Source organism: Nicotiana tabacum, chromosome 7 (genome assembly GCF_000715075.1).
Source record: "Nicotiana tabacum cultivar K326 chromosome 7, ASM71507v2, whole genome shotgun sequence".
Classification (NCBI taxonomy): domain Eukaryota; kingdom Viridiplantae; phylum Streptophyta; class Magnoliopsida; order Solanales; family Solanaceae; genus Nicotiana; species Nicotiana tabacum.
Window position 1 is genome coordinate 176542718 of NC_134086.1, and position 142801 is coordinate 176685518.

General features: G+C 36.5%; 14 protein-coding genes, 1 long non-coding RNA gene and 2 pseudogenes across 18 annotated transcripts; 10 read left to right on the forward strand and 7 right to left on the reverse strand.

Moving 5' to 3' along the window:
- The first annotated feature begins 4064 nt into the window (after positions 1-4064).
- LOC142162447 (auxin-induced protein 15A-like) lies at positions 4065-4322 on the forward strand. Its single transcript, XM_075218804.1, has one exon. It carries the CDS (start codon positions 4065-4067, stop codon positions 4320-4322), a length of 258 nt encoding a protein of 85 aa, XP_075074905.1.
- Positions 4323-4330: 8 nt separating this feature from the next.
- On the forward strand, positions 4331-7196 carry LOC107818178 (uncharacterized). The gene is made up of 2 exons (XR_001655363.2): positions 4331-5512; positions 6058-7196. It is a non-coding gene; the product is annotated as an uncharacterized LOC107818178 (long non-coding RNA).
- An 18715-nt stretch (positions 7197-25911) lies between these two features.
- On the forward strand, positions 25912-28306 carry LOC107818177 (uncharacterized). Its single transcript, XM_016644124.2, has 4 exons — positions 25912-26015; positions 26138-26216; positions 26717-27070; positions 27427-28306. The coding sequence occupies exons 1-4, from the start codon at positions 25912-25914 to the stop codon at positions 27871-27873; spliced, it is 984 nt and encodes a 327-aa protein (XP_016499610.1). The 3' UTR covers positions 27874-28306.
- Positions 28307-28454: 148 nt separating this feature from the next.
- LOC107771712 (pentatricopeptide repeat-containing protein MRL1, chloroplastic-like) lies at positions 28455-34698 on the reverse strand (annotated as a pseudogene).
- A 409-nt stretch (positions 34699-35107) lies between these two features.
- On the reverse strand, positions 35108-39602 carry LOC107771710 (magnesium transporter MRS2-4). The gene is given in 5 exon segments (XM_075218189.1): positions 35108-35670; positions 36606-36890; positions 37574-38016; positions 38255-38912; positions 39421-39602. Coding segments are annotated over 4 exon segments (1302 nt in total). The 5' UTR covers positions 38550-38912; positions 39421-39602; the 3' UTR covers positions 35108-35391.
- A 1804-nt stretch (positions 39603-41406) lies between these two features.
- Positions 41407-44554, reverse strand: LOC142161768 (magnesium transporter MRS2-4-like; annotated as a pseudogene).
- Positions 44555-48729: 4175 nt separating this feature from the next.
- LOC107771711 (magnesium transporter MRS2-4-like) lies at positions 48730-50639 on the reverse strand. The gene is made up of 3 exons (XM_075218805.1): positions 50537-50639; positions 49708-50150; positions 48730-49026 (listed from the first exon to the last, which is right to left on the reverse strand). Exons 1-3 carry the CDS (start codon positions 50637-50639, stop codon positions 48730-48732), a joined length of 843 nt encoding a protein of 280 aa, XP_075074906.1.
- A 2401-nt stretch (positions 50640-53040) lies between these two features.
- On the forward strand, positions 53041-53517 carry LOC142162448 (uncharacterized). Its single transcript, XM_075218806.1, has one exon. It carries the CDS (start codon positions 53041-53043, stop codon positions 53515-53517), a length of 477 nt encoding a protein of 158 aa, XP_075074907.1.
- Positions 53518-56659: 3142 nt separating this feature from the next.
- Positions 56660-59365, forward strand: LOC107771718 (uncharacterized). Its single transcript, XM_075218807.1, has 4 exons — positions 56660-56832; positions 58389-58409; positions 58964-59303; positions 59357-59365. The coding sequence occupies exons 1-4, from the start codon at positions 56660-56662 to the stop codon at positions 59363-59365; spliced, it is 543 nt and encodes a 180-aa protein (XP_075074908.1).
- A 1131-nt stretch (positions 59366-60496) lies between these two features.
- LOC107771716 (pentatricopeptide repeat-containing protein MRL1, chloroplastic) lies at positions 60497-73295 on the reverse strand. 3 transcript variants are annotated; one of them, XM_075218191.1, is made up of 19 exons: positions 72913-73295; positions 70382-71096; positions 69969-70197; positions 69441-69504; positions 69216-69360; positions 68901-69016; positions 67823-67951; positions 67497-67670; positions 67218-67382; positions 66839-66979; positions 65472-65571; positions 64993-65101; positions 64786-64877; positions 63404-63494; positions 62424-62655; positions 62235-62327; positions 61852-61900; positions 61553-61646; positions 60497-61135 (listed from the first exon to the last, which is right to left on the reverse strand). In XM_075218191.1, exons 1-19 carry the CDS (start codon positions 73225-73227, stop codon positions 60901-60903), a joined length of 3288 nt encoding a protein of 1095 aa, XP_075074292.1. In that variant the 5' UTR covers positions 73228-73295; the 3' UTR covers positions 60497-60900. The 3 variants fall into 3 exon arrangements, with proteins under 3 accessions (XP_075074292.1, XP_075074293.1, XP_075074294.1); XM_075218192.1 differs by having other exon boundaries at positions 70382-71003; positions 72913-73294; XM_075218193.1 differs by having other exon boundaries at positions 70382-71003; positions 71548-73256.
- Positions 73296-78209: 4914 nt separating this feature from the next.
- LOC107771709 (uncharacterized) lies at positions 78210-85034 on the forward strand. The gene is made up of 5 exons (XM_016591152.2): positions 78210-78610; positions 82738-83034; positions 83526-83744; positions 84321-84449; positions 84706-85034. Exons 1-5 carry the CDS (start codon positions 78389-78391, stop codon positions 84922-84924), a joined length of 1086 nt encoding a protein of 361 aa, XP_016446638.1. The 5' UTR covers positions 78210-78388; the 3' UTR covers positions 84925-85034.
- Positions 85035-85176: 142 nt separating this feature from the next.
- Positions 85177-91694, forward strand: LOC107771708 (COBRA-like protein 1). 2 transcript variants are annotated; one of them, XM_016591151.2, is made up of 6 exons: positions 85177-86730; positions 86824-86903; positions 89695-90148; positions 90259-90418; positions 90518-90765; positions 91106-91694. In XM_016591151.2, the coding sequence occupies exons 1-6, from the start codon at positions 86583-86585 to the stop codon at positions 91408-91410; spliced, it is 1395 nt and encodes a 464-aa protein (XP_016446637.2). In that variant the 5' UTR covers positions 85177-86582; the 3' UTR covers positions 91411-91694. The 2 variants fall into 2 exon arrangements, with proteins under 2 accessions (XP_016446637.2, XP_016446636.2); XM_016591150.2 differs by having other exon boundaries at positions 85177-86903.
- An 8051-nt stretch (positions 91695-99745) lies between these two features.
- LOC107771706 (5'-methylthioadenosine/S-adenosylhomocysteine nucleosidase) lies at positions 99746-105125 on the forward strand. The gene is made up of 8 exons (XM_016591149.2): positions 99746-99987; positions 100102-100165; positions 101402-101493; positions 102193-102299; positions 102630-102704; positions 103199-103273; positions 104027-104119; positions 104520-105125. The coding sequence occupies exons 1-8, from the start codon at positions 99888-99890 to the stop codon at positions 104715-104717; spliced, it is 804 nt and encodes a 267-aa protein (XP_016446635.1). The 5' UTR covers positions 99746-99887; the 3' UTR covers positions 104718-105125.
- A 405-nt stretch (positions 105126-105530) lies between these two features.
- LOC107771719 (type III polyketide synthase B-like) lies at positions 105531-109245 on the forward strand. The gene is made up of 3 exons (XM_016591162.2): positions 105531-105782; positions 106363-106954; positions 108694-109245. Exons 1-3 carry the CDS (start codon positions 105605-105607, stop codon positions 109094-109096), a joined length of 1173 nt encoding a protein of 390 aa, XP_016446648.1. The 5' UTR covers positions 105531-105604; the 3' UTR covers positions 109097-109245.
- A 788-nt stretch (positions 109246-110033) lies between these two features.
- LOC107771705 (snakin-2) lies at positions 110034-112068 on the reverse strand. Its single transcript, XM_016591148.2, has 3 exons — positions 111909-112068; positions 111430-111475; positions 110034-110469 (listed from the first exon to the last, which is right to left on the reverse strand). The coding sequence occupies exons 1-3, from the start codon at positions 111993-111995 to the stop codon at positions 110288-110290; spliced, it is 315 nt and encodes a 104-aa protein (XP_016446634.1). The 5' UTR covers positions 111996-112068; the 3' UTR covers positions 110034-110287.
- A 3754-nt stretch (positions 112069-115822) lies between these two features.
- Positions 115823-123730, reverse strand: LOC107771715 (uncharacterized). The gene is made up of 6 exons (XM_075218194.1): positions 123355-123730; positions 122056-122255; positions 117888-118028; positions 117674-117754; positions 116337-116461; positions 115823-116223 (listed from the first exon to the last, which is right to left on the reverse strand). The coding sequence occupies exons 1-6, from the start codon at positions 123575-123577 to the stop codon at positions 116175-116177; spliced, it is 819 nt and encodes a 272-aa protein (XP_075074295.1). The 5' UTR covers positions 123578-123730; the 3' UTR covers positions 115823-116174.
- A 4203-nt stretch (positions 123731-127933) lies between these two features.
- On the forward strand, positions 127934-128716 carry LOC107771714 (uncharacterized). Its single transcript, XM_016591158.1, has one exon. It carries the CDS (start codon positions 127934-127936, stop codon positions 128714-128716), a length of 783 nt encoding a protein of 260 aa, XP_016446644.1.
- Positions 128717-142801: the final 14085 nt, after the last annotated feature.

A 142801-nucleotide genomic window follows, 5' to 3' on the forward strand; every position in this document is an offset into this window, starting at 1 on the left:
TTTTGCCTACTTCCTCGGACACAACCAATATTTTATTCCACTCCAAAAATACAAGTGAAATAATACTAGAGAGAGAAGATACAAATGCCTTAAAAAGATAAGAAGGCAAATGAGAGGTGTGTTTAAATCCTAAATATTAAGCCTCCTTTTATAGGGAAATATTTTCTTCCAAATGAAATCATCCACCGATGTGGGACAATTTCTTTTGTCAATCTACAAAATTGATAAAATTCCACATCTTTAATTTTCTCTCAATAACAAATTTTGGTTGTGTCTTCATCTTCTATCTTCAGTGTTCAACAATGTTGATCAAATCCAAACAATATTGAAACTTGACCGCAGTCACCACTTTTGTCAGCATATCAGCAGGATTCTCCGTAGTATGAATTTTCTTTACCGTGACTCCACCTTCTTCTATGATTTCTCGGACGAAATGATACCGAACATCAATGTGCTTCGTCCTTGCATGATAAACTTGGTTCTTCGCTAATTGAATAGCACTTTGACTATCACAAAAAATTGTGATACTTTTTTGTTCAACACCAAGCTCTTTTAGCAACCCCTGAAGCCAAATTGCCTCTTTCACAGCCTCTGTAATAGCCATGTGCTCTGCCTCTGTTGTAGACAAAGCAACTGTTGACTGCAAAGTAGACTTCCAACTAACTGGTGTCTTTGCAAAAGTAAACACATAACCAGTAGTTGATCTTCGTTTGTCCAGATCACCCGCAAAATCCGAGTCACAATATCCAACTACAGAGTGATTGTCTTCCTGCTCAAAAACTAACCCAACATCTACAGTATTATGAATATACCGTAGAATCCACTTTACAGCTTGTCAATGCTCCTTTCCTGGATTATGCATATATCTGCTAATAACTCCAACAACTTGTGAAATATCAGGTCTCGTACAGACCATTGCATACATCAAGCTACCAACAACATTTGCGTATGGTACCTTTGACATATACTCTCGTTCAGCTTCATCTTTTGGCGACATAGTAGTACTTAGCTTAAAATAGGGAGCAAGTGTAGTACTAACTGGCTTAGTCTTTTCATCAATGCCAAAACGTTGTAGTACTCTTTTCAAATATTCTTTCTGAGATAAACAGAGTTTCTTTGAACGTCTATCTCTTATTATCTCCATGCCAAGAATTTTCTTTGCCTCACCCAGATCCTTCATCTCGAACTCCTTCTTCAGTTGAATCTTCAACTTATCAATTTCTTCCGAATTCTTGGAAGCTATCAACATATCATCAACATATAGGAGAAGATATACAAAGGAACCATCTTTAAGCTTGCACAAATACACACAATAATCGTATTTGCTTCTCTTGTACCCTTGCCGCAACATAAACTTGTCAAATCGTTTGTACCATTGTCTAGAAGATTTTTCAATCCGTACAATGATTTTTCAAGTTTGCACACCATATTTTCTTTTCTAGCAACTTTGAATCCTTCTGGCTGAGTCATGTAGATTTCCTCCTCCAAGTTTCCATGTAATAATGTAGTTTTTACATCCATCTGAACTAGTTTCAAATCCAACTGTGATACCAAAGACAACATAATTCTAATGGAGGAATGTTTTATAACTGGAGAAAACACTTTATTGTAATCAATTAACTCCTTTTGAGCATATCCTTTGGCCACCAATCTTGCTTTGTAGCGAACATCTTCTTGGTTAGGAAATCCTTCTTTCTTTGCAAATACCCATTTGCACTCAATTGCTTTCTTTCCCTTCGGGAGATTGGCCAATCTCCATGTATGATTCTGATGAAGGGATTGTATTTCATCATTCATGGCAATCCTCCACTTATCTTCTTCTGAACTTTGGACTGCGTCTTTATAAGTGGTAGGAACATCATCAGCTACAATTGAGACGGCACAAGCAACCGTCTCTATAAGACGAACGGGTTTTGTTATTGTCCTTTTTGGCCTGCTATTTGCAATTGATTCAAGTTGTTGTTGAGGTTCCTAAGTTGGAATCTCCCTCTCTACTGGCTCTTCTTCCAGAGGATAATCTTCATTTGTTTCCTCCTCTGCTTCTTGTGTAGGAAAAATAAATTTTCCCTCAAACTCCACCTGCTTAGAAGCACCATCATTTTGTTTGGTATCTTGTGTTACCTTATTTATCATAGCAGATTCATCAAAGGTAACATCCCTGCTGAATATTACTTTCTTTGTCATAGGACACCATAAGTGATATCCTTTGACTCCAGAAGTAATCCCCATAAAAATAGTCTTCTTTGCTCTTGGATCCAATTTTGACTCTGTCACATGATAATATGCAGTTGAACCAAATACGTGCAAAGAGTCATAATCTACGGTAGGCTTTCCATACCATTTTTCAAATGGTGTCTTGCCATCAATAGCAGCAGATGGTAGACGATTAATGAGGTAACATGCATATGTAATTGCCTCATCCCAAAATTCTTTGCCCAAGCCAGCATTGGACAACATACACCGTACTTTCTCCAGCAAGGTCCGGTTCATACGTTCTGCCACTCCATTCTGTTGTGGTGTATGTCTGACAGTGAAGTGTCGGACGATGCCATCTTTTTCACAGACCTTATTGAAATGATCATTTTTGTATTCACCTTCATTGTCCGTGCGAATACACTTGATCCTCCAGCATAGTCTGTTCTTCCACATCAGAAAAGATTTATCTTGGTACTGTGTCAAGGTTCTGTCTTAGTATGCTCTGTGGTTGCAGCTTAGTCTGATCTTCCACATTAGAAAGGAAATAATCTTGATTTGTGTCGTCAGCTATTAAATAATATTCGTGTCAAAATGGGAGACAATAAACAAGAAGAATCTACATCAAGTGTCAATAATACGTCATCGTTGACATCCTCGCTTATGACAAGAATTGTGTCAAATGCGAAATTTGCGGTAAAAATTTTTGACGGATCAGAACATTTTGGGATGTGGCAAGGCGAGGTTCTAGATGTCCTTTTTCAACAAGGGCCGGATCTATTTCCATACATTGATGTAATCAATTCATTGCAGTAGAAATTTTGTTTCTCAACTCTCATGGTTTTCTAATCGGAATGAACTTGAATCTAGTCTTCTAAAGAATAATATCTATACTTTTCTTGAATATTTACTCAAATTTCTCGCATCAATAAGGTTACGAGTGATTCATAATTTAATGGAGATCTGCACAACATAGACACAGACATGTTGATAGCCAGTAAACATTTCTTGTTCTCTACAATTAGTGAAACATTTCTCAAACTCTGCTGAAATAACTCGGGTAATTCTGATCAGGAAAGTTGATCCCACATAATGACTTAGCATGAGGGACCAAACAAGTTATCAAATATTGTAGTAAATTTTATTTCTAATTGCGGACCAAGTGGTCCAGACCTGAATCAAAACAAGGGAATTACCTATTATTATCAGTCTGATCTCAAAGATCCTGTATTGATAATTAATCAATGTTATCAAGTTGATTTCTAAATATCCTGTGTTCTCTATCTTTTCATGAAAAACAGTAGGGCAGCAATGGTATATGTATTTGACAATGAGTTGGAAAACAAAACCATGAGATACCTCGATACCTCATATGCTATTGTCAATCAACAATGCAACAAATGCCTCTTCACCAGTAAAATTTGAGATATAATTGACCTGTTTTCTCTGAGAGTACTTCTATAAATGGACACATAATGGGCATCTGGGGTATGTTTTGGTCCTGTAAATCATCATATGGCACCTCATCATATTTATGGATTTGATTCTAAGAAATCCTTTGTTCCATGTAGGAGAAAAATGTAGGACCTATTGTTCTTTATGAGCTGAAGTAATTAATCATGTCAATTAGTTGGAAGGCAGGACCATGTGGTTATTGACATGTCATTGTTTTTCACTAGTGGCCAACCCAAATGGCTCTTCACCACAAAATCATGAGATTTATGACTATCCATTTTCTTATATAAACATGTTTTGAGAAGCTCCACACCACCACAGCTATCCAAAAAATTAGAGAACTACTCAAAGCTTTCCCTGCTTTCATAACCCAATAACAATTGCAACCGCTACTTTGCCATCTTAAATAAAAGCTCATGGCTATCCGTATGCCTCGTATAATCAAGAAGTCGTCATCAGCTGGAGATATTCCAAAGGGCCATTTTGCTGTTTATGTTGGGCAGAAGCAGAAGAAGAGATTTGTGATCCCTATATCATTCTTGAACCAACCTTCATTTCAAAACTTGCTAAGTCAAGCAGAGGATGAGTTTGGCTTCAATCATCCAATGGGTGCCATCACAATACCCGTCCCAGAGGATATCTTCATTGGCATCACTTCTCAGTTTAGGATTTAAGTATATAGTTGAGAATCTCACAATTTTGTATATCAAAGTAGGATATCCATCTTGTATAGTTGGTTAATTAGAAGCTATGTAAAGCTTAGCACCACAAAGATTGGCGCTTTTTGACTCGCAACGACTAATTCAAAGAATACAGATACAACATTCTTTTCTCTCACTAAATGCATCCGAAAGAAATTTATCTTCAGTGCTGAAATATTCAGCTTATCCACTTCGCCAATATATAAGATAGAATTTTCTGTGTTCTAGCAGTGTAAAAGATTTTTATACAAATAAATTTTAATGACATGATCATAGTGCCCAAAATATTTATGCTATCTGCTGTGTACCAGGGGCGGATGAGCAAACGAGTGCGGGGTTCAACTGAACCCACTACTTTTGACCCAGAGCATAAATTTATGTAAAAATTTATCAAAACTATAAAAAATAGTAGACATGAACCCATAAGTTTAAATATACTATGAGTTCAATGCTAAAAACATTAAAGGTTGAAGAGTTTAAATTTTAGATCTGTCTCTGCTGTGTACAGTTAGACCTCTCTATAACGGTATCCCTATATAACAATCATTAGTTAAGTTTTTTTCGGAACTGATCCTTTATTTTATGTTATAATATCTTTTTTTATAACAGCACTTTACTGTAACGTCCGAAAATTACGATTGTTATAAAGAGGAGGCTTGTTATAGGGGAGGTTTGACGGTATAAATTAAAGCCCTTGAAATATTGCTTGATTTGTGGGATAAAATTTGGATATTTTGCTTTTTGAAATTTTTAGTGGTGCGGGTGGAGGAGGTTATGAAAGAATATCATAATTTAATCCAAAACTTTAGTTAGGTCAGAGTAATTTACCAGAGGAGAACGGGTTTACGAATGCATTCAGATGGTGATCACTTCGTGCCTTACACCTTGTGTATCTCTGAAATCTTCTTCTTGTCTTCAAAATATCAACTTTGGTCAATTGAATTACACCCTTTTACGGAAATCGTGTATATGTGTGCCGTGATTTGGTTGATTAGTATGCCAAGAAATCCTTTACGAAGAATGCAGCTGTGTTGTTCGATGAAATTCCTGTGAAGAACACTTCCTGTCAGGCTGCCCTGAAGATAAGATGTGGATGAGGGGCCTTGCATTGGCGAGGAAGATTTCATTTCCATGCTGATGTTCATTACCAGCCCGTGCATCTTGTGAGTTGCTCTTCTGTTTTACAGCTCTGCCTTCTGATACCATATACAAATAAACCACCCAATGCTAGGACCAAACCATTTAGAAGTTTTGATTACTTAAACATTAAAGTATCCAAGAATTGAAATAATCATGTACTTGCCTAAATCAATTTCTTAGCTTGCTGATTTTAGTTGGTTCTACTCTTCACGTGCACTGGTTAAAGTTGACACGTTTGTGTAGTTGCTAAGATTATCATTTGAAATTATAGCTTGAGGATGAATTAGGCGTTCCATTTGTCTTTGTCTCTTGTATCATACAGGTCATAGCTCTGGCTGTTCATAAATACTTAGAAGTTTGGTATAGGAATTTTGATTGCTATAAATTGCTGTTCAAAGTCAACTTGTTGTTAGATTTATATAATCTGATCATTTCAAGGTGCAGTGTGTCAATTGAGTTTTCTTGAAAAATTTAAGCCAGCAGATCGTTCTTGTACCAGTCTATTATCATATTTTCTGGCCAGATTAAAGATAATCTTCTGCGTTTTTCTCTTGCTTGTTTCCTACAGAATTAGTGCTGAGGTCCACCAGTGCTCAGCATTGGCACAACACAAGTAAACACTGGTTGGTTTTGTTTAGCTTTGACCAGAAGCTTGACAATTTTATAAGTGTTCTCGAAGTCTTCAACTACACCACCACTTGGAATCATAAGAGTAAGACAGTAGATTTTTTTCATAGGAACCAACTTGTATCCTGAGCCATTGCTTTAGCACTATAGATGGTCAAATTTCGTCTAAATTTCAGGATATGCCCTCATAGATTCGCATTTGATGATCAATCATTGGAATTCTGACTACAACTTGTTGATTTAACATCAAGAAATGGCTAGAGGTGGTCCCTAACTAAACCATTCTTCAAGAAGATGAGGTTTCCATACGTTCTTTGTTGTGAACATCAGTGGGACCTTCTGCTTTTGGACTAGTCTCAATGTGTAAATAGTATGACAATGAATTGGAAGACAAAACCATGTGATACATCAGGTGCTATTGTCTTTAGCTGGTGTCCACAGAATGCCTATGCACTTAAGTAGGATTTTATAACATGTCATTGGCCTATAAAAACACATATAAAGAAGGGTTACCATAACAGCACTCAACAAACTTGAAATCATATAAAGTTTTTCTCTGCTTTCAGGGTCCTTACTAATTCTTCCCTTCCTTATTTGCTCATTCTGTATTGAACTAAATGACCATGGCTATCCGTATGCCTCGTATAATAAAGAAGTCTTCTCAAGCTGGAGATGTCCCGAAGGGTCATTTTGCTGTTTATGTTGGGGAGAAGCAGAAGAAGAGATTTGTAATCCCCATATCATTCTTGAGTCAACCTTTATTTCAAGACTTGCTTAGTCAAGCTAAAGAAGAATTTGGCTTTGATCATTCAATGGGTGGTCTCACAATTCCCTGCAGCGAGGATGTCTTCATTGATCTTACTTCTCACTTGAGTAGGATATGAGGCTTTTCCTTTCACAGTTTTGTAAAGAATGGGATTTTCAGTTTGTACATTAAAAGAATTAGGAAAGACACATCATTTATACCATATTATTGAAAATTAGATAGAGGGGGCTACTGTCAACTGCAACAGTAGATCCCAATTTTGAATGTAATTTTCAGTAGTTGATGTCAAAAAGACATACAGCACATTCATTAGCAAATGAAATCTGCTCATATTCACTCTTTACCCAATTGGATTTTCAGTATTATTGTTGGATAAATTTCTTTTCAAGACTCCATTTTCTCCATTATATGTGAATTGGAGCTTCTAATGTGCTAAAAGTCTTTTATAATTAATTCTAAAGGAGACACTTTATCTGGCACTTATCCAGAACACTGAAAGTTTTTGGCAATGACAATAAAGAATACTTAATATTTGTAGCAGAATTTTCAAACTATCAAAGAAGTGACACTAATAGATCATACTCCATTAGATATTTTTATTTTCTGCTCTTTTCAGAATAAATCTCTGGTTTGATTTATTAGAATTTCTACTGAACAGCTGAAAAACTTGGATTTTTCTGATCGTGAAGTTAATTGATTAGAACAACTTATGATGTGAGGATAAAAAATTGTATCTTATTTTAGACAACTTATTTCTAAAAATATTTATTAGTACTTCTGTACATATTTTCTGGTGGGTTACCAATGTTAGTGGCAATGCAAGTATACTTATGTTGCTTGTTTGCAGGTTATTAAATCTTGCTATATAAGTTTGTTGCCCAAAGCCTAACACATAATTGAATTCCCAGATTAATCAAATTTGTATGTCAGTACATGACATGTACGTCAGATGTTGGTTCCTTTAAGTGTTCCTAAGATCAGGTGTTTTGTTTGTTATAATCCTAGGAAAGAGTCCTAAACCTCCATATACAAAATAATATATTATCCATATAAAAATTTGTGATATCCTTAATAGATGATATAAGAGTAGCCAAATATTTTGGATTAAGTTCAGAACTGAGCTAGACAGCACCTGGAAAGTTGGAACATCCCACTTCCTTTCGTTCTATTGGTTCTAGTGATGGATATTCCATTTTATTTGAATAAATTCTTACTAGAAAACCATGTTAATGACAAGAAATGTCTAGGCATATATTTAGACATGAATAATCACTCTAGGGTACATCTCTTCTTTAGCAATTTGATTGTGAGGCGTGCTATGTTCCAACTTCAGTCAAAAGGTAGGGCCTGATGTCTTGATCTTAAATGGACTAAAGATATGAATACTTTGAAAATTAGTTGGAAGGCAAAACCATGTTACTTCAGGTGCTATTGTATTCTGTGGGTGCCCACGAAATAACTCTTTATGATCAATAGGATTCTCTGAGTTGCCATTTGGCCTATATAAACACATTCAAAGAGTGACTACCACCACAGCTCTCAGCAAAACTTGAAAGCATTCAAAGATTATTTTTCTGCTTTAGTAGTTCTTCTTTTACTTCTTTGCTCTTATACATTAAAACTAAAAGATCATGGCTATTCGTATGCCGCATATAATCAAGAAGTCTTCCACAAGTGGAGATGTTCCAAAAGGCCATTTTGCTGTGTATGTTGGGGACAACCAGAAGAAAAGATTTGTAATCCCCATATCGTTCTTGAGCCAACCTTTATTTCAAGACTTGCTTAGTCAAGCTGAGGAAGAATTTGGCTTTGATCATCCTATGGGTGGTCTCACAATTCCTTGCAGTGAGGATGTGTTCGTTGTTCTCACATCTCGCTTGAGGAAGTGAGAAGGAAATTAACAATTCAACAGTTTTTGCTTACACAATTTTGTAAAGGTTTCTAGAGTGTACAGTTCAGGAGTTAGAAGAAACAGTAATTTGAAGTTAGAATGAGGAGTGTTACCACTCTGACTAGGTAGACTAATGAATTTAGCTCCATATTCAATGGATGTTATTCCTTTATTCTCATGACTAAGGACACATTTTTCTACTTCAATAGAAATTGAAGTAATGAGCTTTTTTACTTCTATGGTTCGAATAAATTCCATATATCGATGGAATAATTTATTGCAATATAATAATTCTTGCTCAACTTACTTGGTTTTGTAAGTGCACCTGAATGCAATAGAAAAAATATTTTGAAGATGTGATAAGAGCTTCCATGTTTACCATTTGGCTTTCCAGTTACCTGTACAGCTTAGGAGTGTGAAAACATCTTTTTCTTTCAAGCAAAGCTCCCTGGTTACTCGTTAACACTCACCAAATATGTGGTATTCATAATTAGTTTACTGTTTGATTTCTGTTTTTTAATCCTATTTATGGCAAGAATACAGAATGGATGAGTCTGTTTTCTTAAATGAATATGCAGATCTGAGCTTGTCGGTCAGTTTTCTTTATTCGATTCAAGATCTTCAAAATTTCTGTTGCTGATCAAAACAAATGTAACTTAATTAACTCTAAGATATAACATCTGCACTCATGATGGAAATTAGGACACTATAGACATGGGGACAGGTTAATAGTGAGGAAACATTTCTGTCCTTTACTGTTTTAGAGAATTTGCTGAAATAACCGAGGTAATTCTAATCAGGAAAGTTGATCCTGCATAATGACCTTAGCATGAGGGGACAAACCAGTTGTCAGATATTGCAGTAAATTTATTTTTAATTGCAGACCAAGTGGTCCGGACCTGAATAATTACAGGACAATCACCCGTTGTTAACAATTTGATTTCTGAAGATCCTGTGTTTTCTATCACGTCATAAAAACAGTGGTGCCTACTGATCTTCAGGCACAATAGCCTAAAATCATAAATACTTGCCAATGAGTTGGATAGCAAAACCATGTGATACTTCATCCGCTATTGTCAATCAACAGGGCAACAAATGCCTCTTCACCACTGAAATTTGAGATATAATGGACTTGTTTTCTCTTATAGTACTGACGTAGATGGACACAAAATTAATATATGGGGTATGTTTTAGTCCTAATGGATAGCGTTCCAGACACAAATCATCATAAGGACAATCCATTCTTATGCAATTGATTCTATGAGATCCTTTGTTCCATGCATAAGAAAATGGTAGGACCTATTGTTCCTGAACTTATATGAGCTAAAGTAATTAATCATGTCAATTAGTTGGAAGGCAGGACCATGTGGCTATTGGTTTGTCATTGTCTTTCACCCAAATGGCTCTTTACAACAAAATCGTGAGATTTTATGACTTTCCATTTGCTTATATAAACATGTTTTGAGAAGTTTACACCGCTACAGCTCTCCACAAAACTAGAAAACTACTCAAGCTTTCAAAATATTAGTATTTCTTCTTTCACCCTTTGCTCATCTTAAATAAAAATCCATGGCTATCCGTGTTCCTCGTATAATCAAGAAGTCCTCAACATCCCTTGATGTTCCCAAGGGCTATTTTGCTGTTTATGTTGGGGAGAAGCAGAGGAAGAGATTTGTAATTCCCATAGCATACTTGAGCCAGCCTTCATTTCAAGATTTGCTAAGTCAAGCGGAGGAAGAATTTGGCTTCAATCATCCTATGGGCGGTGTCACAATTCCCTGCTCAGAGGACATCTTCGTTGGCATCACTTCTCAGTTTAGGATTTAAGAATATAGTTGAGATCATTTTCTTTTTTTTTTTAGGTCTCAAAATTTAATACATCAAAGCAGAAGATCTGTCTTGTACAGTTGATTAGTTAGGATCTCAATGAGGTATAGCATCACAGAGGTTGGTGCTTTTTGACTCACAAAGACTGTAACTCAAAGAATACAGATACAACATCCATTTTTCTCACTAAACGTATCCAGAATAAATTTATCTTGGAGTTCTGAATAATTCAGTTTCTCCACTTTGCTAGCTAGGTTATAATTTGAATCGTTTTGTTTGATTTAACTAGTATACGCTCACAATATAAATAACTTTTACACCATGAGTGTATTTTAACCTTTTATATAGCAGATTATTTAGTTGATCTTGTATTTCACCAAGTCTGGATTACTATAGACATTCTCATGTTATTGTATGTTTCTTTGACTTGATGGACAATGGTTTAACTTCTCTCCGTTAGCAGATTCATAGATGTGCTATTCCAAAAGTTCATGAACCGGTAAGTTAGCTGCTCAAATGGCAATTTCTTGGACTAAAAAATGAGAGCATAGCAGGCTGAGAACAAAACGAATTTCAATTACTTAACTTAATGTTTGTTGTTGGTTCTGTTTTCTTCATGTAAACTGTTAATATTTGATTCTTTTTATCTGTAGAAGCCAGCTGTTCTTGATTCATATGATGAAATTGCTTTCACGGAGCATTCAGACACCATTGCATATGGCTTGAATTTGCTTAGGTCAACCATTGCATAAATGAAAGGAAGATCTAACTGAGGGTGCAACAAAGCATCAGTTCTGCAAAGAAAACTTCCACTTTTATTTTCTTACAAATGTGTTCCTAGGTTTTTTATTTTTTTTTTATTTTCAAAAATTACAAATGTGTTCCTAGGTTTTTTTTTTTTAATTTTATTTTCAAAAAATAAATAAAAAATGGGCAGCGCCGTTGCCAGGGGATCGAACCCGGGTCACCCGCGTGACAGGCGGGAATACTCACCACTATACTACAACGACTAGTATGTGCTCTTAGGTTGCTGTTACGATTAGATAACAAAACTAGAAAGGACCAAAAAAGCAGAAAAAAAAAGAACTGGAGTGAAAAAACTATTTTGGTCTGCAATTGACCCAATACATAAGTCAGCTCATGCTTTAATATAAGCATAGCGTTCATACATGGCTTGTCATTCACTAAAAAACTTTCCTTTAGACCTCGACAATGGAATAATCAGCATGGAGCGGCTTGAACTACGGACAGAAAAGGTGACAACAACAATATTAACGGTTCCTCTATTCTTCATCTCTTTGATTGGATTGAAAGCTACTTCACCTATCTCTCGGACCTCTTGACCTGGAACTGAAGTCAAACTTCTTTGTAGAAGTCAAATATTACTTTATAATGACTAAGAAGAATAATAAGGAAAAAAAAGGGAACTGTGAGGCACTTATATTTCCTCTACCATTAAGTCTTTTCTCCCGTGATATGACATTAACAGTACGTGCAACAAATGAGGAGGCCTAATTAATGAAATCACGGAATTAATCATACTTTTTCTCTCAAAGTAACAAAGAGTACAATCAAACAATGAACATGAAGTACCAAAAAATACCTAGCACCTAGGAATAAGCTATTGAAAACCAGTACAGTTGTATTTCACTAATGCTAGACAAAAAAAAAGGAATCGATGGATTACCAGTATATTGAAAATGTGGAATTTTGCCAAGGTGGAGATTTGTTGAAGTTTGGCAAAATGCCAAAGTCCCACATTGGTTGGGAGTTAAGTTTGGGGGGATTTTTCCCCTATAAAAGAAGGCCTAATGTTTAGGATTGAAACACACCTCTCATTTGCCTTCTCATCTGTTTAAGGCATTTGTATCTTCTCTCTTTAGTATTATTTCACTTGTATTTTTGGAGTGGAATAAAATATTTGGTTGTGTCCGAGGAGTAGGCAAAATTAGCCGAACCTCGTAAATTCTGGTGTTCCCTTTATTATTGCTTTATTGTCTTATTTATTATTTGGTGGTTGTCATAATTTTTGGTATAATAGTTGTGACTTATTCACACTCTATACATTTGGCTTCCGCAACAATTGGTATCAGAGCCAAGGTACTGTCTAAGTATGCTCTGTGGTTGCAGCATAGTCTGATCTTCCACATCAGAAAAGATTTATCTTGGTAACTGAGTCAAGGTTCTGTCTGAGTATGCTCTGTGGTTGCAGCTTAGTCTGATCTTCCACACCAGAAAGGAAATAATCTTGATTTGTGTCGTCAGCTATTAAATAATATTTGTGTCAAAGATGGGAGACACTAAACAAGAAGAATCTACATCAAGTGTCAACAATACGTCATCATTGGCATCTTCGCTTATGACAAGAATTGTGTCAAATGCGAAATTTGCGGTCGAAATATTTGACGGGTCCGGACATTTTGGGATGTGGCAAGGCGAGGTTCTAGATGTCCTTTTTCAACAAGGGCTAGATCTGGCCATTGAAGAAAAGAAACCAGATGTTATTGGAGAAGAAGATTGGAGAATTATCAACCGTGTTGCTTGCGGTACCATTCGATCCTACCTTGCTAGAGAGCAGAAATATCCATACACAAAGGAAACTTCTGCAAGTAAATTATGGAAAGCACTGGAGGATAAATTTTTGAAGAAAAACAGTCAAAATAAATTGTACATGAAGAAGAGACTGTTTCACTTCACCTATGTTCCTGGTACCACGATGAATGAACATATCACCAGTTTCAATAAGTTGGTTACAGATTTGCAAAATATGGATACAACTTATGATGATGGTGACTTGGCCTTGATGTTGTTGGCGTCACTTCCTGATGAGTACGAGCACCTTGAAACTACTCTACTCCATGGAAATGACGAAGTTTCTCTCAGAGAAGTTTGTTCGGCTTTGTACAGTTATGAACAAAGAAAGCGAGAAAAACAGAAGGGCGGAGAAGGAGAAGCACTATTTGTGAGGGGTCGTCCTCAAAATCAAACGAGGACAAAGAAGGGAAGATCCAAGTCAAGATCCAGACCCACCAAAGATGAATGTGCCTTTTGTCGAGAAAAGGGCACTGGAAGAAAGACTGTCCGAAGTTGAAGAATAAGGCCAAACATAACAATGGAAAGGCCATTATGGATTCAAATGTAGCTGATTGTGATGATTCAGACTTCTCATTAGTTACAACAGAGTCATCAACATCATCAGACATATGGTTGATGGACTCGGCTTGTAGCTATCATATGTGTCCCAACAGGGACTGGTTCATGGAATTTCAAGAAGGAGAATATGGAGTCATCCACACAGCGGATAACAGCCCTCTTACCTCATATGGCATTGGTTCAATACGATTAAGGAACCATGATGGAATGATCAGAACATTGATAGATGTTCGATATGTACCGGATTTGAAGAAGAATCTCATCTCTGTGGGAGCCCTAGAATCAAAAGGGTTCAAAATCATTGCAGAAAATGGAGTGATGAGAGTATGCTCCGGTGCACTAGTGGTAATGAAGGCTAATCGGAAGAATAATAATATGTACCGCTATCGTGGCAGTACAGTTATTGGGACAGCGACAGTAACATCCAGTGACGACAAAGAGGCAGAAGCAACCAAGCTATGGCACATGCGCTTGGGACATGCTGGAGGAAAATCCTTGAAAACTCTATCAGATCAAGGATTGTTAAAAGGAGTAAAGGCTTGCAACTTGGAGTTTTGTGAGCATTGTGTCAAAGGGAAACAGACAAGGGTTAAATTTGGTACAGCGATCCATAATACTAAAGGCATTTTGGATTATGTACACTCTGATGTTTGGGGTCCTTCCAAAACACCTTCATTGGGTGGGAAGCACTATTTTGTAACCTTTGTTGATGATTTTTCTCGAAGAGTGTGGGTGTATACAATGAAAAACAAAGATGAAGTGCTGGGAATTTTTCTCAAATGGAAGACGATGGTGGAGAATCAAACAGGCAGGAGGATCAAGTGTATTCGCACAGACAATGGAGGTGAATACAAAAATGATCATTTCAATAAGGTCTGTGAAAATGATGGCATCGTCCGACACTTCACTGTTAGACATACACCACAACAGAATGGAGTGGCAGAACGTATGAACCGGACCTTGCTGGAGAAGGTACGGTGTATGTTGTCCAATGCTGGCTTGGGCAAAGAATTTTGGGCTGAGGCAATTACATATGCATGTCACCTCATTAATCGTCTACCATCTGCTGCTATTGATGGCAAAACACCATTTGAAAAATGGTACGGAAAACCTGCTGTAGATTATAACTCTTTGCACGTGTTTGGCTCAACTGCATATTATCATGTGACGGAGTCAAAATTGGATCCAAGGGCAAAGAAGGCTATTTTTATGGGAATTACTTCTGGAGTCAAAGGATATCGCTTATAGTGCCCTATGACAAAGAAAGTAATATTCAGCAGAGATGTTACCTTTGATGAATTTGCTATGGTAAATAAGGTAACAGAAGATACCAAACAAAATGAAGGTGCTTCTAAGCAGGTGGAGTTTGAGGGAAAATTTATTTTTCCTACACAAGAAGCAGAGGAGGAAACAAATGAAGATTACCCTCTGGAAGGAGAGCCAGTAGAGGAGATTCCAACTCAGGAATCTCAACAACAACTTGAATCAATAGCAACCAGCAGGCCAAAATGAACAATAACGAAACCTGTTCGTCTCATAGAGACGGTTGCTTGTGCAACCTCAATTGTAGCTGATGATGTTCCTACTACTTATAAAGACGCTGTCCAAAGTTCAGAAGAAGATAAGTGGAGGATTGCCATGAATGATGAAATACAGTCCCTTCATCAGAATCATACATGGAGATTGGCCAATCTCCCGAAGGGAAAGAAAGCAATTGGGTGCAAATGGGTATTTGCAAAGAAGGAAGGATTTCCTAACCAAGTAGATGTTCGCTACAAAGCAAGATTGGTGGCCAAAGGATATGCTCAAAAGGAGGGAATTGATTACAATGAAGTGTTTTCTCCAGTTGTAAAACATTCCTCCATTAGAATTATGTTGGCTTTGGTAGCACAATTGGATTTGGAACTAGTTCAGATGGATGTTAAAACGTGGAAACTTGGAGGAGGAAATCTACATGACTCAGCCAGAAGGATTCAAAGTTGCTGGAAAAGAAAATATGGTGTGCAAACTTGAAAAATCGTTGTACGGATTGAAACAATCTTCTAGACAATGGTACAAGCGATTTGACGAGTTTATGTTGCGGCAAGGGTACAAGAGAAGCAAATACGATCATTGTGTGTATTTGCACAAGCTTAAAGATGGTTCCTTTGTATATCTTCTCCTATATGTTGATGATATGTTGATAGCTTCCAAGAATTCGGAAGAAATTGATAAGTTGAAGATTCAACTGAAGAAGGAGTTCGAGATGAAGGATTTGGGTGAGGCAAAGAAAATTCTTGGCATGGAGATAATTAGAGATAGACGTTCAAAGAAACTCTGTTTATCTCAAAAGGAATATTTGAAGAGAGTACTTCAACGTTTTGGCATAGATGACAAGACTAAGCCAGTTAGTACTCCACTTGCTTCCCATTTTAAGCTAAGTACTACTATGTCGCCAATGGATGAAGCTGAACGAGAGTATATGTCAAAGGTACCATACGCAAATGCTGTTGGTAGCTTGATGTATGCAATGGTTTGCACAAGGCCTGACATTTCACAAGCTGTTGGAGTTATTAGCAGATATATGCACAATCCAGGGAAGGAGCATTGGCAAGCTGTGAAGTGGATTCTACGGTATATTCATAATACTGTAGATGTCGGGTTAGTTTTTGAGCAGGAAGACAATCAGTTTGTAGTTGGATATTGTGACTCAGATTTTGCGGGTGATATGGACAAACGAAGATCAACTACTGGTTATGTGTTTACTTTTGCAAAGGCACCAGTTAGTTGGAAGTCTACTTTGCAGTCAACAGTTGCTTTGTCTACAACAGAGGCAGAGTACATGGCTATTACAGATGCTGTGAAAGAGGCAATTTGGCTTCAAGGATTGCTAAAGGAGCTTGGTGTTGAACAAAAAGGTATCACAATTTTTTGTGATAGTCAAAGTGCTATTCAATTAGCGAAGAACCAAGTTTATCATGCAAGGACGAAGCACATTGATGTTCGGTATCATTTCGTACGAGAAATCATAGAAGAAGGTGGAGTCACGGTGAAGAAAATTCATACTACAGAGAATCCTGCTGATATGCTGACAAAGGTGGTGACTGCGGTCAAGTTTCAACATTGTTTGGATTTGATCAACATTGTTGAACACTGAAGAGTGAAGATGAAGACACAACCAAAATTTGTTATTGAGAGAGAATTGAAAATGTGGAATTTTGCCAAGGTGGAGATTTGTTGAAGTTTGGCAAAATGCCAAAGTCCCACATTGGTTGGGAGTTAAGTTTGGGGGGATTTTTCCCCTATAAAAGAAGGCCTAATGTTTAGGATTGAAACACACCTCTCATTTGCCTTCTCATCTGTTTAAGGCATTTGTATCTTCTCTCTTTAGTATTATTTCACTTGTATTTTTGGAGTGGAATAAAATATTTGGTTGTGTCCGAGGAGTAGGCAAAATTAGCCGAACCTCGTAAATTCTGGTGTTCCCTTTATTATTGCTTTATTGTCTTATTTATTATTTGGTGGTTGTCATAATTTTTGGTATAATAGTTGTGACTTATTCACACTCTATACATTTGGCTTCCGCAACAGCTTCAATTGATACAGTGCCTACAGTATCTAGTTGATATAACCTCTTGTGTAGATAAATTTCAGTGCTTTTTCACCAACGCTAGTCTCTCGCTATGTAAGAATTATCATTAGGCCATGTTATGCTAGTTGACGAACAATCTGTATTTGCACCAGTTCATGAAATATTAGTTTATAAAACAATAACATAGAATAACAAACTGATTAAAAATTACCTAAAAGTAAAAGTCTGCTTCTATTTTTTTTCCAATAAAGATTGAGGGCCTTTATAATCTGTATGAAAGTGGCAAAATCATTAATTTACCAATCAAATGATTAAGTTGCTGAGTATGAGGATAACCATATTAGCTTCTTTATTTACCAAATTTCTCTTGTCGAGTAGTGGACCTCCTGTAACATTAGGAGATAATAATCCTTGACTTTGATGGTAACATGGAGAACTTTATTTTATCTCCTAGACTCATTACCCGAAGGAACAAAAGAGCTCATCATATTAGTATAATTTATCATAAGAAAATGTTACTTGAAAAATACGATAGAAACAAAGGAGCATGAAAGAATTCCGGTTTTGTTATATTCATTGGCATATTATATATGTGAACGTCTTGTTGCTCTTCATATTATGTACATAATCGACACTCATTGTATTTTTCAAACAAAGACAAACTAATTATCAGTTGTAGTTCAATTTTTTTTACCATATAACAGAGTAGATTAAAAAAAAATGTGATGTAATAGTGATGCGGAAATGTCTTCACATAGAGATTTTGAAAAGAGGGTTATTTATATTTTTTTTAATCTCAATGATGATCATTTGGGGTTGTCTTAGTAAAGTGAGAATGGCAGGCAAGGTAAAGAATGCAATTGTGTACCATTAAGAACATAGCCAAATTGATCATGGTGCACCATTATTAAGAACATTCTCAAAACGGAGGACTTACATATGTGACAAAGACCAACATAAATATTAGTTGCATCTATATATGATTTTCTATACCCACTGACACTTGTTTCTTGTACATCAACGTGGAGTAAAACAACCCACGTTGGCCAACTTTTCCTACGTTGTGTTACCACAAAATCTTACAATGTCTTGGGCTGCTAGTCATAGGACTAACAATTTTCACCTACAGGTGTTGTATGAGTAATATTTCGAAATAACCTTTTAGAAATAAGCTTTTGCTAAGTTTTTGGATTGTTATTGTTTTAAGAATTTTGCCCCCAGGGAAGAAAAATAAACTTTGTGATAAGTGTCAAGCTACACACCTTTGGGAAAGAACCATTCAACCATCCAAGTGACGAATCGACAGGATCTCCACAACCGCAACCCGCCCCGCCCCCGCATACATTTTGTTAAAACATGTTTGAACCCGCCCCGTTTCGCACCCCCATATTCCATAACCCGCGCCGCCCCATTGCCATCCCTATTCTTCCCCAAACTCGAACACCTTTTCATAATTTGCTTCAAAACTGCGGCTTGTGGTAGTTTTTTGGATTTTCTGATGGCCATTTTTATATATTTTCTCGAAGAAATCTAAAGAAAGTGGAGAGCTTTAGGAAGAAGAAGTAGTACTTTTTTGTGTTTGAGGGAAAGAGAGGCTACTAAAGAAGTAGTGCCGTTTGGGATAGTGAAACTATTTATGGAAGAAAACCCCATCTTTTAAAATCCCTTGTGTGATCTTTTTTGGTCCCATTACAACAAGAAAATGAAGGAGTTTTCAAGGGACTAATTAGCATCTGTGAAATCTTGCACTAACACAATTAAATCACATAGTTTTTGTACTTGTATCTCATTCCAGTTTGTTTTATATATCAAACAAGTTGAAACACGATCATGAGACCTCCATTTTTAGATTTTATCCAAGAGTTAAGATTAGCCGCGTTTATTGGATTAAGTTCAGGGCCATGTTTGGAAGCACCTGCAGGAACATCTCACTTTCCTTTGTTCTATTGGTATGTGGTGATGGATAAATCCATATATATATTGAAAAATAAATGCTTACTAGAACACTAAATTAAAGGTAGGGCCTATTGTCTTGAACCAATGTGACCTACACTCATCAATACTTTGGCAATGAGTTGATAGGCAAAACCATGTTACTTCAGGTTAACATGATAATATGAGCTGCCATTGTCCTATATAAACACTTTCAGGGAGGTGTCTACAGCCACAACTCTCAGCAAAACTTCTAAGTATTCAAAGCTTTCTCTGCTTTTGAGGTATTTAGCAGTTCATTTGTTCTTTCCTCGTCTATACTAAAGCTAAAAGAATCATGGCTATTCGTATGCCTCGTGTAATCAAGAAGTCTTCCACATCTGCAGATGTTCCCAAGGGATATTTTGCTGTGTATGTAGGTGAGAAGCAAAAGAAGAAATTTGTGATTCCCGTATCATTCTTGAACCAACCGTTATTTCAAGACTTGCTTAGTCAAGCTGAGGAAGAATTTGGCTTCGAACATCCAATGGGCGGTCTTACAATTCCCTGCCGAGAGGATGTCTTTATCGACCTTACTTCTCGTTTGAGGAACTGAGACAGAAACTTGTTTTCACAATTTTGTAGAGCAGTAAAGCAGGATTTGCACAGTTTGTATAGTTAAAGAGTTAGAGAAGGCTGTAGTTAATGTTAGAATGAGAAATGTTAGTGAACTTAAGTCTGTAATGCCTGATTGTTATTCATGTCAAACAGATGAATGACTCTATACTTTTTTCTACTTCAAGGATAATGAAGTACTGAATTTTTTCCACTTGATGGTTCCATTCACTTAGCAATGGTATTTCTTATACTGGTAATTCCATATACTCAAGTCCCGTGGTTTGCTAACAATTAGGGACCAGAATCAGATGATCTCTAAATAGCCTAAACCTGACCACAATTAGCCCCTTTGCTGTGTTAGTCAAATAATAAATAATGTGACAAACACTACCACGCGTTCTCAACGGCTTCCTATTAAAATGTGAAGTTAGGAAAGCGAAAGAGCTTTGCTTTTCTACAATATTTGTAAACCACTAGTTAACAATGTGCTCAAATGAATTGTAATATGGCCAATCTTTTGGGCTAGTGGGGTCCATTTTATATAGGCATAAGCCTATTTGGAAGAAGAGTTGGCTGGCAATATTTTTACTTGGAGCCAAAGTATCATTGTGTGGTAGAGATTGGTTGATCAATTTCCTTTTTCCTTTTATTAGTTCTTAGAGCCCAAGTTTGGGTCCTATAAAAGGAGGGTCATCTCTCTCATTTCAAACACACCTTCAGATGCAAAAGTAGAAGTATTTCTACCAGCTTTTGTCTTCTTTTTCATTATAGAGTATGTTGTAAGAGAGTGAGTGTTGGGAAACACTTGTGTGAACCCTTTCTTTGGAGTGATCTTGTGAGATTATTCTCTTGGGGTATTTGGGACTAATTAGAGTATTTACTCTAATTTTGTACTCTCTTTTGTACTCTTGTTGGTATAGTGAAATTGCTTCTTTCCGCTTGTCGACGTAGGTCTCCTTGACCGAACCACGTTAAATTTGTGCCCCCTTTATCTGCTTTAATTACCGTCATTATCAACTTGTGTTGTCTTTGTTATTGTCATTATAACGTTGTTTGGCTAAATTCCGCACTACCCGGGTTCCCGATCCTAACAAATTGGTATCAGAGCCGGATCTATCCGGGTTAGTTTAAATAGCCAAAATGACTCTAACAAAGACTTATGTTGAGAAATTTGACCGAAGTGCAAACTTCGGAATGTGGCAATTGAAGATGGAAGCTATCCTAATTCAGGATGGCTTAGATTTGGCACTACAAGGAAAGGAGAAGAAGCCGGAAAAAATGACGGACGAGGCGTTTGTCATCATTGACAAAAAGGCAAAAGCAGGTATAATTTTAAATCTCTCAAATGAGGTTTTGCGTGAAGTTGCTGCAAAAAGCTCAGCCAAAGGCATATGGGAAAAACTGAAAACCCTGTATATGAAAAGGACAGTAGAAAACAGGCTTTATCTAAAGCAAAAACTCTACACTTTTCGTATGGCTGAAGGTACCTCTATACTTACACATCTCGATACTTTCGATTCTCTTCTTATGGATTTGAGTAACATAGATACTGAAATCAAAGATGAGGATCAAGCTGTGTTATTGCTTGTTTCCTTACCCCAGTCGTTTAAACATATAAGAGATACTATGCTTTATGGAAAGGAAAATATCTCTTATAAAGATATCAAATCTATTTTGAAATCAAAAGAACAAATAGATAGAGATATTACTGGGGAAACTAGTGGGAACCAAGGGGAAGGCTTGTTTGTAAGAGGTAGATCCAATAAGAAAGATTCAAGTAGTGAGAGACCTAAATCAAGGTCAAAATCCAGATACAGAAATATCATGTGCAAATACTGTCATAAGAAAGGTCACATTATTTCTGAATGCTTTAAATTGAAAAACAAAGAAAAGCATACAGAAAAGAAAAATGAGCATAAAATTACTGACACTGCCGAAGCAAGTGTAGCTGCTGATGAGACTGAGGGAACTATTTTTTTAGCAACTAATAATAGTTTTAAATCTAACAATGAGTGGATTTTAGATTCGGGTTGTTCTTATCATATGTGTCCCAATCGGGATTTGTTTACCACATATGAATCTGTTGAAGGTGGAGTTGTCTTGATGGGCAACAATGTTGCCTGCAATGTTATTGGTAAAGGTACAGTCCGAATCAAAATGCATGATGGTGTGGTGATAACTCTCACCGATGTTAGACGTGTTCCTGACTTGAAGAAAAATCTCATCTCTTTGGGCACTCTAGAATCTTTTGGGTGCAAGTACACAGGTGAAGGTGGAGTCCTGAAAGTTTCTCATGGTACTCTTGTGATCATGAAAGCACGCAGATCTGGTAAATTGTATGTCGGGGAGAAGCAGAAGAAGAGATTTGTAATCCCTATATCATTCTTGAGTGAACCTGTATTTCAAGACTTGCTTAATCAAGCTGAAGAAGAATTCGGCTTTGACCATCCAATGGGTGGTGTGACAATTCCTTGCACTGAGGACTCGTTCATTAATCTTACATCTCGCTTGAGGAAGTGAGAAGGAAAATCAACCAGTCACAAGATTTTGCTACTCAGTTTTGTAAAGTAGGATCTCCAGAGTGTACAGTTAGAAGAAACAGTAATTTGATATTAGAATGAGGAGATTTACCACTCTCTTGACTAGGTAGACTAATGAAATTAGCTCCATATTGAATGGGGATGTAATACCTTTGTCTCTTGATTAAGGAGACATTTTTCTACTTCAAAAGAAATTGAAGCGATGCAATGTTTTACTTCTATGGTTCCCTTCAATATCATATATTGATTATATAATTCATTGCAATTGAAAAAGTCTTTCTTAAGTTTTTTGGTTTTCTAAATGCAACTGAATTCAATAGAAAAGCTATTTTGAAGATGTGATAAAAGCTACCACTGCTTTTGTGTCCAATGACCTTATCGAGCTAGCTCGTTGATCGGTTTTCTTTGATCTTATTTGATCCAAGATCCTAAACATTTACACTGTTGATCAAAAACGAATATAAGTTAATTACCCATAATAAGACATGATAGTGTACTTTTCTTGAGTACTCAACACAAATTTCTGGCAATAACAAGGTTATGACTCATAATTTAATGGAAATAGACTCAAGGACGTGTAAATAGCCTTCTATTCTCTTCTATATGGAAACATTTCCCATAACCTGCTGAGATAACTTGAGTAATTCTAATTTATAAAATTGATCCTACACAATGACTTGGCCTGAGGGACCAAACAAGTTGTCAGATATTGCAGTAAATTTTATTTCTAACTGTAGTGCTGTAGAATTCAAACTCTCAATTTTCCTGTGTTTTCTATCTTTTCATGAAAAACAGTGGGGCCTGTTGATCTTCAATCACAATGGCCTTAAATCATAAATCCTTGACAATGAGTTGGACAGCAAAACCATGTGATACTTCATCTGCTATTGATATCAACTATGCAACAAATGCCTCTTCACCACAGAAATTTGAGATATAATTAAATTGTTTTCTCTTATAGTAGTTGTTATGAGTATATAAGTGGACACAGTTTGCATTTGGGGTATGTTATAGTCCTAGTGGATAGTGCTCCAGACACAAATCATCATAAGGGACCATACATTCTTTATGAATTTGATTCTGAGAAATCCTTTGTTCCATATATGAGGGAAAATGTAGGACCTATTGTTCTTGAACTTATATGAGCTAAGGCAATTAATTATGTCAATTAGTTGGAAGACATGACCATGTGGTAATTCATATGTCATTGTATTTCACTGGTGCCCAACCCAAATGACTCTTCACCACAAAATCATGATTTTTTTATGACGTAGTCATTTGCTTATATAAACATGTTTTGAGAAGTTACACACCACCATAGCTCTCCACAAAACTAGAAATCTACTCAAAGCTTTCAGAATTTTGGTATTTCTTCTCTTCATCGTTTGCTCGTCTTAAATAAAAAATCATGGCTATCCGTGTTCCTCGTATAATCAAGAAATCCTCAACAGATCATATTCCAAAGGACCATTTTGTTGTTTATGTTGGGGAGAAGCAGAGGAAGAGATTTGTGATACCTATATCATACTTGAATCGGCCTTCATTTCAAGATTTGCTAAGTCAAGCTGAGGAAGAATTTGGCTTTAATCATCCAATGGGTGGTGTCACAATTCCCTGCTCAGAGGACATCTTCATTGGCCTCACTTCTCAATTTTAGGATTTAAGAACATAGTTGAGATCATTTTTCCCTTTTAGGTCTCACAATTTTGTATATCAAAGCAAAAGTAAAAGATCCGTCTTGTATAGTTGATTAGTTAGAAGCTAACTTTAGCATAGCACTACAAAATTTGGTGATTTTTGACTCACAAAGTATACAACACGATTTGTTTGACATTTTCAACGCATTTTATATATATATATAGATGAAGCATTATTGTCTTAACACGAATATCAAATTGCATTTCACATAATTATGAAGCAACTCTTCATAAAAACTATTACTAACATTAACAAAAGAGTTCCAATCCTATGTAGAATAATCCATAGCATGTCCCAGTGACCTGTTAGAACTATCGACAAGCTATAAACAGACAGCTATATAGACATTCAAACTCTGAACTCATAATTTTAAAAGTACAATGTGTTTAATTAAACAATTTTTTGTTCAATCAGAGGCGATACACCCTAGGGCCTAGGCTAGAGCAACTATGAGTATCAACAAATTTATGCTAGATTGAATTATCTACAAGGTGGACTTTTAAAGTTGTGTCAAATCGGAATTTATAAACATGACAAATTAAGGATATTTAGGATGTGTTTGGTGTGAAGGAAAATATTTTCCACGAAAAATATATTTTCCTAGAAAATATTTTCATGGAATATGAGTGGTTTTATTACTTATTTTCCCTTGTTTGGTTGGTGAGTGGGAAATATTTTCCGGAAAATATATTCAAGTGTTTGGTTAGAGAGTAGAAAATATTTTTTAGGAAAAGAAATTTCTATGCTACTCTCCTCACCCTCCCTCCTCCCCCTTTCCCCCAAGTCTCTAAAAATTCACACCAAAGGAACTAAATTGCTACTTTAGTTTTTTACGCAAAAATAACATTGAAATTTGTGCTCCATAACGAAAAAGAAAATAGTCTTTTTTTTTGTTGAAAAAGAAAGTACTCTTTCTACAACATAAAAATAAAGTACTCATTTTATTGAAATAAAAGAAAATACTTTTTCTACATTATGAAAAAAAAAATACTCATTTTGTTGAAATGAAAAAAAAAATTTACATCATGAAAAGAAAATACTTTTTTTGTTTAAATGAAAAAAAAATACTTTTTCTATATGAAAGAAAGTATTTTTTTTGGTTAAAATGAAAACATATATTTTTTTATATCATGAAAAAAAAAATCATTTGTTGAAATGAAAAAAAAATATATCTATAACATGAAAAGACAATACTATTAATAATATTTTTATTTAGGGTAATGGTGGGGCGGGGTGGGGATGAGGGTTGGGGTGGGGTTGGGTGGGTGGAGGTGGGTTGTGGGGGTGGGGTGTGGGGTGGGTTAGTAGGGGTAGGTGGGGATGGAGAATAGGGTGGGAAAGGTTGAGAAAGAGTTTTGGAAAATATTTTTCCTTCTCTTGAAAGGGAAAACATTTCCTCCAATTGGAGGAAAATGAGTTGATGAGAAAAATATTTTCCAAAACATTTAGACCAACCAAACATGAAAAAAATGAAAAATATTTTTCGGAAAATGTGTTCCTTCGTACCAAAAACCCCCATACTGTTTGCTTTTTCCCTTTATATATTTCTTTGTAGATTGGATTTTATTCATTGTTAAACGAAAAGCATTATCCTTTATTTAGAGTATATGCGTGAAAAAGGATCTTAGACTAAGTTGTATTTTGACACTAACAATGAATAAAAATGCTAAAAATCACCAGCTCGATATACACATTAAAAAACTTAAATTAAGCATATACTTAAAAAGAAATAAAAATAAGACGTAGTTAATATAAGAGGCTATAGTACAGTTTTTCACGAGAAAGGCATTAAAAGCCTTAGGCGAATTTTTCTCTCAGTTATGGATGCCAGTAATGGAAATGTTTTGGGTGATGAAGAAAGCCAGAGTATTTCCTTTGGAAGTAGTAACAAAATTCAACCAATCACTTCTACACAAAAGCAAGTGTTTTTATTTTCTCTTCATTCACCACTCTATATGCTTCAACAAGTATTTTCTTGGTTTTGATATAGTTTATATTTATTCTTAACATGTATGTTGTTTGGCTTCTTTTATTTTTAATTTACAGCTTAGATGACGAAAAGAAGAGGTATACTTCTCTCACAATGGCTGAAAGACTGGGCTTGCCTGATTTCTTCTCTTTGGATGTCAGTATATTAATTTCAATCTACATCTGTTTCATTTTATACGACAGTGTTGATAAAGTACAGTGTTTAAGAAAAAACTCGACACATACCAAAAGTACATTTACAATTTATGGTATTAACATGCCATGATATTTATATGGCTATAAAAGTATATTATTACAGGTAAAATAAAAAATTCAAAATTAATAACGTTAAATATAAAAATGTATCATAAAATATTCTTTTACGGAACAGACTAGAAAAAAAATAATGTCATATAAAATGAAACATATGGGATACTTAAAAAAATTCGATAGTTGTATGAGTATCTCTGCCTATGTATATCTCCTTAAATATTGTGGTGAATTTTAGTTATGTACAAATAACTTTTACATTACCAATGTAATTTTACTTATTATAACAAGTTACTCGCCATATTTTTAGGTTATCAATTCACATTCATTATAAACAATTATGTTTAGTTGACTTTTAAGTAACATGTTGTTGACTTGTGTATATAGGTTTGGCGAGCGTCAGTTGGAGAGCTTTTAGGCAGTGCGGTTCTAGTGTTTATGTTGGATACCATAGTAATTTCCACACTCGAAAGTGATGTCAAAATGCCAAATTTGATAATGTCAATTCTCATAGCAATTACACTCACCATTCTAATCCTTGCCGTATTTCCTGTGTCTGGAGGCCACATTAGCCCTGTCATTTCCTTTTCCTCTGCTCTTGTTGGACTAATATCAATGTCACGAGCCATAATTTACATTTCGGCACAATGTTTTGGTGCTATTTTAGGTGCATTGGCCCTCAAAGCTGTGGTGAGTAGTACCATTGAACAGAGATTCTCTCTTGGTGGTTGTACCATTACGGTAAGCGATCTTTACACAAATAGCTGGTTGGTTTCACTATATATTTTTCTAGCCCGATATACAAAGATTATACACTGATTATACATATTATATATGAATTATACATATATTATACAGAGGCGGATCCAGAATTTTAAGCTTATGGATTTCTATAACAATCTCAAGTTAATCTGGACCAACGAACTGGGTTCCAAGCTAAATATTCTTAGCTTTTAATGAATTTTTTAATACAAATACAGGGTCTATGCAAAAGTTAGTAACTTGTGCTCTAGATCCGCCCCAATATTATGCATTCGCCTACTATTTTTAGTTTAAGCGGTTGGGTGGATGATTATTTCGGTTAATTCTTCTTTCAGGTAATTACACCAGGGACCAATGGGCCAGTCACTGTGGGCTTGGAGATAGCCCAAGCATTTTGGCTCGAGTTTGTATGCACATTTGCTCTACTTTTTGGGTCACTTTGGATGGCCTATGATCATCGCCAGTCCAAGAAACTTGGGCTTATTACTGTTATGTCCATTGTTGGGCTTTTAGCGGGCCTTCTTGTCTTTATTTCAACTACAGTCACTGCTAAAAAGGGATATGCTGGAGCTGGAATGAATCCAGCTAGGTGTTTTGGAGCTGCAATTGTAAGAGGAGGCCATCTCTGGAATGGGCATTGGATATTTTGGGTTGGGCCTGGGCTTGCTTGTTTTGCTTTCTACTTTTATACAAAGATCATTCCTCCAAATCATTTCCACGCTGATGGATACAAGCATGATTTCTTAGCTATAATTGAGGTTTTGTTTCAATCTGAGGTATAATGGTTTTTGCTAATGCTTTAAAGGCGTCATTTGGTAGTTTGGCGCACATACTAGTTCTTCCGCGGAGATTGTTTATATGATGATTAATAATGAAATTTTGTTGTCACCAATAATGAAGGAATTATTACTTACTTTAAGAGTATTTTTATTTTAAATAGTTTGATCCTGGTATTGCTAATACACATGTATTCCTATTTCACATTTCATATTGCATAAATTAACTACATAAATTCTCGAATAACTATATGTTGACGATATATAATACTGCCAACCCAAACATTGTAAGTTATGAAATGATTGTTTTTTACGCCACCAACCAAATAATGTATTAGATTAAGTGAAATGTAATGTTGGGAGTAAGTCATTCGTGCAGCTCCTACAATGCTGTATCGAAGCCTTCCCGGAAAAAAGAAGACAAAATACGTACTGGAGCACAAGAAGGATGAACGCTATTAAGCTAACTTGGTATGAAATGTTTCACTTTTCCAAATGGTACCTCGGCTTTCTTTTTTTTCTCCAGCTAGTGATATTTTGGTTTCTTTCATAGTGCATGTGAGGCATGAAAATGTTACTAAAAGTTGTAGGCACTACCAAAAATGCAGGACTTGTTGTGCTACCAAATTAACATAATTCTCCGAGTCCTACATTTGTCCTTTCCATGTTCTGATATTAACTTTATTTAAGAAAAGAAGCGTTACATGAACATGCAAAATGGAAATTTCTTCTGGTTACCTTCCAGCAATCTTAATTGTTTTCTCGCCAGTGGGTGTCTGAATATGTGACTGCTCTACAGGGAGTAGAATGGATATGTTTGGTATTTTTGCACCTGCATGATTTCCCATGTTAAATATAAATCAAGTTATTCTAGTAATGAAGATATTTCCAGTATATCTCAATATGCACAGCAAATAGAAACAAGCTATCACTGAAGGAAAATTTTGAAGTGAATTTTAATCCACTAATATACATGCATGGCATTTCAAAACTCCATCACTTAAAAGAATATTTGTATGTATCAAAATATTATTTACCTGCAGCCAGACGATGCTTGAGACCCTTTAGGACAGTCAAAAGATATACCTGGTTAATTTTAAGAAAAAAGTATAAGAAAAGAAAACCACCAAACAAGTATAAGCAAAATTGTCTAGAAAATGGATGGGGAACCCATATAATGCATAAGATTAGAATACAGAAAGATACATGAAAAGTAACTTTTAACTTCTTAAGTCTAAAAAACTATAAGGAATCCTGCAAAAGGGGGGAGAGAGAAAAAAAGGAGAAAAAGAGATCTTTGCAGCCAAAAGGACAAACTTACAATTATTAGTAACTACCAATGATGCTAAAAACTAATTAAGCTCGTCAAGCTTAGAGCATTTTCATGTGGATAACATTTTACACAAGCTTACCTGAGCTGTATGAATGTGCAAATTCCTCGCATCCACAGCAACAGGATTTCCCTTTAAAGAAGTCAAAGGGATGGTCCCAAGTGAAGCTGCCTCCTAAGAAACAAGAATATTGTGCGAGATGATCCACCACAATAACCAACAAGATACAGTTGCATACATGATAAAAGACAACTAAGATAGACCACGGACCTCAAGCAATGAAAAGGCATGGGGATCATATTCACCAAATCCATCAATCAAAGAGCACAGGTTTGAGCCCTTTGATGTTTCAACAGTTAATCCTAAATTCTCAATAAGTCTTTCTTTCAGTGATGCATCCCGAGGAAGCTGTAGGCAACCCAGAACTAGTGATAGCTCATCCATTGTGGGTACCACACCAGCTGCAATTGTTTCCCTGTAGATCATTAAGGCCAACGATGTCCTGCAGACCAATTAAGAATTTCATGAGGAAAAAAAGAATTTTTTTTCTTCCTGGCCTCAGAAAGAGCTGTTTAGCCACTTAAGGGACGGATATCTTTTCTGATTCAATGGCATATAGTCGGAAAAATAGGAAAGAGAGACATGAAAGATGTGATGATAAATCCACCAGCCTAAACATTTGAGATCTCAAATAATTCAGCCACAAATGTGCTAGGAAATAGTGACCACTAACAAAGTCTTTTCCAAAGCCAGCGTGCTAATAACATTAGTGACATCTTTTATGTTTGCACTAAGCACAAGCAGTCCAGTCCCCTTATCCACTCAGGAAAAGAATATTCTTAAGACAATTTCTTACTGCGTGCCAAATTCCCTGAAATATGCTAACAGAATCGAAATGAGAACCAGTCTATCTCATTACATGATTGCAACAGTATGTTCAACATGGCATCTCATATAAACTACTTTTACAAAGAAATTGAGGGCATTCACTAAAAGATAATTTTACGTCCATCTTAATACACCACGAAATTGGGCCTAAACATTTCAAAGCTTTCAGAATTCAGTATCTGATAAAACTAAAATAACAATAACAATAAAGAAAGGTGTTACAGTATCACTAGAGGCATTTTAGATGGAGATGTTGATCTTAAACATCATCATCACTGTAACAGAATATAATTTTCCCTCTGCTTTCCCTTTTTATTAGACATGTCAGAATCAATACCAGATTAAATAGAAGCATACCATTTACTGTCAAGCTGCAGGCGACCAGAGTTATAAGACAAGACAGGCTCACCAAGTGTACAAGCTTTCTGGAATCTTCTTAAGCACATAGCTACAAGAAAAGTCCACATCATCAAATAATTGTGATGTCCAAAACAAATGACACAACAAATAGATTCCATTGCTACAGTACAAGTGAAAAATAATGGCAGGACTAGTGAACATTCTTGTTATGAAGGACAAGAAAAAACAAAAACTGCAGAAGGTTGTGAGCCTCTTCTTTACAATGACCAGGTGAGGGGCATGGTTACTCATACTGGCTTCACTAAGCATGCCACTCTAGTAGAAACTTAGATGATATCCTAAAAACATTCTTTACATTGGCACCATGGTGATATGCACAAAATTCCACACTAAGCACCATTCAGTTTTGAAGAAAGTACCTACAGCTAATGGTGTGACTAGCAAAGGCCTTTCCTCCATGGGTGATGCCAAGTGTTACGGCGGCACAATAAATTATAAACTTAGCAAAGACTGGGCCAAGAGAAGGCACTTCCATTCTTTTGTCGCACGTCAGAAATTCATTTGATAAAAACACCAAGTCGGTGTCAAAGAATGGATTTAGTGGAGTAACAACAGACCAAAGGAATCCAACTTATCCTAGACTGGTTAGGGAGATTAGTATCTCCACATGAGATTCACTTCCCTGCTCACTGCTAATTCCAGCATCTCCTAGCACCTTCATTAATTCTAATTTTCCAGGAGATCGTTATTTGGAGCCATAATGCTCCTGGAGCAGCATCCACTGAATAGAAGGCTTATCTAAGGGCTTGGAGGTTAGGTCATAGGCTCGTCCATTCGTGGCCACCGGATAAAAAGGACGTGAACAGAAAATCCATCATTGGCTTAGAAACTCTTCTATGCACAGAGGTATCATCTTTTATGACCTTCATTTGGTCTAAGAATTGCTAGAAGGGGTCAATTAGATATAAATGCTCCAGCAGCAAAATCAACCGACGAGCAGGCTTATAAGCTATAAGGCCCTTCTAGCAATAAGGTAGGCTTATCCTTGTGTTTCCCCCATATAAGATGGACGTAGCCATAATTGTCACATAAGTATCAGTAGGTGCCCGGGAACCAAAATCTCTCAAAACTTTGTTCCCTGTACACCATAATATAGATGCCTGATCCCATTGATGGAAGGATCAAATTTCAACTTGTTAATTTGTCAGATGGGCCTAAAACATACATCATTTGTTTAGTCTTTCCACCACTATGAACATATCCAAATAAAAGAAAAGCAGCCAATCCCTCTTGGTAAGGATGTTGTAGCACCATACATCAAGTCAAGATACAAAGCTTATGCGATCAATTGACAAGCTTATAATTCTTACCAAGAAGACATCTGCACATAACAAGGTTTGGGGAAACGCCATCCTTTTTAGCATGAGAAAGAAGCATGAGGCCAATATCCAAGTCATCCTTTCTGTCATGAGATAAGAGAAATAAATGATAAAACTCAGATATACCAAAACTGATATATTGACAGGAGATAGTGGTCATTATACATAAACCTCAATGTAAAGGAATCAAGCTATTACTATTCACTTGCCACTAACAGAGTGGAGTATGTAATGGTGTTAGGGCATAGGTCCACTCTCTTCATTTCAGAAAAAATTTCCAGAGCCTTCTGATATTGATCGGCATCACCAATTACAAAACATCTCATTGAGGAAATTAAGGAAATACACAAGAACTGGGAACCAGCATATACAGACATCTACAGAGTAAGGTCGTCCTCCGTTATAAACATATTAGGTGTCATAGCAAAAAATAAGATGATGATCTGGAAAGGTTATAAAGCAACTTTTGAAGCTAGATTCTGAATCATGAAAGAAACATCCAAGTTAGCTCTAGCAATGGACTGAGACCACTTATAGGTATTGAATTATGAACCTTATAAAAATAAAAACTGATCAGGAGAAAGAAAAACACTAGCGTGTAGATATTTATAGCCAAAACAAGCATCAGTGAAATGCTCTTACGCTGAGAAAAAGTTTTTAAGAGAAATGTGACTTACATAATGCAGTTACCAATGCATTCATCATTGAAACGGTTGGTTTTAACTTGACGCCTTTAACATCCTCATACAATTCTAGTGCCTTCTGCCAGTTCTTTGCCTGCAGATGGATTTGAGAAGTGTTTTAAACCAAGTCACAAGATTTTGAAAGAAACATTAAGACCAATAGAGCCTCTGATTCTTTATTTTAGACAGACAAGTGGAACATAACATGATATACATTCCAGCTTGTTTATATATATGATCTTCCAAGGAATTCTTAACCTCAACCTGATACTGATTTCACTTGACGTATTGTTTCTTCTGCTATTCTTGGAAATATAGTAAAGGGAACTAGAGTTTATTAGTGCATTGGTTAACTATGGATCTCTTCCAACTATTTCCCTGTCTACGGTGTCTTCCCCATGACAAGATGTTTCTCCTTGATGCTTTTCACTGTTTTAAATTCTCCTAAAAGCTACTTCAGGATTGGCAAAAGAAATACAGATAGAACATAGGTTGACTACTTCAGGGGCTTGCTTGGTAGAATAGAGACCAGTAAGACATCCCTCCCTCTATATCTCTCCCTTCATGACGTGTCTGATGATCACTTCTTAGAAGCATCTATAAAACACAATAAACTACAAAAGTGGCATAAATATTACTACTGTTCACGGTCATAAAAGAAGGTAGCACACAGTGAATAAGACAAATTCTTTGGAGATTTAGGAGTCAACATGTCTTACGGTTAAGCAACTAAATCCCACACAATTGGTACATAAGCTACTTGATCACGATATATGAAAAAACAGAAGGCAGTGTCGCATTTGCATAATGTATGTTTCTCAAAACTTCTCACATTGTTCCATGAAAAACTACATTTTTCCATGCGGAAGCTTCATTAACCACAAGATACGGAAAAAAAGATGTCATTATTGCATATAATTTTGAACAAGTAAGCTTTATGACATTCTCATCCTATTACAGCATATCCAACTACACTGGGATCAAATTCACATCAATTTTGAGACCAAGAGCAGTCAGTACTCATTGATATCAATTTCCATCTTTAAATGCAATTTAAGCCACAATATTGATATTGAGATCTCAATCGAAGAGGAAGATAACCGTAAACAGACAAGTTCTAGACATCCATTTCACAGATGAGAGAGAGCAGAAACTAGAGATAGTACATTTGTCTATATGAAGAAAGACAAAAAGGAATGTTCATACATTACTACAGGCTCCCATCAATGAGCTATATGACATAGATCCCACATTTATGCCTTTAGTCCTGGCTTCTTCTAGAACATCAAATGCAGCATCCAGCTTACCAGCGTGCCCTGCCACATCTACCAGTGCACTGATAACATCTGCACAAATAAACAAAACTTAAGTTTTTTAAAATATACGGTAAAAAATCTCAGTGGCATAGTTTTGATTTAATGCTAACAAAATGATGTAAAGATGGATGCATCAAGCTCTGATTTCTGCAACAAGGTTGAGAAGCAATATTTTGGATTCAAGTCATCAAAATGTAAAATAGTTTACTGACATGCAAACACAGCAGTTTAAAAATTACTACCTCATCTGGATAAACACCTTTTCTAGTCATGTCATCGTAAATGCTGCGCGCAAAATCCCAGTTACCATTTTGACTACAACAATTTACAGAAATTGTGTAAACCTCTGCTGTGCCCTTGATATCATATTTATCAATCATACGGTAAACATCCAGAGCTCGATCAACCTAAACCAATTTATATGTCCATGGTTAATCATGATAGAAGAGCAGAAATGTGGGAACATCAGTCCCATTCAACCAAGATATAGATTTTTAAGCAAAAACAGAATGCACATATACCTGACCGGCATTTGCACATGCCTTCATCAAAGCCCCAATAGTAATCTGATCAGGTTCTATTGGTCGTGCTTCTGCTTTCATCTCAGATAAGACATCAAATGCACGATCCACTGCTCCTGATTGACCACAAGCTGTGATAAGAGCAGTGAATACAACACGATCTGGCTTCACATTCTACTGAATACAACATGAATCCAACGTGAGATATTTGGCGGTCTAAGTACATGTCACTTTTCAGTATGATTTGGTAAATAATAAGCTGATATGAATGAAATGTTAAAGCAATACCCTCTAAAATTGTATGCCCTAAGTAGATAAATTTATACCTTAGATCTCATTATACCATAGGCACCGAAAGGGTAGTGTATACGCAAATATTATCCCTATCTTGTGCAGGTAGAGAGGCTGTTTCTGAAAGACAGAACCCTCCGTTCAAAGAAACATAATCACAGCAGTGCTATAGCAAACCAGTTGTACAGAACAACACCTTAGTCAACATCAGTACTTGGCATAATAATCACATACTAATTCTATTAAACATCTGAAAGCTTTCTGCATATCTAGCCAATAGTATAAATATTAACTATGTAGTAAAAATCACAAAGGACCACAACATCAGAACTGAGGCTTTGTTTGAGTAACGGAAAGGATAAGGGTGCTGATCTAATTGGTGATGAAGAGAGAAAGCCCGCTGGGATAAAAGAAAGTAAGAATTGATTCCATCATAAGAAAGAGAGGCGGAAGAGAACGAGTTCGATACGCTGGATAAGAAGCATAGTATCATTGATTGCGAAAATATCTAAAATAAATTGGGTACCTTCTTACAAGAAAAATACCGGGGGAGGGGGGTCATTTAACCCCCTTACCCCTAACATTATGCAGCACTAACTCCTCTCGGTCTACAGTCCCCTGCCTAGTACTCTATTTGCAAAGGGCAAGTATAACAAGAGCACATTGAGTGAAGGTATTATGTATGGCTCACACAGAGCAAAAATAAGCTTCGGACTTGTATTAATACAACTTGTAAACCTTGACAATAGAGGAATTCATGACCCAAGCAACTTCTTCCATCTTGCATATCCCAAGATAAGAAGGAAGAGTATTATACAACCTATTGTGATGCCTGTTACAAAAGGCCAAAATACCCCCTCAGTGTGGTTTAAGGTACAAGGTATATTCATGCCAAACCACCCAGCTATCAGCGTCTCCATAGCTATAGCAAACGATGCAATTGTCAGTGTCAACTGCAGCTGAATAAGTTCATTACGTTGATTGTCAAGTTGGATATTGACGTAATCTTCTGTGTCATCAATGTACTCACGGACCTGCAAATTATACAATAACAGGGGATTGAAGGATGCAGAACAAACGAAGGAAGACCACAGACATGATTCAAATGCAGACCAAAATAACAAAAAAGTAAGAAGAGAGTTTACAAATTGTACTTATACTACTTAAGAAGAGAGAGTTAATAAATCGTGCATCAACGTATTCATCATTACAAATTGGTAGATGATATTAGGTCTTTTAGAGAATGCTAAGTTCCTGATAACTCAGTCCCTCGCATGGTTTTCATTCCAAATGAATGGAGAGGGGGGGATTGATCGAGAGAGAGAGGACATTGCACATTATCTCATCTGCCTATTATAGGGGCCCAAGAGGAAACCTAACAAAAGAAAAGGAGGGAAAAACAGAGGCAGTAGATTAAACTGAGAGCTGTATATTTGCAGTTGGAATTAGCAAGGTATTGCAATGTCAAATTAAGAAAGAGATGCAACTATTATTTCAATTCTTTTAATTCTTCAGTTTCTTTCCCAAGTCTGGAAAGCTTTCTTTACCTTACTGCTTTACCAGAATATGCTGCAAAGATCGACTATTGAGGAAGACATGTCTTACAGCCAAGAAATCATGAGACTACAAGCTTCCCCCCCCCCTTTTCATTATCAAATATCAAGAGGAATTAAGGGTACACGACATCATTTTCAATATAAAGATACTTAAATCAAGATTCATATCATAAAAAAATCCTAGTTGATGGGGCAAAATTGAGGTTCCTTAAAGGTATGAACACCTTATTTAATTCTTCTCTTATATGTGTAACTTGTTTAAAAGTATAATCGTAACTGTCAACAGGAAAGAGGAGCAACAAGTCTATGCCATTACCAACATAAAAAGACGCAAAAAAATGCAAGGGATGCGAGCATATTTTTTTGGGTTTTTTTGGGGGGGTGGGGGTGGGGGGAGAGAACAAAATACTTACAGATAATATCTTGTTACGAGTGCCTTCCAGCTGCATAAAGTAGGCATCGAGCAACATCTCCAGATCCTCCACATCATTTTCATTAAAATGGTTGCTCACCAAACTTCCACTTCTGCTTCTGGCAGAATTAAGCCTACGAAGATGCGGTGCAACAGGAATAAAGCTATTTGAAACAATAGTTCCCAAATGAGCCTCAGTTTACTAATTCTGAATCCATTTCCTTGTCAAGTACAACTGAGCCATGTCTTCATTGTCATCTAAAAGGTGTTCAATTTCATCTCTAACCTATCATCAAAAAATCTTTACCACTGTAAGCATAACACAGAATAAACAGAGCACAGACAAGTGTCATGGAAGAGAACACTACAATTGAGTTCATCAATGTAGCCCACATGAATATTAAACCCTCCAATTTACGAAATAAGAGAGCTACAGTAGCAAAGGCTCCTTATATTTCTCCTCCCCAAAAATTGTTTCGTACAGGCTATCATACCATTTCAATAGCCAGCACATTCCCGAGTATATGTGCAAAATTTGGTCCAGCATAAGGCAGACAGATTGCACTACAAATAAACTCAATACTTAAGAGGAGACATCAGGAAGATTAACTTAAAGTGGGCAACAAGGGCTATTAAAATTGAATGAGGTTTGTGTTTAAGGTGTACAAACTGATACCAATAGTTGTTCACCCAATAAGCCATAACACAATGAATATGAAGTACTTTACTAGTAAGTCTGCATTAGATGATGACAACAAGTAACAAGTTCTCTTCCTGGTCAAACAAATTTCCAGCAGCTAACCATGAACACCTCAGCACTGAAATCTATTTATTATCTGACTTGCGCATAAGGGTGTTACACAAAATGGGAAACTATATCCATAATGTCAAGAAATGAACAGAAATTACTAGAAGATAAGACCTTTATCATGTTTCAATAGCAACAGGGAAAAAAACATATAAGAATACCTTCTGCACTCTGGCAAGTAAACGAGTAAGATTGCTTTTTAAACTTCTCACTTGCTCAAGATTCTTCGTGCTAACATTCATAGCCAGTTCATCCAAAACTGGGTAAGCATCTCTCTCCAGCTCTGCCACGCTAGAGTCTAAGAATGTACAAACAATCTCCAAGGCAACCTCCAGCACCTGAAACTCAAAAGGGAGCTCAGCCTGCAGACCTTCGACAGCTTCTGGAACAGATAACCAGTTTCCAGCAGTTGGAAATTGTCCTTCATTATCTTGTTCAGCACTAGTACCATCAACCTTTGAAAGACTTTTATGAGGAAGTTGTTGCCTCAGTTGATCCACAAATGGGAGAACCTCTTGACGTAGAGGATCAAGCAACAATACCTCTTCAGCAGTAATTATGGCTCTTATAAACTCCAAATTGACAACCATGGCCTTCTCCCTTGCTGCAAGTTAAAAGAAAGGAACTTTTCAATTCCTCGAAACCCAATATCACATTTCTTTTTTTTTAAAGCATTCTACTAGGTACAAGCAAATGCTAGGAGATACACATGTAAGCTAAACATAATGCTTAAGCTTCCTACAGTTAAGCTAAACATAAAAGTTCAGATATTTGTTGTTATAGTTGGAAACACATGAACAAATTTATAAGCAGTTAAAAGGGGCAAAAGAAATTAATATTACCAAGAATGCTAGAGGAGTGAGAGAAGATTGGGCCAAGAATCCTCAAGTCCCTAGCAGGAATTCCAGCACGTTTGATGATAGCGCTCTTATCCCACTCTATCAACTCCGATTGACCCTGCTTATCGAATCTCATCCACAGCCTCGCCCCACCGACCTTCTTCTTCACCACTTTACTAGTCCCTGCCGTTGCCACAATTGAATTGCTGACAACTGCCCCATTTACCACCGGCGGAGGCGGCAACGGCGGCGCCATCGCTTTCTTCCTCCGGCGAATCGAAAATTGGCCCTTCCCCATAGCTCTCTCTGTATCTCTCTCACTCTCACCCCTTTCCCTTTAGAGTCTTCTGAGGCTGCGTAAGCCAAATATAAAAAAAGGAATAATATTGGAACAATTATTGAGTCGGCAATTAATGACCAATAATGACCAAACAAACTCCAAGCATCCAAGTTCAAGAAATTAATCAAAGCCTGCCGCACTTGAAGCGATCTGCAAAGCGTGATTGAAAACCATAGCACAGCAGCACAACGAATTGATTTTATCAACATTATCTATTTGCCATGGGAAATGGGAGCGCTCCATCTTTACGTAAATTTAAACAATCAAAAGGTCAAAGTGTAGCCACAATCTCTCTGCAGGCTCTTCAAGATAAATCTCTATCTACAAATAGAGTATAACATGAGCACCCATCCTTATATCCCAATAAGTTCATCAACCTTCTACCAAATTAACAATCATAACGTGTATATGATCGAGTACAATCTGACAATCATAGTTTTGTGTGAAATAATCTTCTTCTTTTTATTTATGTATACAGCTTGGACAAGAAATTTTTTCCCCATTCATCAGTTAAATTATTGGCATGTACAAAACCAGTTAAACAATCAGAAAAATTGAAGAAAAAAACTGCTTTTTCCCCAAATCTCAAACTTCAAAGCATAAACTTGCTAGTTTTTAATCAGATTATCCTCCCTTAAACAAAGAAGTGCCAATTAATCACACGAAAAAAAAAATCAACCTTTTCTCCAAAATTTTCTTCCTCGACTTTTGCTCACATTTTCATAAGAACCACAAACGACATCAAATCGATCAAATAACCAAAAAAAAAAAAAAAACTACTTAACCAAAATATGGACATATTTTTATTTTGCCAATGAAAAAGGCTGACCTTTAATTGCTAATGAAGAAATTTGCAATGTGATTTCAGGTACAATGGAGAATTAATCAATTCAGGAGCTCAGATTTCTTCTCTCTTAAGGCTAAGGTATCTTCTTTTTTATCGAATCTTTTTCCTCTTTCTATCTACTTCTTTCTCGGTGACGTATCCCGTAGAAAAGGTATACTGCCCAAAATGACCTGTTATATTGCTTTCTTTATTTCTACTATCTCAGCCCCACAGGTTTCGCTATTCATGAAACAGCCCCTAATCTATTTATCACATTCATTTATCTCAGTATATTTTAGTTTAATCTACTTTTGCGGCTACATTGAACATATTATTAGGATATTTATTATATGATCAAAAACTACATCAAAAGTGTTGCAAGTTCCAATCATGTCAAAATAAAAATGAATTTAGCGCCAACAGTAAAGTGACTATTTTTATTTTTATGCCAAAATTAAGTATTTCGTTTTATTCATATTGATCAAAAAAAATTATATTTCCTCGGTAAAAAATTACTACATATATAATATTTTACTTTTTTTAACTTTCTATTTATGGCGTTGATAATTGTTTTAAGTTTAGTAATAACAAACGCGCTTCTTTTATAATTATTTATTTTTTATGGATATTATCATGAATATAAGATTAATGCCACTGGTTTTCCAACTCAGACTTTTTTAGCAATCTGTACTACAGTATATTATTAGTATTAAAAATTGTCATAATTATTTGTTATGAGTATAGCTCATTATTTAGTATTCCACCCAACTAGTGGTGTGTGACAGAATTCATACAGCTCATTGTGGCAGTCCCAACTCCCACATTATAGTTTCCACTAACAAGCCTTTATTTAATATCTTACTGAGAAAGGTGTATATTTTATTTTATTTTTTGAATTGGGCAATGAATAACTTCCCAAAATATGCATCATGTCTAATGTAAGATATAAATATTAAAGCACAAAGTGCAATCTTTATAAAATATAGGTTGGAAAGAGTGTGACGGGTGAATGCTCGTACTATATATACTCTAGTTTTGGCATCCTTGAGCCCCATCCGGTACAGACTTCATTTCAAAATTCAAATTAATAGCCTGTCTAGCCAAATTTCTCCAAGTCCAAAAACTTTTTTTTTTCAAAAAAACGCTTTTCTTTTAAAGTTGAAGTGTTTGAGAAAAGCACTTTTAAAAAAAACAACTATTTTAAAAGTTTGGTCAAACAAGCTATAAGTTCCACCGTGCTATAGCAAACCAACAACAACAACAACATAGCCAGTGTAATCCAACAAGTGAGATCTAGAAAGGCTAGTGTGTACGCAAATATTATCCCTAACTTGTGCAGGTAGAGAGGCTGTTTCCGAAAGACAGAACCCTCCGTTCAAAGAAACATAATCACAGCAGTGCTATAGCAAACTAGTTGTACAGAAAAACACCTTAGTCAACACCAGCACTTGGCATAATAATCATATACTAATTCTATGAAGCAACTGAAAGCTATCTGCATATCTAGCCAATAGTAAAAATATTAACTATGTAGTAAAAATCACAAAGGACCACAACATCAGAACTGAGGCTTTATTTGAGTAACGGAAAGGATAAGGGTGCTGATCTAATTGGTGATGAAGAGAGAAAGCCCGTTGGGATAAAAGAAAGTAAGAATTGATTCCATTATAAGAAAGAAAGGCGGAGGAGAACGAGTTCAATAAGCCGGATAAGAAGCATAGTATCATTGATTGCGAAAACATCTAAAATAAATTGGGTACCTTCTTACAAGAAAAATACCGGGGGAGGGGGGTCATTTAACCCCCTTACCCCTAACTTTATGCAGCACTAACTCCTCTCGGTCCACAGTCCCCTGCCTAGTACTATATTTGCAAAGGGCAAGTATAACAAGAGCACATTGAGTGAAGGTATTATATATGGCTCACACAGAGCAAAAATAAGCTTCGGACTTGTATTAATACAACTTGTAAACCTTGACAATAGAGGAATTCATGACCCAAACAACTTCTTCCATCTCGCATATCCCAAGATAAGAAGGAAGCGTATTATACAACCTATTGTAATGCCTGTTACAAAAGGCCAAAATACCCCCTCAGTGTGGTATAAGGTACAAGGTATATTCATGCTAAACCACTCAGCTATCAGCATCTCCATAGCTATAGCAAACAATGCAATTGTCAGTGTCAACTGTAGCTGAATAAGTTCATTACGCTGATTGTCGAGTTGGATATTGACGTAATCTTCTGTGTCATCAATGTACTCACGGACCTGCAAATTATACAATAACAGGGGATTGAAGGATGTAGAACAAACGAAGGAAGACCACAGACATGATTCAAATACAGACCAAAATAACAGAAAAGTAAGAAGAGAGTTTACAAATTGTACTTATACTACTTAAGAAGAGAGAGTTAATAAATCGTGCATCAACGTATTCATCATTACAAATTGGTAGATGATATTAGGTCTTTTAGGGAATGCTAAGTTCCTGATAACCCAGTCTCTCGCATGGTTTTAATTCCAAATGAAGGGAGAGGGGGGGATTGATCGAGAGGGAGAGAGAGTGGACATTGCACATTATCTCATCTGCCTATTATAGGGGCCCAAGAGGAAACCTAACAAAAGAAAAGGAGGGAAAAGCATAGGCAGTAGATTAAACTGAGAGCTGCATATCTGCAGTTAGAATTAGCAAGATATTGCAATGTCAAATTAAGAAAGAGATGCAACTATTATTTCAATTCTTTTAATTCTTCAGTTTCTTTCCCATGTCTGGAAAGCTTTCTTTACCTTACTGCTTTACCGGAATATGCTGCAAAGATCGACTATTGAGGAAGACATGTCTTACAGCCAAGAAATAAGGAGACTAGAAGCTTTTTTCCCTCCTTTTCATTATCAAATATCAAGATGAATTAAGGATACACGGCATCATTTTCAATATAAGGATACTTAAATCAAGATTCATATCATAAAAAAAATCCTAGTTGATGGGGCAAAATTGAGGTTCCTTAAAGGTATTAATACCTTATTTAATTCTTCTCTTATATGTGTAACTTGTTTAAAAGTATAATTGTAAATGTCAACAGGAAAGAGGAGCAACAAGTCTACGCCATTACCAACATAAAAAGACGCAAAGAAATACAAGGGATGCGAGCATATTTTTTTAGGGTTTTGGGGGGGGGAAACAAAATACTTATAGATAATACCTTGTTACGAGTGTCTTCCATCTGTATAAAGTAGGCATCGAGCAACATCTCTAGATCCTCCACATCATTGTCGTTAAAATGGTTGCTCACCAAACTTCCACTTCTGCTTCTGGCAGAATTAAGCCTACAAAGGTGCGATGCAACAAGAATAAAGCTATTTGAAACAATAATTCCCAAATGGATTCAGTTTGCTGATTCTAAATCCATTTCTTTGTCAAGTACAACTGAGTCATGTCTTCATCGTCATCTAAAAGGTGTTCAATTTCATCTCTAACCTATCATCAAAAAATCTTTACCACTGTAAGCATAACACAGAATAAACAGAGCACAGACAAGTGTCATGGAAGAGAACACTACAATTGAGTTCATCAATGTAGCCCACATGAATATTAAACCCTCCAATTTACGAAATAAGAGAGCTACAGTAGCAAAGGCTCCTTATATTTCTCCTCCCCAAAAATTGTTTCGTACAGGCTATCATACCATTTCAATAGCCAGCACATTCCCGAGTATATGTGCAAAATTTGGTCCAGCATAAGGCAGACAGATTGCACTACAAATAAACTCAATACTTAAGAGGAGACATCAGGAAGATTAACTTAAAGTGAGCAACAAGGGCTATTAAAATTAAATGTGGTTTGTGTTTAAGGTGTACAAACTGACACCAATAGTTGTTCACCCAATAAGCCATAACACAATGAATATGAAGTACTTTACCAGTAAGTCTGCATTAGATGATGACAACAAGTAACAAGTTCTCTTCCTGGTCAAACAAATTTCCAGCAGCCAACCATGAACACCTCAGCACTAAAATCTATTCATCATCTGACTTGCGCATAAGGGTGTTACACAAAGTGGGAAACTATATCCCTAATGTCAAGAAATGAACAGAAATTACTAGAAGAAAAGACCTTTATCATGTTTCAATAGCAAAAGGGAAAAAACAGATAAGAATACCTTTTGCACTATGGCAAGTAAATGAGTAAGATTGCTTTTTAAACTTTTCTCTTGCTCAAGATTCTTCGTGCTAGCATTCATAGCCAGTTCATCCAAAGCTGGGTAAGCATCTCTCTCCAGCTCTGCCACGCTAGAGTCTAAGAATGTACAAACAACCTCCAAGGCAACCTCCAGCACCTGAAACTCAAAAGGGAGCTCAGCCTGCACACCTTCGACAGCTTCTAGAACAGATAACCAGTTTCCAGCAGTTGGAAATTGTCCTTCATTATCTTGTTCAGCACTAGTACTATTAACATTTGAAAGACTTTTTTGAGGAAGTTGTTGCCTCAGTTGATCCACAAATAGGAGAACCTCTTGACGTGGAGGATCAAGCAACAATACCTCTTCAGCGGTAATTATGGCTCTTCTAAACTCCAAATTGACAATCATCGCCTGATCCCTTGCTGCAAGTTAAAAGAAATGAGCTTTTCAATTCCTCGAAACCCAATATCACATTTCTTTTTTTTTTAAAGCATTCTACTAGGTACAAGCAAATGCTAGGAGATACACATGTAAACTAAACATAATGGTTAAACTTCCTACAGTTAAGCTAAACATAAAAGTTCATATATTTATTGTTATAGTTGGAAACACATGAACAAATTTATAAGCAATTAAAAGGGGCAAACGAAATTAATATTACCAAGAATGCTAGAGGAGTGAGAGAAGATTGGGCCAAGAATCCTTAAGTCCCTAGCAGGAATTCTAGGACATTTGATTATAGCGCTCTTATCCCACTCTATCAACTCCGATTGACCCCGCTTATCGAATCTCATCCACATCCTCGCCCCACCGACCTTCTTCTTCACCACTTTACTAATCCCTGTCGCTTTCACAATTGAATTACTGGTGGCCGCCCCATTTACCACTGGCGGAGGCGGCAACGGTGGTGCCATCGCTTTCTTCCTCCAACGAATCAAAAATTGGTCCTTCCCCATAGCTCTCTTTTTATCTCTCTCACTCTCACCCCTTTCCCTTTAGATTCTTATAAGGCTGAGTAAACCAAATATATAAATAGGAATAATATTGGAACAATTATTGAGTCAGCAATTAGGGCATGTTCATTTAATTCTTTGTTCTTAAAGAAGGAATGGCAATGATTCTTCTTTTTCAGCTGTTTCTCCTTCTTCTTCTTCTGCTTAAAGATCTTCCATATACTGAAAGCGTTTTTTGGGGAAAAAATGGGAGAGTGAGAATTTCAAGCGTGGAGCTTTTGTTGATGGGGGTTACGAAATTGCTGAATTTCGTAATTTGCGTCAATTTTATTTATTCCTCCATGCTAGATGAACCCCACTAGTTTTGTTCTTTTATGATTTCTTTATTATTTTATTTACAGTTTGGTCCCACATTTAAGGAAAGGCGTCGACCTTTCTCTATTGTTTATTTACGTTACTACAAAATTTCCTATTTTAGTTTTTTTTTTAAATTGTGATTAGTGATGACAAGATATTTAGCTAGCGTTTGGCCATAAATCCCAAATTTATTTTGAAAAATCTGATTTAGGTGAATTTTGGTTTGAAGATGAAAATGTGTTTGGACATACGTTTTCAAAACATATTTCCCAACTTTATTTTGGAAAAACATGTATATAATTCCCAACTTTTGGGATTTTGGCCCAAAATCAACAATTTGGTTGATTTTGGGATTTGGGGTTTAGGATTTTGCCAAAATATGGGCAAAATTTATGACCAAACATGAGTTTTGAAAATAAATCCCAAATTTATTTGGCAAAACTCGTGTCCAAACGGGGCCTAAGTGTTGTATTAGAGCAATTAAATAGGGAGTAACAATTTATTAGATTGCATGATAGCCATTGAGTTCATTGAATTATGAATTATTGTGGATGCTAAAAATCTAACGTACATTAGCAATTTAATTTAATGCAACTTAATATAACACAATAAAAGAGTTAAAATAATCAAAATAATACAAAAAGTAAAGAACGATAAATTTCTCAATTTTAGATCCATCTTCAATCTCTCATCGGGTTTGAGTAGAGAATATTGTGTGAAGTTAATATTTATTGATCCCAATACACTCAATGCCATATAGTTTCCAAAAAGAATAAGCCTACTGTTAGCCTCTCGGCTTGATTGATCGAACATGGCATGGGCGTGACGAGGGATTGACATGATGGATCTCGGCACTGCCAAATGAAGAATGTGGCATCATGTTGACAAAGATATCCGACATGAGCAGGTGTCGATGGGTATGGACCATGGCATGACGGCATGTGGCTAAGGTGCCAAGGCATGACAGGTCAATGGCGTTGGCGTGGCCATGGCAAGGCAAAGACAACGGGCAGTAGATGCATAGCAAAGGCTAGAAAAACTATGGCAAGTTAAGGAAGTGTGTGGCAAGGCAAATGGGCGTGGGCAAGGCAGTGTCATGGGCGAGCTAGACAAGCGGCAGTGACAGACATACGCGCAAAGGCATGATGCACGAGGGCTTGGCGCGAAGACATGACAGAGTTGGCCTTTGGCGCCACTGCGCCCATGTGCCACGCACATACAAGGCAGTTGGAGCAGGTTCATGTTTTCAACATTGTGGCTATGTGGGGCTATGTGAAGTTGTCTTGTTTGAAATTCGAAATTTAAAATCTCTTGCAGTTGGGGATGTCAACTGTTAGGTTTTAGATAAGTCTGGAGCAAAAAACGTTGCCTATATATTATTATGTTAGGTAGATTATCAAGGCAGGGTGTTGGTTGCCTTTGACTCTTTTTTGTAAGGTTGTGTTTATGTGTTTCTTTGTAGCACGAGTTAATATAAAGTTGGGAAGCAATTCCTGTAAGTTGTGTGCTTGTTTGATATTTGTTTGTGCTGTCATAATCTAAGTGTTAAGCCAAAACGTTAGGGATAAAGAAGAGGGTTGAGTCATTGTTGTGTGACTGTCGTACAGTGTCAAAACAAAAAAAATTGACCCTGTAACAACTGGTATCAGAGCACGTCGGCAAGATCTTGGAATTATCATGGATGGAAATGCATAACTTTGCGAAAGGCTTCAGAAGTTGAAGGCGCTGGTGGGAATAACGGATGACGCAGTAGATCTGGTGGATATTCTGGCGCAGATCCACGGTGTCAACATAGAACATCAATATGTCCATCAAAGTATTGATATCCAACTGGTGAAATTGCAGGCTTTCTAGGAAACTACTGCAGAGCAGTTGGAAAAATTATAGAAGGAGAACGAGGATCTTAAAATGGAGATTCAGATCCTCCGACGGGCTTTTGCAAATGTGCCCCAATAAGGTGAAGAGCACACCAAAATTAAGATTCTAGAACCAAAGGTATTTGATGGCATGAGAGGCACCAAGGAACTGGAAAATTTCTTATGGGACTTAGAGCATTACTTCTCTACTGCTCACGTCCTGGAGAAGGATAAAGTGACTATGACAGTGCGTTATATTAGAGGAGATACAGTGTTGTGGTGGCATATGCAAAATACAGACGATGAAAGTGTTGGCAGGCCCAAGGTTGACACTGGGAGAAACTTCGTGACGCGTTGAGGGATAAGTTCTTGCCTAGCAACTCGTATTGGGTTGCTAGGGATCGCTTGAAGCGGTTGAGACAGACTAGTTCCATTCGGGACTATGTGAAAGATTTTTTATCTTTGTGGCTAGACATCCAAAACATGCCAGATGAGGATAAATTCCACAATTTCATTTTTGGAATGCAAGGATGGGCATAAAACGAAATTCGTAGGCAGAAAGTTAAAGATATGCGTAGTGTAATTATGGCAGCATATGCATTGGTGGATTTTCGCTCAAGGGTCTAACTTCTGATCCTGCCTCTTCCTCTAAGTCAAATAAAAGGGAGAAGGGTAAGGATTGGAAGAAGAACAATCGGAAGCAGGATGGAAATGACAAAGGCAAGAGCACGATGGGTGCTTCTTCGTCAAAAACAAACAGGCTAATGGGTGGTGAAAAGATTTGCTGGACATGTCAAAACTTGGACATCATGTACGAAATTGTCCAAATCAAGGAAAGATTAATGCCCTTCTTGCTGAAGAGGAGAAACAAGAAAAGGGACCGGAAGTTGCTGCCTATGTGAATCCGTTGCGGCTGTTGAACACTTTGGCTGGTGTGACTGTGGCGAATGATGAAGAATATGCTGCCAAGGGAGAAGTTGCATACGTGAATGCTACGGGGGATGATTTGGCTGATGCTTATTCCACACTAATGTATGTGGATCTGAATATTGAAAACAATGGTGTCATGACAATGGTTGATACCGGAGCCACGCACACCTTTGTTGCCTCTAGAACTGTTCAAGAGTATGGGCTGCAAGTGATAAAGTGTCTGACGAAGATGAAGGGTGTGAACTCAAAGGCGCAACCTGGTTATGAAGTGGTGTTGGATATCCCGGTGATATTGGGCCATTGGTCTAGGAAGTTCAACATGACTGTTGTGCCATTGGATGACTTCAATGTGCTGTTAGGAATTGATTTTCTGAAGAAGAACAAAGTTGCTCCAATTCCTCATTTAGATGGACTTATGTTCATGAAGGAGAAAAACCCCGGCTTTGTGAAAGGTATTCGGCCCTACGGGGATGAAAGGAAGAACGCCAGGATTGCTGCTTTGATTTTTGCCATTGTATTTGATAAGGGCTTGAAGAAGGGTGAGGAGACTTACCTCACTACACTCGTTAAAGTCAAGCCAGATGTGCAGATTGAGGAACCAGATTGTGTTGCAGATTTACTGAAGGAATTCAAACATGTGATGCCTCCAGAATTGCCAAGGGAGTTCCAACCGAGGAGGGAGATTGATCACAGTATTGAACTTATTCCTAGATCACTGCCGCCTGTGCAACCTCCTCACCGCATGTCGCCTATGTGACTGAATGAATGAAGGAAGCAATTTTTTGATGCTTGATGTTGGGTTGATTCAACCATCGAAGGCTCCATACGGTGCCCCTATTATGTTCCAGAAAAAAATAGGATGGTATACTGCGGATGTGTATTGACTATAGGCGCTGAAGAAGGTGACGATAAAAAATAAGTATCCGGTACTTTTGATTCAAGGTCTACTGGACAGGCTTTCGAAGGCTAGTTATTTTACTAAGTTAGACCTAAGGTCAGGCTATTGGCAGGTTTGGATAGCCGAGGGGGATACCCCTAAATACTTACAGATAATATCTTGTTACGAGTGCCTTCCAGCTGCATAAAGTAGGCATCGAGCAACATCTCCAGATCCTCCACATCATTGTCATTAAAATGGTTGCTCACCAAACTTCCACTTCTGCTTCTGGCAGAATTAAGCCTACGAAGATGCGGTGCAACAGGAACAAAGCTATTTGAAACGATAGTTCCTAAATGAGCCTCAGATTGCTGATTCTGAATCCATTTCCTAGTCAAGTACAACTGAGCCATGTCTTCATTGTCATCTAAAAGGTGTTCAATTTCATCTCTAACCTATCATCAAAAAATCTTTACCACTGTAAGCATAACACAGAATAATCAGAGCACAGACAAGTGTCATGGAAGAGAACACTACATTTGAGTTCCTCAATGTAGCCCATATGAATATTAAACCCTCTAATTTACGAATTAAGAGAACTAAAGTAGCAAAGGCTCTTTATATTTCTCCTCCCCAAAAATTGTTTTGTACAAGCTATCATACCATTTCAATAGCCAGCACATTCCCGAGTATATGTGCAAAATTTGGTCCAGCATAAGGCAGACAGATTACACTACTAATGAACTCAATACTTAAGAGGAGGCATCAGGAAAATTAACTTAAAGTGGGCAACAAAGGCTATTAAAATTGAATGTGGTTTGTGTTTAAGGTGTACAAACTGATACCAATAGTTGTTCACCCAATAAGCCATATCATAATGAATATGAAGTACATTACTAGTAAGTCTGCATTAGATGATGACAACAAGTAACAAGTTCTCTTCCTGGTCAAACAAATTTCCAGCAGCCAACCATGAATACATCAACACTGAAATCTATTCATTATCTGACTTGCGCATAAGGGTGTTACATAAAGAGGGAAACTATATCCATAATGTCAAGAAATGAACAGAAATTACTAGAAATAAGACCTTTAACATGTTTCAATAGCAAAAGGGAAAAAACATATAAGAATACCTTCTGCACTCTGGCAAGTAAATGAGTAAGATTACTTTTTAAACTTCTCACTTGCTCAAGATTCTTCGTGCTAGCATTCATAGCCACTTCATCCAAAACTGGGTAAGCATCTCTCTCTAGCTCTACCACGCTAGAGTCTAAGAATGTATAAACAACCTCCAAGGCAACCTCCATCACCTGAAACTCAAAAGGGAGCTCAGCCTGCAGACCTTCGACAGCTTCTAGAACAGATAACCAGTTTCCAGCAGTTGAAAATTGTCCTTCATTATCTTGTTCAGCACTAGTACCATCAACCTTTGAAATACTTTTATGAGGAAGTTGTTGCCTCAGTTGATCCACAAATGGGAGAACCTCTTGACGTAGAGGATCAAGCAACAATACGTCTTCAACGGGAATTATGGCTCTTATAAACTCCAAATTGACAACCATGGAATTCTCCCTTGCTGCAAGTTAAAAGAAAGGAGCTTTTCAATTCCTCGAAACCCAATATCACATTTCTTTGTTTTAAAGCATTATACTAGGTACAAGCAAATTCTAGGAGATACACATGTAAGCTAAACATAATGGTTAAACTTCCTAGAATTAAGCTAAACATAAAAGTTCAGATATTTATTGTTATAGTTGGAAACACATAAACAAATTTATAAGCACTTAGAAGGGGCAAAAGAAATTAATATTACCAAGAATGCTAGAGGAGTGAGAGAAGATTGGGCCAAGAATTCTCAAGTCCCTAGCAGGAATTCCAACATGTTTGATGATAGCGCTCTTATCCCACTCTATCAACTCCGATTGACCCTCTTATCGAATCTCATCCCCAGTATCGCCCCACCGACCTTCTTCTTCACCACTTTACTAGTCACTGCCGCTCCCACAATTGAATTACTGGCAGCCGCCCCATTCACCACCGGCGGAGGCGGCAACGGCGGCGCCATCGCTTTCTTCCTCCGGCGAATCTAAAATTGGCCCTTCCCCATAACTCTCTTTGTACCTCTCTCACTCTCACCCCTTTTCCTTTAGATTCTTCTAAGGCTGTGTAAACCAAATATATAAATAGGAATAATATTGGAACAATTATTGAGTCTGCAATTAGGGCATGTTCATTTGATTCTTTGTTCTTAAAGAAGGAAGGGCAATGATTTTTCTTTTTCTGTTGTTTCTCCTTGTTCTTTTTCTGCTTCAACATCTTCCATATACTGAAAGCATTTTTTGGGGAAAAAGGGGGAGAGTGAGAATTTCAGGCGTGGAGCTTTTGTTGATGGGGGTTACGGAATTGCTGAATTTCGTAATTTGCGTCAATTTTATTTATTCCTTCATGCTAGATGGACCCCACTAGTTTTGTTCTTTTATGATTTCTTCATTATTTTATTTACAATTTGGTCCCACATTTAAGGATAGGCGTTGACCTTTCTCTATTGTTTATTTACGTTACTACAAAATTTTCCTATTTTTTTTTTAAATTATGATTAGTGATGACAAGATATTTAGCTAGCGTTTGGCCATAAATCCCAAATTTATTTTGAAAAATCTGATTTAGGTGATTTTGGTTTGAAGATAAAAATGTTTTTGGACATACGTTTTCAAAACATATTTCCCAACTTTATTTTGGAAAAACATGTATATAATTCCCAAGTTTTGGGATTTTGGCCCAAAATCAACAATTGGGGTGATTTTGGGATTTGGGGTTTGGGATTTTGCCAAAATATGGGCAAACTTTATGACCAATCATGAATTTTGAAAATAAATCCCAAATTTATTTGGCAAAACTCATGTCCAAACGATGTCTAAGTGTTGTATTGGAGCAATTAAATAGGGAGTAACAATTTATTAGATTGCATGATAGCCATTGAGTTCATTGAATTATGAATTATTGTGGATACTAAAAATATAACATACATTAGCAATTTAATTGAATGCAACTTAATGTAACACAATAAAAGAGTTAAAATAATACAAAAAGTAAAGAACGATAAATTTCTCAATTTTAGATCCATCTTCAATCTCTCCTCAGGTTTGAGCAGAGAATATTGTGTGAAGTTAATATTTCTTGATCCCAATACACCCAATGCCATATAGTTTTCTAAAAGAATAAGCCTACTATTAGCCTCTCGGCTTGATTGATCGAACATGGCATGGGCGTGATGAGGGATTGACATGATGGATCTCGGCAGGGCCATATGATGACTGTGGCATCATGTTGACAAAGATATCCGACATGAGCAGGTGTCGATGGGTATGGACCGTGGCACGACGACATGTGGCTAATGTGCCAAGGCATGACAAGACGATGGCATTGGCGTGGCCATGGCAAGGCAAAGACAACGGGCAGTAGAAGCGTAGCAAAGGCTAGAAAAACTATGGCAAGTTAAGGCAGTGCGTGGCAAGGCAAATGGGCGTGGGCAAGGCAGTGTCATGGGCGAGCTGGACAAGCGGCAGTGACAGACATGCACGCAAAGGCATGATGCACGAGGGCATGGCGCGAAGACATGACAGAGTTGGCCTTTTGCGCCAAAATTCGAAGGCTGCGCCCATGTGCCACGCACATACAGGGCAGTTGGAGCAGTTTCTTGTTTTTCAGCATTGTGGCTATGTGGGGCTATGAGAAGTTGTCTTGTTTGAAATTCGAAATTTAAAATCTCTTGCAGTTGGGGATGTCAACTGTTAGGTTTTAGATAAGTCTGGAGCAAAAAACGTTGCCTATATATTATTATGTTAGGTAGATTATCAAGGCAGGGTGTTGGTTGCCTTTGACTCTTTTTTGTAAGGTTGTGTTTATGTGTTTCTTTGTAGCACGAGTTAATATAAAGTTGGGAAGCAATTCCTGTAAGTTGTGTGCTTGTTTGATATTTGTTTGTGCTGTCATAATCTAAGTGTTAAGCCAAAACGTGAGGGAAAAAGAAGAGGGTTGAGTCATTGTTGTGTGACTGTCGTACATGTCAAATCAAAAAAAAAATTGACCCTGTAACAACTGGTATCAGAGCATGTCGGCAAGATATTGGAATTATCATGGATGGAAATGCATAACTTCGTGAAAGGCTTCAGAAGTTGAAGGCGCTGGTAGGAATAACGGATGACGCAGTAGATCTGGTGGATATTCTGACGCAGATGCACGGTGTCAACATAGAACTTCAATACATCCGTGAAAGTGTTGATACCCAACTGGTGAAATTACAGGCTTTCCAAGAAACTACTGCAGTGCAGTTGAAAAAATTACAGAAGGAGAACGAGGATCTTAAAATGGAGATTCAGATCCTCCAACGGGCTGTTGCAAATGTGCCCCAATGAGGTGAAGAACACACCAAAATTAAGATTCTAGAACCAAAAGTATTTGATGGCATGAGAGGCGCCAATGAACTGGAAAATTTCTTATGGGACTTAGAGCATTACTTCTCTACTGCTCACGTCCTGGAGAAGGATAAAATGACTATGACAGTGCGTTATATTAGAGGAGATACAGTGTTGTGGTGGCATATGCAAAATACAGACGATGAAAGTGTTGGCAGGCCCAAGGTTGACACTTGGGAGAAACTTTGTGGCATGCTGAGGGATAAGTTCTTGCCTAGCAACTCGTCTTGGGTTGCTAGGGATCGCTTGAAGCGGTTAAGACAGACTGGTTACATTCGGAACTATGTGAAAGATTTTTCATTTTTGTGGCTAGACATCCAAAACATGTCGAATGAGGATAAATTGCACAATTTCATTTTTGAAATGCAAGGATGGGCACAAAACGAAATTCGTAGGCAGAAAGTTAAAGATCTGCCTAGTGCAATTATGGCAGCATATGCATTGGTGGATTTTCGCTCAAGGGTCTAACTTCTGATCCTGCCTCTTCTTCTAAGTCAAAGAAAAAGGAGAAGTGTAAGGATTGAAAGAAGGACAATCGGGAGCAGGATGGAAATGACAAAGGCAAGAGCAAGATGGGTTCTTCTTCGTCAAAAACAAACAGGCTAATGGGTGGTGAAAAGGTTTGCTGGACATGTCAAAAACCTAGACATCATGCACGAAACTGTCCAAATCAAGGAAAGATTAATGCTCTTATTGCTGAAGATGAGAAACAACGAAAGGGACCGGAAGTTGTTGCCTATGTGAATCTGTTGCGGCTGTTGAACACTTTGGCTGGTGTGACTGTGGCGAATGATGAAGAATATGCTGCCAAGGGAGAAGTTGCATACGTGAATGCTACGGGGGATGATTTGGCTGATGCTTATTCCACACTAATGTATGTGGATCTGAATATTGAAAACAATGGTGTCATGACAATGGTTGATACCGGAGCAACGCACACCTTTGTTGCCTCTAGAACTGTTCAAGAGTATGGGCTGCAAGTGATAAAGTGTCTGACAAAAATGAAGGGTGTGAACTCAAAGGCACAACCTGGTTATGAAGTGGTGTTGGATATCCCGGTGATATTGGGCCATTGGTCTAGAAAGTTCAACATGACTGTTGTGCCATTGGATGACTTCAATGTGCTGTTAGGAATTGATTTTCTGAAGAAGAACAAAGTTGCTCCAATTCCTCATTTAGATGGACTTATGTTCATGGAGGAGAAAAACCCCGGCTTTGTGAAAGGTATTCGGCCCTACGGGGATGAAAGGAAGAACGCCAGGATTGCTGCTTTGATTTTTGCCATTGTATTTGATAAGGGCTTGAAGAAGGGTGAGGAGACTTACCTCACTACACTCGTTAAAGTCAAGCCAGATGTGCAAATTGAGGAATCGGATTGTGTTGCAGATTTACTGAAGGAATTCAAACATGTGATGCCTCCAAAATTTCCAAGGGAGTTACCACTGAGGAGGGAGATTGATCACAGTATTGAAATTATTCCTAGATCACTGCCGCCTGTGCGGCCTCCTTACCGCATGTCGCCTATGGGACTGACTGAACTAAGGAAGCGATTTTCTGATGCTCGATGTTGGGTTGATTCAACCACCGAAGGCTCCATATAGTGCCCCTATTTTGTTCCAGAAAAAATAAGATGGTATACTGCAGGTGTGTGTTGACTATAGGCGCTGAAAAAGGTGACGATAAAAAATAAGTATCCGGTCTTTTTGATTCAAGGTCTGCTGGACAGGTTTTCGAAGGCTAGTTATTTTACTAAGTTAGACCTAAGGTCAGGCTATTGGCAGGTTAGGATAGCTGAGGGGAATGCCCCTAAGACCACTTGTATAACTAGATATGGTAGCTTTGAATTTCTTGTAATGCCGTTTGGGCTAACCAATGCCCCGACAACTTTCTATAATTTAATGAACAATGTTCTTTACGAGTATCCTCATGGTTTTATAGTTGTTTACTTACACGACATAGTCATCTATAGCCAGTCCCTTGAATATTATTTGTCTCCCTTAAGGAAGGCACTGGAAAGACATAAAGAAGGTGCAAGAAATAGTTGATTGGCAAGCACCAAACGGGGTAAAGGAACTTAGATCATTTTTTGGGCTTGGCGGATTATTACCGGAAGTTCATTGCAGGCTCTTCAAAAAGGGATGTTCCTTTGACGGATTTGCTAAAAAACGTCAAATGGGTTTGGTCGGATTAGTGTGACAAGGCTTTCAATGCATTGAAGAAGGCCATTGCGTCTGAACCAATCTAGAAGCTGCCAGATTTTGATTTTTTATTTGAAGTACATATTGATGCTTTAGATTATGTTGTTGGCGGTGTACTGGTCCAAGAGAATCATCCGGTTGTTTTTGAAAGCAGAAAGGTGAACATTGTGGAGAAAAGCTATTTTGCACACGAGAAAGAGATGGTTGCAGTAATTCATTACCTTCAAGTTTAGAAAGTCTACTTGTTGGGAATAAAGTTTGTGGTGTGAACGGGCAATCTGGCTAATACATACTTCAAGACTCAATAGAAATTGAGTCTGAAGCAGTCCCGGTAGCAAGAATTCTTGGTCAAATATGACTTTGTTTAGGTGCAAAAACCTGGAAAACAAAATCAGGTTGCTGATGCACTTAGTCGCAAAGAGGTATTTGCTGCAACTTATGCACTTACTTGATTGAATCTGATTTTTTGGACACAATCAAGCTATGTGTTATGAACGATGCATTGCATGTGAAATTGATGGATCAAGTGAAAGACGGGACAATTAAGCGGTATTGGATCTTGGACGATCTGCTGCACTTCAAGAGGGGGGGGTTGTGGTTCCTTAAAGTGATGGATTGCATCGCTCTCTTATAAAGAAAACACATGATACTTCGTATTCTGGTCATCCGGGTGTTGAAATGATGTTGGCGTTGCTGTCTCGGAATTACTTTTGGCCAAAAATGGAAGATGATGTTGAGGCTTATGTGAAAACTTGCCTAGTTTGCCAGCTTGACAAGACTGAACGGAAGAAGGAAGATGGTTTGCTACAACCTCTATCGATTTCGGAGTGTCCATGGGCTTATGTTTTTATGGACTTATCAGCAGGCTTCCAAAAGTCGATGGCAAAGCATCAATTATGGTGGTGGTAGACAAATTCTCAAAGTATGAATTTTTTGTTGCTGCTCCAACTGTTTGTTCTTCTAAAGTAGTTGTTGAATTATTCTACAAGTATGTTGTGAAACAGTTTGGGGTTCCAAGGAATATTGTGAGTGATCGGGATGCGAGATTCACACGCCGGGTTTGGAGTGTTGTGTTCAAGTTCTTGGGGACTGATTCAAATCACCCTCAAACCGATGGATAGATCGAGCGTATCAATCATCTACTTGAATAATACTTTAGACAATATATGACTACTAATAAGAGGAATTGGATTGAGTTATTAGGTAGTGTACAATTTTGTTACAACTTGCACGAGTCTTCGGCAACTGAAATGAGTCCTTTTGAGATAGTGTTGGGGAAACAACTTGACACACCGGTGGAAGTTGTTCAGATGAAATCAGGGGGCAAATGTCCTGCTGCTTATAGATATGCTTGCAACAAGCATGAATTACTGGCTGAGACGCGAGACAACTTGAGAAAATCGGCTAAATGAATGAAAAGGAAGACTGACAGAAATAGGCGGCCTTTGGAGTTCAATATTGGTGACAAGATGTTGTTGAAGTTTACTACACAAATTTGGAAGAAAATCAATAGCAAGATGCATCATCGTGGGATGATTACAAAGTATGACAACCCATTTGAAGTAGTAAAAAAGGTGGGTGAAAGGTGGGTGAAGTGGCTTATCGGCTGAATCTATCGGAACGTCTCAAAATTCACCCAACATTTCATGTGAGCTTCCTGAAACGGTTCCATAAAGATGCTGAAGATCCGACAAGGGCGATACCACAACGAGCTCCTCTAATAGAATGCAAGCAATTTGAGAAGACTATTAAGAATATTTTGGATCACCGTACGCTATGTCAAAACAAGAAGAATAGGCAAATAGAGTTCCTGATTCAGTGGACGGGAAAGCAGGAATGTGATGCTACTTAGGAGAAAGGACCATCTCTATGGCAATTTCAAGATCAAATCAAGGCGTATCTGGATTCTGCCTCATCGAGAGCGACGAGCTCATCTGGTGGGGGAAGTTTGTTATCCCCTCGGCTTGATTGATCGAACATAGAACGGGCATGATGAGGGATTTACATGATGGACCTCGGCATGACCCTATGATGATTGTGGCATCATGTTGACAAAGTTGTTCGACATGGGCAAGTGTCGATGGGCATGGACTATGGCACGACGGCTTGTGGCTAAGGTGCCAAGGCATGACATTGGCCTGGCCATGGCAAGGCAAAGACAACGGGCAACAGAAGCATAGCAAAGGCTGGAAAAACTAAGGCAAGCTAAGGCAGGGCATGGCAAGGCAAATGGGCATAGGCAAGGCAGTGTCAGAGGCGAGCTGGACAAGCGGCAGTGACAGACATGCACGCAAAAGCATGATGCATGAGGGCTTGGCGCGACTACATAACAGAGTTGGCTTTTGGCTCAAAAATTCGAAGGCTGCGCTCGTGCACATGTAGGGTAGTTGGCCAGTTGGAGCAGTTTACTATTTTTTAGTATTGTGGCTATGTGGGGTGATAACTAGGGATTTTGACGCATTTTATACTCCTTCTTGCTTACGCTTTGATTATAAATTCATACAAAATAGTCCCAAAAAGGATCACAAGTTGTGCTTGATTGCATGTTTGATCAACAAAGTGACAAGATGTCAAAGACCAGCTGAAAAGGAGTGAAACTTGTACAAGTACCAAAGACAAGACAAACTCAGGCAAAACAGGCCTAGTGCGGTCGCACTACACTTTGTGCAGTCCGCACTAGGAGGTTTAGAGACTTGGCATTTCAAGCTAAAAGGCAATGCGACCGCACTATATTTAGTGCGGTCCGCACTGGAGTCCATGCGGCCGCACTACCATTCTGTGCGGTCCGCAGAGCCAAGTTCAGAGAAGTTGCAATTTTGAGAGTTTAAGCCAATGCGGTCCGCAGTCGAGTTTGTGCGGACCGCACTAGAAGCCTCTGCGAACGCAGTCCATTCTGTGCGGTCCGCGGAGCCTGGGTTCAGAGAGTCTAATGTTTTGGGTGATGAAGAAAGCCAGAGTATTTCCTTTGGAAGTAGTAACAAAATTCAACCAATCACTTCTACACAAAAGCAAGTGTTTTTATTTTCTCTTCATTCACCACTCTATATGCTTCAACAAGTATTTTCTTGGTTTTGGTATAGTTTATATTTATTCTTAACATGTATGTTGTTTGGCTTTTTTTTTTTTTTTTTTAATTTACAGCTTAGATGACGAAAAGAAGAGGTATACTTCTCTCACAATGGCTGAAAGACTGGGCTTGCCTGATTTCTTCTCTTTGGATGTCAGTATATTAATTTCAATCTACTGTTTCATTTTATACGACAGTGTTGATAAAGTACAGTGTTTAAGAAAAAATTCGACACATACCAAAAGTACATTTACAATTTATGGTATTAACATGCCATGATATTTATATGGCTATAAAATTATATTATTACGGGTAAAATAAAAAATTCAAAATTAATAATGTTAAATATAAAAATGTATCATAAAATATTCTTTTACGGAACAGACTACAAAAAAAATAATGTCATATAAAATGAAACATATGGGATACTTTAAAAAATTCGATAGTTGTATGAGTATCTCTGCCTATGTATATCTCCTTAAATATTGTGGTGAATTTTAGTTATGTACAAATAACTGTTACATTACTAATGTAATTTAACTTATTATAACAAGTTACTCGCCATATTTTTAGGTTATCAATTTACATTCATTATAAACAATTATGTTTAGTTGACTTTAAGTAACATGTTGTTGACTTGTGTATATAGGTTTGGCGAGCTTTTAGGCAGTGCGGTTCTTGTATTTATATTGGATACCATAGTGATTTCCACACTCGAAAGTGATGTCAAAATGCCAAATTTGATAATGTCAATTCTCATAGCAATTACACTCACCATTCTAATCCTTGCCGTATTTCCTGTGTCTGGAGGCCACATTAGCCCTGTCATTTCCTTTTCCTCTGCTCTTGTGGGACTAATATCAATGACTCAAGCCATAATTTACATAACAACACAGTGTCTTGGTGCTATTTTAAGTGCACTTGCACTCAAAGCTGTGGTGAGTAGTACCATTGAACAGAGATTCTCTCTTGGCGGTTGTACCATTACGGTAAGGGATCTTTATACGAATAGCTGGTTGGTTTCACTGTATATTTTTTCTAGGCCTATTAGTTTCCTATAAGAAATTGTTTCACTTCCAAAATTTGAACCTAAAATATCAAGTTAAAAATGTGGAAATCTCACACATCCCATCACATTCTTTGATGCTAATTACTTCTTGGAAATTTTACCTCCTATAGCAAAGGTATACACCCTATTTATTATAAACCAAAATTATTTTAAAATATTATTTTCTATAGCTACCTTTTATATTTTATAGCAAAATAAGTATTTTATGGTATATACTACCATTGAGGCATGAAATAAGGCATGAAATACGCTATTTATGTTTTTCCTCTCTCTTAGACAGTTGGACATACCTATTTTTAAGGTGATTGTCGTTACTGTATTCATGAATACATGGCGCGAATACATGTGAATACATGCTCGTACAACTGGACTACCTGATTTTAAGCGCTTTTTATTGTTGTATTCATGAATACAGCAGCGCGAATACATGTGAATACATGCGCATACAGCTGGATTGCCCTGATTTTAGAGGCATTTTTTTGTTGTATTCATGAATATATGACGCGAATACATGTGCATATAGCTGGACTGTTCTGATTTTCAGGCGCTTTTTACTGTTGTATTCATGAATACAACAACGCGAATACAGCGAATACACTACCGTAACAACTGATAGTAGCTATAGGAAGTAATTATGTATAAGGTAGTTATAGGAAGTTAATAGCCACTAAACAATAGTGGTTTCTGAAAATTCCTCATTCTTCTTTCAGGTAATTGACGATATATAATACTGCCAACGCAAACATTGTAAGTTATGAAGTGATTGTTTTTTACGCCACCACCCAAATAATGTATTAGATTAAGTGAAATGTAATGTTGGGAGTAATTACTAATACAACCAACGAAATGACCCCTAAGAAAAGTGCATGACGAGAACGCAATAACTTAAATGCATCCTTCGGTAACAAAGCAAGAAGCGACAATTCTGGGGAAGCTTTTTGGTTTTTGTTCTTTTTGTTCTTAACAAAAGACACTATTATGTTAGGATTAATTACTAATACAACCCACGAAATGACCCCTGAATCGAAGTGGGAAGTAGCAGAAAGAGAAAGTCCAAAGCTGACATCCTATTATGAAAAATTGAGGGGATGGGATTCTAATTGCAAACAAAGATCCCGATCAATGGTAATATATAATTTATATATCGATTTGATAACATTTATTAGTCCATCTCAAACAGCGACGTATGACTAATCATCATAGCCCGACTCAATATTACAAAACTGCACATGAACAACACAGTGGCACTTCATATGATCATCATGCATAAATACGTGCTACAAAATTGACGAGCACGCATTGCAGTACTAGGGCCCCTCAGTTTGGATGCTTTCTTCTTGCTTCTTTCTCCTCTGGCATCAAGAAAAAGTCACCAAGCCAGTTCTCCAATTTTCATTAATAAGTCAAGTTGTCAACTGGCAGCTACAGCACTCTGTTGTATCATGGTGATTAAACCAGAGCATCAAATCATTAAGATAATGTGATACCTAGTTTTTATTAGCGTCCTTGTATGTCTCCTAATCTAAGGACAAATTGCCTGCTCGAATATTACGCTGCTGATGGCTAATTCCTTTTCTTAGCCGTGTCGGGGAGAAGCTCAGATCTGTCTGTTCCCAACTGAAAGGGGATTCGAGCTTTGGCTGGAACCACTTTTTCACAATAACACCATTGATTCGAATCTTCCCATACGATTCATTCCCTTGATAAGGCAAGCCAAGCCTCCTCAAAAGTGCTGCAACTGCCCGGTTAATCCTGTTGACCAAATAAGAGCATTTTGAATGTTATGTCATTCGTGCAGTTCCTACAATGCTGTATCGAAGCCTTCCCGGAAAAAAGAAGGCAAAATACGTACTGGAACACAAGAAGGATGAACGCTATTAAGCTAATTTGGTATGAAATGTTTTTCACTTTTCCAAATGGTACCTCGGCTTTCTTTTTTTTCTGCAGCTAGTTATATTTTGGTTTCTTTCATAGTGCATGTGAGGCATGAAAATGTTACTCAAAGTTGTAGCTTAATGCGAGGCATTAACAAAATGCAAGACTACTTGTCCTACCAAATTAACATAATTCTCTGAGTCCTATATGTGTCCTTTCCATGTTCTGATATTAACTTTATTTTAGAAAAGAAGCGTTACACGAACATGCAAGATGGAAATTTCTTCTGGTTACCTTCCAGCAATCTTAATTGTTTTCTCGCCAGTGGGTGTCTGAATATGTGACTGCTCTACAGGGAGTAGAATGGATATGTTTGGTATTTTTGCACCTGCATGATTTCCCATGTTAAATATAAATCAAGTTATTCTAATAATGAAGATATTTCCAGTCTATTTCAGTATGCACAGCAGATAGAAACAAGCTATCACTGAAGGGAAATTTTGAAGTGAATTTGAATCCACTACTATACATGCATGGCATTTCAAAACTCCATCACTTAAAAGAAGATTTGTATGTATCAAAATATTGTTTACCTGCAGCCAGACGATGCTTGAGACCCTTTAGGACAGTCAAAAGATATACCTGGTTAATTTTAAGAAAAAAGTATAAGAAAAGAAAACCACCAAACAAGTATAAGCAAAATTGTCTAGAAAATGGATGGGGAACCCATATAATGTATAAGAGTAGCAAAAAGGAATACAGAAAGATACATGAAAAGTAACTTTTAACTTCTTAAGTCTTATAAACTATAAGGAATCCTGCAAAAGGGGGGAGAGAGAAAAACAGGAGAAAAAGAGATCTTTGCAGCCAAAAGGACAAACTTACAATTATTAGTAACTATCAATGATGCTAAAAACTAATTAAGCTCGTCAAGCTTAGAGCATTTTCATGTGGGTAAGATTTTCCACAAGCTTACCTGAGCTGTATGAATGTGCAAATTCCTCGCATCGACGGCAACAGGATTTCCCTTTAAAGAAGTCAAAGGGATGGTCCCAAGTGAAGCTGCCTCCTAAGAAACAAGAATATTGTGCGAGATGATCCACCACAATAACCAACAAGATACAGTTGCATACATGATAAAAGACAAGTAAGATAGACCACGGACCTCAAGCAATGAAAAGGCACGGGAATCATATTCACCAAATCCATCAATCAAAGAGCACAGGTTTGAGCCCTTTGATGTTTCAACAGTTAATCCTAGATTCTCAATAAGTCTTTCTTTCAGTGATGCATCGCGAGGAAGCTGTAGGCAACCCAGAACTAGTGATAGCTCATCCATTGTGGGTACCACACCAGCTGCAATTGTTTCCCTGTAGATCATTAAGGCCAACGATGTCCTGCAGACCAATTAAGAATTTCATGAGGAAAAAAAGAATTTTTTTCTTCCTGGCCTCAGAAAGAGCTGTTTAGCCACTTAAGGGTCGGATATCTTTTCTGATTCAATGACATATAGTTGGAGAAATAGGAAAGAGAGACATGAAAGATGTGATGATAAATCCACCAGCCTAAACATTTGAGATTTCAAATAATTCAGCCACAAATGTGCTAGGAAATAGTGACCACTAATATGGACAAAGTCTTTTCCAAAGCCAGCGTGGTAATAACATTAGTGACATCTTTTATGTTTGCACTAAGCACAAGCTGTCCAGTCCCCTTATCCACTCAAGAAAAGAAGATTCTTAAGACAATTTCTTACTGTGTGCCAAATTCCCTGAAATATGCTAACAGAATCGAAACGAGAACCAGTCTATCTCATTACATGAATGCAACAGTATGTTCAACATGGCATCTCATATAAACTACTTTTACAAAGAAATTGAGGGCATTCAATAAAAGATAATTTTACGTCCATCTTAATACACCACGAAGTTGGGCCTAAACATTTCAAAGCTTTCAGAATTCAGTATCTGATAAAACTAAAATAACAATAACAATAAAGAAAGGTGTTACAGTATCACTAGAGGCATTTTAGATGGAGATGTTGATCTTAAACATCATCATCACTGTAACAGAATATAATTTTCCCTCTGCTTTCCCTTTTTATTAGACATGTCAGAATCAACACCAGATTAAATAGAAGCATACCATTTACTGTCAAGCTGCAGGCGACCAGAGTTATAAGACAAGACAGGCTCACCAAGTGTACAAGCTTTCTGGAATCTTCTTAAGCACATAGCTACAAGAAAAGTCCACATCATCAAATAATTGTGATGTCCAAAACAAATGACACAACAAATAGATTCCATTGCTACAGTACAAGTGAAAAATAATGGCAGGACTAGTGAACATTCTTGTTATGAAGGACAAGAAAAAATAAAAACTGCAGAAGGTTGTGAGCCTCTTCTTTACAATGACCAGGTGAGGGGCATGGTTACTCATACTGGCTTCACTAAGCATGCCACTCTAGTAGAAACTTAGATGATATCCTAAAAACATTCTTTACATTGGCACCATGGTGATATGCACAAAATTCCACACTAAGCACCATTCAGTTTTGAAGAAAGTACCTACAGCTAATGGTGTGACTAGCAAAGGCCTTTCCTCCATGGGTGATGCCAAGTGTTACGGCGGCACAATAAATTATAAACTTAGCAAAGACTGGGCCAAGAGAAGGCACTTCCATTCTTTTGTCGCACGTCAGAAATTCATTTGATAAAAACACCAAGTCGGTGTCAAAGAATGGATTTAGTGGAGTAACAACAGACCAAAGGAATCCAACTTATCCTAGACTGGTTAGGGAGATTAGTATCTCCACATGAGATTCACTTCCCTGCTCACTGCTAATTCCAGCATCTCCTAGCACCTTCATTAATTCTAATTTTCCAGGAGATCGTTATTTGGAGCCATAATGCTCCTGGAGCAGCATCCACTGAATAGAAGGCTTATCTAAGGGCTTGGAGGTTAGGTCATAGGCTCGTCCATTCGTGGCCACCGGATAAAAAGGACGTGAACAGAAAATCCATCATTGGCTTAGAAACTCTTCTATGCACAGAGGTATCATCTTTTATGACCTTCATTTGGTCTAAGAATTGCTAGAAGGGGTCAATTAGATATAAATGCTCCAGCAGCAAAATCAACCGACGAGCAGGCTTATAAGCTATAAGGCCCTTCTAGCAATAAGGTAGGCTTATCCTTGTGTTTCCCCCATATAAGATGGACGTAGCCATAATTGTCACATAAGTATCAGTAGGTGCCCGGGAACCAAAATCTCTTAAACTTTGTTCCCTGTACACCATAATATAGGTGCCTGATCCCATTGATGGAAGGATCAAATTTCAACTAGTTAATTTGTCAGATGGGCCTAAAACATACATCATTTGTTTAGTCTTTCCACCACTATGAAGTATGAACATATCCAAATAAAAGAAAAGCAGCCAATCCCTCTTGGTAAGGATGTTGTAGCACTGTACATCAAGTCAAGATACAATATACCTTATGCGATCGATTGACAAGCTTATAATTCTTACCAAGAAGACATCTGCACATAACAAGGTTTGGGGAAACACCATCCTTTTTAGCATGAGAAAGAAGCATGAGGCCAATATCCAAGTCATCCTTTCTGTCATGAGATAAGAGAAATAAATGATAAAACTCAGATATACCAAAACTGATATATTGACAGGAGATAGTGGTCATTATACATAAACCTCAATGTAAAGGAATCAAGCTATTACTTTTCACTTGCCACTAACAGAGTGGAGTATGTAATGGTGTTAGGGCATAGGTCCACTCTCTTCATTTCAGAAAAAATTTCCAGAGCCTTCTGATATTGATCAGCATCACCTATTACAAAACATCTCATTGAGGAAATTAAGCAAATACACAAGAATTGGGAACCAGCATACACAGACATCTACAAAGTAAGGTCGTCCTCCGTTATAAACATATTAGGTGTCATAGCAAAAAATAAGATGATGATCTGGAAAGGTTATAAAAGCAATTATTGAAGCTAGATTCTGAATCATGAAAGAAACATCCAAGTTAGCTCTAGCAATGGACTGAGACCACTTATAGGTATTGAATTATGAACCTTATAAAAATAAAAACTGATCAGGAGAAAGGAAAACATTAGAGTGTAGATATTTAGAGCCAAAACAAGCATCAGTGAAATGCTCTTATGCTGAGAAAAAGTTTTAAGCGAAATGTGACTTACATAATGCAGTTACCAATGCATTCATCATTGAAACGGTTGGTTTTAACTTGACGCCTTTAACATCCTCATACAATTCTAGTGCCTTCTGCCAGTTCTTTGCCTGCAGATGGATTTGAAAAGTGTTTTAAATCAAGTCACAAGATTTTGAAAGAAACATTAAGACCAATAGAGCCTCTGATGAACAAAGAAAACTAGCAGCATCTAAGGGTAGCGGGGCTAATACTTGCTAGTTGATAGAAAGAAAGTCCATGTTTGTTGAAATATATAACAGCAAAAACAGGTTCATTTTGGTGGCAGTGAAATATTTCACCTAACTAATGCTAGCAAGATATTTCTTTATTTTAGACAGAGAAGTGGAACATAACATGATATACATTCCAGCTTGTTTAAATATATGATCTTCCAAGGAATTCTTAACCTCAACCTGATACTGATTTCACTTAACGTATTGTTTCTTCTGCTATTCTTGGAAATATAGTAAAGGGAACTAGAGTTTATTAGTGCATTGGTTAACTATGGATCTCTTCCAACTATTTCCCTGTCTACAGTGTCTTCCCATGATAAGATGTTTCTCCTTGATGCTTTTCACAGTTTTAAATTCTCCTAAAAGCTACTTCCAGGATTGGCAAAAGAAATACAGATAGAACACAGGTTGACTACTTCGAGGGCTTGCTTGGTAGAATAGTGACCGGTAACACATCCCTCCCTCTATATCTCTCCCTTCATTACGTGTCTGATGATCACTTCTTAGAAGCATCTATAAAACACAATAAACTACAAAAGTGGCATAAATATTACTATTGTTCACGGTCATAAAAGAAGGTAGCACACAGTGAATAACACAAATTCTTTGGAGATTTAGGAGTCAACGTGTCTTACGATTAAGCAACTAAATCCCACACAATTGGTACATAAGCTACTTGATCACGATATATGAAAAAACAGAAGGCAGTGTCGCTTTTGCATAATGTATGTTTCTCAAAACTTCTCACACTGTTCCATGAAAAACTACATTTTTCCATACAGAAGCTTCATTAACCACAAGATATGGAAAAAAAGATGACAGTATTGCATATAATTTTGAACAAGTAAGCTTTATGACATTCTCATCCTATTACAGCATATCCAACTACACTGGGATCAAATCCACATCAATTTTGAGACCAAGAGCAGGTAGTACTCATTGATTTCAATTTCCATCTTTAAATGCAAAATTAAGCCACAATATTGATATTGAGATCTCAATCGAAGAGGCAGATAACCGTAAACAGACAAGTTCTAGCCATCCATTTCAGAGATGAGAGAGAGCAGAAAGTAGAGATAGTACATTTGTCTATATGAAGAAACACAAAAAGGAATGTTCATACATTACTACAGGCTCCCATCAATGAGCTATATGACATAGATCCCACATTTATGCCTTTAGTCCTGGCTTCTTCTAGAACATCAAATGCAGCATCCAACTTACCAGCGTGCCCTGCCACATCTACCAGCGCACTGATAAACATCTGCACAAATAAACGAAACTTAAGTTTTTAAATATATACGGTAAAAAATCTCAGTGGCAAAGTTTTGATTTAATGCTGACAAAATGATGTAAAGATGGACGCATCAAGCTCTGATTTCTGCAACAAGGTTGAGAAGCAATATTTTGGAGATAGGCAAACAAAAAAATTAAGAGTTTCAAGTCATCAAAATGTAAAATAGTTTACTGACATGCAAACACAGCAGTTTAAAAATTACTACCTCATCTGGATAAACACCTTTTCTAGTCATGTCATCATAAATGCTGCGCGCAAAATCCCAGTTACCATTTTGACTACAACAATTTACAGCAATCGTGTAAACCTCTGCTGTGCCCTTGATATCATATTTATCAATCATACGGTAAACATCCAGAGCTCGATCAACCTAAAGCAATTTATATGTCCATGGTTAATCATGATAGAAGAGCAGAAATATGGGAACATCAGTCCCATTCAACCAAGATATAGATTTTTAAGCAAAAACAGAATGCATGTATACCTGACCGGCATTTGCACATGCCTTCATCAAAGCCCCAACAGTAATCTGATCAGGTTCTATTGGTCGTGCTTCTGCTTTCATCTCAGATAAGACATCAAATGCACGATCCACTGCTCCTGATTGACCACAAGCTGTGATAAGAGCATTGAATACAACACGATCTGGCTTCACATTCTACTGAATACAACATGAATCCAACGTGAGATATTTGGCGGTCTAAGTACATGTCACTTTTCAGTATGATTTGATAAATAATAAACTGATACGAATGAAATGTTAAAGCAATCCCCTTTAAAATTGTATGCCCTAAGTAGATAAATTTATACCTTAGATCTCATTATACCATAGGCACCGAATGCCTTCGCAACTTGTCCAGCTTTAGCACACCCATCAATAAGTGCACCATATGTATTAACATTTGGTTCAACTCCAGCATTGACCATTTCATGAAAAACCTACAACTTCAGAAAATATCACCTCGAAAGATTGCATATAAGGTGCAAGGATAGGCAATAAGATTCAAAGAATTCATGCAGGTTTACTTATATAAAAAACAAGATGCAACTAATGGGAGCAGCATATCAACTATCATTCAGTCTAAAAAGCAATTATGAGAAATGTCATGAATTTGTTTCTCCCCTTTAAAGTACTCGTTGACGTCGTTGTCCCGTTGCCAAATATTGTTATGACTTAAACCCAAGCTATATAAGATCGGCTGTATAAATCCCTCACTATACATGTCGCTCCACTTAGACCTATCCTATACTATGTTGCTTGGACTCTCCGAAAATGTAGTCAGGTGCGTTGGGGCGTGTGATAGCCTCCAAAAGTAGCATTTTTGGAGGATCCGACACGGGCAGCAGAATTTTGGAGAGTCCATGCAGCATAGATCCCAGATCTAATATTCAATAATTTAGATTCTATAACACTAGAAGTTCTTTACATTTTTCTACATACAAATCTCTAAAGTCAATAAGACTCCTCGTGAACGTAGAACATATATGTATCTTTTTCATCTTTTTTTTTTCTACACATGGATTCCAAGAGATTGTAGGTCTTTCCAGAGAACTTCCTCTCACGTGATATTAGGTGTACCATGTCCCCTTTTAACACCTTCATCATGGTTTCACGCCTACGAACCGTGCATCTGGAAGTCTCCGTAGGACATAACCAAGTCATTTTAAGTGAGTTTCTCTCATTATAATCTAGTTTAAATCTTGTTTAATCGCACAGCCAACTTAACATCCATATTTGCAACACATATCTTGGCCCTTAGAGGCCCAACATTCACTCACATAAACAGGACATTTAAACATTAAAAAGAAAAAGGACTCTTGAATGAAAATCACAGATAAGCTATAAATATAACATTTTTTCATGAGAAACCACAATCGAAGCACTTACCTCAAACATGGTATCAACTTTCCCAGATTTTGCACAAGTTGATATAAGAGTAGTGTAGAGCTTGCAGTCAGGTTTCAGTCCAGTCTCACGGACAAGTTGAACCACTCGAAAAGCACCTAAGCAAACAAAATAACTTGACCATAATTACGACGGGATAAAGACAAATGGTTGTATTTTCCGAAGAAATTATTGAAATTCGATTTCCAAAGTCTAAGGAAAAAGATAACATCCCCTTGCACTTCGTCCTCTCTATCCGCATCAAAGAAACTTACACAAAAAGAAACAGGAATAAGTACCAAGAGAAAGAAAACTTACCCTCCAGATCCCGTGAGGTTGCACATACAGACAAGAGCATATTGAATGTGCTTAGAGTTGGATTTTGGATAAGCTTGGTGAAACGGAAAGCTTCCTTCACTGCCTTTTGACTTTTACAGGCTTGGAAGAAACCAGCATGATATACCTGTAATGGGATCTTTAACAAATTACCAACAAGCCAAAGTTCATAAATAGAATATGAAGTGAATATAAGCAGCAGTTTACTTTATCCATATTCAATGAACCGTGCCTTTCCATATTGTCAAGCATTTCTATGCAGTCCATCAACCTGCAGCAGGAATTCTTGTGTGTGAGCTTGAATGGTATAAACAAGAGCAACAGAAAGGATAACATTTGGACATTATAAGTATCATTTTTATTATAAGTACATCAGAAATACTCCCTCCATTTCAATTTAGATGATGTAGTTTGACTTGGTACAAAGTTTAAGGAAAAAAACAAGATGTCCTAAAATCTTAAGGGGCAAAAGCTATGTGGGGCCATGACATTTGTGTAGCCATAAAAGCTTCTGATTAAGAGTAAAGTTGGTAATATAAAAGTTTAAAGTTAAATTATTTCTAAATATAAAAATGTGTCATTCTTTTTGGGACGGACTAATAAGGAAAGTGTATCATTTAAATTGAAACGGTGGGAGTATCATTTATTATTTGCTAATCTTTTCATGGAATATTATTGATGACAAGCCTACGACCAGTCCAAATAATGAAATCAACCGGTCAAACAATAGGTTACCTGCCCTCTCTCAGGAAACGGCGATAAGCTCTGAATTGGTCAGATGGTTGAGGTCCATCACACACTTGGATCCCCTTTGGATTAGGAATCTGAAACTGCTTTGTGGTACCATTGTCCAGTAGAATGCTCTTTTCCTTCTTAGTGAAATGGTTCTTTCTTTTCCCAAAGTCCTTGTTATTGAATGGTCCTTCTTTATAACATCCATGAGGACTTTTCTCCTTAAAATCCTCTGGAAAATAATTAAATCTCATCAAAAATCCATACAGAAGGACACGGAGGAAAGAGCAAACAAACCAAGAAAAAAGAATCCTCAAGGGCAGTGTACAAAAAAAAAAGATAAAATGGAATGAAGAGGTTGCAGCATTTCCATTGAACACCCTGCTGTATCACGAAAATCTGAAGAGATGCCTTACCTGCTTGTATTGAAGAAACTTTTGAGGTGTGTGAAAAGACGCTAATGCGTTCACCAGAAGCATGAGAAGTCAATGCTTTTTGGCCATTTAGACTTTTGGTAGATGCCTCAAAGAATGAGTACAACTCTTTGCGCGCAGAATCCCTGAAAATAAGATTATGGATACTGACTTCATCCTCTGCAACATGTTTATGGGCTATCTTAAGTCCACCGTCCGCCATGAGTGCATGGTCTGTTTTCTTGGTTTCTTCAATTCCTTTATCTATGTTGATTGCAGGAAACAAACCAACACTATGCTCTGAACTGACTTCCTCCGTAGTCAATCTGTTACTCGTTTTAGTTCCCTGTAGATGTTCCTGCAGATAATTGTTGAGCGACTCTGCCACAAAAGATGATGATGGTACTACATCTGATTCAGCGTGTGTGTTAGATCCAGGTGCTCCTAAGGTCAAAGATCCACCGGAACTAGAAGCCATCTGATTAGCATCTGCAGACTCAATTTTGTTGGTAATAACGGTTTGCATCAAATAGGCTCCACCTAGTTGCACATCTGTCCCCGCATCCTCAAGCTCATTGCTGACTTTGGATACTTCCGTCATCGAAGTTTCGACGGATTTCTCCTCCTGTATGTTTATAAGAGCAAATACATGACGTGGAAACCAGTTCATCACATGTCTTATTTGTCGCCGCAAAGCAAGAGTAAGCTCAGCTGAAATCTATGAAAAATTGTGGACATCAGAAATATGTCTCCTCCTCAATTAACTATGGTAAAACTGTAACACCTCTTGTTAATGTCTTAAGAATAAATTACTCTTGCTGTAAGTACTAATGACCGAAAATTTTATCTTACTTATTAGATGCCAATGACCAGAAAACTTCAGATGTGATATTTTTAATTTCCATAAATTTATTCAGAAACTAGGAGTTGAGATGATAGACCCCAACTTTTCCAAGATGACTACTAAGAGCAAACACTTGTCTGTTGAAAGAAACATTGTTCTAGAGGTTGTGTTCTGCCTAGTTTTGGTCTCTCATATACAACGTATTAACTTCCACGACTTTTAAAATGTCATTCAAGTATCATATGGGAGTTAATAGACTGATAAATGAAGCAACTCAAAACTAGAAAAAGATTTTAAAAATGGTCAAAAGGGTAAGGCTGCATACATCCTATCCTCTCCAGACCCCACTGGTGGAAATTAACTGGGTTTGTTATTGTTGTATCAGAACTGATCCTGCAAAACCAAAGCATTTCCAACCTTTGGTAGCCCAGCTACATTTACCGACATTTTTCCATGTCCAACTGTTTTATTTAATTAGTTTCTTCCAGGAAAATTAACCACACGTCACAATCTGCATGAGTCTGTCATACATACAAGTATCAACCTTTATCTCTTTTCTTTCCTAATTCTGGAAGATAAGTGAAGAGTTTGCTTTGGATAATATTCAAACAGCATATGGTGAATTAACAATAATCTACATTAAACTGTGTGAATAATATCATTTAGCTATAAACATCTACACTGGAGTATGTTCATGTTCCACCTTATATTTTAGGATGTCTACTAATAATACTCCCTCCGTTTCTATGTAAGAGTCTTAGTTTGACTAGGCACAACGTTTAAGAAATTAAGGACTTTCAAATCTTGTGATCTTAAATTAATGAAGTGTGTAAACTGTAATGTACCAAACTGCCCTTTGAATCTTGTGGTCTTAAACAACCTATGTAGATTGTTACTAGAGAGTTACTAGAAAGAGGCATTCTTTATGAAACATAGTAGTAAAAAGGAAAGTAAGTCACTTTAATTGAAATAGAGGGAGTATTATTTTTATGTAATTCTCATCAACTTTTGTAACTATCCATATGTAAAAAATTTGTACAAATATCTCTATCAAACTAAACTTTAACAACTAGCGTAATATATTCCCTCACATTTATAATATACTACTCCAAATTAGAAGAAGCAAAGAGTTAGCTTTGGAGCATATTCAAAGAGCATGTATCGAACCGATGATAATCGACATTAAACAACGACAATAGCATTTAGACATGAACATTTACACTAATTCACTAACTAAAGCACATTCGTTTACTACAATAGACACGCTAAAACAGGTATTCAGGCTCAGACACATACACATCGTAATTAGGTGGGTTACCTCCGCGAAATTGGCATCTCTTTTGGAAAAATAACCAAAAAAAAATTGTAAAAACTGAACCAGTAATGTTATAGACAAGAAGGGTTGCTCTGATGGTAAGCAACCTCCACTTCCAACCAAGAAGCTGTGAGTTCGAGTCTCCAAGAGCAAGGTGGGAAGTTGTTGGAGGAAAGTATGTCGAGGGTCTATTTGGAAACAACATCTCTACCCGGGGAGGGTAGGGGTAAGGTGCACACTACCCTCCCCTGACCCCACTTACCCCACTAAGTGAAATTATACCCTGACCCCACTGACCCCACTAAGTGAGATTATACTGGGTTGCTGTTGTTGTTGAACCAGTAATGTTATAAACCGAGTAGTCACGGAGCTTACCTCCTTTAAATTGGCATTTCGTTTGGAAAATTCAAAAAAGATGATTGTAAGAGCAGAGATAGTGACAACGGCAGCAACAACGACAACCGATTGCGAATCAAGAGAAGCTCTGAGGACAAATGGCGAAGAGTGAGCGCCAAATTGAAAGCCGATATTTCGACATTTCCTCCGCGAGCGAAGAAGGACAGGAGACCGTAAATTATTATGGCTAGAACCGAAGAAGCATTGGTGGCGGCGAGGAATAAGAGAAGAGGAGATTGGAGAGCAAGATATTAGAGAAAGCGTGTGAGGTTTTGGAGAGAATATTGAGTCCATGAAATTGGAAGATTTGGAGAAGTGAAAGTGGGAGTGGAGGAGAGGAGTAAAATGAGTATTTGTTCATCTTGAAGATAGCGTGACGACTGGATAGGAAGTTAGGAGCTGACGGAAGGAACGATGTTTGCTAACGTGGCCTGTTTAGTCATCAGTGTATCAAAATCTGAGCCGTTAGAAGATATCTTTATTTTATTTTATTTTATTTCTTTTTCTTTTTGTGATGAAATACAAAATCCAAAAAGGGAAACAATACTTCCGCCTTGGATCAATAGAAGAAAAAAATTAATAAAATAGAGACAACATTAGACAATATTAATATCCAAAAGATATTTTAACCGACTTTGTAGTAAGATGATACATATATTATTTAAATAGCAATAAATAATGATAACGCTAGCAATATTCAATGACCCAAAAAGGAAGGAGATAACATTAAATAACAACAACTAGCAATAAATGACATTTAAGTAAATAAGACATGTGAGTCACCCAAAAGGCCAAAACGGGTGAGATTTGTGGATATTTTTTCTGACAATGATGAATGATTGATGAGCCTTTGAATATTCGGATCGTTCCTGGATCGTGAGGAAAAGTTAGACAAGAATCTCAAGAAAAAGGTATATTTTATATGTGTGGAATAAAGTAAGATTTTACAAAGAATATCAATGTGTTCTCTTACAAATGAATATTTCATGTCCCCTGTAATTACGTCTCTTTCTAGTTATAAGGGACATGTACCTAAAAACCCTAATAATATAGGTACAGAGAGTTTCAACTGAAATTAGAGGCGGCTTAACCCCCAAAGCAATCGCTTTAGGCCTCACAAAATTAGAGGCCCCAAATGATACTCTTTTTATATTTAATTTAAATATTAATTGTATTTATTAAATAGTGATAAGAAATTTTTTCTACCATCTTTTGTTACCTTGTCACCAATCGTTAATAACATAGTTTTATATTTTATGTTGTCTTTTATCGGAGTTGGTTGAGAAAATTCAAATGAAAGTGAAAGACAATTAAGAGCTCATTTGGACATACAAAATTTTTCCTTTTTTCAATTCTTGTTTTTTTTGAAATCTTACCCATTTTTTCAATTTCAATTGAAAATGAATTTTTAAATTTGAAAAATTCATTCTCACCAATTTTTCAATTGAAAAAGGATTTTGCTTGTTTTTAATTTTGCAAATTTTATCCTATATTTTTAAAATTTATAAAATGACTCCATAAGTTATCAACCTACAACTACCCATAGAAACACAGAACACGCGGGTCTTATTGCAGAGTGTGATATTCCAACATGGCGCTCTCTCTTTAGTGCAATGGTCTAAATTTTTTTACCAATTCTGGTATAGAATCTTTATCACTTACTTTCCATGGGCATGAAACATGACACTTTTTATGCTGATCCATCTATTTATTTTAGTTATGCTTTTTTCTAGTATAGAAACATGACAATTTATTCTTTTTAGTTATGCTTTTTGTTTAAAAGATTGGGGTGGTTTTGATTTTTTTTACAAGTTGTAGGATATAAATCATGTTTCATGATTTGAAAAAAGACAACCAAATATCTTGCAAAAATTATAACCAAACACAACTTCATCTTCAATTTAAATTTTAGTGAAATTCCAAATTTGAAAAAAATAATAATTTGGAATTCATGTCCAGACGTCTACTAAATCTGCGGTTACTTTCTAGTTCTTCTTACTACAACTTAAATAAATTTTATTTACAACTCTAACTTTGTAAGATGTTTTTTTTTAAGATCTCTGTTTGTAAAATATATATCATCTTTGTAAATACAAATTTCTACTTAATTGTTACTTTAGGAGGCAATGCTATATAGTAAATTATGTTGACGGTCATGTGAAAGAAAAAATTCAAAATTAAATTTAATAAAATCTTATCAAAGTTAATAATGTTTCAACAAAGATTAAAGGGGTTGGTTACACCCTCCCTTCATCTCTTGTGAGACCCCTTCGACTTTGGGCAAGCCTTTGTCGAAGTCATACTGGTGTCATGCGGCGGCTCTTGAACGCTCTCTTAATGCTGATATGGTCTAATTATATCAAAGATAATTTTTGACTCATACACTAATAAGCTAGGTTTTACTTTTCGATTACTGTTGTTTCTGCTTTCATGAACTATTGGAAGAGCAAGAACTTGTTCAATTCAGACTGTAACAGTCCATTAATAGGCAGGGGGGATATTATACCAATTTCTTTTGGTCTTCCGTAATTGGTATTACCTTATGAGTTATGATATTGGTTAAACTTTCTTTATCTAATCTTTATTATCCTTTGTCAAAACTCAAAAAATAAGTTATCTATTAGCTGATTGGTTAATTTGGGACTTTTTCTATTTCTCAGTTGATAATCAAATACTCACAATAGTTGTTAAAAAAAATAAAATAAAAATTAAAGCAAGTTCTTTCAAAACAATGCAAAAATCAAACTGCTTATAATCCAAACCCCACTTTATTAGCTTCACATAGCCTAAATTTCTAAGAGCCCGTTTGGATTGGCTTAAAAAAATGGCTTTTAAGCGCAAGTGTTTAAAAGTAGCTTTTAAGTGTTGTGACTTGTTTTATAAATAAACAGTTACCTGTTTGGATAAAAGTGCTAAAACTTAAAAAAAGTTATTGAAGTGTTTGGTAAACAAGTGCTAGTAAACAATTTTTTCTGTTAAAAAGACAAAAGTATCGCCTAAAACAAATCAAGAACCTACATCTTCCTCTTGCTTATTATGTAACAATCTGCCAAACTTCAATTTCTATATAAGCGGACCATGATCAAACATAAAAACTTGCAAAAAGATTGTTACCAATTTTTTTTTTAAATGTAAAGTTTTAAAACCAGGCTTGGGATAATCTGAGTATACAAATATCTCAAAGAAAAAGCATATAAAGAAAAAGCATATAACAAGATGAATAAGAAAAGAAGAAAGAATGAACCTACGGTAAAGATCGAAGATAAAGGAGAAGAAGAGGAAAGAAGATGAACAGAAAGTGGGAGTAGTTGGATATTTTAGGATTTATTTGATAAGAGTGGTTTTGGGATTAGTAAAAGTTATAAGGGACAAGTAAATAATTTCATTGGTCAAAATAAGATGGCTTTTAAGCCAAAAACGGAGAAGTTAGGATATTCAACTTGTGGCTTTTAGCTTTTTTTAAGCCCTTTTTAACTTTTTTTAAGCTTTTTTTTTTCCGCCAAACACTCCAAACATTTAAAAAACTAACTTTTAAGCCAATCCAAACAGGCTCTAAATATATGCCTACACGCAACGCATCATAATGAAATTACGAAAGAACAGTCAGTGTCAATAGCCAAAAACGAACATGCCAAACCCCAAATTAGCTTCATAATCTAAATGCATGCTTACATGTATCATTTTGAAAGAAAACCGGGATAAAGAACTGTTGATTGTCCTTATTATTTATTGTTGAATAATTACAGGTTATCACTCAAAGTTGTGGTAAGGTTAATTATATTCATTTAAAACTTGTTTGGATGGTTGTTACATATCATATCATATCATAATATATTATATTATATTGTATTGTTTGATGAATACAATGTTTGGATAAATTGTGTTATTTGTCATCGTTTTATGATATCACACACCAACAATATGAAGAATAAACTTGCAAAATTATGATACGGTATATAAATAGGTAGGGTAAATTATAAAACAAAATTATTTAATAATAATGAAGGGTGAGATTGAGAGAAAAAGACAAGGTAACGATGCGACCACACCAAATCGGTCGTTAATAAAGTGACACATTTCGTCGTTACGAATTTAACAATTCATTTAAGTAACAATCAAAATAAATATCGTATTTAAAATAACAATACGATATAATACAATAGGTAACACCATCCAAACAATATGTTAGTCTTGACCAGAGTTTTCGAGTAGTACAAATAAGTCTATTCGACACGAATCTAAATAAGTTAGATGTACAATTAAATTTCGAGTACTGATTACCTGGAAAAAGAATAATTACAGGTTTACAGCTTAAAACAATTACTACAAATCATGCAACTAAGATTTTGCTAAATCCACAATTAGGCTGTCTGTTCACAAAGCACGTGTCAAATTATTCCGGTACAAATACGCAAAGCACCAGTCCATAGTCCAATCACAACAAGTCCAATTCAAAAGGCTAACGAAAAGCATTAGTTCTGTACTCCATTATTGCCCCTTTGAAATCATTGAAGCCACAGAAACAAAGCCCAAGGAATCCAAAATTCTCGGTTGAAATTCAAAAATAGCCAAATTTATAATTAACAAAGTAAAAATTAGTCATCGTTTCAAAAGTAATTAAATTTTAGTTACTTTTCATGTAAAGATAAAATTTAAATATAAATATTGTTAAAATTTCAGAAATATTCTAACATAATAAGCTGGAGTTCGATTTTTTTTACATATGAGCTTCTAACATAATATGCTGGAAGTTTATATGCGGGAGCAGTGGCGGACCTAGCATTGAATATGGGTTCCCGGGAACCAAGGAATTGTTGGGTAGACTCTGTATTTATATAAAGAAAACAACTAAATATTTGTAAATATTTATCTGTGAACCCAGTTGTTACTGTATACTAATTTGAGATTACAGTAGGAACTCATAAACTTCAAATCTTGGATTTGCCTCTATGCAGGAGCCACATAATCCTGAATATTATGCTGAAACTTTCCGTGTTTCAGCAAAACAATGACTATTTTTTAGTGACTTTGCAAATACCGGCTATTTTTTGATTACCAGTCCGAAAAATGACTAGCGGTGCTATTTTGACAAAGTTCTCTCCTCACCCGGCCCACTAACTCTCCCTCCCAAAGCCCTGGCCCACGAAAACCAAATTACGTGTACACTACGGTAGACGTGCCCCGTAAAAAGTGGACACGCGTCACATGTTAAATTGCCGACCAGAGACAACTATAGTAAACAAAAAGTTCAAATCCCATGAGGTCACAAAGACTTCGTACAAAATGCCCACCCTAACCGCCCCAGCTGTCCCAACCACATATAAGTATAACATCTTTTTCTCTAGAATTCACTCAAGAAATTGCAATATACATTGATTTGAGACACACCCTTTTGAAAAAGAAAGAAAATCTAGTCACGAGAAGTATACTAGAAAGTTAGAAAGTGATAAAGAAAATGGAGAAAAATGAAGTGATGGACGGTTCAGATATAATGAAGTTAGTTGGAAATGAGGCAGTGTTTAGTAATTTTGTAGATCATAAGTTTGAAGAACTGGACATAGACCAAGACGGTAAGCTTTCTGTAAAAGAGTTACAACCTGCTGTTGCTGATATTGGTGTTGCTCTTGGTTTACCTGCTCAAGGTTCTTCTCCTGAATCTGATCATATTTACTCTGAGGTAATTTGTTTCTCCCAAAAAAACCTCTTTTTTTTTATGCTTTTTTAAGAATCAAGAATGAGGCCTAGTTTAATAGCTCACTCGAACTATTTCTCTTGATCGCTTCATTCTATTTTATTTTTTGGAACATACCCCTCAAGTTTTTGTGTTTGGTCTTTGCTTCTGTTGGTTTCTTTTTTCTTTTTCTTTTGATGAAGTTATAATTTTTTCATTTCTCGCTAATTACCATTTTAACCAAAGCTAAGGCGGAGAGGAACTTGAAAAAAGAAGAAAGGTAAAAACTTTAGGCAACTCTTTTTTTCAATAGCAATGGCCTCGGCCGGTTTGAGGGCATTGATTTATTAACTCTACGTATCAAGGCTGAAGAAGATGACAAGAAAAGTAAATCACTTACAGTAGTCTTTTGTTTCGACTAGGTGATTTTCTCTAATTTTTATCTAGTTCATTGACCGTTAATTCACACTCCTGTACTCGAAAATTTAGACAAATGGTAAATGCAAATTAAGGAGGCGGTATGGGGTCGTATGGCCAGATGTTTAATGATGCGAGTTATAGAGCTGACAAAGCCACTCAGTTTGCTTTTGTTGTCTGGACTATCGGTTTATTTACTCCGTTTTTTATTCAGAGGTCCAAGTTTCTATATTTTGTGTGTGAGCTCATTTGTTTGACTTTCAAAGTTTCAAGTATCACATGGATTTTTGCACTTGCCTAATGTCTGCCGACCGAGAGGTTGTGAGTTTGAGTCTCTCCGAGAACAAGGTGGGAAATTCTTGGAGGGAAGGATGCCGGGGTTTATTTGGAAACAGTCTCTCTACCCTAGGGTAGGGGTAAGATCTGCGTACACACTACCCTCCCCAGACCCCACTACCTATTTTCTAGGTCCAAGTTTTTTGCACTTATCTATACTACGTTCTTCTACCATTATCTGGAATTCTGAATCTGGTATCTACTACAGAACAGTAGCTATATTTGGGATCAGATGAAACTTCCTCGTTGTTTCCTCTGGCCGTCGTTTTATTCTTTTTCCTGCTGTTGTTGACTGAGAGATTTCTGCACCTGATTCCTAGGTGCATTTAGTGAAGATAGATTTTTAAAAAAAGAAGGTTAAATTCTGTGCACATTAAGTTGCATACAATTAATTTCTAGCATGAATAATAGAATAACTAAATGCTTATCCAGTTAAATTGTTCTAATAATGTTTTATAAAAAAAAATCATGTTATATGTATATATTTTAAATCATGGTAAAGAGTATTTGAAATCTCCAAAATAATTATCTATCTCCGTCGATAGAGTTTGGGGGGGTCTTGGCATTCAAGTTTTTCTGTCTTTAATTTTTTTTCTCGTTTTCTCCTCCTTTTTTTTGTATTCATTTGGAATAACTGATGAGAAAGTGGTGAAGAGGGCTTACAAATGTTTTCTTAATTTAATATTTGAATCTGCTAAAATTATTAGATTGACAGATATACTTTGGGTAGAGTCCAGGCAAAGCAGGTAGTTAAAGCTTTTGACAAAAGAAAAGCTTAGTATGATAGGGACTTTTACATCTCTGCCAAAACAGTTCTGTTTAATCACCTTAAGATCTAAACATCCCCTCTCTTTAACTAACTTTTACAGAAAGGAACATAAGGACTAATTAAGATAATGATGTAATCAGACATAGCTAACCAGTCAATTTATGTGATTAGCACAATCCAGAATTACTAGTAATAAGTAGGGCGGTTCATTCGGATCGGATATCCGAAATCCGAACCGATCCATTCAATTTTGAATTTCGGATTTCAGATTATGTTTATTAAAATTTCGGATTTCGGATTGGTATATTTTAATCCAATCCAATCCGAAATCCGAAATTATTAGGACATGTATAAATACTACACTTTAATTTACATCAACCTCCAAGTTATTACCTTTACAATTGCTAGATTTAGCTATATTGGCACCATAGTACTCTCATAATTGCATAAACATGAATTTTTCTTAATGTATTGCCTTTTTTACAAAGAAAATATACATATTAGTTTAACTTTGAGGCATAATAATACGATCCGATATCCGATCCGATCCAAACTTTAAAATCCGATCTGATCCGATATAATTCGGATCGGATTCGGATTACATTTTCTAGAATCCAAAATCCAAAATTTGAATCCAAAATATGCTAAATCCGATCCGATCCGATCCATGCACAGCCCTAGTAATAAGTATCACATTGTATGCGCATGTTAAAAGATGATGTGACAACATATGCTTGCTAAAAGAGGAGTAATAAGTTGGCATGCTAGCTAGCTAGAATTTTGGGGCGGTACTGTGGGCCAAGATATCTTCAATGATCATTAAGCCTATAATAACTATAACTACTATTCCATTTGTTTCAATCTGTGACATACTTCCCTTATTAGTTCATTTGAAAAATGATATTAATACATTTTTATATTTGGAAACAATTTAACATTAAAATATTCCCGTTTATTCATTTAACTCATAATAAGAAGCTTTTACATCCAGACAAATTAAATGCCCCACAAAAGCTTTTACCCTTCAAGTTTTTAAAATCACACATTTTAAAAAAAAAATATTTTTCTTAAACTTCGTACCGAATCAAATTTTGTCACAAAAATTGAAACGGAAGTAGTAATATATAAAGGGTTTTTCTCATAGGCATGCTAAAACTGTAGTGGTCCAGGTCCAACATTTGGGCCTCACGGTATTTGACGGGGCGAAATGCAGCAATAGCCATTTTAAGCCTGGTATTTAAAATATATTCACAATTTACAATGTATTTAAATTTTAGCCAATTCACCCAAACTTGAATTTGGAAATTCAGGACTTCGTGTCCTGAATTTGTTAGCTGCTAATTTAAAATTCAGGACATAAGATTCGAACTTTAGGACACGATGTCCTGAAGTTTGAATTTTGAGGTTTAAACTCTAGAACTTCGGAACTAAGTATCATGAATTTGGAAATGCAAGACTTAGCTAGCATTTGGCCATAGATTCCAAATTTGTTTTGAAAAATCTGATTTTAGTGAAATTTGGTTTGAAAATGAAAATGTGTTTGGACGTTTTCAAAACATATTTTCCAACTTTATTTTGGAAACACATGTATATAATTCCAAAGTTTTGGGATTTTGGCCCAAAATCAGCAATTGGGGTGATTTTGGGATTCGGGATTTGAAATTTGGGATTTTGTCAAAATGTGAGCAAAATTTATGACCAAACGTGAGTTTTAAAAATAAATTCCAAATTTATTTTGGCAAAACTCATGGCCAAACGGGGTCTTAATGTCCTAAATTTTTGAACTGCTAATTTGAAATTCAGGACTAAGAGCCTGTTTGGATATAAGAAAGTTTTTCCATAAAATTTTCACTTTTTTTTCGAAATCAGCATTTGTTCATAAAATTTTCAATTTCCACTTGAAGATGCATTTTGGAAATTTTCGAAAATTTGAAAAACTCCAAAAAGTTGTTTGTCAAAATTTTCACTCAAATCACTTACAAAACTTAAAAAACAACCCAAAATTATATTCATGTCCAAACACAACTCTTTAATTTCAAATACCATTTTCACTTGAAATTTTTTTCCCCCTATTCTAGAATTTTACAGTTCTTATGTCCAAACACCTACTAAGTGTCCTGAATTTCTGAACTACTAATTTAAAATTTAGGATATAAGATTCGAATTTCTGGACACAATTTTCGCTTTTTAGGACACGATGTCCCGGAAGTTTGAATTTTGAGGTTTAAATTCTAGGACGTCGTGTCCTGAAGTTTGAGCGAAATTGGCTAATCTTTTAATACATTGTAAGCTATGAATATATTTTAAACAACTGCTTAAAAGTGGCTACTTGGTGTATATGTTTGACATGTTGCGTAATTTCCCTATGATTTAACCCAAAAGGCGCCTGCGATACATGAATCCCTGATCCTACCTTGTATGGCTCCTAATTTCCTACCTCAATTCATACGTGGGATTTGCCTAAAGAAAACTTTTCTGTCGTCTACAGTCCACGGGATGTTACAAACTTTGCTAATTTAAACAAACTTATTCTCATTTTGTTACGTTTGTATTCCCTCCTTCCATTATCCTGTTTGATCTAATTCTGATTAATGGACGTGTTGTGACATAGGTTCTTCAAGAGTTCACACATGGAAAACAAGAGAAGGTAAGCAAGACTGAGTTCAAAGAGGTTCTTTCAGATATTCTACTAGGCATGGCTGCTGGTCTAAAGAGAGATCCAATTGTACTTCTTCGTATGGATGGCGAAGACCTTCTTGAGTTCGTTAAAAGTCCTGCATTTGAACCTGAAATTCTCTCCATATTCTCTGAGATAGAATTGCCTGATGGATCTCTTAAAGATCACATTATCAAGGCTTTTGAGAAGCTTACAGTTGATCAAGGGATGCCTCCTGCTTCAGATTCATGGGTAAAAGTTCATTTATTCTCTCTGGTGGTTAAATAGCAGATCCACACGTTCGAGCATTATTAACTAATATATACTGACGAAGTAAAGAAATTCTACAATATCAAGTCACTTAAAAGGTAACCTGCAAAATATAATAAGTTACTTGTTACAACAGGTTGACTACACGCAAAAAATCTTTTGAGTTGTAAGTGTATATAAGGCTAAGGTGATAAGAAATATTATGCATGGTATCTATTCTTACCTGGCTAATTGTGGTCTATTGGAAACAGTTTCTCTTCCCGTCCAGGGTAGGGGTAAGGATGCGTACATCCTATTCTCCCCAGACCCCACTTGTGGGATTACACTGAGTTGTTGTTGTTGTTGTTGTTACTAATTCATAACTTTGCTGCTTGCTAGCCCATGTAACTTATTTGTTACGCATTTATATTCATGATGAGAGTTCTTTGCTAATTACTAGAGCATGTTACTTTGTTATTATTCTTGCTATGTAGGTAATGAGTAATGTTGTGGAGCCAGTGGTTGAATCCTGCATTGGAGCATCTAATGAACAACCTGTTTCACAAGAGACATTCTTGGCTGAATTTAAGAAAGTTGCAGAGAGTGCCGCTCAACGTCTCAAGGAGCAACCAGTGATTGTTGCTCACAGCGAAAACACATTTGATGGAAGTGGAATTAGAAGACTATTGTCTAACAAGTTTGAATTGGATAAGGTATGTTAGTGTCATCCATGGTATTCTCTTTTGGACCTAATAACATATCATACTACAACAAATGAGACTTTTGTAGCGACTAACTCTGTCACAATAAGTGGAAAAGTTGCCATAAAAGACTATTCCTAGTGGCATAAGGCTCGCTACAAATTTCTTTCTTATCGAGAAATAAAAGCTTAGTACATATTCGTGGTGACCTGAGTATAGTTCCCACTAAAATATTACTTTTTGGCCGACTACAGAGTCTTGTAGACTTGTAGTCGCTACTAAAACTATCATTTACCGCAATAGAAACCCTTTTACGGAAAGTTGCCAGTGAAAACCTCATTTCTTGTTATGTCGCTTTCTTGTTACTGGTAAAGTTGTTGCCATATGACCAGAAGCTCACAGATTCGAGCCGTGGAAACAGTCTCTTGCAGAAATATAGGGTAAGGCTGCATATATTAGACCCTCGTGGTCCGGTCCTTCCCCGGACCCCACACATAGCGGGTGCTTAGTGCACCGGACTACCCTTTTTACTACTTGGTTCTCTTCAGACTGTTACTTAACCTTTGGTGTTTCTGTATGGTGGTGCAGGCGCTGGATTCTGCTGTAAAGACTGTACCCAAAGATCGCCATGGGAAAATGTCAAAGGAATACTTACGAGTTGCACTCGATCTCCTTGCACCATCAGCTGGCTTACCTCCCATCGGTGCTGTTGACCAGGTAATTGTCAACTAAGGATTTAACTTATATGACTGAAAATGTTTGAAACGAATTACACTATCAGCATTTTTAACATATTGTAGCGAGTAATCTACCTTATTTTTCAGGTTACTAGTCTCACTTTTTTATGTAGTTATCTCATCTTGCATGTGACTATCAGTGTTTAGTAGTTAAACTCATCAACTAATACGTCATGTTTTCGCTTTGTTAAAAGCTGGCTTTGTGTGTGATATAGTTGTATCCCATGTGTTTGCAGATGGATAAGATCATAATTGAAGCTTGTAAGATGTTGGATGCTGATGATGGGAAGATGGTTAAAGAGGAAGAGTTCAAGAAGTTACTGACAGAAATATTGGGGAGCATGATGCTGCAATTAGAAGGAAATCCAGTTTCAGTGTCCACAAACTCAGTTGTGCATGAGCCTCTTGCTTCTGCCTCTACACTGTTGCAGCCTCCATCTAATTCTGAGATGTAACTGATCCTATGAAACTAGACGCAAAAGAATAACAGGGGATGTATTATGTAAATTTCTGTTAGAAATGACTGAGAGATAATGCCTTACTAATACAGGATTTATTTGAGCTATTAACTGTTACATAAGGTCTCTGACTAGTTTAAACTTTAAAGATTGAATGAGTAATTTTATTTTTGAACACAACCACATCCAAATACCCCATTAACGGAAACTATCATCGTATCTACTACTACTTTGTGAAAATGGACGCAGATTAGTTTATTTGCTAGTAAAAATTCTTAAATTAGTACGATTTGGTTTAGATGGAGGGCGAAATTTACTCACCTAACCTATGAGGCTTATATCAAGCTTTAAGCTCACCCATTGGTTCAAGTAATTATATGGTCACTGAGTATACTTGTAAATTCTTGTGAATAAAAAACTCGATAAAGACAAGTGATAGGCTGATAGCTTCAAAATGCGCTTTTGTAACTGCTTAGAATGTTGTGTGACGTCTGCGATTTTGATTTTGTAACTTATGGCGAATAAAAAATTTAGAGAAACTCTTGAAAATAAATACTTCCCCCTTTGCAAATGATACAGGAAAAATAAAGCCAAAAAAAAAAACCGGAATTTTGACAATCATGGTCAACCCGATTTTAGGTTCTAAGATCAAGATTCCTGTTTTGTCTGCAAGTGTGAGGTCATTCTGTGAGTCATAGATGAATACTAAAAATCTTGATGCAGGAGTAACTCGATTCATGTGGTTAGAGTTGACATTTGAAGAATAAGTACTTTTTCTTGTGGTCCAAAATAAGTGATTTTTCCAGATTTTAAGAATGAATTAATTATTTTTTTCCTATATTGTCCTTGGAGTAAATAGTGTTGGAATATGTGTTAGGAGTATTTATGTGAGATAGTAAAGGTTAATATGGTCAATTCCATTGCTAATTAATGCTAAAAGGTAGATTTCTTAATCTGTGTGAAAACATCCAAAAAATCACTTATTTTGGACCGGAGGAAGTAGTAAACTTTGAAACTACCAATAGAGCAAAGATGTAAGCTTTTCATGTTTACCATAAAAGCTTGTTTACCTCGAAATCTCAACTATACAAAGATTTACTAAACAAGAACTACTAATGCTTTGCATACATTTCTTGTACTCCCTCAGTTTTATTTTGTATATGAACATATTTGACTAGGCATGAAGTCTGAAAAAGAAAGAAATACTTTTGAAATTTGCTGTCTTAAACATCCTGCGACATTTATCTAACTCTAAAATCATATCGTTAAGGTGTAAATGAGAATTTCTTGATATAGAAAGATAGTCATATTTTGATATAATACTAAAATGGAAATAGTGCAACATAGTATGAAACACCAAAAGCACATTACATGTTTGCCTCCATACATAAACATGTGGGAAAGGACAAACATGCCTTCCAAAGATTTATCTTCTGTTATTTAAGTACTCAAATGTGATGACTCCCTAAAGTATCTGAGAAAAAAATTCCTTAGACTATTAGGCCGATGTCCTTTATGAATCTGTCTATTAACATCCTGATGATATTTCCAATGGTCTTCTGCTTTGTTTCAACCAAACATGGAGGACTTCTTCCCAAGATAGACTCCTCTAAAAATTATTAGAATCTTCCTTTCTACTATCAGTAACCTTCTTCATGAAAAGTTTGACCTCTTCTACTTTTGAAGAACTATATCTCTGCTCCAAATTGCTTTCTCAAGAAACGAACATGGACTTGATCAGTTTTGGAACAGGGTGTTTTCCCCTGATTTTTGTATTGATAATTACCATGTGCACTCTTTCAGGCAACACCCTTTTCCTTTTTTCTTTTTCTTTTCTTCCTTTTGTTTCTAGTTTGCAAACTATTGAACAATTACTTACTCTTTCCTTAATTGCAGATTGTTATGACTCTCTGGATCCTAGTGGAAATATTGCAGTTACGTATGACATTGTTAGATGGACAGATGATGGTTATCAGGTCAGAAGAATAACTCATCGTTCTAATATCTACTTCCTTTTTTTTTGACAGCCAATGCAGGAGATATGATCATATGACATATAATTATAAATGAGTTTATACATAGCTTTAAGATACAAACAGCAGCACAAATAGACATAGTAGATTATACAAGCGCAAAAGCATGATCACTTACCAAATGGGACTTCAACTGTATGTGTATCCTTTTCTTTACCAAATATTACACACTATCTCAAACTCATGACAGGCCACGGTGTAACTCCAGCCGCTGGCAACTGTGGCCGAATCAAAGGAACTCGCTTCACAATGGAGAATGCTTCGTTAAGGCGTGCAGCACGAGTCATGAATTGAGATACTTTCTTGTCATCCACAGTTACTTTCAGCTCCAATGCCTTAGTCTTTTTCTTCAGCTTATACAATCTACGACCCAAAATAACTAATCCCATTACAGCAGCAGCTACAGAAAGTGTCCACACAGGGCTAGCCCTAAATGCACAAAACTTTAGAAGTTCAATTGGCACCTTCCACCACACAACGCTCCTCGTCTGTTCCCCTGTTTTCCTCTGTTCTGCTACTTCAGTTATTTCATTCTTTTTTTCACCTTCAGCTTCTCCATTTTCCGGATTTTTCCCATTTTCACTTTTTATCTCTTCATTTCCTTGGAAACACAATTCATCTCTACCCTCATATTCACCGAATTTTCGTGTTTCGGACTGTTCACTGCCGGAATCAGACCAGAACTCCCCGGAATTCTTCATGGTAAACCGGTTTTCTGAACCAGGATCAATCCAACTCGGATTATCCGATTCTTCAGAAACCTCATCGCTTCCATCAGCACAAGTAAAACCACTCATGTACCTGCTCTGAGAATCTATAGAGAAGTAATTGACCTGAACTATACCACCCGTCTCTGATCCAATTTCATCGTCGACGCCGTTCGTATTTCCGGCTGAGGCAGCAGTAATTAACGATTCAGAGTCGGAGTTGGAGTTCGGGTGAAGCATCTCCCAATCTTGAAACTCCGCTGTCTCAGCATCCATGGCACGCACGATCAAACCCTAAATAAGGAAAGAAAACTACAGAGAGAGAGAGAGAGAGAGAGGAAAAGGGGTTTTTGAATAGAATCAACTACCTTCGGATTGGGGGGTCACCCTTGGAAATGACACCTCACCCTATGGTCCCAAATATCTACTTCTTTAATTGTGCATTTTTATCTACTTGACGTGTGGATATTATTTGAACTGCTCCTGCTATCCCTGTTTCATTTATTAAAGTTTTCATGAGTATTCTTTAACACCAATCACCATATTGCATTTGTTATGGCTGTTACCGGTGGCGGCGGACGCTAGATTTTCGCTAAACAATTCAAAAAAGCAAAAAGTTGAACCAACAACTTTACAAAGATTTTGAACTCATTTGACCACTAAACTATACTTTTGGATTGCTTCGAGAAGATTCAAAATATAATATATGGAAGGAAAAAATAAATTTTGTCTTACATATATAATATAATTTTGCGGCGAAGGAGGTTCGGGTGATCCCCTTCTGCCCACCTAAATCCACCCCAGGTTGTTACCTATTCTATTTTATCGAATTGTCACTTTGTATTGGTTGCTGCTTAAATTTTATTATATTGTACAGTTAAACTTCTTTTTATGTAACAATAAAGGTGTTATTTTATGCAATAACAATTTGGTGTGATGGTATCGTTACCTCATTATGTTTTCTCGTCTTGCTCTTACTTAATATTTAATAATCATATATTACCCCTTTTCCTATTTTTTTTATAATAATTCTATCATGTACCCTATTTTTTTTTTTTGTAATATATTAAGCTTATTTTCAAATTGTTTGTGTGCGTCATTATAAAATAGTGAGAGACAACACAATCTATCCAAACATTATATTTATCAAAATAATACAGTACAATAAAATAAATAATATATTATGAATAGATGGGTAACAACCATCCAAACAAGCTAATCTTGTTTGGTTACCAAGTCAGTGTTATTCGGTAGAATTTCTTATAAGGCAAAATGTACTCAGCTAGTGTAACTACATTGTGCGTGTGAAAACCCACTAACATTTCAACAAGTATATAGTTTTGACCCCATAATTACAAAAATTCAATTTGTTAAGTGCTAAGACCTTACAGGCAGAGCCATCAAATTAAAGTTCTCGACCAGCCCATGCAGTAGCGGAGGCAGCATTATTTCCGCTAAGGGGTTCAAAAATGAAAAAAATAAAAAATTTAGCTAGTGGAAATTGAATCAGTGACCTCACAAAGGTTTTGAACAACCTTGATTAATGAGCTATGCTTTTGGGCTATTTAAAGAAGGTTCAAAGCATAATATATAGAGATAAAAACAGATTTTGTCTTATATATACAGTGTAATTTTTCGGCCCTTCCGCCCCTGTGCCTATGGTATTATAGACTTTCTATGGGGCAGCGGGTACAAAATGTAAGCAAAAATTTACTACAGGAGATATACTGCCATTGGATAAACTTAGGGCATTGTGGGCAACATAGAAATAATTGCAAAATCCAGCTGCAAGCTGGGTACCAGAAGTACGAGTTCATAATTTAGAAATTTTGAACATGTTCATAGCTTAGGTTATTTTGACATTTGATTTATGTTGAGTTATTATTGAGCTGCCTATGCCTTCTTATGACTTGAGAGTATAGTATCTTCTAGCACCTTAAATAGTTAGACAACACAGCTAGTGGTAGAGTCATTGGTTTATATTCTTTGCTCTCTAACTTGACTATATTAAATTATTAATGCTTCAGGCAAGGATAACCATTCAAAATTACCATCAGTATAGACATATCGAGAAACCGGGCTGGCAATTAGGATGGACATGGGCTGGTACTGAGGTTATTTGGTCAATGTCTGGTGCTTTTACCACCAAACAAGGGAATTGTTCAACCTTCAAGTCTGAAATTCCACATTGTTGCAAGAAAGATCCTATTATTGTTGATCTCGCCCCTGAAGCTCCACTAGAAAAAAGATCAGATGGTTGCTGTCACGGTGGATTTCTTGCTGCCTCGGCTATTAATCCTTCCGGTTCTTTCGTATCCTTTGAGATGAAAGTTGGAAACTTGAGGGGCAATTATACAGCTCACAAGCCTTTAAATCTCACATTAATGGCTCCAGGACTTGGTTATACTTGTGATGAATTTGTGGACACTGATCCAACAATATCTTCGGTTATAGAAGGCAAAAGACAAGAACAAGTTATCAGTAAGCAATCTATTCGGAACTTTATACTAAACTTTTAGCTTGCAGGAAGAAAAACTTGAAGTTGGCATCACTAAATCGCTTTTCTTCTTTGTTACTTACATTACTTTTAGGGACATGGAAATCAACATGTACATACTCAACTTTCTTGGCGAACAGATCACCAACCTGTTGTGTTTCTCTTTCAACATTTTACAATCCTGAGGTGACACCATGTCGTTTGTGTAGCTGTGGATGTAAATTAGCTGACAATGAAGCAAAATCATGCATTAGGTCTGAAATACTGCAATTTTGCCCAATTTTTATGACATTCTTACACCCATAAATGTGCATAGTTTGTTGATTTTGTTGTGGTTAATATATGTGGAACAGACAAAGTTCATCACCGTTGTCTGAGCGCGAGCTAGTTCAGTGCACTGATCATATGTGTCCACTTCGAGTTCACTGGCACATTATGAAGAATTACAGGAATTATTGGAGAGTGAAATTGACCATTTCCAATTACAACTTAGGTAAAAACTATTCCAACTGGAATGTGGTAGTCCAACATCCTGGTTTTAGCCAGCTAGCAACTGTCTACAGCTTCAACAATACAGTGCTCCCAACTGTTGGTGTCCCAGGTATTATTATCTCATGCTACAAAACCTTTTATTCCATATTTGCACCGTCAGTATATAAAACTTAAATTCTTTCTCTAATTGCATGTTTGCTTCCGTGTTCTTAGCTTCTTGACATTTGATCATCCTGGACGTTTACTGATTCTATCCTTTTAAGCTTCTTTTTTTCCAAGGTGCTTTACATTCGTCTAGCACAATTTTGATCAATCCAGCGATTAGACTAAATGCCGATGCATATGGAGATCTGTACTGAAATCAAGATAAAGAGATCCCTCCTTCTGCCCTTAATTGTTACATTAAGGTTGTTTTCCAAGTGTTCTTATGTAATGTTAATATAATGCAGATGAAGTTGCACTCTTCTGGGGTTTAGATTTTTACAACGATGCGTTGTTGCAAGCTGAAGAAAAGCAAGTAGGATCTGTGACGACAGAGATACTTTTGCTTAAGGACATGAGTTCATTTACACTTAGTAATGGATGGGCTTTTCCAAGAAGAGTATATTTCAATGGTGAGAACTGTGAAATGCCTCTTCCAGATACTTTCCCTATGCTTCCAAATGGTTACTCAAAGAATAAACCTTATAGCAGCCATCTTTCTGTTCTAGTCTTGATTTATTTGACTTACAAAACAATTAATTTTTGGTCCTAGATCAAAATTTTGCGACTTCCTCCTTAAGATTACCTTTGCCCAACCTAATGAGAATCAGCTTCATCGCTTCTATTTGCTGCAATATAGTACAAAGGGCCGAATGTGAGATATCAATAATTAAAGTATATGTAACTTTCCTGGCTTAAAGGATGGAACTCCAGCAAGACATCCATTGAAGAGCTCTTTGATTTTTGGCTCAAGGGCGGTTCCAAAAAAGTGGACCATTGTTAACATTATTGGTCTGAGACCTTTTGACATGATTAACTTGTAAAATTGACAACTTATACATGTTTGCTCATAATTGTATTCAGGCATACATATGAAAAACGAGGGTGAAAGGAATAACATTAGTTGTAATTAGCTTCTGCTTTTGTACCAATATGCAAACAGAATTAAGTTTTAGAGCCAGTTCAGGTAAATATTTGACAAATTGTTACTGACATCCAATCGTGGAGTATTTCTTATTTCTCTTTTCTTCACTAATTAACTCACATGGAAAATAAAACCATAGGCATTCTAATAAAAAAGCCACACAAATTTGGATACACCCATAGGATCACTCCTCATATTAACAGCTGTTCTAGAAGGGACAGGACGCAAGCAGAGGCAGATGGAGCTTAATTATCATTCATGATAGCGTAAATATACAAGTGGAAAATTACTAAAATTTCAAGAGATACTAAATTTTAAACCTATAATTTCAAAAGTGCAAGAAGTTCCACGATAATACCCTAAAAATTTAAACTCATTTTATTTAGATTTTGAATCCATATGTGGAAGGAAGTTTTTTCCACTTGCTAAAGCCCACATTCACTAGATAGTTTCCATCGGAATTCCTTGTGCGAGCTTGCCTCGTTTTATAACTTACTTTTGGCCAAATATACTTTTGTTCTTCTGAGATTTTGCCGAGGGTTTATCGGAAATAGTCTCTCTGCCCTTTTAGGGTAGGGGTAAGGCTACGTACCCTCCCCAGACTCCACTTGTGGGATTATATTGAATTGTTGTCGTTGTTATTGTTTTGGCCAACTGTAGTTAAATTTTTGTTTATGAACAAGTCATATACAGATTACCTATACTTAAAAAAAAAAAAGATAAAAGGAAAACTTATAGCAGCCATCTTTTTGTTCTAGTCTTGATTTATTTGACTTACAAAGCACTTACTTTCTTGTCCTAGATCAAAATTTTGCCTCTTTCATCTTAAGACTACGTACCTTCATCCCACCTCAAGCAGGGGTGGAGGCACGTTGAGCCAAGCGGTGTCGGATTAATATATATGTAAATAATCTGCAAAAGGAAATATAGTCTAAATATAATAAATGACACAACTTGATGTTAACAACTACGTTGGTCCGTTGGTGAAGTAATCCAGTTTCTGCTTGTGGTCAGGCATTCGACTCCACAACTTTATTCTTAATATTTTTTTAGTATTCTTCTGGAAATTTATTGAAAGAAGCAGCGTCCTATGGATTCGAATGGATAACGAGCTATTGAGTAAATTTTTGCTGCCTTATATAGTTTTTTTGGGGTAATATTTGTACCGAGTCTATTATGAGTACATTTTATAAAAATAAAAGTTCGTGGGGGAGAACTATACTACTATATTTGAATTGTGTTTTTCTAAAGTGTGATTTCATTAAAGTAATCTCTTCGTTTTTACGTCTCTCTAAATTTCGACACCGATTACAAAAAATTCTGCGTACGCCCCTGACCTCAGGAGTTGATGTAATATAGTATAGAGGCGGAACGTGAGAGATCATCAATTAAAGTAGATACCGTTTTCCTAGGTTAAAGGACAGTAAAAATCTATTGAAGAGTTCTTAATTATTTGGCTTTTATAGGTACATTCCAAAAATGTGGACCATGGTTACATTATTGGTTTGAGACCTTTGACATGATTAACTTGTAAAAGTTTGTACATCTTTGCTCGCAATTGTATTCATGTATACTGTCATGGGCCGTTTTTCAGACACGCCCATGACCCCTTGGTCGCGCCCCACGGCGGCCTAGCAAACCTCACAATGCCTAGCGCCATGGTCGGCCCCGTGGTCTTGGCTTCGCCAAGTGACAAGCACGCATGCGCCTCTGTCGCCCCACCGATGCCTCTCGCCAGCGCCCAAGGGCTGGCCAATGACAACAGCGCCGCACGCCCTGACAATGCCGCGCGCGCAAATCCTGATGCCTCGCCAGCGCCCAGCTGCAGGCCCATTCCAGCAGCGCCTCGCGCACAGACCCAGATGCCAAGCACCAGCGCCTAGCCTCAGGCTAACACAGCAAATGTCGTGCGCGCAGACCCTGACCCGTAAGACAAAGTTGCTGCCATCGGACTTAGTTCTACCTTGTAATAAAGTAAGTCCTTTTCATTGTAATTATAGGCTAGTTTACATCATTTCCATTTCAGTGTGCTTTATTAGGACTAGTCATGTAATGTTGGTTTATTTTTTTTAAGCATTATTAAGGATGACCAAACAATCAATCATTTTCAAGCAAGCATTTTTCTTGTGTCTCTCCCCCTCGACACCGCATCTTTTGTAATCAGCATTTCAGTCATCAATAAAATCATCATCATCATTCAAAACTCAATTCTCTCTCAGCTTCTGCAATTGCTCGTGACATTGGTTTTCCCGTACGGCACTGACAATCTAGTCTAGCGTGCGGAGGGGATCTCATTGGCGGACAGCAACCGCACTGACATCGGTTGCTTAGCCTTACGTTGCCCTTCCAAAGAACATCAGGAAGGCATTGCGTAACAGTTGGTATCAGAGCCTAGGCTCGACATCGGACGAGGGAACACATCAGTCCAGGTTTTTACTAGGTATAGCAAGGACCATAGAAATAATAAGAGACTACTAATTATAGTATTAATTCGAAATTAGCATGAATTAACTCTTACTATAATTAATTGCAGTTTATTCCACTAAAAAACTGCAATTGAACTCCTCAATATGAATTTCTAAAATTCAGTAACACTTATTTTAATTCCCTATGTTAAGATCTCAAATACCAGTTAATTAAATTAAATCACTGAAAATTTAATATAATCAACTAATTTAATCCTTTATAATTCCGCTTAAACCATTTCATGTGAGGGATACAAAATTCACCGGTCGGGTTTTCACATGAAAGCTTATAAGCTTACATAAAGGGGGTATAATCAAACTCAAAATCGAGTCATGGATTCTATCAACTAATTATTATTTCACAAATGTTATTCGTTATTATCCAATCTATTAGGCATACACTAACTCTGAATAGAGTCGTACCTTTTGATAAATCAAAACAATAAACAAATTACATTGATCATAATAATTATATCAAGATTATGAGTATAAGTTCATTTAATGAATTAGAGAAAATATTTTATATATATTCAGTACAAAAACATATTTCTGTATTTGGTCCATTCAATATACACTAAGTATACTAGCACAAGAAGTCGGAGTAAAATCACTCCCATAATCAAGACAAATTATACTATAATCTTGTGCTACAATCATTAAAATATTTTGTCCAATAACATCTTTGATTGTGAACATAGTTTATTAATTATGAGAACCGACAATTTAATCTTTTGTGTATGAGCTAAGACTCCATACACTAAATTGTCTACTATATAACTAAAAGGACACACATGTAACAAATGATCTATTTAAAGTAGGACTTTATTGAATTGAATAAAGTAAATAAACAATTGTTTCATAAAGAATAAAACAAAATACTATGTCTAAATCGCATAGTTAATAGTATATTCCAACAGTTGCAGATAGAGACAGACCTAGGATTTCTAAAATACGGGTGCAGAAAGAAGAAGAAAAAGCACTAAGTTGGTATTGATCCTTGTTCCGTTGGTTAAATAACCCAATATTCAACTAAGTACACCACTCAACTCTTTTGGAGCATGGGTGGTGACAGATAATATTAGATCAATTCTAAAAAATATATAGTATAAAATGTGAGCGTTACTGTGTTAAAACAAAAATCAGAAAACTGTTAGAAGAATAAAGAAATGTATAAAATAGTAAAGAATCAGAAATATTCCGAGTCCATAATTTTTTTGTGCGTCCTTAAGGAATTTTAACCCCCTCACACGTTGCCAAGGTAATGGATTAAATCCTCCCAGGATAAAACGGAATAAACCTTCCTGCAACAGTGACAATACAAACTGCAGGATACCAACGAACTCAAAGAACGGAGCAAAATCACACTTACGAATTTGAGAGAGAGAGACTGCGAATTAGGATGCAGTATATTCAGAAAGAAAGAAGTTCTAGAGTGTTTTTTCGTATCTTGAAGATGCAGCCTTGCCTCAGAATTTATAGGCAAATATCAGAAGAGGTGTCTGGGAAGGTGCCTTTTCAGAAAATACGCGGCCTGCCGCGGTTCTACCGCGATCGTGGCCAGAGAGCCTCTCTGAATCTGACTGCCGCGATTCTACCGCGGTCGCGGCAGAACCGCGGCCAGCGGTGCATTTTCAGTAGTAATTTCGATCGATCATTTGACGAAGCCGAAGCCAAAGCCAAGCGACGACGGCGGCGCGAGAGTTCATTCTCTTCAACTCCTTTTAAGAGCTTTAAGAAGTGAATCTATATATAAGCACACAAATGTGATTGTCCTTCACCAATGAGGGACAAAGTGCAAGACAAAAGTTCACTTCTTCAAATTTTTATTTTCCATCCATTTTATTTCCCTCCATTTCCAATTCACACTTCTTCTACTTTAAAGCCCAATAGCTTAAAGTCCAACATAAAATACCCAATATGACGGAAAGACCATTAGTTCATGTACATAAAAACTACGGAAATGATCCAATGTTTCTTTTTTTCGCTTTTAAACCCATCCCGCTAGTTGTAAAAGTTGCTTGCAAACCTCCTTTTATCTTATCCTACATGATGTGTATTTGACGGAACAGAAATCTAATGCTTATATATTATTAGTGATTGGGGAGAAAATATTACAGAAATGAAAAAAAATAATTTAATAGACAATGCTTTTGAATTCTAGAATGTTGCGAAAATTATAAAGGAATAGAATAGCTGCATAAGGTTCAAACCTGAAAGAATGTGCTATTAATTGAGACAAGTGATGTGTTATTGCTATTTTGTTTGAAATAAATTTGTATTTGTTTGGTTTATAAAGAAAACTCTTATTATAAATCAGTGAATTTTATGGAGTATAATTCAAAGAATGCTCTGAGATATACTCACTTGTTCCGACTCAACACAATGCAATATAGTAAATATCATAGCTAGCCGGTAGGGATGTTCAAAATCGAACCGAAACCGTTAACTGAACCAAACCGATGGGTTATTGGCTTATTGGTATCAGATTATCAGGGTAATGAATGATGAACGGATTGAGATTTTATAATCAACGGCTTTACAATTTGGGGATGGATCATTCAATTTTCTTACCGGGTAAACCATTAACCCATTAAGAATTTTTATATTTACACTTTTACCCCTATGTATATAAACTTTACTACGTTATTGCATAAGTAGTTGTACATAGAATGATAGAAGTGTCGGTAGCTAATGGAAGTCGTCTCTAGCTTCGAATGAATTATGAATGGACATGGACGAATTCTTTTCTAGGCTATAGTATTACCTTCGTGGATAACAATGCTAATGGTATTGATTGTTCAAAAACTAATAGAGACAGTTTGAACTATGCATTTGGCCATTTATTATTGATTGTTCAAAAAAATTCTATTTAGTTAAGCTGATAAACTGCCTGACAATCGTTAATTCAATACCAATCTGCCCATTGACATATTGGATGGCTAGCGGACTACATTTATAATTCAATAACCGATAAGTCGAACCGCTAAGCGTAATTATCCGCCTTATCTGCCCAATAAGCACCCTTACTAGCCGGCCACATATAAGGCTCAATGTATTTCTCACTGACCAAGTGGCCAGGTAATAATAAACTCTCACATACGTAAGGCCAGGTAAATGTAAACTCTCGCTGACCAAGTGGCCAGACAACAATATACTCTCACTGACCACAAGGCTAGGCAAATATAAACTCTCTCTGACCATAAGATCAGGTAATAGTATCTCTCACTGACTAAGTGGTCAGACAAATATAAACTATCATTTACCAAGTGGCCAGGTAAATATAAACTCTCATTGAACATAAGGCCCTACAATAATATCTCTCACTGACCAAGCGGACAAGCTACAAAAAAAAAAATATATACGATGTTGCATATCATGTATTTAATAGGCATTCAAAAATTCAAGGGCAAAAATTTATCCCTTATTGATGGGTTGGCTTGCCATTTCGGTCGTAAATCCAATTCTCTTTGGACCAGAATTATCGCCTCCAAGTACAAATTGACCTCTCTCCTGGCCGCCATTCCCCTTCCAAGTCCACGAGATTTCTCTACCTGAAAAATTCTCCACAAAGACCTTTCCTTTATTGCACCAGCAATTAAGTGGCACATTGGCACTAGAACCTCTATTAACATCTGAAATGATATTTGGCTATTCAATAACTCCCCGCTTTGTAGCCTTATTCATGGTCCTTTAACTCTTAATGAACAATTCCTTATACTGGATCACCTTCAATCCAATGGTAATTGGGACACCAATACCCTTTCCTTTGAACTACCTGAAGATATCTCTTTTCTCATCCATAATGAGTACTTTAATCATACTTTTCCACGGCCTGATACATATTGTTGGCTTGCTAATTCTACAAGCTCCTTCTTCGCTAAATCAGCTTACCATCTTTATCTTGCCACACATTGTAATCTTCCTGCCGACCCGTCTGATACTAAATAGATTTGGACCCTTCATATTCCCAATAGAATTAAAACTTTTCTTTGGCTACTCATTCTTAATCGGCTACCTACTGCTTCATATTTGTCATCTATTAATGTTCTTCAACCATCCTCACTGCCACTCTTGTGCGAACATACCTTAATCCCTCCATCATCTTTTCTTTGAGTGCATTCATACCATTTGAAATTCTTTAATATTAACACTACTAACGTTATTTCCTTCACTGCTTGGCTTAGAATGCACTGTACCAACACTCACCAGTCTTTCACCTACCAAGGAATTGAAGTTCCAAAAAACTTTACTTACCCCTTTCATCCTTTGGCATATCTGTACTAACCGAAATCATAACCTCTTCAATAACTTGCATATACATGTCTCCATAAAAAAATTCTCTTCCATGTGATCGAATTTCATTGCCTCACTCCATCTCCAACTCCCCATCCCATTTCCACCCTCGAATATATTAAATGGCACCCGTCCACATCACCTTTTTTAAACTTAATGTTGACGGTGGTTTTAATCTCATCACTAAGATAGATGGTGTTGCTGGAGTATATAAAAACAATCAATGCCGGAGGATTCGTGGTTTCTCCACAATAATTTCGTGCTCGTCAGCACTTGAATCAGAATTACAAGCCTTGTTGATAGGATTGAAAATGGTGAACAATTCCACATATATCTACTACAGATAGAAACGAATTCTCAGGTAATGTAAAGAGCCATGCACGCAGGGACTGATCTTTACTTACCTATTATTTTAGAATGCAAGTCATTACTGATAATGCTAGCACATCCGAAGCTTCAACATATTTACCGTGAAGCCAAGCGGATCTACTTGCTAAGCATGACATGACTTTAGCTCCTTGTGCAAGCCATCAACGTTGTCATCCTCTACATTATGTAGAACCCCACTTTATGCTTTACTTATTTTCAATAACGGCAAATGGCTAACTATATCCCTCTACTTTCAAATATTATTTACATGTACCCCTTGTTATACTATTTGGCTATTTATACCCCTATCGTCATACTATTGGGTTATTTATACCCCTACTATCATACTTTGAAACAAAAATTTCCCCATTTTGAATGTGTCATTTTAATCTGGTGCTCCCACGTGACACTATCCAAAATAGGAATATTTTTGTTCCAAAATATAACAATAGAGGTATGAATAACCCAATAGTATAATGAATGGTACAGATAAATAATATTTGAAAGTAAAAAAAGCATATTTGATCCTTTGCCGTTTCAATAATAACTGTTCCCAAACTTATATCGCCAGAACAGCCCCCTATGTAAAACCGCTGTTACTTGTCTTTATTAACTTTTAATAAATATCGGTATTAGCAAAAAAACTCTATCTCTGTACAACCTTTTGCACACCTTTCCAAAATAGTTAAAATTTCATTCAAAAGATTCCTCTAAAAATTGTCGACGGAGAAAATTATCGTCAGCCACTTGTCCAATTTCTATTGGTTCTTGGGATGGGTCGGTGGGACATGTGGGTCCTCTTAAACCCACATTTCCAGTCAGTGCTGTTTATAGTACTCTAATAATGGCCTATCACGCCTGTTGTATCTGTTACAACTTCGATTCTCAATTTCTCAATTGCAGAAGTTGAAATCGAAGAGTAGATTTAATTCAGCTTTATATTCGTAAAGAAGTATAAGGAAAAAAAATTGAAAAAAAATGGCTCCTCCTCCTCCTCCTCTCGGCGAAAAGTCATCAGAAGTCAAGGAGTCCACCGCCGTCGATAACCGCCCTATCTCCACCATCGTCTTCATCATCGGTACTTTTTAATTTCTACTCTCTTTGTTTGCTCTATATGTGTAAGTATTTTATCTGATAGTCAGAAAAAAAATCGTGTTGATGGTATGAAAAAAATTAATCTTTGAATCGGCAGCTATGCAAACGGAGGCGTTACCTCTTGTAAACAAGTTTCAGCTCACCGAGGACCTCGATTCCGTGTAAGTTCTCTTCTATCTTATTTTGAGGCTTTTACTCACTCAACAACAACAATAACAACAACCCAGTATAATCCCACTTAGTGGGGTTTGGGTAGGATAGTGTGTACGCAGACCTTACCCCTACGCTGAGGCAGAGAGGCTGTTTCCAAATAGACCCCCGACATTCTTCCCTCCAAGAACTTCCCGCTTTGCTCTTGGCGAGACTCGAACTCACAACCTCTTGGTTGGAAGTGGAGCAACCCCTCTTATCGCTTTTACTCACTCAAAAGGTGAATAAATTATGTACGGAATCACAAGTAAAAAGTTGCTAGAGTTTTTCTTTTTTCACTTTTCCACTTATCTTTTCATTATTCCTGGCGGATGTTGAGATTAAGAGTATGAGGACTCTAAGACTTCTAATTTTAGTTGTAACTTGTCCTCATTACTTTTCAACAAAAAAAATTGTGATTTTGGACATGACTTGTTCATTTTTAAAATATAATATACATATTTTAATAAATCACAATTTCATAGCTAAAATTATTCTTTAACAATGTTGAAATATGTAATCAAAGTTAAAAAAAATTGACCTTTTCTTTAGAAACAGAGTGATGAGTGTTCCCTTTGAGATTAACAACTAAATGTGAAGATAACCAACTAGCTGAAGAAATGAAGTAGTAGTAGTTACTATTAGACAAGTTTTTGAGGTGGTAAATATTTTAGATGCTAGAGCTCTTACCAGCAAGAACTTGTAAGGCTTGTCAATTAGGTAATTGGAGTCTTAAGGTTTCACAATCTTTTGAGGAAGCAAGAGCTCTACTTACGAGAGATTTTGCTATTGGACAGAGGGAGTAGCATTTATGTATAGGGTTTAAAGTATGTTATGCAAAGTGGCAATAGAAATGTTGCAAAAGTGTTTTCCTGTTGGATCATGTGGTATTCGGTTGCATGTTAAACAAAATAGCAAGATTAAGATACGTTATGTATGCATTAATACTCATTCAAACTTTGAAATATTTGAGGATGATTCATTTGATTTGGGAAAAAAATGATATCCTGTTAGAAACAAGATTTTCTAAGAGAACTTTTGGATCTTTAGTCTCTTGAAAAGGTATGTTATTATGCCGACCAGGAACCTCCATGTTTTCCATACACTCAATTGTAGAGTGTGATTATCTGTGCAGTAAATGTTCACCATGTTTGGTGGTTTGTTTTACTGTCTTTTCTTAGATCTAATTTCTGACGTACACAATGCAGGTTCCCAAAGGGAGTCCCTTGGGTGCGGTTCTATGGTAATTACAAGGGTCTCGCCATTAACATTGTTTGTCCTGGGAAAGACCCAGCATTGGGTAGGGTAATTTCATCTTGAAACTTTTTGCATTGCTGATTTTATTTTATGAACTTTGATGCTTATCTAAACGGATACTTTTGTGGGGGTTCTAATCTTCCAAAAATCTGCCATGTCCATATTTTATCTGCTTTCCTATATTGACCATATTTTGGTACCATGCTATAACTGTAGAAGTCTTTTGCACCTTTCCACATAATCAGATCTCCATGCTTCACAGCCACCTAGCTCCAGAATTTTCAGTAATGAAATCTGTCCTTTTACCTCCTAGCAATTTCTTCTAAAGGTGATATTCCAACTGCATAGTCTTTGCACTGAGTTATGGTAGCTTCTACATTTTTGGTGAAGATCTGGAAATTCATCTTTGAGACGCATATGGCCTAGCCACTGAGTTTATGTTTGCCTAGACTTGATAGTTTTATTCTTCAAAAGCTAAAATTGCATTTCCAAGAACAAGGCTTTATTTTTTCCAAATCTCTACTACTAGAAAAGTAATTCTTAGAGCTAATAGAGGAGATGTGGAAACCTTCCTCTTGCTTGAAGAAACTATCCGAGACCATTAAGTGTCTGATGCTCTGATTAATTTGATGTTTTTAATTTGCGCGTTTGTATGTTTTCATATATCTCGAATAGTTTGTATGCATCAAATCTAGTTGTGTCCTAAAATTTGTAGAACTAACTTATGAGTGGTCTAACACAGGGGTCGATGGTGTGGGCACGGTTTCTGCATCTCTTGTGACATATGCTTCTATCCAAGCATTAAAGCCAGACCTCATCATAAATGCTGGCACAGCAGGTGCATTTGGGGTAAGATTTGTGCCTATAAAATAATCTCCCTTACTATTTCCCTGATACTCCCTCTTTCTCAATGTATTTGTCTTATCTCTCTTATCGAACGCTGATGAGATTAATTGTCTGTGCAAAATAGGACAATTCATTTTTTTCCCAGTAAAATGTAGATGTTTAGAAACTACACAAAGATAACTATTTGCAGCTTGTCCATTTAAAGATGTGAAAGAACACATTTACAAAATCTTTTGTCAAATATTTTTCCTATCCTTTCCTCTATGTTGAGCAAACCCTGTATAAGTTATTCTTTTGATATGTTAATTTTGACTGACGTTTAGTTATTTTCAGGCCAAAGGTGCTTCAATAGGAGATGTGTTTCTTGCATCAGAAGTTGCTTTCCATGACAGAAGAATACCAATTCCAGTAATGTTCATTTCCCATCCTCTTTCTCAAATTTTTTTTCCTTTCTCAAAAAAATGTTCATTTCCCATACTTGCTTCAGGGCTTTTGCATTCTGTATGTTGTGCAAAAGAAACATATGGAATGCAGGAAATAGCATCAAAATTGACACTAGGGTGACGAAATATTTGCCTTTGCTACTATACCTCTAACAAGAGATCACAATTCCCGTTATTATTGTGATTAAGCTTCTATTGTTAACGTCTTTTCCTGTATATTTACTGGACTTGGTGCTTCAACAGTGCTAAGGAAATAGGGATTGATAATTTTATCAACCAAAAAAGAAAAAGAAATAAAAGAGAAGAGGAGATGTGGATTGATAGCCAAGTGAAAGAAATTCCTTGTTTTATATTGGAAACCTCAACAGATGATTCACCTACTTTCTGATTTGGATAGTGTTGTTCGTAACATCATCAGCAAGTAACTAAAGGTTGTTGGCTGCACTCGTGCACCTGCAGGTATTTGATATATATGGAGTTGGATCGCGGAAGGCTTTTGCTACACCCAATCTTCTGAAGGAGCTTAACCTAAAGGTAAACAGTGTTCACCTGTGCATATGAAAGAATCAAATCTAATAGCTCATAGCTCGCATGCTTTGATATCTATCCTTGTCTACGGCTGGTGGATGTACTTTTTGAGTGTGGCTTTGGCTGCTTTGTCATTGAGCTAAAATTATGTGGGTTCAAATTGTCCTTTGATTGTCATTTTGTCGAGCTGGATGGTGGTTGCATTTTGCTACAAAATCAACACACTACGTCTCAATTCCAAAGTAATTTTGGTTGATTATATGAATTCTTAATATCCTTTCTGCTCCATTTTGATTCATTAATATGAAACCTTCCCGCAATCCACTTTGTGCCAGTATTGCACATTACCTGCTATCTTCTTCCAAATACAACATTTGAATATAGACCAGCTAGACAAGTCTTACCAACTTAAGATGTGGTAACTTTTTATCCTGTGATGTCTATCTTTAATTGGCAGATTTGCCTGCTCATGAAATCGGCATGGGAAAATGGAACGTGCCAAATTTCTCTCATTTTTAAAAAACGGTTTCTTCAAGAAATTTATTGATGAACTATTGTAGCTTTGAAAGACTTTTGTCTACTTGCTGTTTTGTCAATTTATTGATTTCCATGTCTACACTTGTTTCCACTATTAACTTCTGATTTTTTCCTGGCTCGTTAATAGTGCTCATGTACTTGCAAAGTCATTACATTTACTTTGGCATATCTTAATAGCATTAAAGTTTAATTTATCGTGAAATTTGGCTGTTCTCGTTTCAGGTTGGCAAACTGTCCACTGGTGACTCTCTAGATATGTCTCCAATGGATGAAGCATCTATTGTTGCAAATGATGCAACAGTTAAAGACATGGAGGTAACCGTCTAAATGTCTTAAGTTCAGTATGTTTTGTTCCAACTATTTAGCGGATGTCAAATATTGTTATGCGGACCCATTAATATGTGTCTGCTCTTTCTGTCTAGGATGTCCGTATTTTTAGCATATAAGATCCAAGGGTTGTAAGTAACTTATCGGAAAAAAATAAAATAGGAAGAAGATCCAAGGGTTGTAAGTAAATTCTCTAGCTCCACATACTGCATAGATCACATAAACTCGTCTTCTAAGAAATTTAAATCTCAAGGTTCACTTTTCTTATAATAATAAAACAAATCCATGTGGTAACTGTAATATTTGAAAACTGTAATTGTACTGGGTATTCGTTGTAGCTTTGGTTTTTATTGTTAGGGCATGGATTTCTCTCTTTTTTGGGTTTCAGGGAGCAGCCGTAGCTTATGTGGCAGATCTGTTGAAAGTTCCTGTCATTTTTCTGAAAGCTGTAACCGACATTGTGGATGGTGATAAACCAACAGCGGAGGAGTTTCTGCAAAATCTGGCAGCAGTAACAGCTGCTCTTGATCAAACTGCCACCCTAGTTGTTGATTGCATCAGTGGGAAATGCTTGTCCGAACTGTGATTTAATCTTATTTCATCCCGTACGTGCTTCAGCGGGAAACGGACAATACTGGGTTTCCAATATCGGTGGTCTCATTAGGTAACATTCAGATTTCTGGGCAGTGGAAATGTTATGTTCCTTCGAACTGCATAATATTCTTCTAGTGTGCATTGCATCAGCCTCATATTGTTCCAGCTAGTTTCTAAAGGTAGCTGCTATTTTGAAACTGTTGTAAAATTAATCAAGAATTTTTATTTTAGTTGGAGTAGGGTTGTGCGGTTATGGTATCCTTATAAAAGTTTAGTGTTTTGAGAACGAATAATCCGCGAAGCACATGAACTACTGTTCAGCAACCTGAGGTTCAGTGTTGAATGGAAACCTCTATTTGTCGAATTGAATAATTTGAGTTTAATTTTGTTTAGAAGATAATTCTTGACTTTACTCTCACAATTAGTGCGTAACGATCCTTATATGATTATTAACCGCATAATAATTCATGTATCGCAATCTGTGCTTAACCAGTATGTGAACCAAACAATACTCTTGGTTTTCAAGAGCGGGCCAGCTATTATTAACAAAAAGAGATGAACGTAAACATAAGAGAAATATTTTCCAATAGTGCTGCTTTAAGGCTTCTCAACCAGAATTCAGTCGAAATAAACCAGAATTCCACCAACCACTTATCAACATCTCACAGTACTAAATCGAGATTAAACTTTTAGACTTGCCAAAAACATGAACATACTTGTTCTTCAACTAATCCCAAGAACTCCATAAACAGAAATATTTAGGCCCCTCCACATTGTGATGATATAACTAAAAACCTTTATTTAATAACAAAAACTATTTGGTAGGAGTTATAAATAGAAAGTTGTGTAACCATGGTATCCAACGGCAAGTAGTGAGTAATGGGGAGATTAGAGAAGATGGAAGGAGGGAAGAAGACCAACACTGGAAACGCTACCATTCTGGCTCTGGGCAAAGCCTTCCCTCATCAGCTTGTCATGCAAGAGTTTTTGGTTGATGGCTATTTCAAAAACACCAACTGCGACGATCCAGAACTCAAGCAGAGGCTCACTCGGCTATGTAATCTCTTTTCTTACTTTCTTTCACCCTTTTAACAGTAAACGTCGAACTAGATTGTCATGTTGATCAGGAACAGACAATCGGAGTTGTAAGCTAACCAGGACACTGTAAAGTGCCCCATTTGGTTGAATGAGTTGTTGTCGTTATATGAATTTGAGTAATCCTCATTTCATGAGCTAACTTTTGAGGTTGAGTTAGGTTCAACAAACATTTTCTTAACATGACACTTGAGCCAGACTCATCCCGGTGCTTGGTTTACCGATGTTGAGCCCCCATGTTATATTATACGGACATTAAATGTCCAGTGCTGGGGGGAGGTGTTAAATATCACAAGGTTGGAAGAACGGGTGTTGTCTCATATCGAGCAATCCCCATCTCATGAACTGACTTTTGAGGTTGAGTGAAGCCCGGTAGCCATTTTCTTAACAAACAAACTCACTGTCTTTGCTCAACCTACCTATACATAGTTGAAAATTTAAGAAAAAATGTATACTAGTAAGTGCAATATTCTCCGATTTTTACAAATTGGACTATCTGGTTCTTTTCCTTTTTTAAAACTTTTATATTGGAATGTTTGCAGGCAAGACAACAACAGTAAAAACAAGGTACGTGGTAATGTCTGAAGAGATCCTAAAAAAGTATCCAGAACTAACCGTCGAAGGCCTTCCAACAGTAAAACAAAGACTAGACATATGTAATGCAGCAGTTACAGAAATGGCAATTGAAGCCTCACAATCTTGTATTAACAAATGGGGCAGACCAATTTCAGACATTACTCACGTAGTATATGTTTCATCAAGTGAAGCTAGATTGCCAGGGGGCGATCTTTATTTAGCCAAAGGACTTGGTTTGAGCCCAGAAACTAAACGAGTTATGTTATATTTTGCTGGCTGTTCTGGTGGAGTCGCGGGTCTTCGCGTTGCTAAGGACATTGCTGAGAATAATCCAGGAAGTAGAGTCCTGTTAGCTACTTCTGAGACTACTATAATTGGGTTCAAACCACCAAGTGTTGATAGGCCATATGATTTAGTTGGAGTGGCTCTTTTTGGTGATGGTGCTGGAGCTATGATAATTGGCTCGAACCCGGTTCAAGATATTGAAAGGCCTCTTTTTGAATTGCATACTGCTATTCAGCATTTCTTGCCTGACACAGAAAAGATCATTGATGGCAGGTAAATGTGGTGAACGGGCGAGTTGGGTCAAAATTAGACTCAAATTAATAAAAAGGTCATGAGTCAACCTGTCCAATGTTGTTTAGGTCAAAATGAGTTGAGTCGCAATGGGTCAAATTACGAGTCATAATCTAACCAAACCCATCTAATATGACCCAATTTCCCTTCCTTTTCTATTAGTCTGCCTTTTGAAATTAAAATAACAAAGAACAATTGAAAACTAACATATTTTTCTTAAATTATTAGCCTAAGTTCCTCTATATCTAGTTAATTCTGGATCTCTATATTTGATTTTGTATGTTTGGGCTGTATTAGTCTTAGGTTACGCGCTTTGCGCATGTACCCCATCTCAATGAGTAAAATATGTTTAAAATAATATATATAAAATGTGTGTATTATATTAAAACTATGTTTGAGTTATAAAATAATGGTTTACATAATTCAAGTAAGAAAAGAATTTGTACAAGATATTTAACATTAAAATTCATATACATTTCAAATAATTAAGAATTTAATGCACAAAATTTAATTAATTAAACTTTAAAATACTAGGAAAAACTTAAATGATGATTTTGGGCAAATGATGATAATGTGCATATAGCTCCATTTATTGTTCTAATAAAATTCAAAATAAATGGTGATGATTTTGGACTTCTATTTTTGGTGCCTCTGATTACACTATTTATTCTTCTTTATTTTTGGATTAATTAATAGAATATTCTTGATTTACATAAGTTAAAATAAGGATGTAATAATAATATTTTTGTCTCCTCGAAATTTAGATATATTATTTGAAGTTGATGTGCAATTATTAAGTGTTCTTTTATTAATTAAGTTTTTCTAGAATTTAATATGGAATTACTGAGTATAATGATTTATTAGAATTTATATTTTTTTTTACATAAATATTATAGAATGAGTGCTTGTTTTTAAGGTTACAAGTTCGTTCAACTTTACATAAGGGTTTTGATCAATCGATTCACATGAATTTAAAAAGAATATCCATTGAATATATCTTTTGAAAAATATTATTGTTTGTATGGACAAATAAATTCTAAAATTATGGATATTTTTTACTCCATGTGCTTTTATCATAATTTTTCAAAGATTTATCAATTAATACAAATAACTCAATATATGAAAAACTATTGAATTATTTGTTGGAATCATTGGAAAAAGAAAAAATTTTCTTTGGTGAATTATGTACTTAGGCGGATAGCCACCACTTTTGGAATATGCTCTAATTTTTTATTTCCCATTCATAAAGACTTTAACATTTAATTTTCTTTGTTTGAGAATAGAAGTGGCAAATTCATTAATGATTTCAAACTCCTAGATATTAGTAATTTATTTATAAAAGAAGATTTAGTGCAATTAATATCATTATACAAAAATACATATTTCAAATAAGGAAGGATTTAATCACCACATTTTTAGCTAATTTTAAATAAATGACTATTGTTAGGAAGAAAATAAATAACTATTTTGTCTGGTGTGAATCTATTTTTAATGGACAAAAAAGGCGAACGACATTTCGCTAAAGACCTTCGTGCTTTTAATATAGTAGTATAGTATATAGATTTTGACTTGTCGAGTTACACTACTTTGCCTTGGTTTTTCCCATAAGTTTGATGAGTTATTTCAGGTTCAACCTGTTGAGTCAAATCAACGAACAGAGTCAAGATCCAACCCGTTTTAAGTTGGGGTGATTACTAAAACACGAATTTATTTTTCCGCAGACTTACTGAAGAGGGAATTAGTTTCAAGCTTGAAAGAGAACTACCACAGATAATTGAAGACAATATTGAGGATTTTTGTGACAAGTTAATAAGTATTACAAGATACAATAATAGAGAATACAACAAGCTATTTTGGGCAGTTCATCCAGGTGGTCCTGCTATTTTAAACAGGCTAGAAAAAAGGCTGGAATTATCTCCTGATAAATTGAGTGCAAGCAGAAGAGCATTGGCTGATTATGGAAATGCAAGTAGTAATACTATTGTTTATGTGTTAGAGTATATGTTAGAGGAAAATAAAGGCAAAAAGAAAGAAAATCAAGAACATTCTGACTGGGGATTGATACTTGCATTTGGTCCTGGTATCACATTTGAGGGTATTCTCACAAAGAATCTCACCGTTTGAGTTCTTGATTGTCAAAAAAAAATAAGCAAAATGGAATATGACCATTTGAATATGTTAAAGAGTACTCAATTTATAGTTTTATTGTTGAAGATTTTGTTTATTGGCTAGTCCATAATACAATTTGATTAAGAGGAATGAAGTCTTTCCTTAGACAAAAAGGATGATATTTTGATCTAAATTTGATTGTCATTCATGAATTGTTTATGGATAATACTACGTCGTAAAACAAATATATATTAGACTCCAATTTAAAGCTAAGATTAGTATTAAAGTAAGGTTTGACTGTGTACGGATTCCTTTGAGCTTTTTATTACTCCCTCTCTCTCAAATTATAATAGTTGTCTCAAATTATTTATCATTAGAAGTTCAAGAGTAAATTAATTTTTTTTCCTATTCTACCCTTAATAATAATTGTTCTTGAAGACAACAAATACCTTAATTATGAGTAAGTATTAAATGAAGAGAGATTATATCTTACGACGTAAATAAGAAAAAAATAGACCAATTTTTCTTTTTATTTTGGTCCAAAATAAATATTCATTTATATAACCAAGAAAATATTCAATTTGTTTTTTCAAAATTACCCTTATGTACGTATCCCTAAAAAGTCTTTTACTCCTCACATTAATTATGCTACAACATTTAATTAAGGGTAGTTTAGCCATCCTAATTATTTTTGTCTAGAATTTAATATTTCCTTAATGGGTGTGCCCAAGACAAATTGGTCACTTATTGTGGACCGGAAGAAGTAAGACATAAATAAATGTAAAATAATCAAAAACCATTTCTATTCAATATTTTCTTAAGGGGCGTGTAAAATAGAAACCTGACATATAATTTAAGATGAAGTATGTATTAGTAATAAATATCCACATTTATACGTACTCTGCTCGGATGGTTTTATGTGAAAAAGAAACTTCCTTAAAACAGAAGAATATCAAAAACTTATACACAAACTTCATTTATTCCACATCTCATATAATACAAACAAGAATACAAAGCATTACAAATGTATTAACTCACCAAGAGGAGAGGACACAATTCCTCAATAAGAAAAGACAAAAAATAAAAGAAGTACAGTAAAGACATTTACCACATTTTGTTTATTGATACAATATGGACAGGACCATATAATATATTGAGAAAACAGTAAGTAGCAGAGGATTTTAAAAAGAAGATTAATAAAATAAATTAAGGGCATTTGCGTCTGTTGCCGTGAGTAGTCATATTTGCATAACAAGGGCAAGTTTCAGTGTTGCCAGAAGTGCCAGGAGGAACACAGTTGCATCTAGCACAACAAGTTCCACATGCTCTCTTACACAGTCTTGGCCTTGATGATAAACGGCACCTTGCTTTACATGCTCCCCCACAATCTTTACACACGCACACACACAAAAGAAGCTCATTAATAAAGAGTGTAATTACTATATACTGACTGACAATGTATCCAAGAGCAAGGTGAGAAGTTCTTGGAGGGAAGGATGCCGAAGGTCTATTTGGAAACAACCTCTCTACCCCAGGGTAGGGGTAAGGTCTGCGTACACACTACCCTCCCCAGACCCCACTAAGTGGGATTATACTGGGTTGTTGTTGTTGTTGTTGACTGACAGTGTATACATTTTTATATTATCCGGTTAAAATGACCTACAATAACATGAAGATTTAACCCAAATAGCCGCTCATCCAAAAATTTAAACTAAAAATAGCTAGTGAAGGTATAATATATGCATAATTTATGTATTATATGTGTATAATTGTGTATACTCGTTATATAATCTATGTATATTATTAGAAAAAAAGTAAATAATGATTGTAGTCGGCTGTTTGGTGTAAAGATATCCAATAACATGCAAATAACATACTATAGCCGGTTTAAAACGGAAAGTACAAAAATATACATTGTTAATGTGTATAAGTTGAATCCTTTCTTATAACAAAACAAGATAGAATGGTTTATATATTAAAAGAAGAAAAATTAATACACGATGGTATACGATATTTGCATAATCAAGTCTGAGATAGTAACTTGAAAAAGATGGCGAGTGACATGCTAAAAACCGGTTACATGCTTTAAGAGTGTAAAAAGAAATTTATTTACACATGATCAATGAATAAAAGATAAATTCTTTTACAGAATTAAATAAAACAAAAAGTTTCTTTTGTCAGTTTTATGTAACTTTGAACAGTTTGGTTTTTCAATAGGTAATTAACAAAGCCAATAGAAACAGGACAGAACATACACGACAAAACAAAAAAAAACATGTGTGTATAAAGAAGGTGACAAAATGTTGTATGACATCAGAGAGTAATTAAAGTTATAAAGGATAGCATACCAATTTTCGGGTAGGAATAAGCGGCTTCAGAAATGGCATTGCTAGTCTGCAAAAATAAAAACATCGTCAGCGGGATTCCAGATTTAAATCCTATGAGTTCAGCTTTTAAGATCTTTAGCATTGAACTCGTTATATTTTTAAAGTTATAAGTTCAAATATATTATTTATTGAAATTATAGTAGATTTTACACATAAATTTTTGTTCCGCATTAAAAGTTATGGGTTCAGTTGAACCTGTCACCTATACGCTACATACGCCCCTGATCAGCTGAATGAAACTTGAAATTATGAAAGTAAGACTTAGTTACTTACGTAGCAAGAAAAATTTAGTATTTTCATATGGATAAAATAGTGTAGGTCGATGAAATTTGACTTCATGAAACTGCAATTCGAATTGTGACCTCTTGATTATTAAATTATCCCGTAATATAGAAAATCAACAAAATATGATATTATTAGGTTTTGATAAAAATACTTACTACTTGATCAGTTTGAATGGATTGGACTTCATCGAGGAGGAGCAAGCAGAGAACTAATGAAACAAAGAGAGTTTTAGAAATCGCCATTGGAAGTAATGGATATTTGTTTAAAGCTTAATATTTTAGTGTGATTTGATGAGAAGGAAGACCAATGGGATATTTATAGGCAAGTAGAAGTGTGTAGGTTCATCTGAGGACAAATAGAATAGAAACACCAAAATAATTATAAATTAAAGCAAAAGGAATAAAGGCAAGTACGCGGAGCTCGGTGTGGGTGTTCGAGCATTTCGGATTGGATATAAAAATTTCGGTTTGAATTTTTGATTTTTGGATTGAAGAAATGACAATTCAAATCTAATCCAATTAAGCTCAGATTGAATCGGATTTATTAATTTAGGTTTCAGATTAATCAGATTTGCATATTTTGGATTTTCGGATTTGACCTTATAAGTTGAGATATTTCTTCTTTTGATAAAAATAAATATCCAAATGAAGTACTCATGTTAAATTACCTGAAAAGTTCCTCATTCTCACCGTAATCATCCAAATAAAGTATTCAAGTAATGAAATTATTGTCAAGGAAATGCAATAGAGACATTAATTTGACCGATAAAAAGTAGCAATAGTAAAACTATGTTCAAATAGAAAATATTCTGATAGTAACTTAGTAATTAATATTGAATATATGGAATAATATATAATAGGTAGGGTATTGAACTTATTATTATTAGCATATGGATAAAGGACTAAATATAAAGTATAAAATTTTTGGATTTTCAGATATCTAAAAAGCCGAAGCACCAAATCCAATATCCAATCCGAAATCTAAAAATTTTAAAAATTAAATTCAAAATCTAATCCGTAATCCGAAAATCGAAACCAAAAATCCAAAAAATTCTAATTTTGGTTTGGATTTCGGGTTTGTCCAATCTATGCCCACCCCTACGTGGAGGAATAGCATGCATGCGAATAATTTAGGTACGTAAAGCTTAATTGTAGTAGGTAACTACGCTTTAGTATACTAATTAAATAGAGGAGGAATATAATTGCTCCCCGGTCTTTGAAATTTTTTGCAAACCCTTTATTAATTATATTTAATAACTTTAATCATAAAAATATTTGTCTCTAGACTATTTTTCATCTCTTTTTAAATATCTCATTTAATTAACACGCTACTTACTAATTGGAACAATAAGAGTATATTTGAAAAATAAAATAAAATGACAAACTGTTTCGAGGAAATAAAATTTAACAGCCTGGTGAGAGAGTCTGGAATTATTAGTACACTTCCCAAAGTGTGTATAATTGCAGTAGTAGGTGGACAAAGCTAACATATAAAGTCTCAGACGTTTCATTACATGAATTAATTAAAACAAGTTGAGTTCTATTTAATTATATTATCCGTTGCCAGAAAATTAAAGAACTCAAGATTCTTACGAATAACCGCAAATAATATAGTATATGACACTCTTTTGTGATAATAAGTACGAATTTACAAAAAGTATATGTTTTCTTAAAAATATCAGCAACGTATACATAATTCCAGATAAAGGTAATATTAGGAGTCAATTATTTATCCAATCCTTCCAAGGGCGGAACTAGTAGCCTGACTACAGGTTCGAACGAACCAATAACTTTTGCTCAAAAAATTTATTTGTGTTAAAAAGTTCAATAAATATATACAAATATTAAATTTAGAACTCAGTTATTAACAATTGAAGTTGTTATTGTATAATTTAAAAATTATGAGGTTAAAATTCTGACTCCGCCTCTAAATCCTCCGGGAGGGATACTTCTAGCTGAACTTGAGAGAACTCAGTTCTAGTTAATAAATGGATAAGTGAATCTAATGAATGTGTTAAAACCGATAAGACCAAAAAAAAAAAAAAAGTAGTCCAATGCACGGAGTTAGGGAAAGGGTCGGACCATAAGGATCTATCGTATGCAGCCTTATCCTGCATTCTGCAAGAGATTGTTTCTACGGCTTGAACCCGTAACTTCCATGTCACATGGTAACAACTTTACCAATTACGTCAAGTTTCCCTTTATATTTAACACAGATAAAAAAACAAGTAGAGTGACAAATAAGTAAGGTGCAGTTTAAAGTTCAATCAATCTCCTCATTACCGAAATAGGGAATCCATCTTAATCCTTAATTAGAACACCAATAATAAAGCTATATGATCCCACAAAAGAAGTTCTTGTTTTTTAAGAAAACGCGTTTGGACCAGTAGTTGAAGTTGAGCAAAGCATCAAATAATCATATTTAGGAGTTTGGGCCATTAATTAAAAAAACTTGTAAAGATACATAATGGAAAGATAAGAGCATGATTTGGAAGTCAAAAGTTAACATCTTATAACAACTACTACCATGAATGCTACTTCCTTTTTTGTTGTGTAATGTGATTACTATTGAATGAGTTAAGACAACAGCTAGCATCTTGTTGCACTACAGCTATTTGTATTCTGGAACTCTCTTTTTCCAAAAGGATTACCACAAAAAATTATATTTAAATCTTAGCTCTTGGATTTGTAAAAAAAAAAAAAACATGTTGGACACTTGGAAACTTTCTAGACGCACGATTAATAAGAACATTGGAAGGCAACAAAAAAGTAAAAAAAGACAAAAATTAATGAAAGAGATTTTTACGTCAATAATACTCCTATCACTTTCATCTTCAAATCATGCACATACTTATCGTGTTAAAAAAAATCATGCACAAACTTAAGAATATTCGGAAAATACTTGAAATTGACTCAAGTGTTAGCCCACGAGTGGTAAAACAACAGTTTGTTTTATTTTTGGCATTTCACCAACGGGGAAGCTGATTACAATTATTTCAAGAAACTTCACAAGTTCATCATTTTACTTTAGTATTATTTAAGTGAAAGATTGTTATTAGATATTCTAACAAGTTCATTGAAAATACTTACTATAGTGTATTTAAGTCGAGAATTGTTTCAATGACTTTTCTTAGACGATGGTATCAAAGTGTACACTATCAGTTCATAGAAGCAGGCACCGTGGCCAGGGCGGAGCTAGAGCAGAACATACTGGTTCGGTCAAACCCAATAGCTTTTATTCAAGCCATGTATTGTCTTCAAAAAATTCATCGAATATATATAATTTATTAATTTAGAACCTATAACTTAAACAAATTAGATTCCCGAACCCCCATAAACTTCAAATTCTGACTCTGACCGTGCAAATGCAATGGTGGGAATACCAAACTTAACCTTGAATCAAGTGACCAGTGAGAGGAACCCAATTGTTCCACCTCAAGGATTATTTTAAACAAAGAAGGACAAGATATATTTCAAGAGAGACAGCTGGAAATTTTAAACAAAAAAGGATTATTTCAAACTTCTGATATGCTAAAAATACCAACCAAACACTCCCGAACGTTTACAATAAAATGAAGTGCGAGGCCCGCCTAGCAGTCAATGAAATGTGGAAAACTGTGCGAAACCAAAGTTACAAACAAAGACAGTGATTTATTCTCACATGCCTTTAGCCATAATAAGCAGAATTACTGTGCTGGTGGAAATAACAAATAACCGGTGAAATAATTGAAGCATGGGGAGACCAACTCATCAAAACAGGAAAAAAAACAAAAATAAAGGACCAAGAATCCAGAAGACCTAAAAGCAGATATACCTCTCATTTTCAACAAAAGCAGATGATTGCCTGAGGGGCCAATAGAAATGAAAGTTACATTATCTTTGTGGTGGAGTGAGTGGTAGATCCATTGTTGCATATCCATTCAGAAAAATTGTGTCACGAGTTCGTACAAATGAAAGCCTCCATGACTGGAAGGTACAAACTCTTAGCCCCTTGCAATACGACCATCCGGAAAGGGAAAGGGAGGAGGGGTGGGGTACATCCAGTTGTCCAACAAGCAGAGACAATTGTGTCGGAATCAGAATCATTAATCATTCATTGTGGTACATAAGTACAAAAATGAGTACATATCTGAAAGCCATATGATGTTAGTGCTAACTGTGCTAACAAAGTAAAGTAATCTAGCATTGAGAGAAAATCAACTGCTTAATTTTAGGACAATGCTAACTGCTAAAAAAGTAAAGTATAATCTAGGATTACCAGAAAATATTTTAGATAATACTAACTTCACAGACCACCGCACTCTTGATTTTACGCCTGGAGAGCCCTAGACCAGATTTTGACCTAGTAGAGAGACCAAAGATAAGCAAAAGGAGGCAACAAACGTATGTGAAATTTCTGTCCATGACTAGCACAATCATCAGTTACACTACTCCAGAAGGAAGGCGCATGACCAGCTGTCCACCGAAAACACTGCAATAAATTTAAAATGTGCGAGATGTTATAGTCAATACAGCTTTGTGAAAAGCAAATAAGGAGGAAATCCAGAGGATAAGAAACAAATTGACATGCAGAGCATTTTCAACCTTTTAACATAGTAGTAACAGAAGTCTGCTAAGATAAAGGTTTGAACAATTTCGGATATAAGAACCATTGAAGGCCATAGACCATGACCCAATGCAACCAGCAGATGACCGCGACTGTCCAAGACCTGACACAAAGCCAAGAAGAAATCAGAAGGTTATCACAGCTGTATAGCATGGGTGTACAAATGAATCTGTGAGACTAATAGCCTGTTTGGCCAAGCTTCTCAAAAGTATTTTTTTCTTCCTCTAATTAATTAGAGGTGTTTGACCAAACTTATTTGGGAAAAAAGTGTTTTTGGGAAGAAGCAGAAGCAGTTTCAGAGAAGTAGAAAAAAATAGCTTCTTTCCAAAAGCAGAAACAGTTTTGGCTTTTCTTCTTACCTAAAATACCCTTAACAAAATATAATATATACCAAAATAACTCTTAAACCTAATACTTAGGATATTAATTTATAAATATTTCTTCTTATTTTAGGAAACTTTCTAATATATAGTGACTTTAGGGGTGAATGCTTTTATATTTGTTGAAGGAATTTTAATATATTTAACTTATATTAAAAGAATTAAGTACTTTTTAATTTTATTTTCATATTTTACTTAAATAAAATGAATTATTTTTTTAATTATTGCATGTAATAACAAAATTTTGATATTATTTATTTACTTATAATATTAATTATTAAGTAAATCTATTCATGTCCTTATTCGTAATTTGACACTTAAAAACACTTTCTAAAAAGCTTGGCCAAACACAAATTATTTCTCAAAAGTGCTTTTCAGAGTGATTAGCCAAACACAAACTGATTCTCTCAAAAAATACTTTTTTCAAAAGCACTTCTCAAAATAAGCTGATTTCTCCAGCTTGGCCAAACAGGCTATAAGAGAACTTAAATACTCCTTAAATAGTAATAGCAAAGTTTATAATGCCAACAAGATCCTACCATGTGAATATATGACCAACCAATACATATTCCCGCATTGACAAATTATCATACATCAAACATCTTGATCAACCAATTGAAAAATAATTGAACATTCTTAATGAATTCCACACAACATAGTGAGAACTCGGTATGATAACAATGCAATTCTATGCCTGCTTAACTAAATATGTTCCATACAGTACCCCTAAGCTAAGCCAATTAGGCAGTTAATTTAAAATATATATATAAAATTAGAGTATCATATCAGCTAGTTAATTTTCTTCAGAGCAAACCATGCTGGGTAAAATCATAAAATGCAGCTCCATCCAGGAAATATGAATGACATTCAAATAAAGTTATCTGACAAGTTTTGATATCCAAATAATTCACGAACTGAGAGTTTGCAAATCAAACCTGGAGAACCCAGTGAGCACAGCTTAAGAACCTTGCAACACCCAATGCAAATACATAATGAGCTGTGAATGGTTCAACTATCTGTATACAAAACATCAAAGGACTTGTCAAAGGCAGTTGATTCTAGTTCCGCAACACAAAAATACTGACGGGGGTTGGGGGGGGGGGGGAGGGTGGAGATCTGCATTTCATAAATAATTACATGCAACTATACCTTAGTGTTTTGCATGACACGAAGTTGAGGTAGCACAGAAACTGCCTCCAAGTAAACACAGAAAGCCCAGAAGACTCTATTAACGAAGAGATGTGATGTAGATGGATGAATTAATAAAGCTAATGCAGCACAAGGGATCACCTGAAGAAAATTGAAAAAAAAAAAGGATATATGTGTTCTTCTCAAAAGAAAATAGAAAAAACTCTGCAGAGAGTGGCATTACAAGAGTCGTGCAAACAAAATTAATACAAAAACAAGGAGACGTAATGAAACCAGTGCTTGAATGAATATTATCAGACAATTTACAATCTTGAAATGAAGATAAAACTGAAAGCCACACAGACTCCTCTCAGAGTCCGCAGAAAATTATTTGCAAAACGATTCATAATACCCAATGCCAGAGATATATTGGTCTGAAGGGTAGCTTCTATAGCCATCGCAAGATAGAAGTCTATGGTCACTTCACTAACATGGCATTGCTAAGCTGACAAAATAATCCATGAATAAATTACTACTTCGAAATGCTTACTAGAAAATAGGTTGTACTCCCTCAATGCCACTTTATTTTACACCATTTGATTGGACACTGAATAGCTTTCAAATTTGACTTGTGTGTTATACAAGTAATAGTGGAAGAAAAATTATTATTTGAAAAACATGGCATCAAAGTTTGAAGTCTGAATCTTATAAATTACAAAAGTTGTATATAAAATAAGATTTTTGGTGGAATAGTGTCGAAACTTCAATAAATAGAAGAATACCATAAAAATGGGGCAGGGAGATTAGAAGATATGCTGGTATCAAATATCAACATTGGATAGCAGTTGAGGTTTGAGTGTGAGTTCAATAAACCCTTTAGCTTTCATCTATCAAAAGAGACATAAGATTAATAAATTTATGAAGTGGATGACTAAATTAGATAGTAAATAGAGCACTGCAGCTGGTAACAACTGAATGTGTTTTAGTTCTTAGGCTCCTGAAGGAAGAACTGTGTTTTGAACTTTTGGTTACTCTTATATTACTAACAAAGGTGCTTTATTACTGAATTTTAATTGCCGTACTGAAAGTAATAAATAAATAGAATAGAAGGAGAAGTTATAAGAAGATGATCAGCCCGTTCATTTTTGCCTTTACCTTCTTCTGTTGTGGGAGCAGAGGTTACTAGGAGGGGGCTATGCTATCTGTAACTTGAGATACACCCAATTGACTAAAATATTTCAATAGATTGTTTCTTCACACGAATTCCAAACACTGAGAACCATTTTAAGTACAAATTTGACATTAAATATGATAATAAGACAACAGAGTTCATATTTCTTTTTTTCTTCCAATAGATACAATAAAATTCTTTTTTCCTCTAATCTTCACGTCTAATCAAATTAGTTGAACAATTTTCATTATCTTAAGACCCCTAAAAGATACCGATCCGGATAACTTAATACAAATAAGTTTTGACATATATTCATGCTTAAGTGTATCTTGCCTAAGCAAGGACCTAATGTGAGCTAGTTCTTTGCTTCATATATGTCAAATATATTGAGAGTGAATGCACATTATGTTGAAATTAATCACATCTGATATGAAAATATCGTCGGATCCACACTATATGCAATTATGATGTTAAAATGAGCAAAATCTTTTTATTATATCCCGGAGTGTTTAGATGAAAACATAGTATAGCTTTGTTATTATAACAATAGTGGATTCCTATAAATTACATTAATTTTGAATAGACAGAAAGAGTGCCAAATATTACTAAACTCAAAATATGTAAAAGTTAATACTTACACATTTTTCTGATAAAATAGAAAGTGGGTCAAACAACTCTTAAAACGTCAACCTTTGATTTGTCAGAAAGTTTAAAGACACATCTAAATGTTATCCTTCATTACTTGAGAGTTGGGACAGTACATGTACAAGGAGAATAGCATAAAAGAGACAGTGCCCACGTCCTGGTAATCCTTTTAGACTTTGGCATTCTACAGTTTTCAATAACTATCCTGTCGTTTTCCAGCAACCAATTCATATCGAAAAACAGTGCAGAGGAGTGAGTAGAATAAAATATTCAGAGCAAAATAACCTTGCATCTATAACTTAATATCATTTTCATATAATGAGCTAATTGCTAAATATGACAAAGTAGTGCAAAAATCGCCAGCGACTTCTTAATTAAAAAAAATAAAAAAAAATAAAAAAATAAAAATCGAACATCAGAGTGAACCAGAAAGTCGAAGGACGGTGTCTATTTCAGACAACCAGTTCGGGTTCATGCCGGGGCGATCTACCACAGAAACTATCCACCTTATTAGGAGGATGGTGGAACAATACAGGGATAAGAAGAAGGATCTCCACATGGTGTTTATCGATCTAGAGAAAGCGTACGACAGAGTTCCTAGGGAGGTCTTATGGAGATGCTTAGAGGCTAAAGGGGTCCCAGTTGCCTACATTAGGGCGATTAAGGACATGTATGATGGAGCTAAGACTCGGGTTAGGACAACAGGAGGCGATTCAGATTATTTTCCGGTTATTACGGGGTTGCACCAAGGGTCTGCGTTCAGCCCTTTCCTATTTGCCCTGGTGATGGATGCTATAACGCATCATATTCAGGGGGAGGTGCCATGGTGCATGCTATTTGCTGATGACATAGTCCTAATCGACGAGACACGACGCGGCGTCAGCGAGAGGTTAGAGGTTTGGAGACATACCCTTGAGTCCAAAGGTTTCAGGTTGAGCAGGACGAAGACGGAATACCTTGAGTGCAAATTTGGGGCAGAGCCGACGGAAGCGGGAGTGGAAGTGAGGCTTGATTCTCAAGTCATCCCTAAGAGGGGTAGCTTCAGGTACCTGGGGTCGTTTATTCAGGGGTCCGGGGAGATCGACGAGGATGTCACACACCGTATAGGGGTGGGGTGGATGAAATGGAGGTTAGCGACGGGAGTCCTGTGTGACAAGAAAGTGCCTCTGTTACTGAAAGGTAAATTTTATAGGGCAGTGGTTAGGCCTGCTATGTTGTATGGGACCGAGTGTTGGCCGGTGAAGATCTCACACATCCAGAGGATGAAAGTTGCATAGATGAGGATGTTGAGGTGGATGTGCGGGCATACAAGGAAGGATAAGATTAGAAATGAAGATATTCGAGAGAAGGTGGGTGTGCCCCCCATGGAGGACAAGATGCGGGAAGCAAGACTCAGATGGTTCGGGCACATTCAGAGGAGGAACACTGATGCACCGGTGAGAAGGTGTGAACGACTGGCGGTGGTGGGTACAAGGAGAGGTAGAGGGAGACCTAAGAAGTATTGGGGAGAGGTGATCAGGCAGGATATGGCGCGACTTAGGGTTACTGAGGACATGGCCCTAAACAGGAATTGTGGAGATCGAGCATTAAGGTTGTAGGTTAGGGGAAATTTGTGATGTCTTTTTACAGCGCACTAGAGTGAGACTAGCCAGTTAGGAATTAGTCTTAGGATACTATTGATCAACTACTGATGATGGGCTTTATCTTCTGTGTATTAATATCTTACATATTCTCGTATTTCCTATATCTCTTATATTGCTGTTACTTTGTTTTTATGGTATTTATGTTATGTTATGGATTTTATGGTGTTTTATTATGAGTCTATTGATAGTACTAATATAGTGTTTCTTGTTGCCTCTTTGAGCCGAGGGTCTCCTGGAAACAGCCTCTCTGCCCCTCGGGGTAGAGGTAAGGTCTGCGTACATATTACCCTCCCCAGACCCCACTTGTGGGATTACACTGGGTTGTTGTTGTTGTTGTTGTTGTAGAGTGAACCAGAATCTACTTTTGTATGGCGAAAACAAAAGACACTAAATCATTTTTTGGAAATAGCATGGCAGGTGATCAGACCAAGAGCATGATACTGTTAGTTGTGCATACTAAACTTATACTTTTGAATTGCATGACTGGATGAGTAAGTTGTATGTCAGATTTTATCCACATCAAAAACTTGTTATTTGTCGAGATCTTTCTTTGTTTATATCTGTAAAACTGGAGTTTTCAACACTAGCACTCTAGCAGTTCCTGGTGAGAATTGTATCTTTCTTTGAGAGGAAGATGCCAAATTAGAAACTAGCCCCAATGACACAACTAAGTACAACTTAACAAGAAAATTGAGAAAAGGTATGCATGCATAAGGTGTTTGTGACTTACCACGTAATAGATTAAAAAATTGTCTTTGTCCTCCATGTAACTTGATTTAAGCTTAAAACGGATCATATAAATAACCCACAAGGTCGTAGCCAATGTAGCTAAATCAAGTAAAGTGTGGATATCATATTCCATGACAAAACTGCAATACAGTCTAACAGCCAAAAACATAGCAGTGAGCTCCTGCGATTTGAGTGAAAGCCCTGCAACAATATACGACAAAGTTATAAATTACTATTGTTGCTTATGGAATATGCAGTTAGAAAAAACTGAGGCAAAGAATTGACACAGAAATAAAAGGCATAGCTCCCAAAATAAATGTTTCATTTTCCACATCTAAAATCGAGAAAAAGATTCCTATTGCATGCATCTAAGGAAGAAAGAGGAAGATGAAAAGAAAAACTTAAAACCAAATTTAACAAATCCCATAAAAATGTGGAAAGCAGTAAACTAATACCAAAAGGTTCAATGTTAAACTATCTCCAGTCTGCCTTTCACTTCTACAGTCTCATATTTTTACTTGTTTCCAATTAACATTTTTTTTTCAAGAACTTTAAGCATGCGCATAAAATAGTTTAAGTCATGTTTATTAGTCCTCAGAGAAACCATAACCAGCACGAGCTCCAAAAAACCAAGCACGTGCTTTAGCTCTTATTCACCTGTCACCTCTCTGATTAAAAATTGTTAGCCATGAGAAAAGGACTGTTTTACATATCTGAAGATACTCCTTATGACTAATGTTTGTAAAGAAAAGGAAAAAACCCTAGCAAGTTAACATAGGTCTGTGTCACACTGCTTAATATTCCTCCTAGAAAACTGTTGCATCATAAATTTCATCAGTCGCATTCAATAATGGCAGCCCGACCCAAGAAGGATCACACAATCACCCAAAGGGTATTATGTACGCAAAACGCAATGACTGATTTCACAACTCAGAACCAGTGACGGCCAAGGTAACAACTTTACCGTACCTCGAGGCTACCCTTCATTTCATTCATAACATATTATAGATCAACAAAATCAACCCCCCCCCCCCCCAAACACCATCCCCCTCTTCAAATCCATTTTAAAAAATAAAAAAAACCGTTAATCTGAAATTGCACCTAGTGACGATCTGTTATCCAAACTATGAAGCAACAGACCTCTAGATTACTTCAATTTCTAATTCAAATCAACAAACAAAACCCTAGAGTTCATCAACAGCTCAACCAAAAAAGTTAGATCTTTCTAAATTCAGGCAAACGAAGCAATCTTTTGACAATTACACAATTCGTAAATAAAGGGAGGAAGGAATTTAATTACCGGCACAAGTTTTCTCTTTCATGAGCTTATAGATGAGAACTGAGATTCCAATGGAATGAACAGCCTCAGCGGCAACGAAGAGGTTATCGTGATCGTGAACGATGGCACGTAGGAGAACAAGCGCCGCCATGCCGGTGACGACCGCCAGAAAAGCCTTTACCTTTGGCGGTTGCCGGCGGACCCATGTCGACACGGCGTGGATCGGCCTCCGTGTCGTCCTCATGCTGCTTGTTTTGTTTTTCTCGATTTGAGGATGGATATGCCTAAAATTCGATAATGAAATTAAACTTTATGAATGAAATATACGAGGAGGTGAATATTGGTGAAAATACAATATGTTGCGAAAGAATTCATTAATTAGGAGGAGACGATCTTCTCGGACACTAACCTGTGTAATGTACTAGTATACCTTGTTCGGGGCTTCGGAAGAATAAAAATTAGGAGGGGATTTGAATTGACTTATTTTAAGTGTTTATTGGCTTTTAATTACTTTTTTAGTTTTTGTAGTGTTTCGTAATGATAAAAAGTACTTAGAAATACTTATATTTAGGCATGAAAGGTACAAAAATTAGTCAAAAGCCAAAAGTTGGATATTACTAACTTATGGTTTTTGACTTTACACTCTGTTTGGATCATTGTTAAACATCGTTTTATAATGTATAGTTTGGATAGAGTATATAATTTGCCATTGTTTAATATTATTTTTGTTGTTTGGTGTGATTGTATTGTACTATATTGTCACCGATAAATTTATTTAAATATTTCATTTATTTTAAATGTTAAATTTATCTAGAATTATTCTAAAAAATAATTTATGTAAAAAAAATTCTACTAATTTATCACTAATTATGTAGCTTGAAAACAATAGAAAAAACTGAAGAAAAAGGTTAACTATTATTAGCAACAAAAGAAAAAAATATATAATGATGGAAAAAGACAAGAAAATGAAAGGAGATCTGGACGAAAAAAATGGCACGAACCAATTCCGGAAAAGATGGACGAAGAGAAAGTTGGTTAATAGGTTGGAGATTTGAAGTTAATTTTTTTTTAAAAAAAAAAAAGAAGAAGAAGAAGAAGAAAATAAAGGGTAAAGTGGTATAATGGAGTAAAAAGTAAAGGCATAACTGGAAAGAAAAATAGGAAACAATCCCACCACATCAAATCGATTGTTTCATATAATGAGATTTTTTGTTGTTCCAGAACAATAAATTTAACAGTACAATACAATCAATTTTAAATAAACAATCAAAACAAATATTGTTTTAGAATACAGTACAATACAATAAATAACAACCATCCAAACAAGTTGTTAGCTATAAGCTATTTTTTAAAAGCCAATCCAAACACCCTCTAGGCTATGGGGAAGTAAAGAAAAAATATAGGCCAACTGAACAATAGCATGCATCACAAAAGGGGGGAAAGACACAATGGCATGTGGTGAAATTTTTATTGTGGTTTCTTGGTTATTGAACTACTAGTTAGGGATAACTCGTGCATAGCACGAATTCAATAACATTATGTTGTCGTTTGATATGATGTATTAGAGAGTAGTACATATTTTAGCTTTAGTATTATAATCCATTGTTTGATAGTAATTTTTCGATTTATGTATAACCAATATTTGTATTAGTTTACACCCTATTCAATACAATTTTTATACCTAACAACCATTGGATTAGCAATATCATAATTTTTCAGACATGAATAATCATGATATTTCACCAACATAGTTCACTGAAATTATAGGTAGCTCATAATTATATTTGTATCAAGTCATTGCATAGAACTGAGTCTAAGACTTGTGGCGCAACAAAGTTAATCATAAACCTATTGACTGAAACATATACATCAATAATAACAAACTTCATAATACAAATATTTTAAAATATTAATCACATAGTTTGAGAATTATATTTGAGATGATAAAACAGAAACATGTTACTTCCTCTTAATTTTTGCCAATATTAAAATCTTCTGTTTTAGTGGATATGCACTTCCAATTTTGACCAGGCTTGGCTTAAAATGTACATGAAAACTGACAATTACACTATGATTGAATACTTAAAGAATGATAATTGGCGGAATATGGTAATACAATAGATCAACAGAAAATTCGAAATATGTATCTTAAAATGCATAAAACGTGTATAGGCTAATTATTCGAATTATCGACTCAACAAAATATAGAAAGAAGGAAAAAAAAATTCATCATGAAGTTATGAATAAAACACACATGTCCAGATTATGGCATATATAACAATTATGTGATATATAAAGGTGGAAATATAATATACCAAACATGATTCTGAAATAAGAGAATGGGTGAAAAAAAGTTTGCAAAAGACTTTGTAACTAACTAGAGGAATGCAGTCATCGTCGATGTTAGAGTTTGATCCAAACTCTCCTTTTGTAAGCTATTTCTACATCACCAAATAGCAGAGATTGCATAGAGATGAAACGGTTAACATCTCTCAAAACACGCCGACTTTCTCTCTCTACTCTCACTCATGCCCTCGGCACATGTTAGCTAAACATAAACTGGTGTGTCTAGGGGCGCGAGGACGAGGAAGACCAAAAAAAGTACCCATAGTTTCATTTGGGAGCTCAATTGGAGCTCGAAATCAAGCTGACGGAACTCCTAAGGCAACAACAATGGCTTCCCCTGTGCAAATGGCTGAAGAGATTAGATCTGTGAAAATAGGATATACATCAAACCCTAGTGGGATTTCAAAGAAGCTGACCATAACTGAACCTCTGAAGAATACTATAAAGGAAATAACTGAGAGAAATACATAATCGAAGGCAGTGAAAATTAATGAAACAGTGACTTTAGAGTAGAAATCAACTTAACAAACAGCAGAGGCAGCAAAGTCGGTGGGTGCATGGACAAATATGTTCAAAAGAAATAGATCTGCAATAAATGGTATGACACTATCCTACATCCCACCACAAATTGTAAATGACCAAACCGTGGTGCAATTAGAAGCAGAAGAAGTCAAACCAGAGGAGAAAAAATGGAAGTGTGCTTTAATTGCCTACATCATAGGAGAGACACCAAGATATAATGCCATGAGCAGGTATATTAGTCAAAATTGGTTGAATATAGAAACACCAGATGTCTATTTGCATGTAGAGGGGTATTATATGATTCGATTCAACTCAATTACTGATATGCACATTGTTCCTTACGCTGGACCATACACCATCAGTATCCGTCCTATAATTTTGAAGCCTTGGACAATAGATTTTGATTTCAATAAAGAATTTACCACTGAAATCCCCTTATGGGTCAAATTCCCTAATCTTCCAATGAGTTGTTGGAGTATCAAATCCTTAAGTAGGATAGCAAGTGCTTTAGGAACCCCTTTGTTTGCAGATGAGTGTATCACAAAGTAAGCAAAGATATCCTTTGCAATAATGTTGGTGGAAGTAAACATCAGTCATCCACTTCCCTCTGAAGTTACAGTGGTCGATCCAAAAGGAAGACATTTTTAACAAGTTGTGACCTATGATTGGAAGTCTGAGTACTGTGGAATATGTCAATTAGTAGGTTATATTTGTCGTGAAAAGGATAAAAGGGATTTGCAACGGATCCCTCAACCCAAAAGAAAGAGGAATACTAAAGTTGTTACACAAGAATGGATGTATAAAGGACCTGTGCAAACACTTTCAACAGGTGGTGATCAAGCATAATCATTTGGTGAGGGCAAGCAACAGGGCCAACAACAGAAAAGTACTCCTCCTGTTAATATGGAAGAGAGACCAGAAAAGAGCAGAGGGAAAGCTTTGGAAGTAAGTCCAGAGTTCAATCTACAAAATTTTCCCATCAAATGCTTTGTTCCAACCAAGAATGGGTTTAATGTGCTACATGGAAGAAGCAGTGAAGTCCAAGGCCTACCCCTGGATAGAGGAAGGGGTTCCAAAACTATCTAATGAATTGGATATTTTGGAATGTTAGAGGAATGAATAAGAGGTATAAACAGAAGGAATTGGGGAATTACTTGAAAAACAAAAAAATAAGACTAGCAGGGCTTATAGAAACAAGAATAAAAGAGCACAATTCCATGAAGATTAGCAAAAAAATAGTTCCTAACTGGGAGATGTTTACTAACTACCAAACTGTAGCAAATGGAAGATTGTGGTTGGTCTGGGACCCACAGTGGTGTAAAATTAATCTGTTGAAAGTTGAAGCCCAAATTATATACTATGAGGTCATAAGCAAAGTAAGGGATCTGAATTGTTGCCTCACCATAGTATATGGCTTCAATACTATAGAGCACAGGAAAGCACTATGGGATAACTTGAGAGGAGCAGCAGTAGGTATCAACAAACCTTGGCTTGTGGTGGGAGACTTTAATGCAGTTATGTGCCAGAATGATCGACTATTTGGTAATCCAATTACATATACTGAAATTAAAGAGTATTTTGAATGCATGCATGAATTGCTCCTAACAGAAATACAATGTAGAGGAGACTACTATACCTGGTCCAATAAACAGCTAGGATCAGACAAAATTTATAGTAGATTGGATAGGGCTTTTGGAAATCATGAATGATGATGGCATGAGGGCACCTGATAATGGAGTATAATGTACCTTTCATATCAGATCATGCCTCTATGCTACTGACATTAGCTTCTTCTAGAAGTAATATCAAGGTACCTTTCAAATTTTTTAATGTGCGAGCCAATCATGAGGAATTTCTTAAGATAGTAGAGGAGATCTGGCAGCAGTCACATTCCACAGTCAAGATGAAGAACATTTGGGTGAAGCTGAAGTATCTTAGACCAGTTCTAAAGAGGCTAAATCATGAGGAGTGTAAGTTCATTAATCAGAAAATAGAAAAGGCCGGGCAAGAGCTAGTGATCACTCAAGAGAACATACACATGAAGGGTAATACTAAATTATTGGTAAAAGAAAGAGAGTTAATACAAAACTTAGAGAAATGGTCCATGGTTGAAGAAAGTGCTTTGCAGCAGAAGTCCAAGGCTAATTGGATTAAGCTAAGGGATTCCAATACCAAATTTTTTTCATCCCTGATCAAGGAGAGGACTCAAAGAAAGCAGATAATAGAACTTACATCACTCAACAACAAAAAGCTATCTGAGCCAAAGGAAATCAAAGAGGAAATAGTAAATTTTTACAAAGTCTTGATGGGATCTGCATCTCATACATTACCAGTAGTCAACAAGATCACTATGAGGAAAGGACCAACCATCTTACATCAGCAAAGAATAAGATTATGCGCAGAGGTAACTGAACAGGAGATCTATGAATGCTTATCCTCAATAGGAAATGATAAATCACCAGGTGTGGATGGATACTGTCACAACTTCTTTTTACTACCCCCGGAAGGAGAATAAGAGAGTTTTTTCCAATTTAAGTGACAATTGAAATGGAATTATTTTTAAAATTCAGAGTCGCTGATAACTAGGGATTTTGACGTGTTTCATGCTCTTTCTTGCTTACGCTTTGATTATAAATTCTTACAACATAGTCCCAAAAGGCTCATAAGTTATGCTTGATTGCAGGTTTGATCAACAAAGTGACGAGACATCAAAGATCGGCTCAAAAGGAGTAAAACCTGCCCAAGTACCAAAGACAAGACAACTCAGGATAAACATGCCAAGTGCAGCCGCACTACACTTTGTGCGGTCCGCACTAGGGAGATTCAGAGAGCTGGATTTGAAGGGATCAAAGCAGTGCGGCCGCAGTACATATTGTGTGGTCTGCACTGAAGACACCGCAGCCGCACTACCATTTTATGCGGTCCGCGGAAGCAAACTTCAGAGAGATGTCAAGTGCCAAGGTTCAAGCCTATGCGGTCCGCGGTCGTGTTTGTACGGACCGCAATAGACTCCTCCGCGGCCGCATTCCATTCTGTGCGATCCGTGGAACCTGGGTTCAGAGAGTTGATTTTTCAGAGTCAAGAGCATAGTGCGGCCGCACACCATTTCGTGTGGTCCGCACTGACCCCGCAGGGGCATTTTTGTCCAGTTTTTCCAGCTTAGTATAAATAGAACCTTTTTCCATTTTTAGGGTATCAGCTATTTTATGAACTGAGTTGCGCTTGTGAGAAAACCATCTGTAGCCATTTTGGGCATTTTAACTTAGTTTTAACGATAGAATCTCTGTATTTACTTTAGTGTTTAATTAATATGTCTTTATCTTCATCTATTTCTCTATTTTTCTCTTCAAGCATGAGTAACTAAACCCATTAGCTAGGGTTGTGGCGCAACTTTAGTGTGGGTAATTGATGAGTGTTGTGATTTAAGGCTAGATTGGCTATGTGTGTTTGTTATTTGGATCAATTTTATGGTTTAATTTATGAATTAGTGGTTGCAAATACTAGTTTGTGCTAAGTTGACTTGGGTTATTCTTGAGAAAGAGAGCCTAAGTCTCCAAAATTGACCTAACAAGGAATTGGGATGGACTCAAGAGATTTAATAGTCCCAATTAAAGGGTTAAACCTCGAAAAAGTAATTACCTGACTTGAACCCTAGTTGCCAAGCAAATTTGCCTACCCAATTGGTCTTGAGAAAGTCAATTGGAAATCACTCTCTCTACCAAGAGGTGTGAGAGTGGGTAAAATCATACAACGGTTATAGCATATTTTCCTAATCATGTCAATCGTGTCGTAGAAGCAATTTCCCTAATCACTACCGTAGTACCTTTTTATCCATTAGATACAAATTTTAGCAATTTTCGTTTAGCATAATCTAGTTGGTATTTGGGAAAGCATGCCATCTTCCGGTTGAGCTAGAGCACAAGGCCATGTGGGCTTTGAGAAAGTTGAATTTGGAATGGGATATTGCAGCTAATCTTCATGTTGAACAACTCAATGAACTTGATGAATTTAGATTCCATGCCTACTCCAGTTCGTCCTTGTATAAGGACAAGATGAAGTACCTTCATGAAAAATATGCTCGTGAAAAGGAGTTCAACGTAGGTGATTTAGTTCTCTTGTTCAACTCCCGGTTACGTCTATTTTCGGGAAAGCTCAAATCCAAATGGAGTGGACCGTTTGAAGTTGTGTTTGTGACCCCTTTTGGTGCTCTTGATTTGAGAAATAAAAATGGTGAAATCTTCAGAGTTAATGGGCACCGGGTCAAGCATTATCTTGGAAAAATTGATGACAGCTACGTGGTTGCACTTCTTCACTTCAAATGATTTGATGGTAACCTGCGTTGTGCCGCGACATTAAATTAGGTGCTTCTTGGGAGGGAACCCATGTCTTTTTCTTCTTGTCATTTTATTTGATTTTCTTTGTAGTATAGGATTGGTTTTTGGGCTAATTGGTTGTGAGATGTTGTAGGGTTATGTTGATGCAATGTAAGGCATGATGGACAAATGTGCAGGTCTCTGAAGTTTCCAGTGCGGCCGCAAAACATTCTGTGCATACTGCACTGGTGTGGGAAGATGAAGCTTCTCTGAATTTTTCCACCGCACCCGCACTACATTTGTGCGGTCCGCAGTGGACCTCTACGACTGCAGTCCGTTTTTGCGGACCGCAGAAGGATGCCTTCTCAAGCTTGTGCTAAACAAGGCAGTGCGGACCGCGGTCCATTTTGTGTGGTTCGCACTGGTAGGTGAGGCTGGGCCCCAGGGGCTTTTCTATAAATAGACCCTGAGGACCCCCTGTAACCTTTTTCGCAAATTTGAAACCTCTCAGAAATTAAACACTGTTCATTGTCTCACTTGCACATAATTACTTGTTGAAACTCATTTGATTCAATTTACCTCACAATATGGTACATTAATCTTCCTCTTTACTTGTTTAATTTTTTCACTTGCATTTAATTTTTATTTTTTCTTAATTTTTATTTCGTCCTTCTCCCGTAATGTCTTAATTTGTTAGGGTAGGGTAGTTAGATTTTTTATTTTTATCTACTTAGTTAGTGTACTGGACTGGGTAAACATGTAGGGACATAAATTAGGGATAAACTTGGACTTAAAAGCAAAATATGATGCCCTAACTCAGTGCCAAGTTTGGGCACGCAGTGAGAACCGCGGTCGCTTCAGTGCAGTCCTCGGTGCCCTAGTGCGGTCCGTGGTGCCCTAGTGCGGTCCGCAATACCACTTTGTGCGGACCGCACTGATGAACATCTGAAAGATAACTCTTGGGCAGTGCGGCCGCACTATACTTTGTGCGGTCCGCACTGGCCCAGTGCGGCCGCGGTACCATTTTGTGCGGGCCGCACTGCTCAGATTCAGAGGATGGGTAGTCTGAACCCCATCCCAGTGCGGACCGTAGTAGTTTTTGTGCAGACCGCACTGGCCCCTATGCGGCCACACTCCAGTTTGTGTGATCCGTACTGAGTAATCTCTGCAACATGTCTGCAACAATGGAAGTCTGTTCTGAAATTCTTTCTGCACCAAGTTTCTCACTGCTTCTATTGAGACTAACAATTTTATATGATTGTGTGTGCAGACCATGGTTAAACAAAGAGGCAAGGGATCAAAACAACCCGACAGAGGTGAATTTTCCTACGGTGGAAAACAGAAAATGGTCAAACTCACTCCCAAGCTAGGCAAAACATCAAGAACATGAGGAAGGCCATAAAAGCGGCTCAGTCCTAGAATACATCCCGTATCCGGAGAGGGCCAGACATAGAGACACCCCTCCCTCATCACTCACTGCCCAAGCACCAAGACATGTTTCTACTTAGTCGTCTGAGGGATCAACAGCCGGTAGTGGTGAATACTCTACCTCCCCCATAGTTTCATTATCCGGGAGGGTGCAAGCGTAGGTGAGGAGGAGGTACAGGGGGATAAGGAGGTAGCTGAGGGTGGTGAGCCTCAGGTTGGAGGCATTGCCCGAACTAGAAAGCTCGATGTTTGGGAGGATAGGTTTGTGAGCCAGGTGGCATACCACAAGTTTAGGGAGTGGTGGCCAGTGAAAAAATTGATACTGGAGTGGAGTTTCATTGACAGAGATCTTTTACCCCACAACCTTGACGTGCATAGATAGTTCAGAACGAGAGTGGGTTGGGAGTACTTCTTAGATGACTGCATGGATGCCAATGAACACTTGGTTAAAGAGTTCTATTGTAATGTAGCCCACATCGTAAAGGGTTCCAAAATGACCAAGGTTCGGACCCTCAAGGTGTTGTTTGATGGGAAGTCGCTCAACAAATACCTGGGTTTCAATGAGGAAGATGAGTCTCTTTATATGGCAAAGCTGGAGATGGGCGAGGAGGTCCGTCCATGGTTAGCTCAGTACCTGGCAATCCCAGGTACTGTTCCGGAGTGGTTGACTGCTAGGGTCAAAATACTACGGAGGACCCTAAACTTTGAGGCGAGGGGCTAGGAGACATTTGTGTGCAGCCGGTTAGACCCTACTACCCATGACCAGACACTTCCTCTCCACCAGGCTATTTTGGTTGCTTCCATTATGGTGGGGTACCCCATCAACATAGGGAATGTGATGTCCCGGATCATTTCTATAGTGGGTATTGAGAGTGACCGGAACTATCCTTTCCCCAACACCCTTACTATGTACTTCCGGGACTTGCAGGTGGACAAGAGGCCATACAACATCAAGGTCAAGGCGACAACCCCATTCTCCTGGTATAGCGTGAAGGGGAATGACAACCCCAAGGATAAGAACTACAAAGCCCCTGCTTTTGCCCCAACTAGCCAGTCTGAAGAGCCAGTTGCGGTAGAAGCCCCCGCTGAGCCTGCCTTCACTTCTGGTGAGATGCCTCCCGGACCTTCCACATCTTCAGCCATTCTTCCTGGCCCTTCCACATCAGCAGGCCCAGAGATCCCATATTCCTAGGCTCATCCTATCACTGCCCACCGACTAGGTCAGATGCTTCAGAGTATCAACAACTGGATGTATACTGCTTCATCCAAGTTGTCCACCTTAACCACCACTATTGCAGCTCAGTGGGCACCTCAGCTAGCACAGGTCCCACAATCCATTGAGGATGCTTTGAAAGAGATTCTTGAGAACTAGAAGAAAATCCTCACTACCCAGGATGCATTGGCAAAGGCAGTTGATTCACATAGCAAGGCTCTTAAGGAGCTTGCTAAGGAGCATAAGAAGCTGTAAAAGACACGGGCCTCCAAGGAGTCCGTGAAGGAGCTACGGGCAGATGTTGACAAGTTGAAGGCAGACCAGCTGCCTTTAGACCTATTGTTTGAGGACCCAGTTCCAGCAGCTGAGCCACAGCCGGAGCAGTCACAGCGACCTCCGAAGAGGAAGAGGATGATTACTAGAGCCGATGATGCTATCATCCAGTTGGCGGACCTAGTAGAGACTTCCTCCAGTCAGCCATAGAGTGTACCAGATCCAGAGCCTGTCCAGGTCCAGGCCCAGGTCCCAGCAGCTGAGAAGTAGGACACGGGGAACCAGTCTGAGGTTCCCGAGAACACAGAGGACCCAGGGACCATCCATGATCCTATGCATACCGACAGGGCTTAGGGAGTCTTCATATCCTTTTTCTATTATTTTTGATGCTTATTTGGACTAGTTGGCATTGGGGACAATGCTAGCTTTTATTTGAGGGGGTGCGCCCTATATTTTTGGATGACTATATATTTTGATTCATTTTATGCTTTCTTGATTTTCACATTTGGTCTGTGTATAATTTGATATTTAGTTACTTTTATTGCATTTTTCATCTTTCTTTGGGTCTGTATATAAAGTTACATCATTGTATATATTCATCTCCGTTGTATATTCAAATCCCCTATTGTATATATCCATTCTATATTCGCAAAATTTTTCTATTTTTAGCTTCTTATTTATGTTCGTAGCCTTTTGTTTTGTTTTGGACATTTTCAATAAGCCTTTGGTTTTCTTAATGCCATGGTTCTTTCCAAAGGTGGAGTATTATGTGAACCGGGTGGCTCTTCTCGATGATGGATGGCGTGACAACCTTCTTAAGGGTTTGAGTCCGTTTTTTATTTTTTATTTTTGTTTTTAGTAGTTTGTAGTTAAGGGTACCTCAAACAAGTTTCATTTGGGCCTAGCACATTTGCCTTTGATCCTATGGTCAAAGACAAAATGTTGTGTTTAGGATGGTGAGAGTCGTGACCACGATAATCATCAAGTGATTTTTTGAGACCATTGTATGCTCAAATCATATCTAAGGTCGTTGTGGGTTTCCGCTCTATGTCTTTAGCAATCCTTTAGCTTGTGTGGTAAGAAATCGAATTGCGAGTCCAAGTCCTGAGCCATTGGTCTAGAACTTACCTTGAATGTTTGTTGAAGCGAATCTTAAGTGAAATTTGACTTGAGAAGTGATTATAGGCTCTCCTTGATCCAAATGATAATTTGAACAATTTCATAGTCTACCAATGATATGATCCCTAGTTAACCCTTTTGAGCCTTAGACCTGTTTCTTTCAAGAACCATGATACAATCCTATACCCATTCTAAAAGATACCCTCTCTTGGTACCCGATCTTTCCTTGAGCACATGGCAAAAGTATAAGTTTGGGGGGAGAGACGAGGAATGACAACAAAGTGGTAAAAGGCACAAAAATGAAGAAAATGAAAGACAATGGAAAAGAAAGAAAAGGAAAAGACAAAAAGAATGCTCAATGTGAAAAAGAATAAAAAAGGATTCAAGGAAAGCAAAAGAAAGAAATGTGTGGAAAGTTGAAAAAGGAGAAGAGGTTTGAATTGCACAAGAAAGAGTGACAATGTGTCTCTCTAGCCCCTTAGAAAGAAGTGAGATGACTCAAAGATTCAAAAGAATGTGTGCCAAATAAATCAAAAGAAGTGCTTAAGGGAAGATGAAACTCACTTAGGTCAAAACATTTCCTACCCTGAACCAAAAACCTTCACAATGACTCCACAAAAGCCCTATATGATCTTGAGTTGAATAAAGCTTACATTAGTGGATACTTACATAAGGGGCAAGCATATGGTACTTATAGCCAGACTGGTGACCTTTTCTTGAGAGAGATGAGTGAATTCCCATTAACCTCGATTTGTGTGCCAATATTCTAAAAGGTGAGGTTTGCTTAGGGAGAGTTGAGGATGCGTGAGTTTAGGTTCCACAATGACCAAAGTAATTGAGAGAGTTCTTTGATGTAATGAGTCAAATCTTGATGCTCTTGTGTCACACTTGATCCATGGTTTTTCAAAGGTTAAATGTTGTTAATGATTCATTTGTATTGAGGGCAATTGTTAGTCCCAATTGATGCTAGTTGAGGTTACTTTAGGATAACTGAAAATTCTTGGATTTTCCCTTAAGGGGTAGGTCTTATTTTGTTTGCTTGAGGACAAGCAAAAGCTTAAGTTTGGGGGAGTTGATAACTAGGGATTTTGACGTGTTTCAAGCTCCTTCTTGCTTACGCTTTGATTATAAATTCTTACAAAATAGTCCCAAAAGACTCATAAGTTGTGCTTGATTGCAGGTTTGATCAACAAAGTGACGAGACGTCAAATATCAGTTCAAAAGGAGTGAAACTTGCACAAGTACCAAAGACAAGACAACTCAGAACAAACAGGCCTAGTGCAGCCGCACTACACTTTATGCGGTCCGCACTAGGGAGATTCAGAGAGCTGGATTTGAAGGCGTCAAAGTAGTGCGGCCGCAATACATATTGTGCAGTCCGCACTGAAGACACCGCGGCCACACTACCATTTTATACGGTCCGCGGAAGCAAACTTCAGAGAGATGTCAAGTGCCAAAGTTCAAGCTTATGTGGTCCGCGATCATGTTTGTGCGGACCGTGCTAGACTCCTCCGCGGCCGTATTCCATTTTGTGAGGTCCGCGGAGCCTGGGTTCAGAGAGTTGATTTTTCGGAGTCAAGAGCCTAGTGCGGCCGCACACCATTTTGTGTCGTCCGCACTGACCCCGCAGGGGCATTTTTGTCCAGTTTTTCTAGCTTAGTATAAATAGAACCTTTTTCCATTTTTAGGGTATCAGCTATTTTCTAAACTGAGTTGCGCTTGTGAGAAGACCATCTGTAGCCATTTTGGGCATTTTAACGATAGAATCTCTGTATTTACTTTAGTGTTTAATTAATATGTCTTTATCTTCATCTATTTCTCTGTTTTTCTCTTCAAGCGTGAGTAGCTAAACCCATTAGCTAGGGTTGTGGCTCAACCCTAGTGTGGGTAATTGATGGGTGTTGTGATTTAGAGATAGATTGGCTATGGGTGTTTGTTATTTGGGTCAATTTTATGATTTAATTTATGAATTAGTGGTTGCAAATACTGGTTTGTGCTAAGTTGACATGGGTTCTTCTTGAGAAAAAGAGCCTAAGTCTCCAAAATTGACCAAACAAGGAATTGGGATGGACTCAAGAGATTTGATAGTCCCAATTAAAGGGTTAAACCTCAAGAAAGTAATTATCCGACTTGAACCCTAGTTGCCGAGCAAATTTGCCTACCCAATTGGTTTTGAGAAAGTCAATTGGGCAAAATCACTCTCTCTACCGAGAGGTGTGAGAGTGGGTAAAATCGTGCAGCGGTTATAGCATATTTCCCCAATCATGTCAATCGTGCTTTAGAAGCAGTTACCCGTCAATTAGCCACCTAGGTGAAAGTCACTACCCTAGTGTCTTTTTATCCATTAGATACAACTTTTAGCAATTCTCGTTTAGCATAATCTAGTTGCATTTATAATTAGTAGTTGATAATAGTAGTCTGATAAAGAAAAACCAAAAATGATTGGAAGTGATATTTGGAGCTGTGACACGTGATTTTTGACCCTCCCCAAGATTTTTCATATTTTAGCATGTAAATATTTAATTTAGGCCTAATATAGCTATTTCAACTCATTTTTACTCTTTTACTTTTATTTTATTACATGAAAACGAAAATTACAAAAATAGGTTTATTAATGTTTTGTAGTCATTTTTAATCTTGAAAAAATACCAAAAAATAGTTTTGTTTTAATGGGCAGTCTTATTTTAATAATTATTTTTACTTAAGTAGGGTTAATTAATATTTTTGGTAATATTTCTATATGGATAGATTTTTAGTTAATAAAGTTAATTTTAAACAAAACTATTCATAAAGGATCATAATTCCCAAGCCCATAATTCCTAGGCCCATACCCCTTAACCTAGAGAACCCTACAAATACCTAGGCCCTGGAGCTAAGAGGAGGAGCTAAAAAAGGAACGCTAGCCTAGAGCTGAAAAGCTACGCCGCTTTCCAAACAATACAGAACCCCACCCCCATAGTTCATCATCTTCTTCTCTAGCTGAACAACCAACGAAAAAAACCACAGACCTCCCCCATCGGAAAAGCTCTTACACCGCAGCAACACCTAGCTAAAAACGTAGTACTTCAGCTCCAAAAGTCATGAAAACGTAGTTGTAATACCGTCCCTTTTAGCACCCTTAAAATGCCCCTATTTTCTCACTAATATTACAGCCAAACAACCTCCAAAATACCATTGTTTCAGTCCAAAACCCCGCTAAAAAATAGCCAAAAACGACCTCAAAATCAGCCAGGTTTCAGCTTCGCCGTTTTGGTTTAGTTCGAGTTTTCCGACGAATTTTCTGCCGTCGTCGAGGTCCGTTCGTTGGTTCAGTTCGTGTTTTGTTGTTGCTAGATGAGTTTAGGTGGAGGTTCTGTACTAACTCAATATCAGAAAGGAATTTTTGCTACTTGAAGGTTCAGTCTTCCTTTTCACTCATGTTATACTATCTATCTTCCTGTTATTTGTGTTGATTGGTGCTCTATTACTGGATTTATTTTGCTTTTGTATTTAATCAGCTATGGTTTTCAATTAACGTTATTGAGTTGGTTTAATGAAAGTTGAGACGGAGCCTTTATAATTTTAAATTGGATTGAAACGGTTTCTTTTGTCAGATTCTAAGTCTGCCCGTAATAACCTTCCTGGGAGTAGATTAATTAGTCAACTCGGTTGAGTTTTGTCATAGATCATGGCCTTTGCTCTTGTGGTGTAAGCATCCAAACAATATGTGTTTCTTGGGTTATTTTTCTTCACTTTTAATAAATTGCTTTTTATATGCAAAGGTTACTCTCTTAATGCATGAAAATATCATGAAGTCTTGATATGTCAGTAAAATTTTATAACTGAATAGTAGTCTTTCCTTTTGGGTGGTGATGTTTTTAAATGCTTGAAATAAGTATTAAAACATTTTTCTGTGTTGTACAATTACGGGAGTTAGCTTTATAAATGTGAAGTAGACTTGGATAAATATGTCTAATGGTTGGGCAAATATGATGTGACTTAGTATTACTTAGTCTAGAATTAAAAGAATCAAGAATTAGCTTTGTTGCTTATTTTCTTCTATTGAGCCGTGGGGTTAGACATCAAGAATAAAAAATTGAATTTATCATGTTAATTAGCGTTTCTGAATTTTTTATCGTTCGCATGAAATGATTACGGTTTCTAAAATGAATATTCGTAGCTTGCTTTAGGCGCGATTAATGATAAATCATCATAGTTACGGATACAGTTCCCGTGACGTAGTTGTGATACATAATTTTCAAATTCGGGTGCACATTTCATGTAATCCGGCCATAACTTCTAATAATGCTAATAATTTAAGCACATTGTGGATCATGGGTGCAGTTCCCGTGACATGATTCGCAATGTGTAATCAAATAAATAGTTGTATAACAATTGGATTATTAAAAGCAGTTTAAAAGGAATAAAATGCACATAGGTTTCAAAGATGTTTTATAATAAAATAAATAGGCCAATAATAACAGTTGATCGACCGTGCTAAAACCACGGAACCCGGGAATGCCTAACACCTTCTCTCGGGTTAACAGAATTCCTTACCCGGATTTCTGTGTTCGCGGACTGTAAAACAGAGTCAATCTTTCGTCGATTCGGGATTTGAACCGGTGACTTGAGACACCATAAATTATCTCAAGTGGCGACTCTGAATTTTAAATAAAAAATAATCTCGTTTCGATTATCACTTAAATTGAAAAAACTCCCTTATGCTCCCTTTTGGAGTAGAAAAAGGAGGTATGACTGGAACAAATACAATATTCCACTCTAAATAGATACTCGACTCCATTCCTAGCTCCCTATGGAAATCGATCCCGATTCCCGACCCACAAATCGGGTAAAATCTATTGCGACACTCTCTTCCTACTTTTTAGTAGTGCGGAGTAGGCTGCGATCAGTCGCCACTTGAGATAATTTATGGTGTCCCAAGTCACCGGTTCAAATCCCGAATCGAGGAAAGATTGACTCTGTTTTACAGTACGCGAACACAAAAATCCGGGTAAGGAATCCTGTTAACCCGGGAGAATGTGTTAGGCATTCCCGGGTTCCGTGATTTTAGCACGGTCGCTCAACTATTATTATTGGTCTATTTATTAGATTTTAAAACTTCTTTGAAACCTATGTGCATTTTTACTCTTTTTAGACTGCTTTTAATAAATTAGTGTTACAGATTGTGGATCATGTCACGGGAACCGTACCCACGATCTACAACATGTTTATTTTATTAAGCAGATTAAATGTGGCCGGGTCACATAGATGTACCCCAGAATTTTTAGAAATTAAATATCGCAACTACGTCACGGGAACCATACCCGTAGCTGTGACAATTAATTAATTAATGTGCCTAAAGCAAACTACGAAATTCAAGGCATTTTTTATACTAATTTTTGTATTTATGCGAGGGCCATACATTATGGATTTTATTTGCATATGGCGCACCTAAATTTATTTTAGGAAACAAGAATTTGTATTTAGCTAAGGCACACCTTAAACACTCCTACTAATACCTAATTTTAAAAGAAACTAAGTATCACAACCACGTCACGGGAACAGTACCCGTAGTTGTAATAACTTAATTGCGCGCCTAAAGCAAACTACGAGATTTATATTAGTAACTAAGTTATAAAATATGAGGGCCATAGATTATATGATTCAAATGTACGAATGGCACGCCTCAAAACTATTCAACTAAATGAACTAGGATATTCATATTTGGAGATAATACGAAATCAATCACCGCAACTACGTGACGGGAGCCGTACCCGTAGTCGTGATGTTTTAATTATGAGCCTAAAGTAAACTACGATATTCATAATTATTGACGACCTAAGCGTGCTCCTAGCGAACAATGCAATAGAAGTAAAATAAACACTACTAAAAGGAAGTTAATGTCATGTTCAATCCCTTTTCAACTTATTATTCCATGCATGGACCGAGTCCCTCTCCTAAAGGACATATTCCACAAATCAGAATGGTTCATCATTGCAGACAGTATTCAACAACTTAAAAGTGTCGCCGCGACGGGGTTCACGCTGCGGTAGGTGAAATTAAAGACACAACCAAGACCAAAGTAATTGTCACTTATTCAAAAGAAATCAGAAATGAGGAATTCACAAGAAACAGAAATATTACTCAAGATGCAAATCATGTGCCAATACCCAAAACAGAGACTTCAAGCTAGGAGGAAAAGGCAAAATTGTACAGTAAGGATCGAAAACAATCCAATTATTTTATTCCATCATTGTAATTCAAGCTCATGGTGTGTGTGCCTTAGTAATAACCAAATGGAAGAGACAACTTAATGAAGAATACAACTAGAGAAGAGGAGAAACAAATCTGTAGCAGCAAAGCAACTTAAAAATTCTGTTTAATAGGTAATTTTCACAGCTCAGAATAAACAAAACACTTAAAATCGTTTAGGCCTATGTCGTCAAGCTTCATCACATTCAGCTTGTTATCATTCCACACAAGAACTATCAAACAAACAAAGTTAATCCAAGCACAATTAGGATTCTCATCCAGCAACCCATCTCTGAACTCATTTCTTTGTTAAACCAACTTTTCTTTCTCTTTCACAGGTCGACACAAATTCATAAACAAGGATTCAACAATGTGCACTTATGTATTCGATCAAGATGGTAGTTTGAAAAAGCTTTCCCTGATTTTAAACTTACAACTCAGTCGCTAGCTCGGGCTAGACACTGCCAACTTCTATAAAACAAAACCAAAATAAAGCAACATGCCTTAACCCATCGATTAGAACAAAGCATTTAACCATTTAAACAGGGAATGGAATCTCATCCTTTACGCTTCAACAGGACTACAGATTCAAGAAGAGCTAGAAAATACAAACTGATTTCAAAGAAACAAAATACACTAATACACAAGTTTCATATTAAATTCTGTTTTAAGAAGTTCAATAGGCAGAAATGACTGCTGGAAACATGAACCTCACTGATCATCTCAACATGGTAAGCCATAGAGAGCACATACTATCGAGGATAGCTTCAGCAGATCCAGTCCAGCAAGAACAGGCCAAAAATTATCATGAAATCAAGGGAAAGAGAAGATTCTTTGGTAGTTCATGTCGAACCATCGAGGCCAAACAGTGGGCTCGAGCAAATCACCATGAATATCATAACATGTTGCACACAGTAGGAGAAACACAAAAAAAGTTCATTTTTGTGAAGTGGCTATTCCTTAACAACATAACCAGGAGGTTTTTGAACTCTAATTTAAAAGAAAATTCTGATAAACAAAGATATTTCACAGGAGCAGGTCATTTAGAGTCCGTAAAACACATATAATGAGAAGTAACATCATAATTTCATGCCCGCTTGCGATTTTCAAAGCTGAACTCATCATTCATTTGAAAACGATGACATCTTGACTCGATAATGATAACTTCGACACCAACATAACAGTTAAAGCGTATAAAGCATAGAGGATGACTACTCAAAATCAACTCTTACTGACTGAACGTACTCAAGCACATTACACCATTGAGATGAGATTCATCAGCAAGAAATTCGATCACAGAACAAAACAGCATTCTGGACAGAATATCATAGCACAAGAACACCTAAAAATAGAGTCACATGGGATAAAAAAAAGAATCGAACCTGAAATCGCAAATTTCCTTTATAATAATTACAGAATCAGCAAATACACCTTTCGATCCAAAAATCCTAGCGAGTTTCAGCAGCAAATCAACATGACAACAGTAGAAAATCGAAGTCGACGAACTTAATACTCACCACCAGTCGAATGACCTAAATTCATTTTTCATCACTTTGGAACTCAAAGCCAGATTGAGAAATTTACAAAAAATGTGTCTCTTTCTTTGAACCTTTAAGAGAAACTTTAAAAGAAATTTTCCGAGATGAGCCAAATGAGAAGCTAAAGAAAATCCTTAAACCTTTTCTCTTAAAATTTTTACCCCAAAATCCTCTGTCTCTCAAAATCAGATCAGGTCCTTTTTGAAAACGAGCCTCTGATGAATGTGAGGCTCGGATTAAGTGAAATCAATCCAACACCTCACACTCATCCAACAATCGTTCTCAGAACCTTCCAATCGCATGTTATATCTCGAATTCGGGCGAGTGAGGGGGAGGAGAATCTTTGGTGTCAGAAACCGTTACACCTGTGGCAGGAGGAGAGAAGGGAGAGACGCGTGATGCGAGTTTGGATTTCACTTGCCTGAATTTTGGCGATTTTTGGGAACAGATTCGGTTGTTTGGAGAAGAAAAACAGTGTTTGCGCC

Coding starts and splice junctions, on each gene's coding strand:
- LOC142162447 (XM_075218804.1), top strand. CDS start 4,065: ATGGCTATCCGTATGCCTCGTATAATCAAGAAGTCGTCATCAGCTGGA.
- LOC107818177 (XM_016644124.2), top strand. CDS start 25,912: ATGGATGCCAGTAATGGAAATGTTTTGGGTGATGAAGAAAGCCAGAGT. Junction 26,016..26,137: donor ACTTCTACACAAAAGCAAGT/GTTTTTATTTTC, acceptor TTTAATTTACAG/CTTAGATGACGAAAAGAAGA. Junction 26,217..26,716: donor CTGATTTCTTCTCTTTGGAT/GTCAGTATATTA, acceptor TTGTGTATATAG/GTTTGGCGAGCGTCAGTTGG.
- LOC107771711 (XM_075218805.1), bottom strand. CDS start 50,639: ATGGCGCCGCCGTTGCCGCCTCCGCCGGTGGTGAATGGGGCGGCTGCC. Junction 50,151..50,536: donor AGTGGTGAAGAAGAAGGTCG/GTGGGGCGATAC, acceptor TTTAACTTGCAG/CAAGGGAGAATTCCATGGTT. Junction 49,027..49,707: donor TACTTGCCAGAGTGCAGAAG/GTATTCTTATAT, acceptor TTTTGATGATAG/GTTAGAGATGAAATTGAACA.
- LOC142162448 (XM_075218806.1), top strand. CDS start 53,041: ATGAGAGGCGCCAATGAACTGGAAAATTTCTTATGGGACTTAGAGCAT.
- LOC107771718 (XM_075218807.1), top strand. CDS start 56,660: ATGAAAAGGAAGACTGACAGAAATAGGCGGCCTTTGGAGTTCAATATT. Junction 56,833..58,388: donor GTAAAAAAGGTGGGTGAAAG/GTGGGTGAAGTG, acceptor TTTAATTTACAG/CTTAGATGACGAAAAGAAGA. Junction 58,410..58,963: donor TTAGATGACGAAAAGAAGAG/GTATACTTCTCT, acceptor TTGTGTATATAG/GTTTGGCGAGCTTTTAGGCA.
- LOC107771716 (XM_075218191.1), bottom strand. CDS start 73,227: ATGGACTCAATATTCTCTCCAAAACCTCACACGCTTTCTCTAATATCT. Junction 65,102..65,471: donor TGCATTGGTAACTGCATTAT/GTAAGTCACATT, acceptor GTTTTGTAATAG/GTGATGCTGATCAATATCAG. Junction 62,656..63,403: donor CTGCAGCTTGACAGTAAATG/GTATGCTTCTAT, acceptor ATTGGTCTGCAG/GACATCGTTGGCCTTAATGA.
- LOC107771709 (XM_016591152.2), top strand. CDS start 78,389: ATGGAGAAAAATGAAGTGATGGACGGTTCAGATATAATGAAGTTAGTT. Junction 83,745..84,320: donor ACAAGTTTGAATTGGATAAG/GTATGTTAGTGT, acceptor ATGGTGGTGCAG/GCGCTGGATTCTGCTGTAAA. Junction 84,450..84,705: donor CCATCGGTGCTGTTGACCAG/GTAATTGTCAAC, acceptor ATGTGTTTGCAG/ATGGATAAGATCATAATTGA.
- LOC107771708 (XM_016591150.2), top strand. CDS start 86,583: ATGAAAAGTTTGACCTCTTCTACTTTTGAAGAACTATATCTCTGCTCC. Junction 90,149..90,258: donor AAGACAAGAACAAGTTATCA/GTAAGCAATCTA, acceptor CATTACTTTTAG/GGACATGGAAATCAACATGT. Junction 90,766..91,105: donor CCCAACTGTTGGTGTCCCAG/GTATTATTATCT, acceptor AATATAATGCAG/ATGAAGTTGCACTCTTCTGG.
- LOC107771706 (XM_016591149.2), top strand. CDS start 99,888: ATGGCTCCTCCTCCTCCTCCTCTCGGCGAAAAGTCATCAGAAGTCAAG. Junction 100,166..101,401: donor ACCGAGGACCTCGATTCCGT/GTAAGTTCTCTT, acceptor TACACAATGCAG/GTTCCCAAAGGGAGTCCCTT. Junction 104,120..104,519: donor CAACAGTTAAAGACATGGAG/GTAACCGTCTAA, acceptor TTTGGGTTTCAG/GGAGCAGCCGTAGCTTATGT.
- LOC107771719 (XM_016591162.2), top strand. CDS start 105,605: ATGGGGAGATTAGAGAAGATGGAAGGAGGGAAGAAGACCAACACTGGA. Junction 105,783..106,362: donor GCAGAGGCTCACTCGGCTAT/GTAATCTCTTTT, acceptor GAATGTTTGCAG/GCAAGACAACAACAGTAAAA. Junction 106,955..108,693: donor GAAAAGATCATTGATGGCAG/GTAAATGTGGTG, acceptor ATTTTTCCGCAG/ACTTACTGAAGAGGGAATTA.
- LOC107771705 (XM_016591148.2), bottom strand. CDS start 111,995: ATGGCGATTTCTAAAACTCTCTTTGTTTCATTAGTTCTCTGCTTGCTC. Junction 111,476..111,908: donor CCATTCAAACTGATCAAGTA/GTAAGTATTTTT, acceptor TTATTTTTGCAG/ACTAGCAATGCCATTTCTGA. Junction 110,470..111,429: donor TTATTCCTACCCGAAAATTG/GTATGCTATCCT, acceptor GCGTGTGTAAAG/ATTGTGGGGGAGCATGTAAA.
- LOC107771715 (XM_075218194.1), bottom strand. CDS start 123,577: ATGAGGACGACACGGAGGCCGATCCACGCCGTGTCGACATGGGTCCGC. Junction 122,256..123,354: donor GAAAGAGAAAACTTGTGCCG/GTAATTAAATTC, acceptor ATATTGTTGCAG/GGCTTTCACTCAAATCGCAG. Junction 116,462..117,673: donor GTGCTCACTGGGTTCTCCAG/GTTTGATTTGCA, acceptor GCTTTGTGTCAG/GTCTTGGACAGTCGCGGTCA.
- LOC107771714 (XM_016591158.1), top strand. CDS start 127,934: ATGGAGTATAATGTACCTTTCATATCAGATCATGCCTCTATGCTACTG.